This window comes from Oryctolagus cuniculus, chromosome 18 (genome assembly GCF_964237555.1).
Source record: "Oryctolagus cuniculus chromosome 18, mOryCun1.1, whole genome shotgun sequence".
NCBI lineage: Eukaryota > Metazoa > Chordata > Mammalia > Lagomorpha > Leporidae > Oryctolagus > Oryctolagus cuniculus.
In genome coordinates this window covers 2,801,203-2,939,796 of record NC_091449.1, presented here as the reverse complement: position 1 = coordinate 2,939,796, position 138,594 = coordinate 2,801,203, and the positions used below count along the sequence as shown (strand labels likewise).

The 138,594-nt window shown below is 53.9% G+C and overlaps 5 protein-coding genes and 1 long non-coding RNA gene across 30 annotated transcripts in view; 4 read left to right on the top strand and 2 right to left on the bottom strand.

Annotated features, from left to right (window-relative positions):
* ZNF787 (zinc finger protein 787) overlaps positions 1-12,945 on the bottom strand; it is a 15,754-nt gene extending 2,809 nt beyond the window's left edge. Inside the window, exons 1-2 of one of the 3 annotated variants that reach the window (XM_051830583.2) lie at positions 12,541-12,945; positions 2,186-2,274 (exon numbers count right to left, since the gene is read on the bottom strand). In XM_051830583.2, coding sequence (XP_051686543.1) covers positions 2,186-2,264 — 79 coding nt within the window. In that variant the 5' untranslated portion in view covers positions 2,265-2,274; positions 12,541-12,945. Of the gene's footprint in view, positions 1-2,185; positions 2,278-11,992; positions 12,272-12,540 lie in introns of those variants that run through there. The other 2 variants (XM_051830582.2, XM_051830584.2) reach the window with 2 other exon arrangements.
* A 13,397-nt stretch (positions 12,946-26,342) lies between these two features.
* ZNF444 (zinc finger protein 444) lies at positions 26,343-38,082 on the top strand. 3 transcript variants are annotated; one of them, XM_070063465.1, is made up of 4 exons: positions 26,343-26,493; positions 33,414-33,754; positions 36,645-36,753; positions 37,071-38,082. In XM_070063465.1, the coding sequence occupies exons 2-4, from the start codon at positions 33,443-33,445 to the stop codon at positions 37,640-37,642; spliced, it is 993 nt and encodes a 330-aa protein (XP_069919566.1). In that variant the 5' UTR covers positions 26,343-26,493; positions 33,414-33,442; the 3' UTR covers positions 37,643-38,082. The 3 variants fall into 3 exon arrangements, with proteins under 3 accessions (XP_069919566.1, XP_051693134.1, XP_051693133.1); XM_051837174.2 differs by having other exon boundaries at positions 37,068-38,082; XM_051837173.2 differs by lacking the exon at positions 26,343-26,493 and adding an exon at positions 27,122-28,115 and having other exon boundaries at positions 37,068-38,082.
* Positions 38,083-64,316: 26,234 nt separating this feature from the next.
* ZSCAN5B (zinc finger and SCAN domain containing 5B) lies at positions 64,317-72,049 on the top strand. The gene is made up of 5 exons (XM_070063469.1): positions 64,317-64,694; positions 67,560-67,748; positions 68,722-68,841; positions 70,545-70,695; positions 70,950-72,049. Exons 1-5 carry the CDS (start codon positions 64,386-64,388, stop codon positions 71,675-71,677), a joined length of 1,497 nt encoding a protein of 498 aa, XP_069919570.1. The 5' UTR covers positions 64,317-64,385; the 3' UTR covers positions 71,678-72,049.
* A 14,267-nt stretch (positions 72,050-86,316) lies between these two features.
* Positions 86,317-111,334, top strand: EDDM13 (epididymal protein 13). Its single transcript, XM_070063468.1, has 6 exons — positions 86,317-86,431; positions 101,764-101,790; positions 102,584-102,610; positions 107,451-107,575; positions 109,641-109,678; positions 111,078-111,334. The coding sequence occupies exons 1-6, from the start codon at positions 86,347-86,349 to the stop codon at positions 111,100-111,102; spliced, it is 327 nt and encodes a 108-aa protein (XP_069919569.1). The 5' UTR covers positions 86,317-86,346; the 3' UTR covers positions 111,103-111,334.
* Positions 111,335-115,531: 4,197 nt separating this feature from the next.
* Positions 115,532-117,093, bottom strand: LOC138846769 (uncharacterized). Its single transcript, XR_011384308.1, has 2 exons — positions 116,925-117,093; positions 115,532-116,278 (listed from the first exon to the last, which is right to left on the bottom strand). It is a non-coding gene; the product is annotated as an uncharacterized lncRNA (long non-coding RNA).
* A 62-nt stretch (positions 117,094-117,155) lies between these two features.
* Positions 117,156-138,373, top strand: ZNF667 (zinc finger protein 667). 21 transcript variants are annotated; one of them, XM_070063439.1, is made up of 6 exons: positions 117,352-117,439; positions 118,766-118,825; positions 119,140-119,230; positions 120,660-120,786; positions 122,709-122,801; positions 135,224-138,373. In XM_070063439.1, exons 3-6 carry the CDS (start codon positions 119,171-119,173, stop codon positions 136,801-136,803), a joined length of 1,860 nt encoding a protein of 619 aa, XP_069919540.1. In that variant the 5' UTR covers positions 117,352-117,439; positions 118,766-118,825; positions 119,140-119,170; the 3' UTR covers positions 136,804-138,373. The 21 variants fall into 21 exon arrangements, with proteins under 21 accessions (XP_069919533.1, XP_051693127.2, XP_069919536.1 ...); XM_051837166.2 differs by having other exon boundaries at positions 117,378-117,439; positions 122,685-122,801; XM_070063429.1 differs by having other exon boundaries at positions 117,383-117,439; positions 118,766-118,914.
* The last annotated feature ends 221 nt before the right edge of the window (positions 138,374-138,594 follow it).

Below are 138,594 nucleotides of genomic sequence, written 5' to 3'. Positions count from 1 at the left end.
GTGCTCAGTGCCCTCCTGCCGGGCTTCCAGAGAAGGAACGGTTCCCACTGCCCCGTGTGCTAGCCATGGACACACGGACGTACACGCCGTGACGGCTCTCGGCCTGCTGCCGCCATCACTCCGGCTCTGCCCCCCACCCCAGGAGTGCGGGCAGGATCCTTCTGAGGGAACTTGGGCCCTGGCCCCTCTTCAAGTCCCACTGCAGACCTGCAGATGGCCCAGGACTGCCCGGGGCATGTGTCAGCAGAACTGCCACCAACCTTCTGGGAAGATAAAATACCACCTGTGCTCACTCTGCCGCTTCCCACAGCAACCAAGGTGTGCTGGGTGCTACCTGGCCTTGGCGGGACACGGCTGCACCCCTCCCTCCCCACCCTGGTTCGCAGGCCCCATGCCGGCGTCGGGAGCGGACGCAGCCCCGAAGGGCTGCTCCCACCCCCCCCAGCACCACTCCAGCCCTGTGGTGTCAAGCACACCAGCTGCTGGACTTCCCAGGGGCTCGCGTGTGGTCGGCCTGTGCCCCGAGGACATGGAGTCTGCAGTGCCAGGCCGGCTCCTGGGGGGCAGTGCGGGGACAATTCCGCGACAGCCGCGTTCACTTCCCCGCAAGTCATCTGCTCACTCGGCTCTGAGCACGATCTGAACCCGAGTCCCCAGCCGGAGCAGGAGGCCTCCTTGCAGGCGTGGTTACGGGCGGGCGGGTAGGCACGGCCGGGGTGAGCGCTCCCCTGGCCGCAGTGACTCCGGAGGCTCCTTTCTCATGGGCAGGACTCCGAGCCGAGACGCCCAGGCAGGCTTCGTCTGGGAGACTCCGTCGGTATGCAGTGTCGCCGTCACCCGTGTTCTCTGCCCCTGGGCTTGCACTGCTCCAGCCCTGTCCTCGGGCTCCCCCGGGGGCTCTGCTGCAGGCCGTGGCCCTTCCTTCGCCTGAACCTCGGCAGTCCTCGGCTTGGCTCTGTCCTCTCACCACGACCCTCCCCTTCCCGGGGTTGGCTGCAGCCCTGCTCCGCTCCCTGGTCTGCACGGGCGCCTTGCCCGGCTGTGCTCACGCCGGCCTCGGGCCCAGGGCATGCCTGTGCGGAGGGCTCTCCTGAGCACCGGGGAGGCGCTCTCCCTCCTTGGGGGCTGGCACACGGTGGTCCAAACTCCGCCTCTGCCCTCCCCTCCCCAGGCCCTGCTGCCAAGGACAGGACCCAGCAGGGCACCTCCACGGGACAGGAGTCCCGGCCAGCGTGCCGGTCCTTCCCTGACTGGGTCACAGCACTTGCTGCTGCTGCTGCAGGCTTTCCAGGGAACACAGGCTGCCTGCTCCCCCAGCCTCGCCGACACCACACAGCCTGGCTGGCCCACCCCCGCAAACTGCATTCCGGAACATTCCCAGGGACTCCCTGGGACCTTAGAGGTGTGTGCCGTCTGGTTGCTGTTTGTTTGTACGTGGGGCCAGCTGCGGCATCTGGTGAAGGCCCTCGAATGGGGCTGTCTTGTGGACAGGCCACGTGGAGGCTGTCCTCAAAGCCTGAGCGGCTCTGCCCCCGCCTCCAGCAGGCACCTGTGCAGACGCAGAGCCGCGATCCTGGGCTGCAGGGAGTCTGCGAGGTGCGGCCCCGTCAGTGATCATGCCCCACTGGACCTCGAGTCCTTTCAGGTCTGTCCCCTCCCGTGCATGGCCCAGGAGCGCAGGCTCACCCACCCAGCGGCTGGCGGCAGCGTTGGGAAGGGAGAGGCCATGTCACCCCCCGCAGATGTGGCCTCTGGTCCCTCCCAGGCAGTGCGGGGCAACTAGCTTGACAAAGTCTGAGGAGCACCGAGGTCAAGTGTGACAGCAACGATTTATTGAAGGAAAGAAGCAGGTGCAGGGTGCCCCAGACCTCGTCCTGGGCCCTTCTCGTCACAGGGTGGTGTCGCCTCACTGGGCGGGCCGGGGGAGGCAGGGGTGGGTGTCTCACTCAACCCAAACGCTGCTTCATTAAACAGGTCATGTTACCAACAAGAACCCCGTATTCAGTCTTCCCTGAAGAACGGGCACCCGCCCTGGGACTGCCCCCCCCCCCCCCCCCCCCGTCTGGGTCTGACCCGGTTCCCTGCCAGGAACATCCAGGATGCTGGGGAGGAAGCCGGGAAAGACGACGTCCAGCGGGCAGGAAACCTGGGCCCGGAGTGCAGGGAAGGGGGTGGGCCGCCTCACCTGGGTTCTCGTGGCTGGCCATCTGCTGGTCCTCGGAATCCAGCGGCCCCGGAGACCAGGCCTCCTCCCGAAGCTCCATGTCTGGGTCCCTGCTGGAATGGGCAGAGGACGACTGTTCACCGGCTGCAGTCCGGGGCACCCAGCAGACAGGACTCGCGGCTTCCAGGCAAGGGTGGCGTAGAGGGGCCCTGGGGTGGGGACCACGGCTGGAGGGACCGAGAGGCTCCCACCCGGGCTCCACCTCCGAGCCTTGGCGTCTGGCAGGCAGGGTGGAGGGCCGTGGTAACTGAGGAAGTGCCCATCACAGAGGCCAGGACCCTGAGTGGCACGCCCCCCCCCCCCCCCCCCCCGTGTGCAGGAAAGGAGGAAGCAGGGCAATGGGGAACCTCCACCGTCCACCGTCCCGGCCTCCAGACACTGAAGCTCGTGTGCTGGGAAGCTCCAGTGCAACCTGGGGGCCGACGCGGGGCGGCCACATACGAGAGTCGACAGAAGCTCGCGTCTCCTGCCAAGGGCAGCTTTGAGGAACAGCCTCCCTACCCCACGACCCAGCCATTGCGGTCCACAAACCCTGACTGGCGAGGCGAGGGCACTGTCCGCCTGCGTGCCTGCTGTGCACATGGCACGCGAGTGTTCGTCCCCGGTCGGTGTTCACACCTCCCCTGGGCCACGCGACACCCCCCGCCCCCGTACGGAGGAACACGCCTGTCCTCCACTCACACCAGGGTGGTGTCTGGCTCCTGAGTAACCTCACTCAACACCTGTGCACGGCTTTGCTGTCCACACACCAAGCAGCGCCCTGGAGCCCAGACAGCGGTGCTGTGCTGGGAGAACCCGCCCCTCCCAGGCCCACAAGCCAGGGCCCCTGTTCCCACAGGGCCTGCCAGAGGGACATGCACCCCCCGTGGGCGCTGTGACCGGAGCCGGGGATCTGACTCGGCCCCCAGGGACACGGATCCCCCAGTTCTCCCTCTCTGAACGGGACATCACTGTCTCAGCTGCATGTAAAACCCAAACTTTCTCACGGCTGGGGGAACATGGAGCAGAGATCCATCAGTCCCACAGCCCCTTCTCCCTGCTCAGCCCTGTCCCCACTCTTCCCCTCTACTTGTCAGCACAGGGGTCCCCTCAAGGGCAGGTGCTGCTGCCAACGCTGGAGAGAGCCAGGCAAGCAAGCCCCCGCAGCGGAGCAGACGTGCCAGGAAGAACCATGCCGCGGGGAGGCCTGGGGCCCAGCGGAGCAACCAGGGAAGGAAGGGGCCCTGAGGCAGGCAGTCCTGGAGGCTGAGGATGCTCTCCTCCCATGCACTGCAGGGGCGGGTGAGGCAGACCCTCGGGGCCTTTGTGCCGGGACTGGCACAGCTGGGCCAGACCCAGGTGGGGTCCAGTGCACACCAGGGCTCCTGGCTCTCCACAGCCCGCTCAGCTTCTCGCTGCCTTACACCTGTGCTAGCTGAGAGCTGTGGGGTCCCCAGCGCCCCTGGGAGCACCAAGCACAGGCAGGGCGGGGGAGAATGGTGGCTGAACAGCTGAGCCAGGGGCCCTGAGTCCCAGCCTGTCCTTGCAGCACCGCAGTGCTGGGGGCAGGCCCCCGGATGGTCATGGACAGCCCCAGCCCGCCCAGGCAGGCCCCCAGACAGTCACAGACGGCCCCGGCCTGCCCAGGCTGGTTCCTGGGTGGTCACGGACGGCCCCGGACCGCCCAGGCTGGTCCCCGGATGGTCACGGACGGCCCCGGACCGCCCAGGCTGGTCCCCGGATGGTCCCGGACGGCCCCGGCCCGCCCAGGCAGGCCCCCGGATGGTCCCGGACGGCACCGGCCCGCCCAGGCAGGCCCCCAGACGGTCACGGACGGCCCCGGCCCGCCCAGTCCCACTCAGTTTGTGTGGGCTGCCGCACAGGCTCGAGCCCGACCACACCCCACTCCCCAGAAGCCACTAGAGGAACCCAAATCCCTGGAAACGCAGCTTGCAGGGAAAACGTTCATCAGCGCAGGCTCAGAACAGGAAAGGTCTGGAACGATGCCCGGCCCACCGACCACCGCCCAGGGCTGGCTGCTCCCCACCCCCATGCAGTGTCCACCCTCCCCTCTATCCTTGCCGGCCTCGTGGTCTCCCACCCTCACACACCTGCTGCCGTGACCAGGGAAAGACTAAAGGTCGGCTGTGCTGGCGGCCGTGAGCTAGTGATCAATCACTGGGCGCCACAGAGGGGCGGACCCAGCCCCAGACCAGCCCCAGGCATGAGGGTGAGCGTGACCAGACGCCCCTGAGAAACACCGCTGCCCGTGGAGCACACTGTCCTGGTACCAGAAGCAGCTGTGCCCACAGGAGCACACCTTGAGGAATCCCCGTTGTCCCAGCAGGGCTGCCTTCGGCCAAGCCTCCCGGCACACGTACGCGGAACTGGCAGGTGCCGCTCTGCCTTTAACCTGCCTCACGACAACTTCATTCTCCAACCCAGGCTAGGGCTCTGCCTGCACCGACAGGCCGGGCAACCGTGGGATCACACACATGCCGCCGCAGGGACGAGAGCACACTGTGACTGCAACAGCGGCCACCACGGGCGAGCGCCACGCCCACCCACAGCCTCACCACAGCAGCCACACAGAATGGGCAACCGTGGGATCACACATGTGCCGCCGCAGGGACAAGAGCACACTGTGACTGCAACAGCGGCCACCACGGGCGAGCGCCACGCCCACCCACAGGCCACAGAGGAAGGGCTGCTGAGTGCAGACACTCGGAACGGGGCGCCCACAGGAGCGAGTGCTCGTGGGCTGGGTTTCTCCTGGGGTGAGGGCTGTCTTGCAACTCTGAGGGTGCATTAAAAACCACCATGCTCTGGCACGTGAGTATCTTTTATTAAAAACAATACACTTTCAGATCCTCTGGTTACAACATCATAAACATTAAAATTAAGGAAGGGGGTGAGCCAGCACTACGCCATAGTGAAGCCACAGCCTACAGTGCCGGCATCCCATATGGGCGCCAGTTCGAGACCCAGCTGCTTTTTTTTTTTTTTTTTTTAAGATTTATTTATTTGAAAGTCAGGATTACACACAGAGAAGGAGAGACAGAGAAAGGGAGGTCTTCCATCCACTGGTTCACTCCCCAATTGGCTGCAACAGCCGGAGCTGCGCCAATCTGAAGTCAGGAGCTTCTTCCAGGTCTCCCACGTGGGTGCAGGGGCCCAAGGACTTGGGCCATCTTCTGCTTTCCCAGGCCACAGTAGAGAGCTGGATCAGAACTGGAGCAGCCAGATCTCGAACCAGCGCCCATATGGGATGCCAGCACTACAGGCGGCAGCTTTACCTGCTACACCACAGCACGTAAGTGCTCTACTTCTGATTCAGCTCTCTGCTGTGGCATGGGAAAGCACTAGAGGATGGTTCAAGTCCTTGGGCCTCTGCACCTGTGTGGGAGACCTGCAAGAAGCTCCTGGCTCCAAATGGGCTCAGCTCTGGCCATTGCAGCCATTTGGGGAGTGAACCAGTGGATGGAAGACCTCCCTTCTGTCTCTGCCTCTCTGCAGCTCTGACTTTCAAATAAATCTTTAAGAAATAAATGGGCAGGAGGACTGGAATTGTGGTATAGTAGGCTAAGCCTCCGCCTGAGATGCCAGCATCCCACATGGGTGCTGGTTCGAGTCCCAGCTGCTCCTCTTCTGATCCAGCTTCCTGCTGATGGCCCAAGTGCTTGGGCCCCTGCACCCACATGGGAGAGACCCAGAAGCAGCTCCGACCATTGTGGCCATTTGGGGAGTGAACCAGCATCTGGAAGACCTGTCTTCCCCTTTGCAGCTCTGCCTCTCAGATAAATCAATCTTTGAAGAAAAAAAAAACCAGGAAGGAGCCGCCATGGCTACTGGGGCTGAGGCTGCCCTGGGCTCCTCTGCCTCAGGGAGGAGGCCTGGGCAGCGTGACGCAGTGTCCAGAGATGGCCATGACCCTGAAGGCACCTGAGCCAGCCCAGAGGCCAGGCATGATCCCTGCGGCGGGCCAGCAGCCTCCCTGGAGGACAGACAGCGGGGTTGCAGTCCACTGCCCTCCAGCTGGGAATGTGTCTTATGTTTGGACATCACACTTTCTGTGACCACAACACTGAGCAGGGCCGGTGTCTGGCCGCCCGTCATACTGCAGTGCCCCGTGCGGGCCCCGCTCCTCTGCTTCTGCTCCACCCCTGTGGGAGACCCTGCTGGGGCGCCAGGCTCCTGGCTCTCCAGCCCCAGCTGTCATAGCCATGTGGGGACTGAAAACACAACGACCGCCTCCAACGCCAACATGAGTGACAGCTGGATCTTCACGTCGTGACAGCTAAACACCACCCCAGCCTCAATGCTGCCCGTCCGTCCACCAGGCCCACAGCGCAAGAGGCGGCTCACAGACCTGGGGAAGCCCAGCGAGGCGGGCGGGAGGCCCCAGCTTGGAGGCGAAGCCCCGTGGCTGCTGGCTGCACTTCCTGATCATTTCATCTCTGGGGTGTGATCTGTGCAGCACAGGGAGCTGGGGCCTGTGCTAAGGTTGAGTTGTGCCTCTGATCCTCTTCTCTGGTGAGAACCCTGGCCCAGGGAGGGTTGGCACCCACCCCGTGGGGGAAAGGCCAAATGAGAAACACTCCAGCAGGTGGAGAGACCGAAGGGAGGAGGAGAATTTTATGTGGCCAGCAGGGCGTGGCGATGGCTGAAGAGTGACTGGCCGTGGGCAGAGGGAAGGGTCTGTGTAGGTGCAGGCTTCAGCCGATGCACGGCCAGCCCGAGGTCAGTGCAGTGACCCGCGCCAGCCTCGCCACACCTCCCAGAACGCTGCAAGCAAGCCGGAGGACGTGGCCAGCACCTCTGCTCGCCCTGGCCCTGGCTGTGCTCTGCAGAACGGGGCCTCACTGAGCTGTCTGCAGGATTCCCCAGGGGTCTGTGCACAGGTTCAGAGGACGTCAGCTGCTCACGCCTCTCCTGCCCCCATCCAAGGTACTCAGGGCCCCCACTCAGGATCTCCTAGCTTTTCAGGGCAGGATGGGGTGGGGGTGGGGCACTGTAAACCCTCATCCGTAGAGTGAGCAGAGAAAGGGAGGAGGCACAGGACCGGGGGCCACAGGGCAGTTCCTGACCCAGTCTCAGGGTCCAGCACATCTCCCTGGAGGACACCCCCAACTCACTGTCAAGGAAACCCTGGAAATGTGAGGACCAAGCTGATGCCTGGGCCCCCAGCCCCTGCCCCGTCCTCTCTGACCCGAAATCAGCCTCCCCTCACCATCGCAGCAGGCCCCTGAGCGATCCAATTAGCGCCCGGCACTGACAGCGCTATTAACCTCAAGACAAATTATTGTTATTATTGTTGTTAGGAGGTCCCACACAGCCCTGGCTGCCAGCCCGCCAATTATCCCTCCCTTTCTTCTGCTGCCAACCTCGGCTCCCTGGGCTGCAGGAGGGCTCCCGGGCAGCTCCTGCTGGAAGTGGGGCCCCTGTCTCACCCCTGCTTTCCCCTCCCCACACCCTCAGCCCGCCCAAACTCTCCCGCCCCTGTCCCTCCTGCACAGCGAACTCACCCCCACTGCACACAGCCCTGACTGGTCACCACCTCCGGTGGCTCCTACAGACAGCAGCACTGCCACACGGCCACGGCACGCACACCCCTCCCCTGCCTGAGCACCCCAGCTGTGCCGCTTCCCTCTCTGCTCCCTCCTGCAGCCCTCCTTCCCACCCTGATCCTCCCAAGTCTCCTCCCATACCAAAGACCAACTGGTCTGTGTAGTCACCCAGCGGGGCTGGCGTTCTGGTGCAGCGGACAGAGCCGCCACCTGTGTGGCACACATCCCATGTGGGCACTGGTTTGAGTCCCTGCTGCTCCACTTCTGATCCAGCTCCCTGCTAATGGCCTGGGTAAAGCAGTGGTGGACAGCCCAAGTGCTGGGGCTCCTGCACCCGTGTGGGAGACCTGGAGGAGGCTCCTGGCTCTGGCCTGCCTCAGCCCTGGCCACTGGCAGCCACTTTGGGAATGAACCAGCAGCTGGAAGATCTCTGGGTGGGTCTCCCTCTCTTCCTTTAACTCTGCCTCTCAAATAAATACATAATCTTACCAAAAAAAAAAAAGTCACCCAATTCAGGAAAGCCAATCAAACCTCTGGGCGGGCATCTGTCCACCCACACCCCTGCACAGTGTGCACGAGCCGGGCAGGCGGGAGGCCCAGAGCTGCCATCCCCGTGCCGGCACCTGAGGAATGAGGTCACACGTGCTCTGTGGGTGCACCCGAGAACGTCGTGCTTGGTGAGAGGAGGCGGACACGGAAGCCCGCACTCTGCAGGACACGGAAAGTGCTCCGCAGTCGGGGGGGGGGGGGGGCGCACAGTTCAGTGAACACACCCACAGCTCAGGGCACGGGACTCAGAGAGGCTGCGGCCAACCAGCACCGTGCACACCCCGCCGCTCAGCCTCAATCCAAGTTCCTCCCCAGGCCCCGCCGGCCCCCCTCTCTCCCCACCAAGTGCCCCACCTGCCAGCCTCAGCCACACTGCACGCGGAATCCCCTTCCCTGCCAGCACCCCAGAGCCCCAGCTCAGGACCCCACCGTCCCGGCTCAGGACGCCTCGCGAGCGTCCCCAGTCCACCTCCTGTGGCAGCCTGGCCGCTCGCCCCGGGGACGTCTCCGCCACCAGAGACTGTGCGCTCGGCCATGCTGCCTCTGCCTGCCGGAGCCCTGGCCTGGAGCAAAGCAGGGCTGCCCGCTCCTCCCGCCCCCTTGTCCCTTCTGCCTCTTCCTCCCCTCTGGCCCGGGTCTCAGCTGACCAGGGCGGACACAGGACACGTCCCAGCGCCGCCCCTCCAGCTCCAGGAGACAAGCTGTGGGAACATGCGGCCACCAGTGCCTGCCGCCTCCTGTATGTGGAGGCGCTGGGTCTTAAACTCTGCCTGAAAACTTAGAAACGAGAATGCTTGGGGCCAGCACTATGGTATAGCGGGTAAAATCACTGCCTGCAGTGCCGGCATCCCATATGGGTGCTGGTTCAAGTCCTGGCTGCTCCACTTCTGATCCCGCTCTCTGCTATGCCCTGGGAAAGCAGTGGAAGATGGCCCAAGTCCTGGGGCCCCTGCACCCACATGGGGGACCTGGAAGAAGCTCCTGGCTTCTGGCTTTGGATCGGCGCAGCTCCAGCCACTGTGGCCATGTGAGGAGTGAACCAGTGAATGGAAAACTCCCCCCGCTGCCTCTCTGTAACTCTGCCATTCAAATAAATAAATAAATCTTTTAAAAAAAGCTCTTCAGGCCAGGGATTAATAAAAGATTCAGAACACACCTGGCGCGTACACTAGGGACTAAGCACCTGGGAAGCCACGATGGGTCGGCACCATGGGGGGCGGGGCGGGGGGCCGGGGACTGTCTGCTCCTCCCAGAGCAGCCAACACAGCCAGCAGGCATCACACACCGACACCCCCAGGCTGGGCAGTGGGGCAGGGCCAGCATTGACAGCGCTTCCCCTGGGAAGCCTTCCTAGATTACACATTGTGTTCTCAGGCACGCAGAAACCTCCCGGCCCTGGGCACAGGGTACTGTAAGCTGGTACGCCCCACCCTGGTCCCCACAGCCCCCGCCCGCCGCGAGTGCTTCACCTGCCTTACAGGGTGAGGCCAGCAGACCCGCCATGGCAGACAGCTGAGGTCCGTCCAGACCAGCGGGCGGCTGGCGGGTTGTTAGCCAAAGCACAGTCAGACCCAGGCCTGCCGGACCCTGGTACCGCTCCCTTTACCCCCTACCACAGAGGAGTCGAGGCCCCCGGGGAACCTGGCCTTCCCGCTACAGCACCTCCTGTGGGTCGCCCACGCACGCGGTGCACCCCAGCTTCAGGCATCCATGGCTCTCATCTGGTCTCAAATCCAGGCCAGGGCTCCATCTCATGGGATGACCCTGGAAGATGGGGGCTGGAAAGGACTCCCCACTGGACATGGGAGCAGCCAGTCTTGGGAGCCCACAGGAAGAGAGCAGGAGAGAACCAGAATATGCCAAGAACAGGGCCCTGAGACAGGTGCGGGTCGGCGCCTGGGCTGGGGCGGGGCCCCTGACGCCCTGTGGTGGCCACAGACCGCAGCGCTCAGCACCTGTGTCCTTGCCCTCTGTGCAAGTCACCTCTGCTCCTGCCGCTACGCTGGCGGCCCTCAACCTGTGTGCCTCTCCCAAATCCAAGACTGACACCTGAGAGGCCTTCAAGCCGCCTGTCTCCCCGGACCCCACTCGGAGCCACAAGGCACAGAGGGGTGGCCTTAGGCAGGGGCTGTCCTGGACTCACACACGGACCATCCCAACTGCTGCAGGGCCTGGGCCTCTGACCCCTGCTCCTAAAACGGGGGCCACCACCTCTGAGAACTCAGGACAGTGAGTGCTGGGCACCAGGCCAGGCCTGCCGAGCGCCCAGCAAGCAGGAGTCATCAGCTTGGTCAGTCTAACCAAGTCCTGGCGTCAGGCACAGCCTTGGGGAGCAGCAAACAAAATCCCAGGATGTGGGGCTGGCCGGGAGCTGAGGACAGACCCCAGGTGGCCAGCCGCTGCTTCCTGCATCCCCGCCCAGAGTCCTCCCTGTAAGCCCCAGGTCTCCTCCGCCTGGGCTCCAGTCCACCTCCCCACCCCTCTGCCCAGAGCACGGGGGCCCAACAGTCTCCCCGCTCCAGGAACAGGCTGAGACCCTGCTGGGTGACCCAGAGCTGCCCACCACCAGGGGACCTCGGGGCCCTCCTCCCACACCCAGGCTGAGCCCCTCAGCACAGCACCGGGGCAAGACCTCATGGGCTGCGTTTATTTGGGGAATTGTGACCACGGCCTCCGCTCCAGCAGGACAGAGGAACCATTCTGGGAAGGGGAAGTGCCACGTCCAAGGTCACAGAACAGGAAGAGATAAGCCTAGACCAGTCCCAGGACAGCCCGCCCACTTCATGCCCATCTCCTGGGGCTCTGCCAAGGGGCCAGTCCCCCGACGGCCACCCTCATCTGCCCAGGACAGCACCGAGCTACTGAAGTCACCTGTCCAGGACCACAAAAGCAAGCGTGGCGGAGCTGGGTTCTGAGGGCAGGCCTGTCTGACCCGGGGCTGCCACTCATTCTGGCACTTCACCAGGGGCCAGGCGTGGGGACGGCCCCTCCCCTCCCGCGGCTCTGCGGAGGCAGAGCCTCATGACCTCACCTGAGTATGGGGGGCAGGGGGGAGAGGGCCAGGGCAGGCGCACACACGCAGGCGGGCGACTGTCGACGGCATTTGGCCAAAGAGGCTTAGAGCCCTCGGAGGACCTAAGCCAGGATCAAGGCGCCGCGCTCCCCCCCGCGGGGGCCACAGCTGACCCTAAAGGTCCTCCGCACTGTCCAGCTGCGGACGCGGCCCCAGGAAGCCACACACACACACACAAACCCGAGTCACCAACCACCCTGCCTGCACGGGGCTGGGCCAGGGGGCCTTCCTGGAGCTCCCACGGCCCCTGGACACCTCCGTCAGAGCCTCGGTCCCCGTGAGTGACCACCACCCAGGTCCTGGTCTCTGCCTTCAACCCCACCCCGTCCCCCGCACGAGCCCAGCAGCGAACAAAGCTTCTGTCCACTCCGGCTCCTGCCTCAGTGGGTCACGAGCCCGCATAGAAACTGGGGTCCGGCTCGGCGGCCAGCTCCGCCGACCCAAGGTGGGCTTGGCGAGCCCGAGGGGCGGGCCCTGCCCCGCGCACGGCCAGCGGCCTCGGGGAGCGCCGTCGGGCCGCAGGACACGCGGTGGCTGACCTTGGCCCAGCCCTGCCCCTCCCGGAACGAATGAATGGGCCTCCCGCCGGCCCCAAATTACCCGCCGGGTCAAGAGCCACGCGCACACGCCCGAGGCGGCAACGGGGCCCCGCGAACTTGAAAAAAAAAAAAGAAAAAGAAAAAAAAAAAAAAGGGGAAGGAAGCGGCTGGGGCGCCCCGGGGGCCGGGGCCGGCCGGCCAGGGCCGACCCTTCCCCCACCGGGGCCTCAACTTCCCCCGGGAGTCGCCACCACTTCCGGCCACGACCCGCCGCGGAGGCCCGGGAGGTGGGGTCGGACGACGCGGGCCCCGCCCCGGGAGGCCGCCGAGGGGACCCCCGCGACACCCCGGGGCCGAGCCGCCCGCCCGCCGCGCCCGCCGCGCCCGCCGCGCCCGCGCCGCCCGCGCGTCCCCGCTGGCGGCGCGCACGCGCACTCCCCGGCCGCGCGCCCACTCACGCCCCCCCTGCCGCGCGCACGCGCACTCGCCGCCCAGGCGCGCTCGCCCTCCGCCTTCCCAGCCGCCCACCCCCACCCCGCCGTCCGCAGCCTGCTCCCCGACGCGCGCGCCCACCTCGGCCGGGGCCCCAGCGCGCGCGCCCGCGCTCACCTCCTCGGTCCCGGGGCCGCCGCGCCGCGCTCCTCCTCCTCCTCGCTCCTTCCTCGCGGATGGTGGCAGCGGCGGCAGCGGCGACTCAGACCCTGGGGTCAGGGGGACGGGCGCCCAGGCCGGAAGTGACCTTCCTGGCCGCTTCCGCCCGCGCCTCCCTCCCTCGGGCCGCCACCCTGTCCGCGCCGCTCTAGGAAGCCGAGCCCCGCGACCCCTGGCCGCCGGCCCCCCGGCTCTATGGTGCCGAGCCGGCGCCCGGGGGAGCCACTTCCGGACGCATCTAGGACTCGGGTCCTCCGGCCCCGCTCTATGGCGCCTCGCGCCGAGGGGCTTCGGCCCCGCCCTCCCCGGACAGGACGCGCGGGCTCGGCCCGTTAGGCGGAGACTTCCGGGTGTCAGGGGCGTCCCCCCGCCCGCGCCGCCGCCGGCCGCCCGCGCCTGCGCGCTCCGCGCCTGGCGCCCGCCCCGGGCGGGGGGAGCGCGGCGGAGAGGGCCGCTCGCGCCTCGCCGGGTCCTCCCGGCGTCTCTGTCGCCGTAACCCCTTCTCTGCCGCCGCCGCCTCGGAGTCCTCCGCTGGGGGTGGGGGCTCTCCCCGGTCATCGCCGGGGCCTCGCTCGCTGGGCATCTCTGTCCTGTGGTCCCGGGAGGAGACCCGGGCGTGGGAGTGGCGGGGCCGGGAGCCGGCGTCCGGCCCGGTGAGGCCGGTGTGAGCGCCGCCCGCACGTCCTGCCGGGTGCGTTCGAGGAGACGGCGGGCCCGCAGCCGGCCGCCGCGCGGTGCCCGCTGGACACGCCCTCACTGCCCTGGAAGCCGTGCTGGGCCCACCGGCCCGACGCGGGGTGGGCTCCGCAGACGCCTCCCGCACGAGCGGGCTCCTGCGGCCCTGCACAACCGTGTCCCGGGAGGTCGCCTGCGCCGGGGCACGGGTTCCCCCCTGCGGAAGGGGAGTTGGGGGGACAGCCGGCGCTCCCGGCCAGGTGTGCCTGCTCCGTGCGCTGTGCGCGTGAGGCTGGGGACGGCTGAGTTAGTTGGGGAAGCCGATAAATTCCAGAACTCTTCGTGGCCTCAGCCTTTCTCCTTTTCTCCCTCTGCCTCCCCGTCCTTATCCTTGACCTTGACGCAGGAGACACAGAAGGGCTAACTGGGGAAGGTGAGAAAAAAGTGCAAGCTTCAGAAAGACCCCCATTTCGAAGCTGTCCACGAATAGAATAATGACCAGTGGCCTACGCGGAGCCCCCCCCCCCAATAAAAACACAGGTGGGGCCTCTGCTGGCCTGCTCCTGTTCCCCTCGGCGGTGGGCTTTCTCTTCCCATGATAAACCTACGCTGTCACCTACATGAGCCTCATGCAGTTCATGGTCTGGCGTTCCAAAGGACCTGGTCCCCCCCCCCCGCCCCGTCTACTCCCACAACACTCTTGCGGGCTGGATGTGGACAATACCAGGCCCCAAGGAAGCAGGGGGGGCTCAAAGACCTGGGTCCCTGCGTGACCCTGTCCGCCTTGGGCACTTTCTGCCAAGCTTGTTACGTGATGACTAGAGGAACATGCCAACACCCACCTTGCTAGCATCTGCCAAGAAGTGGAGTCGATCCCAGCGTCCACTGATGGATGCACGGGTAAACCAAAGCTGGGCGGACAGACAACGGAGCCTCGCTTACCCTGTGAAGTGGAAGGAAATTCTAATACCCGTTGCAACCGAATGAACCCGAGGACATCCTGTCGCAAAAGGACGAATACTGTGTGATTCTACTTAGAGGAGATACTTTGTCAAAGTCCTAGAAAGTACGGGGGTGACTGCCCCAGAAACGGGCAGGCTGGGGGAACCGGGAATGGGAGTTGGTGCTTAACAGGTGCAGTCTGGACACAGATGGTGGTGACGGCCGAACAGCTAGGTGGATATAACTGACGCTGCTGCACTTACACTTAACAGTGCTTAGGGCTGGATCCGGTGATGTGTATCTTGCCACAATTAAAAATGTTTTTATTTTACTCACGTGGGGGGGGGGTCCATCTGCTTTCACTCCCCAAATGTTCACAAGGGCCGCTAGGCTGAGAACAAACCCAAGGGCCAGGGACTCCATGCAGCTCTCCCGTGTGGGTGGCGGGACCCAGCTACTTGGCCCGTCACCCCTGCCTAGAAGGGGCTGCAGTAGCCGGAAGTGGGAGTCGGGAGCCAAAGCTGGAAATCAAACCCAGGGACTGACTGACCCAGGATGCGCACATCCTATCTGCTTGGCTAAGTATCTGTTCTTTTAAAATGTAAGAAACGGACTTCTTTTTAAAAATTTTGTATTTACTTGAAAGGTAGAGAGAGGGAGAGAAGGAAGAATTCTAAGGCGCTGTGATCACTATACCGCATGGGGCTCTTTGTTAGCCCGGCTTTGCACCGCCCTAGCTAACAGGGTAACAGACTGAGGCAGTCAAAACAATGACCGAGCTCCCCTTGGAGGTTCATTAGCATCTGGATGGAATTTAAAGCCCCGGGACTCTAAGTCCCAGGGCGGGCGGGGTGGGAGCGGGCTGTGTTTGAGATGGAGAGTGGCAGATAGAGCACGGGGCGTCGGACCTGAGCCGGTCACACAGGGCCTTCCCTGCGACCCCTCCCTGGAACTGAGAGAGGAGGCTCCAGCCTGGTTTCCCACCGGGGGGGGGCGGGGGGGAGGAGGGACCCAGTCGGCCGTAGGAGGAAGTGAGGCTGTGCAGCGAGGGCAGGGGTGGAGGAGAGCGTCCCAGCCGAGGCAGGAGCCCCAACACGCTGTCCTCCCGAGGGTGGGCTGCCCACTGTCCTTCCCTTGAGTGTCTCTCTGACTCCTTCCAGCAAACCTTTGACAATGTCCCTAGTAGCCAGAAAAGCCCCAGTCTCCTGTGGCACTGTGTGTGTGCACGGCACACATCCTTCTTGCTGGGTGAGAGGAGATGGGCTGGACCAGGGGAGTGCCAGGTAAGTCTGGATGGTCCAGCGGCCTGCGCCCCGCGTGCTGTGCCCCCAGCAGCCTGCGCCCCGCGTGCTGTGCCCTCAGTGGCCTGTGCTCCCCGTGCTGTGCCCTCAGTGGCCTGCGCCCTCAGTGGCCTGCGCCCCGCGTGCTGTGCCCTCAGTGGCCTGTGCCCCCAGCGGCCTGCGCCCCATATGCTGTGCCCCAGCGGCCTGCGCCCCGCATGCTGTGCCCTCAGTGGCCTGTGCCCCGCATGCTGTGCCCTCAGTGGCCTGCGCCCCGCATGCTGTGCCCTCAGTGGCCTGTGCCCCCAGCGGCCTGTGCCCTCAGTGGCCTGTGTCCCCAGCGGCCTGCGCCCCCCGTGCTGTGCCCCCAGCGGCCTGCGCCCTGTGCTGTGTCCCCAGCGGCCTGCGTCCCGCGTGCTGTGCCCTCAGTGGCCTGTGCCCTCAGCAGCCTGTGCCCTGTGCTGTGTCCCCAGCGGCCTGCGTCCCGCGTGCTATGCCCCCAGCGGCCTGTGCCCCGTGCTATGCCCCCAGTGGCCTGTGCCCTGCGTGCTATGCCCCCAGCAGCCTGCGCCCCGCGTGCTGTGCCCCCAGCAGCCTGCGCCCCGCGTGCTGTGCCCCAGCGGCCTGTGCTCCCAGCAGCCTGCGCCCCGCGTGCTGTGCGCTCACAGCAAGTCCCCGGTGCAGGGACCTTTGCAGCCCCAGTTTTCCTGCCGGGTGGGGGCTGAGTGACAGGAGCAGCTGCAGTGAGCAGCGTGGAGATGGGGAGTTTGCAGCTGTTGGGCACCTTGTGAGACTCCGGGTTATCAGTGTCCGGCTAATCAGCAGCTATTTCTGGAAGGTTCATCACGTGCTGGGCGCACTGCTGAGCGCCTTAGCTAGGGAGGCGGTGTGGGCCCTGACTCAGTGTGGACCTCAGGACTCACCTGCAAGCCCGGGGCGCGTGCAAAATCCAGGCCCGCTGGGTCAGAACCCGCAGCTAGCCCTGAGCTGCACTGCTGCCACCACAGGAGGCCCAGCCAAGTTTGTACTGCAGGCGCGTGATGGGGGAAAGCTGTGAAAAGTAGCCCTCCCAGCACAGCTGTACCTGGACACGCTGTTTCCTCGCTGCATCCAGGACACTGCGGAAGTCTCCCCGGGCACCTGTATCTCCTCACGTCCACCCAGCTGGGCACAGGCTGAGCTCTTGCTGCGGCCGCATCTCACTTAGCTCTCACGGGGCCCAGGAGGCACCTGACGGAAATGGAAGCTGGAACGCCTTTGACAAGGAGGCAGAAAGCACAAGGCTGCGTCTCTTCTTCAGGGATGAAATGCTCTTCGTGCTGCATGTACTAGGACTAAAAATCCCCGGTGCCCTTCAAGTCCTGGCACCCAGGGAGACAAGGATTGGCAGAACCAAACCGAGCCAGACCCCAGAGGCCTCCGTAAGCTTCCTGTATGTAGTGATACCATGATCCTTTAAGGGCCAGCTGTTGGGACCGTGGTAAAACGTCGCCACAGTCAGCGAGCGCGCGGACGCGGCGCTGGCTGAGGTAAACAAACTCTGCAAGCGGCGAGCTTGTCTCTTCAGCAGGGGCTGGTTCGAGGAACACCTCCATGTCCGCCTCCGCTGTGGCCTGCTGGCCTGCACTGGCTCTCCCTGACACTGCCACACAGGCAGGATTCCAGGTTGCCGGTCCCACGCATGAGCTCACCTCCGCCAGCCTGCCTGGGGGTGCCCAGGAGAGGCAGTGCCGGCCTGAACCCAAGTCCTCAGCTCCCTCTTCGCAGGGCTGTGCAGTGAGGTAGAGAGAGCCTCTGCGGAATAAAACAGCGCTGGGGTCCTCAGTGCCCCCGAGGGACTGGCCACGGGAAAAGGCCATGTAACACAGGGGCCATACTTCCTGTTTATGGCAGTCGTGTTAAGGTTTGGTCTCCCAAACCCGGCCTCTCCTGGCAAATGAAACTACATACACAGTATGTGAGCCTCATCGTGGATTTGTGAATCTACCTACTCACTGAAATCTTCACCCCAAACTCAGTACTGATGGTGATGGAACCAGGACGTAAGCTCAGCCATTCTTGCTCCCTGAGCAAGAGAGAGACAGAGAGGTCTTCCACCCACTGGTTCACTCCCGAAATGGCTGCACCAGCCGGGGCTGGGCCAGGCCAAGGCCAGGCGCCAGGAGTTTTCATACATTTTTGGTTCACGCTGAGCTGACAGGGCCGGCACCGGAACCTGTTTGTCTGACACACGTTTCCATCCTGAGGCACCTCTCGGCCTCCTTGTGTTCAGGAACCCTAGACAGCACTTCCACACTACACTCAGAGGTTACTCACAACAGCGAAGTCACCAACAAAAGCACAAAGGATGTGACAGGTGTGGCGCTGGGGCCCGTGTTGGCGTGGGGCATGACGTGTTGAGCTGCCACGTGCAATGCCAGCATCCCATATGGAGGCTGGGTTGAGTCACCACTGCTCCACTTCCGATCCAGCTCCCTGCTGATGAGCCTGGGAAAGCAGTAGAAGATGGCCCAAGTCTTTGGGTCCCCGCATTCATGTGGGGGACCTGGAAGACGCTCCTGGCTCCTGGCATCAGCGTGGCCCAGCCCTGGCCATTGCAGCCATTTTGGGGGAGTGAACCACAGGATGAAATATCTCTCTCCCTGTCTCCCCTTTTTCTCCAACTCTGCCTTTCAAATAAATAAATAAATCTTTCTTTTAAAAAAAGGTTTAAAAAAAATCAAGTGTTGGTCAGTAGGATTTCTCGTGTGGCCTCCACAGCAGTCCAGAAGGGCATCTGCTCTGCGGTTCTTTCCTGCTGTGGTAACTGCCCCTCTGCAGTGATCCAAATGGTGACCCTGGATAACATGACCCCCACCCCCCACTCCGATCCTTTAGGAGGGTGTGGCCAGGATTAAGGAGATACATCGAGCTATGGAAGTCAGTGCTCGAGTATATAGGAACCATTCGATACACATGGGCAGTAATGGCCACTCTCAGGATCACTCAAAGGAGCAGGGAGAAGTGTCCCGGGCTGGGTTCAGTGGAGGAATCAGGCGATGAGATACCCTAAGTATTTTCTCTACTAAGGCATCTGATACAGGGACTGTTGAGGCCCTGATGAGTCACAGAACACCAAAGAACTGCCGTCTTGGAGTCCTCAACGTGCAGCTCTGAGTTCCAGGACATTCCCCCAAAGCCTCCATCATCCAGCTGTGATCACAAAATCCACCACCCAGGAGGCCGATGGACAGGCCCTCGCACGGTCTCCCTGACCCCTAGAGGAACCCCGTCACACGCGGTCCCTACTTCCTGACTGTTCTCAACGGAATTGGTCCCCACTTCCCTCACCAGTGCTTTGAACCATCTAGCTCAAGCCCAAATGCTCGGACTCCCAGCTGACTCCCAGGAGCAGGTTCCTCTGGGAGACGCATTCTCGGGCTGCAGCAAGTCGCACACCTGACTGGGGGTGCCTGCGGGAGTGGTTTTCCACAACTTGCTCAAGTGCACCTGGTCAGCCAGCTGCATTCACCTGCAGAACTCATCGGAAATCTGGGAGACAGCTGTCCTTCCCGACGTCCCCAGAGGGCTGGGAGCCACAGTGTCCCCCTTCAGGAAACCATGTTCATCTGGCCAGACCCTGCGCAGCACAGGTGGGAAGAACACTCTAAGAAGTCCTTTGCCTAGGCAGTGACTCCCCGCTGCAGTACGCCGCAGGCCTGCTTCGCCGTCTCTACGTGGAAGGCAGGGAGCGTCCCTGGCCTGCGGAAAACCCGCGCCTGTGCCGGGAGGAGCCTGCACGTGCCCTCCAGCAGTGTCCATGTTCACCCATGGTGGAGGCGGCTCACGATGCTTGCTGCAGGCCGTAAAATATGGATCTAGTCCTGCCCTTCTCGCCGCATCGCTAGCTGAAGGTATACGTGCCTCTCACGCCTTACTTATCCCGTCCGTAAAACGGGCTGGTGCTTTGATCTCCTCTGTCATTCCACAGGGTGGGTGTGCGGGTAAATGAGATAATAAATGGGCAGTGTGATCCCATCATTAAGCAATTCATTTATTAATTTAATTATCCATTATCAAACATTTCCTAGGGGCTGGGGATGCAAAGCTGACTGACTCACGCTCAAACCCAGCCCACCAGAGCCCCCGCTGTGGGAAGGGTGCAGCCACTCGCTCATTCCACTCATACCCAGACTCGTCCCCTCATGAGTTGATCCAATAAACATAACCTGGGCCTCCTGGGCGCCGGGGGCTGGAGACCCAGAGATGAACCAAACCCCATGCCTGCCCTGGAGGACCGCACTGCTTCAAAGCACCACACAGAGAGAAAACGTTAATTACGATTTTGAGTAATAATTATGGCAGGGTTACAAAGAAGCCGGACAAGCTTCTGGAGGGCATAAGCTAAACTGGCTGCCAGAGGAATTCTCACCCTGGGGCCTGGGAAACAGGCTAGGAACCACTTTCCTTTAACCCTTACTCATCCGGAGGCAGGCCCCAAGCTGGCAGCTGCAGCAGGGCAGCAGCAAGCCTTGAACTCTGTCAGTGAGTCGCTCACACGGGGAGAGTGGGGCAGCTACGGAAAAGAGAGCACGGGGTGGGGGCAGGGCCTACGGGAGCGCCTGCACCAGTGAGGCACCCGGACCAAGTGGGTAGAGTGGCCTGGGGAAGTGACACCAGAACTGACCACTGTCGCCAGGTCAAGAAGTGGAAGGACACGCCAGGGAGTCACCGTCCACATCATCAAGGTGATGCGGTCACGAACAGGGCCCAGGCAGAACGGAAACGCAGAACCACGTTAAACGACTAAGAGACTCAAGATGAGTGTGGCTGAACACAGGCAGCCCAGGCAGCCTGCAGCCACGTCAGACGCACTCTCAGGGAGCTGCCACTCCGGGTTTCAAGTGTGGACAAGCAGCTGGAGAGGACCCACTAGTCACGTCCTGTAGGGGCGCTCCCGCCGCGGCTGGCCAATTCAGCCGCTCAGCTGTGCCGTGAGGACCTGGGTTCCTCCCCTCCCCTCCCTCCCAGCCCAAGGGGAGCTCTGACCATCACCCCTCATGGCGGCCGACCCAGTTTGAAGCGTTAGCTGCTGACAGGCCCAGGCCGCAGAACAAGTTTCTTCCAGCTTGTCTTGTTTTACCCACGGAGGGGGACCCATCGTCAGGGGTGCCCAGAAAGTCTGCCTTCACACCGTCTCGGCCAGAACACTGCCACATTCGTGGACTCAGCCGATCACTGACAAGGAGAACGGAAGTGTCATGACCGCTCACACTAATAAGGACCCGCTCCTCATGGGTGTCAACAGCGCACAGCCCAGTCCTCTGAGTGCTGGACTGCGTCCACTTCAGGACCTCACAGCTGGGCGGTGCCCTGTGGAGCTTGGCACCCTGACCACACCCACTGAGCCCAGTGCCCACCGATACTGTCGGCCTTGCTCCGCCCTGTATCCTTTGTGCCGGGGTTGTGTCTCATGATGGGTGACCAGCCCACAGAATTGAACACACCCTGAGCAGACATCTTCAGAGGGCAGTGTAGACGGCTGGGGTCTGCGGGCTCCTTACTCCCCACCCGGCTGCGCCCTGGGGGCTCTCATGCATGACTCATGACACCACCCTCGCAGCACCGTGAAGCGGTGACCCCCTGGCATGCGGATGCACACAAGCCTGCATCAGAACCCCCAACAGCTCAACACTGCCAGGCCCACCAGCAGTTTGATACAGTGGGCCTGCGGTAGGGGCTGATGACTGCAGGGCTGACAAGCTCCCAAGGGACCCTCTGCAGCGGACTCTCAGAACTGCTGTCAGAGGAACACCGAGGTGGGCAGTGTGCTGGAGCCCAGCGATCGACAGGGTGCACAGGGCTGGGCTGAGGGCTCATGGAACCTCATGACCACCGCCACACCTCCAGGCACCTGGCTGAGTAAGCAGGGGCTGGGATGTTCCTTTTTTTTTTTTTTTTTTTTTTTTAAGATTTATTTATTGGGGCCAGCGCTGTGGCGTAGCGAATAAAGCAGCCGCCACCTGCAGTGCCGGCATCCCATATGGGCGCCGGTTGGAGTCCCAGCTGCTCCTCTTCCAATCCTGCTCTCTGCTATGGCCTGGGAAAGCAGTGGAAGATGGCCCAAGTCCGTGGGCCCCTGCACCCGCGTGGGAGACCTGAAAGAAGCTCCTGGCTCCGGCTTCAGATCGGTGCAGCTCCGGCTGTTGCGGCCGTCTGGGGAGTGAACCAGCAGATGGAAGATCTCTCTCTCTCTGCCTCTCCTCTCTCTGTGTAACTGTGACTTTCAAATAAATTAAATAAATCTTTAAAAAAATCTTAAAGATTTTATTTTTTTGAAAGTCAGAGTTACACAGAAAAAGGAGAGGCAGAGAGAGAGAGAGAGAGAGAGAGAGAGAGAGAGAGAGAGTCTTCCATCTGCTGTTTCACTCCCAAGTTGGCCGTAATGGTCGGAGCTGCGCCGATCCAAAGCCAAGAGCCAGGAGCTTCTTCCAGGTCTCCCACGTGGGTGCAGGGGCCCAAGGACTTGGGCCATCTTCTACTGCTTTCCCAGGCCACAGCAGAGAGCTGGATAGGAAGAGGAGCAGCCAGGACTCGAACTAGCACTCATGTGGGATGCCTGCCGCAGGTGGCCCACCCTGTGCTACGCCCCAGCGCCAGACCCAGGGGCGTTCCTTTCATCACCTGCTGAACTTCGTGCCAGCTCAGTCTGCAGTGTTGCTAAGCGTGTTTTCTTGTAATATGCACAAAGGCACCACACAAGCTGGAGGAGCTCCGGACACGTGGGGCCCACGGGTGCTGGGTCGAGGGCGGGTGCTAGAGGAGGTCTGACACGTGGGGCCCACGGGTGCTGAGGTCTGACACGTGGGGCCCACGGGTGCTGGGTCGAGGGTGCGCTAGAGGAGGTCTGACACATGGGGCCCACGGGTGCTGGGTCGAGGTGCACTAGAGGAGATCTGACACGTGGGGCCCACGGGTGCTGGGTCGAGGGCGGGTGCTAGAGGAGGTCTGACACGTGGGGCCCACGGGTGCTGGGTCGAGGGTGCACTAGAGGAGGTCTGACACGTGGGGCCCACGGGTGCTGGGTCGAGGGTGCACTAGAGGAGATCTGACACGTGGGGCCCACGGGTGCTGGGTTGAGGGTGTGTGCTAGAGGAGCTCTGGACTCGTGGGGCCCACGGGTGCTGGGTCGAGGGTGTGTGCTAGAGGAGGTCTGACACGTGGGGCCCACGGGTGCTGGGTCGAGGGTGTGCTAGAGGAGGTCTGACACGTGGGGCCCACGGGTGCTGGGTGGAGGGTGTGCTAGAGGAGGTCTGACACGTGGGGCCCACGGGTGCTGGGTCGAGGGTGTGCTAGAGGAGGTCTGACACGTGGGGCCCACGGGTGCTGGGTCGAGGTGCACTAGAGGAGGTCTGACACGTGGGGCCCACGGGTGCTGGGTCGAGGGTGTGTGCTAGAGGAGGTCTGACACGTGGGGCCCACGGGTGCTGGGTCGAGGGTGTGTGCTAGAGGAGATCTGACACGTGGGGCCCACGGGTGCTGGGTCGAGGGTGCACTAGAGGAGGTCTGACACGTGGGGCCCACGGGTGCTGGGTCGAGGGTGTGTGCTAGAGGAGGTCTGACACGTGGGGCCCACGGGTGCTGGGTCGAGGGTGTGTGCTAGAGGAGATCTGACACGTGGGGCCCACGGGTGCTGGGTCGAGGGTGCACTAGAGGAGGTGTGACACGTGGGGCCCACGGGTGCTGGGTCGAGGGTGTGTGCTAGAGGAGGTCTGCACGTGGGGCCCACGGGTGCTGGGTCGAGGGTGTGTGCTAGAGGAGGTCTGCACGTGGGGCCCACGGGTGCTGGGTCGAGGGTGTGTGCTAGAGGAGGTCTGACACGTGGGGCCCACGGGTGCTGGGTCGAGGGTGTGTGCTAGAGGAGGTCTGACACGTGGGGCCCACGGGTGCTGGGTCGAGGGTGTGCTAGAGGAGATCTGACACGTGGGGCCCACGGGTGCTGGGTCGAGGGTGTGTGCTAGAGTGGGTAACATAAAGAGCTCGACTCTATTTTAATCTACAAAAGATCCTGCTGGCAAGTGAAGAAACTCTGTATGCTCTGGTCATCCAGTGGAACTCCCCTGCTTGTACGGAAGGAAGTCCTGCCCCGTGCCACGACAGGGATGAACCCTGAGGACACCACGCTAAGTGGAATAAGCCATTCCCAGGAAGACAAACTCTAGGTGATGCTACTCACAAAAGACATAAGAGAAGTTAGTCACAGAAACAGAAAACATTATGGGGGCTGCCAGCACCTGGCGGAAGGAGTTTGGGGAGTTAGTGTTTAGCGCGTACAGTTTCCACTTAGGAAGACTAAGTCCTGGAGGCAGACGGGGCGATGGCTTAACACCAGTGAACCGCACACTTATCAATGGTTCTGCTACACGTATCCAACCACAATAAACACAGACCACCCCTCTGGCTGCCATGTACAGATAGGCTATGAGGGTGGGAGGAAGCCAGACAGGAAGCAGGACAATGTCTAGAAACCTGGGGACATAGACTAGTAGGGTGCACTGGAGGATAGTATGGGACTGGTTTTTTTTTTAAGGTTTATTTTGTTGGGGCCGGCGCTGTGGCATAGCAGGTAAAGCTGCTGCCTGCAGTGCCGGCAGTTGTCCCACTTCCGATCCAGCTCTCTGCTATGGCCTGGGAAAGCAGTAGAAGATGGCCCAAGTCCTTGGGCCCCTGCACCCGCGTGGGAGACCCGGAGAAATCTCCTGGCTTCAGATTGGTGCAGCTCCGGCCGTTGTGGCCAATTTGGGAGTGAACCAGCAGACAGAAGATCGACCTCTCTCTCTCTGCCTCTCCTTTCTCTGTGTAACTCTTTCAAATAAATAAATAAAGCTTTTAAAAAACAGATTTATTTTACTTATCTGAAAGGCAGGGTGACAGAGTCAGCCAGAGAGAGAGAGAGAGAGAGAGAGAGAAAGATCTTCCATCCATAGGTGCACTCCCCAAATGGCTAGACCAGGCCTAAAGCAGGAGCCAGGAATTCCATCCGGTCTCCCATGTGGGTGGCAGGGGCCCAATACTTGGACCACCTTTCACGGCTTTACCAAGTGCGTTAGCAGGGAGCTGGATTGGAAGCAGAGCAGCTGCGACTTGAACCAGTGATGATGCAAAAGGAAAATCAAGGGCTACCCTTCCATTTTTGATCTGAACATCTAGGTGAATGATAAGACTGGGTTTCTAAAATGGAGGAGTAGTAGAAGAAAGAACTGTCTTCCAGGGGGAGGGAATGAAGTCTCTACTGCTCACCTTAGGTCTGAGATACCTATTAAGAAATCCAGCAGGCAGAGCTGTGGTACAGAGGCTAAGCCGCTGTCTGCAGTGCCGGCATCCCGTATGAGCACCAGTTCAGGTCCTGGCTGCTCACCTCCAATCCAGCTCCCTGCCAAGGCCCGGGAAAGCAGCGGAGGATGGCCCCAGTGCTTGGGCCCTGCACTCACATGGGAGACGCAGAAGTTGTTCCAGGCTTCTGGCTTCAGCCTGGCTCAGCAGTGGCCATCTGGGGAAGGTACCAGTGGAAGGAAGCTCGCTCCCTCCCTGTAACTCTGCTTTCAAATAAATACATAAATCTTAAAAAAAAAAAAATCCAAGTGAAGATGTCAGGGAAGCTGACAGATGTGAATGTGAACAGGCTCAGGGCATCCTGGGAGAAGACAAGAGGCTTGTGTGGGCATGGCTGGAACACTTAACTCAGGACAGGAGAGGGGCAGGCAGGCGGGTGGGCCAGAGCAGGTTAGACCAGTCACGAAGTCAGAGCTAGCCCCTAACGACTTGCAAAATGGGGGGGATCCTCGTCCAACTATAAATTTGTTAAGAACAAAACCCACTTCCGTTGGGCCGGCGCTGTGGCATAGGAGGCTAAGCCTCTGCCTACGGCACCGGCATCCCATGTGGGCGCGGGTTCGAGTCCCGGCTGCTCCACTTCCCATCCAGCTCTCTGCTATGGGGAAAGCAGTGGAGGATGGCCCAGGTCCTCGGGCCCCTGCACCCGCGTGGGAGACCGGGAAGAAGCTGCTGGCTCCGGATCGGCGCAGCTCGGCCGGTGTGGCCATTTGGGGAGTGACCCAGCGGATGGGAGCCCCCTCTCTCTCTTGCTCTGTAACTCTGCCTCTCAAATAAAGAATCTTAAACACACAACCCTCCCGCGGCTGAAGCTCATCCCACGCTCCGGCCGGTGTCTGCAGGGCAGCCGGGAGCTGGAGGAAACCCGCTGGGGCTGCCCCGGCCGCCGGCCGCACAACGGCTCTCCTCAGAGTTCCTCCCAAGCTGCCCTCCGCTGAGGCCCGGCCCGCGGGGGCGCGCTGCCGGGGTCCCGGGCCCCCAGGTCACAGCGGTCCGGTCAGGCAGAACCCGAGCCGCAGGCCGCCGCTCACGTCAGGATTCCCGGTGCGAACCCCGGCCCGGTGGCTTGTGGAGGACGGGTAAAGGACGACCTAGAGTCCAGGAGGCGGACCCCACGCTCGGGCCTGGTTCCCCCTCGTCGCCTCAGGCTCCCGAGCGCGCCGCCTCAGGCACGGCCTCCTCCGGTCTCCACGACAACGCTGGCCTCGCGGCCAGGCTCCGCCTGCAGGCTCACGGGAAGACAGCCCCGCGTGCATTCTGGGAAATGTAGTCCACAGCGCTCGGGGAGGCTGAGCGTTTGCGCCGTCAAGAACCAATAGGCCGCCGTACCTCATGGGAAATGTAGTTCTGGCGCTGCCGGAAACGCCGGGCAGGGGAGGAGGGGCGTGCGCCGGGCGTCCCGGCGGAGGCCAATGGAAAGCCGCTTTTGCCGCCATGCCTTCTGGGAAGTGTAGTTCCGGGAGAGGCCGGGGATGGGCAGGGAGGGTTGCTGGACGGAACCCGCGGCTCGGGTGTTGGGGCGGGGGGAGGGGTGGACGGATGAGTTTGGCGCAAAGCCTGCCGGGGCATGGAGTCCCGGTGAGCCCTGTGCGCATGTGCGGGGCGGTGAGGGGGCTTTGGGGGCCTCGCCTAGGAGAGTGAGGTGAGCGAGGGGGCAAAAGAGTGAGGGACTGGGGGTAGGGGCGGTTGGATGAGGGAGGGGCGAGCTGTGGGGAGAGGGGGTGGCCAGGCGCCGGTGGAGCGAGGGGTGGGGGAGTTGAGGGAGGAGATGAAAAGAGGCCTGGGGGAGGGGCGGGAACGAGGTGGGAGGGGGCGGGGCGGAAAGTGGGAGGGGGTCGTGGGTCCCCGCGGGAGAGAACGCGGGAGGCAGAGGCGGGGACGGGCCCCCGGGCGGGAGGGGTGTGGGGGCCCCCGGTGGGAAGCGGGACCCCACAAAGGAGCGGGCGCGGGCGGACGTCGGGGTGCGGGGCGCGCAGGTGCTTCCCGAGCGGGGGCGGGGCCCGCTCGCCGCCCCTCCCGGTACACCCGCACGGCCGTGTCGGTGCGGATGGAGGAGCCGTGCGCGTGTCCTCGTCCCGGCGAGGGCCCCCGGGGCGAAGCGATGAGGGGCGGGGACCCCCGCCTGGGCGCGGGGCGCTGGCCCGGCGCGGGCAGGGAGGCGGAGCTGCGGTTGACCCTTGCCCAGGGGCAGGTGGCTGTGGGTGCAGAGCGGGAGCCGGAGCCCTGTGCCCCGCGTCGATCTGTCCGGTGGGCTGGTGGCCGTCTGCCGGGGGCGGTTCTGAACCCCCTACCCTCCCGGGGTGGGGGGGACAGGGAGCCATGGCCGGAGGGCGGCGGGGGGCCGGGGGCCGCCCCCGGCCTACATTGCACCGGCCGCCCCCAGCCCCCGCACACAGTGGTACAGTCCCCATGCCGGAGTGGGAGCCTCTGGAGCGGACAAACAGGTTTTCCCGTAGTCTGCGGCAGGCGGCTTCTAACCCGTGCCCCCAGCAGCCACCTTCAGCTTAGCCGCCTCTCACCTGTCCAAGGTCGCGCAGCTCCTGCTGGCGGGGCAGGGAAGCCAGACCCTCAGCCATCAGTATTCTAGCACAGGCCGGGGCTGGCGCCGGCTCTGGAGTCAGTTGTGGGTTCGAGTCCTGGCTCGCTCCTTGCCGAGGGCCCCAGGGCTGCTGGGAGGACCAGGTGGGACAGTGTAAGACCCTTGTCACTCATGGCCATCTCGGGCTCCTGACTCTGGGCTGTCCTGCAGGTTGCACAGGACACTTGCGGGTTGGCAAGCTTGGTTTACTCCTCAGTCACCGTGTGCTGCCTTGGGTGCGGGCTGGGGACCCAGAACACCCTGCCTGGCCCGTCCTGACCAGTGCATTCTCAGGGCGGGAGTGGGGTCACCCGCGGCCACCCCCGGGGTTCAAGTCTGCCCACTGGCCGGCTCTTCTGGGCTCCAGTTCCTGTCCAGCGCCTGAGGACCCCTTCTCACGGCTCAGCAGGCTGCTGTGGCCTCTTGAGAGACCCTCCCCGCCAGCCCCCTGGTTAATCAGTCCTTAAATCCAAGCATGTGTGAGAGGTGGTGGAGCCTGGCAGATGGTGTGAACTCAGGCTCTGCCACTTAGCTGGGGATTTGGGGCGAGACCCCGCCGCTTTCTCCACCTACAGAATGGGGGTGATCACGCAGCTCTATAAAACGGATGCCATAAGATGTCTTTGAGTGCCAGCCATAATACTGGGTCTGGAACGCGTGGACTTCCTCCACAGAGCTTATTTCTAGTGAGTGGCACAAGAATATATTTTTTCTAAGATTTATTTATTTGAAAGAGTTTCACAGAGGAGAGGCAGAGAGAAAGAGAGAGGTCTTCCATCTGCTGGTTCACTTCCCAGATGGTCACAACGGCCAGAGCTGCACCAATCCGAAGCCAGGAGCCAGGAGCTTCTTCTAGGTCTCCCACGCAGGTGCAGGGGCCCAAGGACTTGGGCCATCTTCTACTGCTTTCCCAGGCCATAGCAGAGAGCTGGATGGGAAGTGGAGCAGCCGGGACTTGAACTGGGGCCCATATGGGATGCCGGTGCTATCAGGCCAGGGCGTTAACCTGCTGCACCACAAAGCCGGCCCCAAGAGTATGTTAAACACCGAAACAAATCAATGTGGGTAACATGGTGGGAACTGGGCGGGGAGACATGGGGGTGCCACGTTAGGCTGGATGACTGGGAGAGGTGGGGAGGGGCTTTCCAGGAAGGGGTGATCACATCAAGGCCTCTCGTGAGGGAAGCCGCTGAGCAGGTGAGGGAGCAGCAGGTGCAGAGGCTGAGGGAGGGGCCCGCCTCAGCTGAGGGGGCTGGGAGATGAGGTGGACAGCCGTCAGACTGCAGGGTCCTGTGGCCGCAGGAGCAGTGTGGGCCTCACTGGCTGTCACAGGAGGCAGGTGCACAGGCTGAGTGGGGGCTGGGAGATGAGGTGGACAGCCGTCAGACTGCAGGGTCCTGTGGCCGCAGGAGCAGTGTGGGCCTCACTGGCTGTCACAGGAGGCAGGTGCACAGGCTGAGGGGGGGCTGGGAGATGAGGTGGACAGCCGTCAGACTGCAGGGTCCTGTGGCCACAGGAGCAGTGTGGGCTCCACTGGCTGTCACAGGAGGCAGGTGCACAGGCTGAGAGGGGCTGGGAGATGAGGTGGACAGCCGTCAGACTGCAGGGTCCTGTGGCCGCAGGAGCAGTGTGGGCTCCACTGGCTGTCACAGGAGGCAGGTGCACAGGCTGAGGGGGGGCTGGGAGATGAGGTGGACAGCCGTCAGACTGCAGGGTCCTGTGGCCACAGGAACAGTGTGGGCTCCACAGGCTGTCACAGGAGGCAGGTGCACAGGCTGAGCGGGGGCTGGGAGATGAGGTGGACAGCCGTCAGACTGCAGGGTCCTGTGGCCGCAGGAGCAGTGTGGGCTCCACTGGCTGTCACAGGAGGCAGGTTTTGAGCAGGGAAGGGACCCATGTGGTTTACACTGAGACAGAAATTGTTTACGCTTGCTGTGGGATGATTGGACGGCAGGGCAGTGGGGGTGGGGAGACGCCGAGGGGACTGCTGGGGCCATGTGGGCGGTGGGGTGACGTCAGTGATTGACAGCCGTGGTCAAGGGTCCTGACTTGGGAATCACAGTATCCAAAGGTCTGCCACTCAGCTGTGTGTGTGTGAGTGGTGAGTGTGTGAGAGGACCGGCCTGTGTGTATGTTTGAGGACCGCCCTCTGTGTGTTTGGTGTGTGTGTGTGTGTGAGGACCCGGCGTTGGGTGGCTGATGGAAGCAGAGATTGTCCCCTCTGCCCTCTGGCGGCTGCAGGAGGGAGGCCGGGGCGCGGCGGGGCAGGTGGCAGGCGCGGCTCACGCGCTCGCTCATCCCTCCCCCGGGAAGGCTGCAGCCCCTCATGCCTGTCACCCCGGGGCCGGGAGTTCTCGGCCTGTGCCCGGAGCTCAGGGTTTTCTCTGTAGACCTCTGCTGTGAAATGGGGCTGGCAGCAGAACCAGTCTGGGAAGGAGCCACCGTGAAGATCCCAGATGTTCGCAAAGCATTTAGCTCGGTGCCTGGCACAGCCGCAGCACGCGGGGCCGCAGTGCCCCCGCACGTGGTCCCCACCACCCTGCCGTCAGGCCCGCGCCACGCTGCCCAGTAACATTGGGCCCGGCCTGGGGGCCTGTCGGAGCTGTAAGGTGACAAAGAGATTGGCCTGGGCTCATGCTGGTAGGAGCCTGGTGGGACATTGCATTTTCCTGGCTTTGCCCTAACGGTCAGGTCGTGTGACGCTCCATGCAGTCGGCTCCACCCCTTGGGAGAGTCCCGAGGGAGCCCTGGTCAGCCTCAGCCCCCATGGGCAGGACCCACGTCACACACTCAGCCTGTGTGCTCGGAGACCCCCAAGTAGGACAGACACCGGCTTTTCCCACCCAACCGCCCAGGGGGTTCTCAGTCAGGTGGTCAGGGTCCCCTGTGTCTTGGTCTCCACCAGCTCACTGCTGACCTCGCAGAACCCAGGACTGCTTGTGGGGCTCCCCAGGGGTCCCTGCACCACCCAGGGAGCACCGTTGATGTGTAGGCTGTCGGGCCCGTATGGAGCAGAGATGCTAACAGCCCTGCACCCTGCCTTCACCCAGCCCCACAACCACAGGTGTCTGCAGGGGGTGTTGCCCGGTGGGGACTGTGCCAGGCTCACCACTTCCCCCTTGGCAGGAGCCGAGCCACATGTGCGCTCGCCTTTGGGAGGGGGAGAAGGAAGCAGTGGAGTGGGGAGACAGCTCCCTTAGGGGCTGGGGATGCTACAAAGAGGGGTGAGTGGGTATTGGGGAGCTCCACCTGCCAGCACCCAGACACGGCCAGGGGTCCGTCAGTCCATCATTCTGCTTGGTTCTTCCCCCCTGACCCCGTCCCCAGTTCAAATGCTGGGAGCCAGCCCCAGAGATGGTGACGTCTGTGGGTGGGGCCCTTGGGCGCCCTGGTGAGTGGGATCAATGGGAGGAAGGAGAGACGAGAGCGAGCGTCCTCTGGGTGCGCCAGGTGAGGACGTGGAACAGTGGCCCTCAGCTGGGCCTGGCCACGCTCCCAACTTTCAGAACCGGGGCCCCGAAGCGTCTTGCACGTGTGCCTTGTTAGAGCAGCCTCTGTTCTCAGAGCGCCGGCCCCTCAGTTCCCGCTGAGGACTGCTGGGTGGGGATGGCTGCCTTCTGGGTCCTCTTTCTTTCGTTCTTTCTTTCGTTCTTTCTTTCGTTCTTTCTTCCTTCCTTCCTTTCTCTCTCTCTCTCTCTCTCTCTCTCTCACTCTCTCTCTCTCTCTCTTTCTTTCTTTTATTTATTTAAAAGGCAGAGTGATAGATCTTCAGCCCACTGGTTCACTCCCCAAATTGCTGCAACAGCCAGTTCTAGGCCAGGCTGAAAGCGGGAGCCAGCAACTCCATCCGGGTCTCCCACGTTTGTGGCAGGGACCTGAGTACCTGGCCATCACCTGCTGCACTCCGGGGCACGACAGCAGGCAGCTGGCTTGGAAGTGGAGCAGCTGGGACTCAAGCCAGCCCTGTGATACGGGGTGCGGTTGTTGCGATGGTGGCTGACGCCACCGTGCCAGTCCCCACCTCGCACTTCCTGTGAGCCCACAGTCCTGACACGAGGTGCCTTCATCACCTCAGAGCCCCATCTGCAAGTGGGGTCCCCTTGGGGGTTCGAGCTTCACCACGGGAGTTCTGGGGGACGCAGCTCAGCCCACGGCGGCAGGGATGCTGACGCTCTCGGCTGCCCGTGCGCTCTGGGCTTTGCTGCTCACCAGGCCGCCCTGTGATTCCACGTTTAACCCCCACAGTGGAGCAGGGAGACCGGGGAGAGACAGGCAGAGGTGCCCGAGGCCAGGCGCAGGGAGAGGCTGAGGGCTGCACAGTGCTGCAGGAAGCAGAGGGGAGGAGCCGTGTAGTCACCCGGGATCCAGCGCAACCCTCACGGGCCCCTCAGGTGCCCACCCCCTACAGCTCAGTGGGCAGCAGCCCTCGCCCTAGGTTGGGCGGTAATGGGCCAGGAGCAGGGGGGTGGACCCATCCCGGGATCCAGCTCAGCCCTCACGGGCCCCTCTCAGGTGCCCACCCTCCTACAGCTCAGCGGGCAGCAGCCCTCTCCCCAGGTCGGGTAATGGGCCGGGAGCAGGGGGGTGGACACATCCCGGGATCCAGCACAGCCCTCACGGGCCCCTCAGGTGCCCACCCTCCTACAGCTCAGCGGGCAGCAGCCCTTGCCCCAAGTCGGGTAATGGGCCGGGAGCAGGGGGGTGGACACATCCCGGGATCCAGCGCAGCCCTCACGGGCCCCTCAGGTGCCCACCCTCTTATAGCTCAGCGGGCAGCAGCCCTCTCCCCAGGTCGGGTAATGGGGCGGGCGCAGGGGGATGGGCCCATCCCGGGGTCCAGTGCAGCCCTCACGAGCCCCTCAGGTGCCCACCCTCCTACAGCTCAGTGGGCAGCAGCCGTCACCCTAGGTTGGGCAGTAACGGGCCGGGAGCGGGGGTGTGGATGGATCCCGGGGTCCAGCACAGCCCTCACGGGCCCCTCAGGTGCCCACCCTCCTACACCTCAGCGGGCAGCAGCCCTCTCCCCAGGTCGGGTAATGGGGTGGGCGCAGGGGGGTGGGCCCATCCTGGGGTCCAGCGCAGCCCTCACGGGCCCCTCAGGTGCCCACCCTCCTACAGCTCAGCGGGCAGCAGCCCTCGCCCCAAGTCGGGTAATGGGGCGGGCGCAGGGGGGTGGGCCCATCCCGGGGTCCAGCACAGCCCTCACGGGCCCCTCAGGTGCCCACCCTCCTACAGCTCAGCGGGCAGCAGCCCTCGCCCCAAGTCGGGTAATGGGGTGGGCGCAGGGGGGTGGGCCCATCCCGGGGTCCAGCTCAGCCCTCACGGGCCCCTCAGGTGCCCACCCTCCTACAGCTCAGCGGGCAGCAGCCCTCTCCCCAGGTCAGGTAATGGGGTGGATGCAGGGGGTGGGCCCATCCCGGGGTCCAGCGCAGCCCTCACGGGCCTCTCAGGTGCCCACCCTCTGACAGCTCAGCAGGCAGCAGCCGTCACCCTAGGTTGGGCAGTAACGGGCCAGGAGCAGGGGTGTGGACGGATCCCAGGATCCAGCGCAGCCCTCACGGGCCCCTCAGGTGCCCACCCTCTTACAGCTCAGCGGGCAGCAGCCCTCTCCCCAGGTCGGGTAATGGGCCGGGAGCAGGGGGGTGGACACATCCTGGGATCCAGCACAGCCCTCACGGGCCCCTCTCAGGTGCCCACCCTCCTACAGCTCAGCGGGCAGCAGCCCTCTCCCCAGGTCGGGTAATGGGCCGGGAGCAGGGGGGTGGACACATCCTGGGATCCAGCACAGCCCTCACGGGCCCCTCAGGTGCCCACCCTCCTACAGCTCAGCGGGCAGCAGCCCTCTCCCCAGGTCAGGTAACGGGGCGGGAGCAGGGGGTGGGCCCATCCCGGGGTCCAGCGCTTCCCTGCACCCCCTGCCTCACAGCACCAGCGGCGCAGAGATGGAGGCCAGCTTCTCACCTCGCCCTGCTTCCCTCCTGCAGGCTCTGCCGGCCCTGCCCTGGAAGGCGCCATGGAGGTCCCTGCCCCTCAGCCCGTGAAGCAGGAGGGCCCGGCCCCCGAGGGCCTGACCCTGGACTCGCCCTGGCACCGCTTCCGCCACTTCCACTTGGGCGACGCGCCGGGCCCCCGCGAGGCCCTGGGGCTGCTCCGCGCCCTGTGCCGGGACTGGCTGCGGCCCGAGGTGCACACCAAGGAGCAGATGCTGGAGCTGCTGGTGCTGGAGCAGTTCCTGAGCGCCCTGCCCGCCGACACCCAGGCCTGGGTGTGCAGCCGGCGGCCCCGGAGCGGGGAGGAGGCCGTGGCCCTGCTGGAGGAGCTCTGGGTGAGGCTGCCGGCGGTGGGCTTCCTTCCCCTGACCTGGCCTCGCCGCGGCGGCGCCTGGGGGCAGCGGCGAGGCGACGGAGCACACACAGAGAGGACCACGCAACCCAGGATCCGGGCAGGCTGTGCGGTGGGGGGCCAGCAGCCCCGTGCAGAGTGCAGGGACGCCTGGTCTTAGGCCAGTGGCGAGGCAGGAGTCTCGGGGCCGCCCATGGTTGGTTATCGCTGAGGAGGGGCGTGAGTAAGACACGGGGCACGCAGCGTAGGGTCCAGGAAGGTTCCGGGCGCTGGGCTTGCAGCCGTCTCCTGCCCATCAAGTCGTGGCAGCGACAACTTCCCAGCACCGATGTGACCACCGGGCAGGCGCGCTCGACCACGCTGTCCAGGATTTTCCCGGGGGACTCCCCCCGGGGGGCGTGGCCGACCTTCACCGCCAGCTCACGTCACGTGGCCCGAGGACCCCGCTGTGAGTCCCGCTGTTGGGAGGGCAGGCAGCTTGTCCTGGAGCAGAGGGAGAGGCTCGACGCCTCTCGGCCCAGCTGGTCCTGTGCGGGGCAGCAGTGTCTCAGCCATCGCACCATCCAAGGGGCCGGGCGGCCGCTCTCTCACAGGGGAGGAAGCGGACCTGCCTGAGGCCACGCAGCAGTCGGGCAGCGGGCGAGAGCCCTGTGTCGTGTGACTGCTGTCCTGCCTCCTGCCCCAGCTGTAGCAGCCAGCACCCCACGGCCACTCTGCCCAGGTACTGCCTGTGGACGTCTGCACCGTCCAGCAGCCCAGGTCTCAGGACCCCAGACCCGCAAGGTCCCAGCATGTTCATACCCTTCGGGGAGCGAGTGGTGCCGGGAGAGCCCTTGCTGGCGCGGCTCGCTGGGTCCCACTCCCAGGTGTGCCGGCTCTGCTGCGTCTGAGCTGGGGCCGGGGAGGCAGCACCTCCGCCCTGGCCAGGCCTGTGGCAGGCGGCTCTGGCTGCCCGCTGCTCAGAGCGGGCCCCATCCACTTGCTCGGTGTCTAGCTGGAGGCGACCACAGACCTTGTCCTGCTCTCCCCTGCCTCTGACCGCCTTTCGGAGATGTTCCCTGGTTGCCGTGAGCCGGGACAGGCAGGTCAGCCCCTTCCAGTCCAGCCATCTACTCGTTTGCCCCATGTCTGTTGAGGACAGGCCTCAGGGAGGCCCCGTGGGACTGCAGCCCCAGTCCCTGCACAGCTGGTGGTGTGAAGGCCAGCTGCCGCGAGGACACCTGGGGTGTCCTCCCAGGGCTCAACCTGGAGCTGCCGTGTGACCTGGCAGTGGAGTCTCAGGTGTGAACCCGGGAGAAGCACAGACACACACAGAGAAGTGTGTGTGTGGACCTCAGCTACACGTGTGCGCAAAGCCAGAGGTGCCAGCCACCATGCAGAGCCACGTGTGGTTCCACTTCATGTGACAGGTTGCAGCAAAGCTGTAGACAGTGGCTTAGTGGTTGCCAGGGTCTGGGGGGAGATGGGGAGTGACCGCTGACGGGTCAGGCATTTTGGGGCGAGAGGAAGCTGTTCTGAAGTGGGGTGAGTATCCGGGAAGCAGCGCGTGGTGCTCAGTGAAGCTGCTAAAGGCACAGTGCGGTGGACAGCAGGACGTGGGCGTTCCTGACGCCGGAGGGCCACGCGCCTGCGTGCTGGCCGGTGGGGCTCGGGTCGGCCTCAGGATGCCGGGTGGTAGCCACAGCGAAGAGCTGGGGTAGAAGGACGTATGCAAAGGACCGGGGTTCGGGAGAGCCTGGTAAGCCGCTTACCGAGTGTGGCCTGAGCTCAGAGGTCAAGGCAGTGGCTGGCGTGGGGCCGGGACAACGGGGGCCATCGCAGGCCAGCGAACGGTACTCAGAGCCCTTGCCTACGTGGCCAGCAATCTGGTCGCAGTTTGCCAAAGCAAGGCAGGGCCACACGATCACCCTGCCGCCTCCCAGCCAGGCGGGCACTTCCAGGCCCCAGACCCGGGGAGTGCATCCCGCTGCGGCTCTCAGGAGGCGTGGGGGTGAGGGAATGGCAGTTCTCACCCCTGCGTTTGCTTTGCCGCTGCTGACCCTTGGCCGTGGCACGAAGGCACTTGAGACAAGTGAAACGCGACCGTGGGGCTAACATCCTTCCGCACCAGTGGAATTCAGACCCTCTCCTTGTGGGGACAGTTGGGCAGTGAGGACAGCAGTGTAACGACACCAGGAACGGGGTCCGTGCGGATGTTTTCCCCTAATCCTTGACCCCGGCCCCCGGCCCCCGGCCAGGGCTGACCTGGCCAGCTGCTGTCTGCTGTGTGTCCCAGGAAAAGTTCCCTTTCTGAACTTGCTCTATTTTTTCTGCATTAAAAGTAGCATGGATGTGCCTCTGCAGTTGCGGTAGGCTGTGAGGCAGGTGTGTGACCTCTTTGTAACAAAATCAGCCCACACCTAGGCTCTCAGAGCAAGCCCTGGCTCCGCCAGGTGTCTGTGGGTCAGGGGCCGGGTGGGTGGGCCTTGCCCAGGGTCTCCTGAGGCCGCGGTTACTGTGCGTGTTGGCTGGGGGCCCACCTCCAGCACACACTGGGCTAGGGCGGGGTGGCTGGTGGAAGGGGGCGGGGGGAGTGGGCTAGGGCAGGATGGCTGGTGGAAGGGGGCGGGGGGAGTGGGCTAGGGCGGGGTGGCTGGTGGAAGGGGGCGGGGGGAGTGGGCTAGGGCGGGGTGGCTGGTGGAAGGGGCGGGGGAGTGGGCTAGGGCGGGGTGGCTGGTGGAAGGGGGCGGGGGGAGTGGGCTAGGGCGGGGTGGCTGGTGGAAGGGGGCGGGGGGAGTGGGCTAGGGCGGGGTGGCTGGTGGAAGGGGGCGGGGGGAGTGAGAGGCGCAGGCCCTCTCGCGTTTCCCAGCTTGGAATGTGGCATCTCGTTGCAGGGGCCGGCGACCTCCCCAGACCGGTCGTCAGCGATGAGGGCACCTCGGGAGATGACCGAAGGCTCCGGGGTCAGTGTTGGAAAGGAAGACAGTGGGATGATCCCCTTGGGTGAGCAGCTGCCCTCCCCCCTCAGCCCCAGGGGCCCCGTGTTCCCCTGGCACCGGGACTAGAGGTGAATCAGGGAGCTCCAGGAGCAGGGCCCAGCGCAGGACTCAGTGTCCGCAATGAACGGGCGCTGGTGTGTGCACCGCCTGCCAGCTCCGAATCCCTCAGCAAGCGGCCGAGAGCCGGGCGTGACCTCCGTCTCTTGTACGGCAGAGCAGGTGGTGGCAGAGCCAGGATGCCGCCCAGGCAGGCCGAGCCTGAGCCCAGCGTGCCGGCCCCACGCAGGGCTGGCCTCCCTGACCCCATGCTTTTTCCAGCAGGAAACACGGACCCCAGCGTGGAGGCGCCCGCAACCGGCGGGGACGCCCAAGCCGCGCGGCCCTACAAGCAGGAACCCAGCAGCCCCCCGCTGGCCCCTGGCCTGCCGGTCTTCCTGGCGGCCCCAGGCACCACCGCCTGCCCCGAGTGCGGCAAGACGTCCCTGAAGCCGGCGCACCTGCTGCGCCACCGGCAGAGCCACTCGGGTGAGAAGCCGCACGCCTGCCCCGAGTGTGGCAAGGCCTTTCGGCGCAAGGAGCACCTGCGGCGCCACCGCGGCACGCACCCCGGCGCCCCGGGGCCGGCCCTGCGCCCGCTGCCGGCCCGCGAGAAGCCGCACGCGTGCTGCGAGTGCGGCAAGACCTTCTACTGGCGCGAGCACCTGGTGCGCCACCGCAAGACGCACTCGGGCGCGCGGCCCTTCGCCTGCTGGGAGTGCGGCAAGGGCTTCGGGCGGCGGGAGCACGTGCTCCGCCACCAGCGCATCCACGGGCGGGCGGCGGCCAGCGCGCAGGGGGTGGCCGCGCCGGGCCCCGAGGGCGGGGGCCCGTTCCCACCGTGGCCCCTGGGCTAGCCTCCGCTGCCGCCGACCCGCGTCCCTCCCTGTCCCAGCCTTTCTCCTCCCCCGTCGGAACTTCCAGTGCCCCTTGTCCGCCCCTTCCCAGGGCTCCCCGTCCGGTTGTGCGGCCACCTCCGCCCTCCCCGCCTCTCCTCCCCGATTCCCCAGCTTCTGTCCTGCCTCGTGGCCCCGGGCCAGCTCATCTGTCCCTGCCTCGGGAGCCCAGGCTGAGCCTGGAAGCCCAGCCGCCAGCCCAGGGGCGCCGGGAAGGAGAAGCTCAGGGAAGGAGGGGAGGGGGAGGGGTGGGGGAGGGTGGGGCGCAGGTTCTGAGGAGCCCCGGCGCGGCTGGCTCTGCGGGCAGGAGGGCATGAGATGGACAGAGATGCCTGCCCCTGGGGCGTTTGGAGAGCACAATTCACCAGCATCGAGAGTAATAAAGTTGCTGGCCCAGTGTGTACCCGCGTGCTGGGCTCTCCTGGGGGGCGCTGGCCTCTGCTCTGGGAAGCAGGCGGGGGCCGGCTGGGATCCCGACCCTGTGTCCCCTGGGGTGTGACCAGGTCAGCCTGCCGCAGGGACTGCTCGGAGAAGCTCCCGCTGGCTGTGACGAGTGCCGTCGGAGAAGGAGGGGCCCTCCTGCCTGTTGCTGGGGAGTTGCAGCTGTCTTTCTACGGTCCCGCTGAGGGCAGTGTCCTGGCACGTCGTCTGCCTGCCAGCGCCCCTTTCTCCGTAATTCCCACACTCCTGGTTACGCAACCCCCCCCCCCCCCCGCACACCCAGCATCCCTGAGGGTCAGCGGTGTCCACTCCCTTACTAGGAGCATCGCGTGGCTCAGGCACTCCGTGTCACACCCCCGCCATGTGGTCCGGGGGCCCGTGCCCCCCAGGGGAGTCTGGCAGTCTACTGGGGCAGGTGCAGGCCCTGCAGCCAGGGCTCTAGGGAGGGTGAGGGCCCTGTCCTCAGCCCAGCTCAGACCTGGCGCCTTTTCCCCACGAAGGCGGCTGCCTGGCTTTGGGAGGTGGGGGAGAGCCCTGCGTCTGCCTCTCCTGCAGCCGCCACCAGTCTTGGGCTGGCCTTACCCCTGCGCCTGTCTGGAGTTCTGAATCCCCTGGCCACTCCTTATGGCCTAGGGCAGGCTGGAGGGCACCTTGCGGGGTTAGGTCTGAAGTGAGGTCTTCAGCTGGATGTAGGAACCGCCAGGAGAAAAGCAGGAAAGTGTTCCTGTCACCCGTGCCTGGGGCCCTGAGACAGGACTGGGAGAGCGCCTGACACTCAGACGCCCATGGGTTTGAAGAAGTGAGTCCTCCACGCTTCCCGGGATCTGGGCTGGAGGCTCACCCATGCCTGGGGCCCCGAGACAGGACTGGGAGAGCTCCTGACACTCAGACGCCCTTGGGTTTGAAGAAGTGAGAGTCCTCCACGCCTCCCAGGATCTGGGCTGGAGGCTACCCGTGCCTGGGGCCCCGAGACAGGACTGGGAGAGCTCCTGACACTCAGACGCCCATGGGTTTGAAGAAGTGAGAGTCCTCCATGCTTTCCCGGGATCTGGGCTGGAGGCAGTCAGTTCTTGGGAAGTCTAGGAAATATGGGGTCTTCAAGACAGAAACGCCATTCTGAAAAACGTGGATTCGAGCTTGTTTTCCAAACGAAGCCTACTTTTAATTCCAGTTGGCATGCGCTGTCCGAAGCCCCTCGTATGAACAGCTAGTGCGGTGTGGGGGGTGCGGAGGGCAGCTCCACGGGGGTGGTCCCCAGTCGCCGCTGGCCAGGGCTGTTTCTTGCCCTGGGGAGAAGGAAGTATCCTCACTGGAGTCCTCTCTTCTGTGGGGCAGAGAGAGACAGTGCTGTCACCTGCCTGCTCGCCCCACAGGTGCTCACTAAGGCCAGCTGAGGCTGGGCTGGGGTCACAGCCAGGAGCCTGCTGCCCTCCACGGGGGTTTCCGTGGCCCGCTGCGTGTGGGAAAGGACAGAGGTCGTTTCCACGCCTGTTTCTGGGAGCTCCGGTGGAGGAGTCGGCACACGCAGTCTGCGTGTTCTAGCTGCTTCCGGGTCACTGCCGCGTGCTCCGCTTCCTGAGCTCCTGGCGCAGGGCCCAGGCCACCAGCTCATGTCCTCGCTGCATCAGGTGGCTGTGGGCAGGTGAACGGGTTCCTCCACGAGAACTTGTCCAAAAGCAGGCGGCGCTACTGTTGCCGTGTGTCCTCCACCCCTCCTGCATCTACACGTAGATGCAGCGGGTGTTTCCCCAAGGCCCCGGCATCTGGTCCGCTCGCCTCAGCGCTGAGGTCTGCCCAGGTGTGAGGACGTGGGGGCCGTGATCCAAGGCAGCTGTGCAGGCTCCACCCACTCTGGAGGTGGGGCACGGATCTCACTGCGGGGGCTTTCGTGATGTAATCACTCCCCAAGGCCCCGCCTCTGAATCCTGCCACGGTGGATGTTGGGCTGCGACGCACGGATCTTAGGGATGCACCAGTGTGCAGACCATAGCCTAGGGGTTGTGATGAGGGCCAAGTGGACAGATCCTGCACAGCGGGTCTTCTTCTGTCACGGACTCAGGGTCACAGGGTCGGGGGAAACCACACTGGGAGCTACCACCTACCCGAGTCGCGCAGCAAGATCCACTGGATCCACTCCCTCCACTTGCACAGCTCTGCGTCCAGGCGTGAGCCGCGTGCTCCCTCTGCCCCTTCCACCTGCCCAGCTCATCACCTGGGCTGGGCGAGGCACCAGGAAAGGAAGCCGCCTGTCCAAGGCCACCCAGTGAGGACAAGGTGGGCTTTGGATTGGGTCTTATGCAAGGGATCTGAAGCTAGGAGTTCCAGGTGTGGCTCCCGGCTCGCCCTGCTCGCGGTGCCGCGTGACCTCAGGAAAGCCTCAGCCTCCAGTGCTTCGGGTCCCTCTTCCACAAGGGGGCAATGAGCTTTTTTTTTTTTTTTTAATATTTATTTATTTGAATGAAAGGTAGAGCTACAGAGAGGCAGAGGCAGAGAGAGAGAGGTCTTCCATCGGTTGGTTTACTCCTCAGATGGCTGCAATGGCCGGAGCTGCACCACTCCGAAGCCAGGAGTCAGGAGCTTCCTCCAGGTCTCCCACACGGGTGCAGGGGCCCAAGTCCTTGGGCCATCTTCCACTGCTTTCCCAGGCCATAGCAGAGAGCAGGATTGGAAGTGGAGCAGCCGGGTCTTGAACCGACGCCCATATGAGATGGCAGGCGCACTTGAGGCGGCGCCTTTACCTGCTATGCCACAGTGCGGGCCCTGGCACAGTTGCTTTGCAGGGGGTGGACTAGAAGAGTCAACAGCACCAAGCGACAGGGCAGTCAGGACAATGCAGACGCCGTGAGAGCTTGCAGTCATGATGGGTGTTATCTATTGAGTGATACGTGATCATGAGGTGCACAGGCTTAGGACAACACACATCCCTGTCTCCGCGCGTCGTGGTCAGGAACCAGGCACAGCCTCTCTGTTCCCCTGCTGCAGAATCTCACCAGGCTGCAGACAGGAGCTGGCTGAGCTCCACGTTGCCTCAAGGTTCAGGCGAGGAAGGATGCACGTGACTGCTGGCAGGATTCTGATCCACACGGCTGTGAGCTGGAACCCCGCTCTGTTCCTGGCCCCACCAACTGCTCAGTTCTTCAGGGCTGGTAGGCTGAACAAGAGACAGTGAAGGAGGTAGAGGGAGATGCAGAGAGGGTGAGGGCGAGCTAACAAGACAGAAGCCACCATCTCTGTAGCCTGTATTAGATTTAGGGACTCCCCCGACAAATACTATAGCTCTTTAAAAAAACCATTTGTTGTCACACAGTTCTGGAAGCCAAAAGTCCTCAGTCAGGGCGCTCTCGCTGGTGGCTCTGGGGAAGAGCCTCCCCTGCCTCTCCCCGTTTCTGGTGGCGTGGCGTCGGCCATTCCTTGGCCTCCAGCTGTAATGCCCAGCTCTGCCTACATCCTGACATGGCCCTTCTCTCCTCTCCCTGTGTCTCAGGAGGACATTTGTCATTGGATTTAGAGTGCACTCTGATAATCCAGGATAATCTCACATCAAGATTGTCAACTCAGGAACCGGCTCTGTGGGTAGCGGGTAAAGCAGCCGCCTGCAGTGCCAGCATCCCATGTGGGTGCCGGCCAAAGTCCCGGCTGCTTCACTTCCTATCTGGCTCTCTGATGTGGCCTGGGAAAGCAGTAGAAGAAGGTGGCCCAAGTCCTTGGACCCCTGCACCCACATGGGAGACCCGGAAGAAGCTCCTGGCTCCTGGCGTTGGATTGACATAGCTCCAGCTGTTGCAGCCATTTGGTTAGTGAATGAGCAGATGGAAGACCTCTCTCTCTCTCTCTCTCTTTGCCTCTGCCTCTCTAACTCTATGCCTTTTAAATAACTAAATAAGTACATCTTTTAAAAAAAAGATTGAGCTTGATGACATATCTAAAGAATTTTTCTCCAAATAACATCACGGTCACAGGCTTTGGACATTGACATAGTTTCTCAGGGCCACTGCTGAACCCACTGCGTAATCACCTTATTACCTGTGTCCCGACCCACTGGTTACAGCAAGTCGTTAGGTGCTCCTCAGCTCAAGGGGGCGACGCCAGGACCACACAGGTTGCACAGCAGGGGCTGGGGTCCGTGGAGCTATCAGAAGTCTGTCCACCACGGTGATGGCGAATCTGATGCCAAAACCTTACTCTTGGTTCCTCAACTGTACTGCCTTGCTGAGAATACCACACAGGAATCCCCACCGCCTTCTTCCCTGCAGACGGGGGCCTGGCACCCACGGTGAGCCCTGTTGTCCAGACTCCTGTGTCTGGATACAGGGACTGGTGTGCAGCCCCTGGCAATGGTGACCATGATGGCAAACAGAGCACTGCCAGAGAAGTGTTACTTCAAGTGTGGGGAGGAGGTGGGACATCCCGGCCACCCTGGAACTAGTGGCCGTGAGAGAGAACCTGTTGCAGCTGGCAGAGGGGCTGTGGATTTGCACATCATCCCCACTTTCAGACACGAGGACAAACCAGTGTCTGAACAGGTGGGTGAGTGGAGGAAGGATGAGGAAAGTTTCGGTGGATGGGTCTCTGCCCCGCTGCTGGCTGTGTGGGCTGAGTGTGGAGGTGATTAACCTGGGTGGTGCGTGCGTGGCTGTTGGAGTTGGGGCAGGTCGGGGTCCCTTATGTAAGGGCGAGTGGATGCCGTTTTGATGGACAATCGGCAGGTGAATGGCACAGGGATGCGTCCGCCCACAGGTGACAAATGACTGTCCCTTGGGTCTGTGGACAGGTGGGCGACTGGACACAGACGCTGACATGGACGCTCTGTGCAACTGCTGATGAGGCATCTCTCACCGCACTGTGCGACGTCCCCTTCATTCGCTAAGGTGGGAAATACCACCAGCAGTCCCCGGAGCACTGCGGCCCAGACCCTGGTTTCAGCAGGAGTGGGCCCAGGGGCCCGAGGGGCTCCCGCAAGGGGCTCGGCCCGACTGCGGGCTGACGCTAGAGGCGCAGGCTTGCACCGCCATTTCAGAGATCGAGGGCCTGAGGCTGGAGTCTGGAGCTCTCTCGCCTGGCTGGTGTTGTCCTCGCTGGCCGCTTGTCCTAGTTCTGGGTTCTGCACGACGTGCGGGGTCTTTGGACTGGGATCACACTCGCACTGTCAGTTCTCTCCACCCGTTGGTGCACCTGCCTGGTCCCCTTGTCGACAGAGTGTGTAAATCCTGATTCATTCCAGGTCGGTTTCTGTTCAGTGATGGAACCTCTTCGGTCACCTCCCTCTCTTTCCTGGCTCCGCCCTCACCACCTCAGAGTCGCCCCGTTCGTCCACCGGTGGGGGCTGCAGCCCCAGTGCACAGAGGCAGGCGGGAGCCAGGCCAGCCTGGGTGCCACCCCCACTGCAACTGTGATGAGAGCCACGCCCACCTCTGCACAGGCGGGACAGGAGCCAAGAAGAGGAGGGGGTTGTGGGGTGAACTCACTCACCTGAGAAACACGGGTGCCACAGCCGCGTGTGCCAGCCTTCAGCCAGCGACAGGTGCCCTCACAAGTCTCGTGGTCGATGGATAATAAAGACAAGACTGATTTCATTACATCATCTAATCTGGCCTTTCCTCCCTTCGTATGCCCAGTAATACGCCTTGAACTCCTAGGACGTGCCAGGGACCCCCAGGAGCTCTGCCTGGGGACAGCCAGTGGACGGAACAACAAGCAAGCAGAGTCGCAGTGCGGCTGCGGGGTGGGACGCAGCCGCGAGGGGGCGTGCTCCACAGCAGAGACTCAGTGGGCAAGTCAGCGCGATGCAAAGGCAGCAGACCAGCAAAGGAAGTCCTCCACGCGCCCCCTGGCTGCTGGCCGTGGGCACGGCAGTGCTCCCCGTTCCGGCACCCTCCTCTCTCCTCCTCTCTTGTCCCGGACTTCACTCATCACTCGACTCGGCAGCACCAGGGCCCGATGCTAAGCAAGCAGGCCTGGAGAGCGAAGGCCTGGTTCCTCATGCCCGTGCCGCCTTGGGAGAGTCACTAAGCCTCTCTGAGCGTCATCTGTTTGTCACTGTTCAGTGAGGGTAATGCCCGCCTCGCCTCACAGGCTTTGGAGGAGGATTCGGTGAGTACAAATGCACTTAGCAGCTGGCGCCGTGGCTCACTAGGCTAATCCTCTGCCTTGCGGTGCCGGCACACCGGGTTCTAGTCCCGGTCAGGGTGCTAGATTCTGTCCCGGTTGCCCCTCTTCCAGGCCAGCTCTCTGCTGTGGCCCGGGAGTGCAGTGGAGGATGGCCCAAGTGCTTGGGCCCTGGACCCGCATGGGAGACCAGGAGAAGCATCTGGCTCCTGCCATCAGATTAGCGTGGTGTGCCGGCCATGGCGGCCATTGGAGGGTGAACCAACGGCAAAAGGAAGACCTTTCTCTCTGTCTCTCTCTCTCTCTCACTGTCCACTCTGCCTGTCAAAACAACAACAACAACAACAACAAATGCACTTAGCACATCACTTGGGATCTTGGGATCCAGTGGATGTTCCCAATGAATGGAACGCTGATCCTCGACCACGTGGTAGAACTATTCATTGACTAAGCCCCTGTCCCACGATGGGTCCCTTCCCGATCTTCTTTACACGTGAAGTCCTCACGAGGACTTCATTAGCATCATCACTAATCCTGTTCTACAGATAAAGGAATTGACACTCAGGTGGCCGACTGGGAGGTGACACAGCTGGGATTTGAATCCAGGCACATCTGGCTCTGAAGTTCTCCCACGTTCCCTTTCTCCTCCAGGGAAACAGAGCAGCACAGAGCTAGGTACACGGACGGAAGGCAGAGGCGGGAAGGAGGCAAGGAGCCAGAGAACGAGAGACTCCAGCACACTGGGAAATCCCAGCGGCTAGGATTCCAGGGAAGGGGCCACGTCAAAACCCGAGCTCGTGTCGGTGCTGTTTCTCGTCCCGGTTGCTCCTCTTCCAGTCCAGCTCTCTGCTGTGGCCTGGGAAGGCAGTGGAGGATGGCCCAAGTGTTTGGGCTCCTGCACCTGCATGGGAGACCAGGAGGAGGCACCTGGCTCCTGGCTTCGGATCAGCGCAGTGCCAGCCATAGTGGCTGTTTGGGGGGTGAACCAATGGAAGGAAGACCTTTCTCTCTGTCTGTCTCTCTCTCACTGTCTGTAACTCTACCTGTCAAATTTAAAAAAAAAAAAGAAAGAAAGAAAAGAAAACCTGAGCTCATGTCCCCTTCTCATCACAAAGCCCCACACCCAAGGGAAAGTTGTGTTTGTCCTTCAGCCTTAGACACTGAAGAGTTTCCAGGGTAGACTTCACAGTGAAATACAAAGGGAGCCAATCAGGAACCTGGGCGGGGTGGGCACAATAGGATGGGTGGGGTCTCCCATTGACTGAGAGAACAGGTTCTGTGCTTGCCGTGGCTGCCAGCTGGGGGCTTGGTCCCTGTGTCCACTGATTCTGACAGATCAAGAGAAGCCAGCAAGCCAGACATCTCTATGTAAAATTTCTGACATCTATATGCTGACAATTCCATCTGCGAATCTCCAAAACATTGTGAGGGGTATAATAGGGAGGAATCAAAACAAAGAGATCAAAAAGCAAACAACTGGACAAACCACAAGCACATCTGAGGGTCTGGTTTGCCCCACCCATTTGCAAATCCTGATCTGACTCCTCAGTTTGCCAATGAGGAGATGGAGCCCCGAAGTTCCCAGGATCCCACAGGGCACAGTGAAATGTGAAGATGTCCCCCCATGCTGCTCTCTCAGACACGGCGCCAGCCAAAAGATGAGTCCCGACACCTGCTTGTGTTGTGCCCAGATAGTAGATCCCCAAGAAGCTATCAGCGACCCAATCACACCGAACTGCAAAAGCAGGGTTTATTAGGGAGTACAAGCCGCGACAGGGACCCCATCCAACCAACCGGCACAGAGGAGGAAGGAGTGAGGCCCCGTCTTTGTTTGGGAGAGTTTTTAAAGGAAAAAAGGGCTACATCAGCAGGAAAAAAGAGTTACATACAGCATGGAAGCTTTGGGTACAGGGAGTTACAGCGGGGGCTGTGGGGAGCAACTCGAACTAGACTGTTACTGGAATTAAGACTTATTCTATGCATCTGCTCTCCCACAATATGGCGCTGAGAAGGGAGTAACAACTTCTACGCAGCTGCCTCTTGCCAACTTGAGTGATGACCTGCAGGAGCTGATCCTGCTCCTGATTGGAGGAGAGCAGCGTACTCGGCATGTGGGTAGCAGAGTTGGGATTGGTGGAAGAGGACTATAAAGGAGGAGAGAGACAACATGCACCAGGAACATCTAAGGGGAACACCTGAGGAACATCTGAGCAGCCCCCGAGAGAGCTGGCCGGCGGTGTGCCGCTCCCCTGCGGAAGTGGGGAATGTGGCCAGGGGGAACCGCCCTTCCATGGAGGTGGAAGGGACGGTAGCCAACCCGGGAAGAACCAGCAGCAAACCCGGGGAGGGCCGAGCAGACGAAAGAACAGCACAGGGTCCTGTGTCGTTCCTCCACGAAGAGGGGGAGCAACAGGGGGCTTACAGCACAGGAGCTCTGGGCACAGGGAGTTACAGGGGGGCCTACAGCACCCCGGCTTTGGGCACAGGGAGTTACAGGGGGGCCTACAGCACCCCGGCTTTGGGCACAGGGAGTTACGGGGGGGCCTACAGCACCCCGGCTTTGGGCACAGGGAGTTACGGGGGGGCCTACAGCACCCCGGCTTTGGGCACAGGGAGTTACGGGGGGGCCTACAGCACCCCGGCTTTGGGCACAGGGAGTTACGGGGGGGCCTACAGCACCCCGGCTTTGGGCACAGGGAGTTACGGGGGGGCCTACAGCACCCCGGCTTTGGGCACAGGGAGTTACGGGGGGGCCTATAGCACCCCGGCTTTGGGTACAGGGAGTTACTTTCTTTCACAATCTCTACTGAGCTGTCCTTGGTCTGCCGAGCTGTCCCTGGAAAGCTTTAACATCTCCGGAATGCCTGCATGCCTGCTTTTACAAGGACCCGGGTCTGCGATGGGAAACGGAGGCTGCTTTTTTTTTTTTTTTTAAATGGAGTCACTTTGCATGCTCAAGCCGACTTGCCCCAAACGGTAGAGTTGGAAACATACCAGGGGACTCCAGTTCAATCCCATCAAGGTGGCATGTACCAATGCCATCTCACTAGTCCAAGTGATCAATTTCTGTTCACAATTGATCATAATGATAGGACTAAGAATCAGAGAGATCACGTAATCAAGAGTAGTGTCTGCAAATACTAACCGATAAAACAAAAAAGGGAAAGAACGATCCAACATGGGAAGTGGGATGCACAGCAGACTCATAGAATGGCGGATGTCCTAAACAGCACTCTGGCCTCAGAATCAGCCCTAACGGCATTCGGATCCAGCTGAAAAGCCCATGAGAGTATTTCAGGCATGGAAAGCCAAGACACTCTGTCAAAAAAAAAAAAAAAAAAAGATCTAAATGAAAGAGCTCTATGAGTGAGATCCCAGTGGAAAGAACAGGCCATCAAAGAAGGAGGTACCTTTCTCTGAAGGGAGGAGAGAACCTCCACTTTGACTATGACCGTGTCTAAACAAGATAAGAGTCGGTGAACTCAAAAGGCTTCCATAGCCTTGGAAACTCATGACTGGAGCATAGGGAGATTACTGATGCCATAAACAGGAGTGTCGATTTGTAAAGTCAACAACAGGAGTCACTGTGCACTTACTCCTCATGTAGGATCTCTGTCCTTAATGTGCTGTACATTGTGATTTAATGCTATAACGAGTACTCAAACAATATATTTCACTTTGTGTTTCTATGTGGGTGCAAACTGTTGAAATCTTTACTTAATATATGCTAAACTGATCTTCTGTATATAAAGAGAATTGAAAATGAATCTTGATGTGAATGGAAGGGGGGAGGGAGAAGGAAAGGGGAGGGTTGCGGGTGGGAGGGGAGTTATGGGGGGGAAGCCATTGTAATCCATAAGCTGTACTTTGGAAATTTATATCCATTAAATAAAAGTTAAAAAAATTTAAAAAATGGAGTCACTTCGGCTCTCTTCACTTGGAAAGGAGTGAGTGGTGGAAATGCTGGGGTGGGTGGGGAGGAGGTGAGGTTGGAACACCAGCCTCTGGGTTGTGGACAGGAAGGGGAGTTGGGCCTCAGTCCTGTCCCAGAACAACAGCGTAACAACAGCCACGTGTCCTGTGAGGACTGGCCCGGGAAGCCCGCTGTACATTCAGCACAATGGACAGAGGCAACTGTTCCGAGCCCTTGCAGGAAAGACCGGTGTGGACATTCCCACCCCACTCTCAGCGGGGAAGAGAGTCAACGCTTCCTGGAGATTGTTTCTGACCTGTCTCAGGACTCCCCGGCCCTTTCTTGACTTCATTTGTGAACATGTGGGACATTCTTTGGCAAGATGGAAAAGACAAAGGCAGATGCACATTTGAAAATCTTAGATTTTTATGAATGACAGACTGTTGGGTAACACAGAGGATAAGCGTGGATTTGTTCAAAACTGCCTAACTCAAGACGGTAAAATTCGATGCCATTACTATGTATATTTCAAAAGAAACCCCACTCATATCACAGGTTTGAACAGTCCCCCCCAGTTGAAGCTCTCCACCCAACCACCATGGTATCCAGAACTCGTAATGAAAAAGGCGCAGCACACCATGGCCACACCAACATCATACCCGTCCTTTAATTCACCTTTAACTCATCTAATTTTTTTTTGACAGGCAGAGTGGACAGTGAGAGAGAGAGAGAGAAAGGTCTTCCTTTGCCGTTGGTTCACCCTCCAATGGCCGCCACGGCTGGCGCACTGCGCCGATCCGATGGCAGGAGCCAGGTGCTTCTCCTGGTCTCCCATGGGGTGCAGGGCCCAAGCACTTGGGCCATCCTCCACTGCACTCCCGGGCCACAGCAGAGAGCTGGCCTGGAAGAGGGGCAACTGGGACAGAATCCGGCGCCCTGACCGGGACTAGAACCCGGTGTGCCGGCGCCACAAGGCGGAGGATTAGCCTAGTGAGCCATGGCACTGGCCTTAACTCATCTAATTTTCATTTAAAAACTTCTCTACACCTACCATGTTTCTGATTCTGGATGTATTGCAAATATCAATTCATTGGATCCTCACAACACTCATGAAATAAGAGATGATGGTGATGATGATGAAGAAGAGAAAGAGGAGGAGGAGGAGGAGGCGGAGAAAATGCAGCCCAGGGAGGCCTTCAGTCACATGGTTCGTAGGTGGCAGTGCTGGGACTTGAATCCGGGAAGTCTCGCTGGAGAGTCTGGGCTTTTCATTACTCTTTTTTTTTCCCCCAACAGTTTACTTTATTTATTTGAAAGAGAGAGTGGTGGTGACAGGGGGGAGACAGAGAGATCTTCCATCTGCTGGTTCATTCCCCCAAATGGCTGCAATGTCTAGAGGTGGGCCAGGCTGAAGCCAAGAGCGTGCAACTCCATCCAGGTCTCCCATGTGGGCACAGGGGCCCAAGCACTTGGGCCATCTTCCTCTGCTTCCCCAGGCAAATTAGCAGGAAGCTGGATAGGAAGTGGAGCAGCTAGAACTCATACCAGCACTTCAGTATGGGATTGCAAGCAGTGGCTTAACCAACTGTGCCACAACGCCAGCCCTCTTACCCACTCTGGCTGCACTTTAGACCTGGGGCCAACACGGAAATTTCAGATCTGCAATGGTGATGCTATCTGTCAGCCAGGCCAGTGGTTCCTAAATTACCTCCATGTTAGTTGTGCTGAAAGGGAACTTTAACAACGGATTCCTGGGCTTCCATCCCAGAGTTCTGAACGAGACGGGGAGACCCTGCTTCTCTGAGCACACGGCTCCTCCACACCTGGACAGAGGCTAAGAAAGCTCACGGCACAGAAGCTGTGGCACAGTCAGCGAGTGAGTTCTGCCCCAGAGCCCAGGCGAGCTCGGAGACCACAGCGGCCATCAGGGCCTCTGTCCAGCAAGTGGTCCTGCAGGGATGCCGCCTGTGTCCTCTGACAGGACAGGATGGGACGCCGTGCTTGACGAAGACTCGTGCTTGGGAACATGGGAACATCGCACAGCTAATGCCCAAAGTGTCCCCAGGGATGCCGGTGAGGGGGATGAGAGCCCCAGGCCACGGCTGCCTCCCAGGATCTAAATCAGCAGGAAACTGAAGTCGGGAGCCCGAACCGGGACATAAACCCAGGCTCTCCCATGTGGGGCACAGGTGTCTGAACTGCTGGACCAAACATTGGTTTAAATAAAAAACAAATACAGACAGAAAGAAAAGGGCTGGAGGAAAGTTTGGGAGGCGTTGGCTGTGTCTGTCGCCTTGAGTGTGGCGATGGTGTTGGTGCGTGCATGTGTATTAAATGTGTGTTCTTTGTACACCAATTACGGCTCGACAAAGCAGTTTTTTAAAAAAAATCCAACTCAAATTGGCTCGGGCAACAAGTGTAGGCACCATAACCGCAGGTGTGGGAGTGGAGGAGCAACAAGATGTATCGGGCTCGGTTGCTTAGCGTTATCAATGAAGCCCGGTAATCTTTCTGAATTCACTTAACCATGTTGTCTTTAACTGACACGTAACAAGTGCACATGTTGACGAAGCACTACGTGACGTTCTGATGCCTGTCGTGCTGTGACATGCTGTTTTGATGCCTGTCATGATGAGACACAGCAAGACATCTGTCTCCTCACTTACTTTGTGGTGAAAACACTCAACATCCGCTCCTCTAGTTACTTTGGAATATGCAAGGCATTTTTAAAAAAAACTTCATGGGACATGTGTTTTTGAATAAAAACTGTACGTGGGTTGCAATTTTTTTTTGCACTAAAATAATCTTTTAATCGTATTTCCCATGAACTTAATTCTTGAGTTCCCTGGCTCAAGTCACTGTTAATTTCAGCCTGAGTGTGGCTCCCCCTCATGGCGACAAGGTGACATGACGACTTCCAGGAATGCCGGGCTTTGAGCGGATCTCTCAAACGTGTTCTGTGTCTCCCACAAGATGCTCGGTGATTACAAGGGGACAAACAAGCAGGCACTCTGCAGTGGGCGGCTCCGGGGCACGGCCTCAGCCCGGGGCTGAGTGTCAACATCACCAGCCGTGGAGGAGTCAGCAGCCGGCGCTCCCGGGACCCATGCACGCTTGGGACAGAGGGCTCCGTGCCATGCAGGAGCCTGGATCCGGCGACGAGAAAGCCCCCAGGCAAACAGCACCTGCACCCTCACCGCCACCCCTCGGACGTGTGGAGGCCGGGGAAGACGGGCGGGAAGGGGCTGTGTCAGACTCAGGGAGACAGGAGAGGCGGGGCGTCCCCGGGACAGCAGGTGAGATGTCCATGAGGAGTCAGCACCGAATCGGGGCTATTTCACGGTTCTGGCTACCTAACTGGAACCCACCCTGAGACGGAGGGGTGGAGCGTTCGCAAACCTCGGAGCAGCCACCCGGAGAGAGGAGAGGGAAAGCAAGCCCGCTTGTTCTCTTAGACCTTTTCCTTCTTGAAGTTTTTGTTCTGGAAGAATTTCAGACTTTACAGGAAAGCTGCCCGGAGAATCCCCAAGTTCCCCCATTTCCCAGTGTTCGCAGTTCACCACGTTTATTTCTCTCCTCCTCCTCTCCCCCTTCCCTCCCTTGGGGACGCCCTCCCATTCACTTCCTGCCACAGTGGGTGCCACACGGTGAACCTATGTACCTATGTGAACTAAACGATCCAAACGCAGGCCACAGTCGCCCTCCCACCCAACCACGGTCTGCGCCAGTGCTGGCCCCAGGCCTGCCTCATTTCTCCCTACCGCTCTCTCCTTCAATCTTTTTTTTTTTTTTTTAAGATTTATTTATTTATTTATTTGAAAGTCAGAGTTACACAGAGAGAGGAGAGGCAGAGAGAGAGAGAAAGTGAGAGAGAGAGAGGTCTTCCATCCAATGGTTCACTCCTCAGATGGCCACAATGGCTGGAGCTGCGCTGATCTGAAGCCAGGAGCCAGGAGCTTCTTCCAGGTCTTCTACATGGGTGCAGGGGCCCAAGGACTTGGGGCATCTTCCATTGCTTTCCCAGGCCATATCAGAGAGCTGGATTGGAAGAGGAGCAGCTGGGACTAGAACCAGCGCCCATATGGGATGCGGGCGCTTCAGGCCAGGGCGTTAACCCACTGCGCCATAGCGCCGGCCCCTCTCTCCTTCAATCTTAACGCTTGGAAACCCACCCATGCCTTTACTCCAGCTGAGCAAATTCACTGAGCTCACTCATACACACCACTCCCCCTGCTCCTGACCACACTCTGGCTCATGGAAGCATCGCCACTTTGTGCCATCTTATGATGGAGGTAGAAAGGGAGAACACACAGCCAAATGCAAAAAAAGAGAGGGCAGAGGCTGAAGAGGAAAAGCTATTGGATTGCAGATGAAGCAAAGAGATCTCCCTAGTTTCTTTCTTTCTTTCTTTTTTTTTTTTAAGATTTTATTTATTTATTTGAGAGGCAGAGTTACAGAGAGAGGGAGAGACAGATAGAGAGAGGACTTCCATCCACTGGTTTACTCCCCAAATGGCTGCCACAGAAGCTAAAGCCAGGAGCTGAAGCCAGGAGCTGCCTCCAGGTCTCCCACGCGGGTGCAGGGGCCCAAGCACTTGGACCATCTTCTACTGCTTTCCCAGGCCACAGCAGAGAGCTGGATGGGAAGAGGAGCAGCCAGGACTAGAACCGGCACCCGTAGGGGATGCTGGCACTGCAGGCAGTGGCTTTACCTGCTACACCACAGAGCTGGGTCCCTCCTTAGTTTCAACTCCAAACTTAAGAACCTGGTTTAGGAGCTGGTGCCATGGTGAGGTGGGTAAAGCCGCCACCTGCAGTGGCGACATCCCATATGGGCACTGGTTCAAGTCCCAGCTGCTCCTCTTCCAACCCAGCTCTCTGCTATGGCCTGGGAGAGCAGTGGAAGATGCCCCAAGTCCCTGGGCCCCTGCACCCACTTGCGAGACCCAGAAGCTCCTGGCTCCTGGCTTCGGGTCGGCTCAGCTCCAGCCATTGTGGCCATCTGGGGAGTGAACCAGCAGATGGAAGACCTCTCTCTCTGTCTCACACTGCCTTGCTGTAACTCTGCCTTTCAAATAAATAAATCTTTTTTTTTAAAGAACCTGGTTTGCGTAGAGGTGAGGAGCAGAGTTGTTCAAAATTCACCGCTTTTTTCCCCAGAATTATTTATTTGAAACGCAGAGTTACAGTGAGTGGGAGACACAAAGAGTGAAGTCTTCCATCTGCTGGTTCACTCCCCAAATGGCCATAACAGCTGGGACTGGACCAGGCCAAAGCCAGGAGCCAGGAACTTCTTCCAGTCTCCCAGGCAGCTGCAGGGGCCTAAGCGCTTGGGCCATCCTCCACTGTCCTCGCAGGCCACAGCAGGAGTAGCCAGGTGGGCGCCCAGGTGGGATGCTGGAGTCGCAGGAGGCAAATTCATCCCTTATGCCACAAGGTGGTGCTGTAACCCGGGAGAGAGGTGACGGGTTGGAGCAGGTGGAGGCTGTGGCCGAGGAGCAGCTTGTCAGAGCCGAGAGGATTCCCTGACAGACTTGAGAAGACAGTCAAGGCCCAGTCCCGACACCGGGCCGTCTTCCACCGCTTCCCCAGGCCATTAGCAGGAGCTGGATCAAAGCCGGGGCTCGAATCAGTGTCCATATGGGATGCCTATGTGGCAGACGGTGGCTATCTGCCATAATTTGGTGCAGCCCGGGGCTCCTGTTATACACAGTACGCACTGAAAAAATCATTCATCTTACATCCAAGTGGGTTTGTACAAGGGCATTTCAAAAAGCTCACGAAAAATGGGCATTAAGAAAAAACCATGCTTGAGTTTCAACTTTGTGTGCCAAAATAAAAATTTTTAAGAGCTTTATTTGAGAGTCAGTACCAACAGAGAGAGGGAGAGACACAGAGAGAGATCTTCTATCCACTGCTTCACTCCCCAAATGGTTATAACAGCCGGAGCTGTGCCGATCTGAAGCCAGGAGCCAGGAGCTTCTTTCGGGTCCAAATGGGATGCCGGCACTGCAGGCCATGGCTTTACCCGCTACGCCTGACTGACAATTTTTTAAAAAGGAAGTTTGATGAACTGGACCCGAGTGCATCTCCTACCCAACTCGGAACGCGGTGCTGTCTGTCCCAGGCAGTGCCTGTACCCATTAGTGGCCAGGACGCAAGGTGGGAAGCACCTGCCCGGGAGGCGGTGGGGTCGCTCTGGGGTGAGCTGATGGGAGGGAACCCTTCTGGACGCTGGCCGTGCTTCCCCTAGCACACTCTGAGCACCAGGGCCCATGACTGCGTGGATCCAGCCGTCCAGCCTGGGAAGGAGGCTCGGAGAGCTGCGCAGAGCCTGAGGCTTTGGCCCCAGCACCGCCGAGGGACCGACGGGCAGTCAGCTGCAGCCAGGACGGAGATCTGAAATCAGGAGGCTGTGGTGGAAGGCTGGCAGCAGACGCACCTTCAGGCCGCTCGGCTACATCTCAGTGTCACTAGCAATTAAAAATCCTACCTCACTGTGAGGATTATATGATGTGACAAATGATTGCAAAAAGGTGCCACAAAGGCGTCTCTTCGATAAACAGCGCCGGGAAGACTGGGCTTCCCCGTGCAAGAGAATGAAATCCAGCTGCGCTCTTGGGAAGACTTTTCTGACCAGGCGTGTAGGCTTGCGTTTATTTCTGGGTTGTCCGTTTTGTTCCACTGGTCTGTGTGGTTAGGCCAGTGCCATCCTGTTTTGGTCCCTTTAGCTTTGTAATATAATTTTTTTTCATTTTTTTTTGACAGGCAGAGTGGACAGTGAGAGAGAGAGACAGAGAGAAAGGTCTTCCTTTGTCGTTGGTTCACCCTCCAATGGCTGCCGCGGCCGGCACACTGCGCTAATCCAATGGCAGGAGCCAGGTACTTATCCTGGTCTCCCATGGGGTGCAGGGCCCAAGCACTTGGGCCATCCTCCACTGCACTCCCTGGCCACAGCATAGAGCTGGCCTGGAAGAGGGGCAACCGGGACAGAATCTGGCGACCCGACCAGGACTAGAACCTGGTGTGCCGGCGCCGCAAGGCGGAGGATTAGCCTAGTGAGCTGTGGCGCAGGCCTTGCAATATAATTTGACATCACACGTGTGACGCCTCCATTTTTTTTTCTTTCCCTGTATCACTTTGGTCCTTCAGGGTGTTTTATGGTCCCTTGTGAATTTTAGGATTATTTTTGCTATTTATTTGAGGAATGCCATTTCGCCAAAGTTAGCATACAAATGACGAGCAATATTCAGGATTTTGTCAAATGAGCAGATTGTGGTAGCTCTGCCACAGGGGACACAGGAAAATCTCCTGAACCAAGCCCCACCCTAGAGCGAGTGCGTCCTGCGTTGGGTGGGTGGGGGATGCTGGCTGTTACACTTCTCTTCCCAAGTTCCCAGGAGTGCCCTGGAGGGAACCGGAGGCTTAGGGAGTGTCCTCTTCAGTGTGGGTTTCCCTGGAGGGCTCAACAGGAGGCCTGGCTGAGAATCCCTTGGTGAGATTATCCCCTGCTAGGGAGTCTTTTATTTATTTATTTAAGATTTATTTAGGGAGTCTTTCTTTATTTAAGATTTATTTATTTGAAAGGCAGAGTTAGCGAGAGAGAGATCTTCAATCCACTGGTTCACTCTCCAAATGGCCACAATGGCCAGGGCTGGGCCAGGAGCCAGGAGCTTCTTTTGGGTATCCCAAGTGGGTGCAGGAGCCCAAGCACTTGGGCCATCTTGTGCTGCTTTCCCTGGCCATAGCAGAGAGCTGGATCGAAAGAGGAGCAGCCAGGACTCGAACCGGTGCCCATATGGGATGCCTGCGCTGCAGACTGGGGCTTTAACTTGCTGTGCCACAGCGCAGGCCCCAAGAGTAGATTCTAAATTCTCAGCACAAAACAAGATAAACAGCTGAGGTGATGGACATGTCAATCAACTTTATGTAATCACTACACAATGTATGCATATAAAAAACCATACCAGTGTATGCCTTAAATATTTACAATTTGTATCTGTCAATTTAAAAAATAATTTTTACATCTTTAACATATATTATTTTAAAAATGATTTATTTATTTATTTATTTTATTTTATTTTTTTGACAGGCAGAGTGGACAGTGAGAGAGAGAGACAGAGAGAAAGGTCTTCCTTTGCCGTTGGTTCACCCTCCAATGGCCGCCGCGGCCGGCGCGCTGCGGCCGGCGCACCGCGCTGATCCGATGGCAGGAGCCAGGAGCCAGGTGCTTTTCCTGGTCTCCCATGGGGTGCAGGGCCCAAGCACTTGGGCCATCCTCCACTGCACTCCCGGGCCACAGCAGAGAGCTGGCCTGGAAGAGGGGCAACCGGGACAGAATCCGGCGCCCCGACCGGGACTAGAACCCGGTGTGCCGGCGCCGCTAGGCGGAGGATTAGCCTAGTGAGCCGCGGCGCCGGCCTGATTTATTTATTTTTATTTGAAAGAGCAACAGCTAGAGTAACAGACAGCAAAACTAGAGATAGAGATGGAGGTAGAGAAAGAGAGAGAATTCCGCTGGTCCATTCCCCCAAAGGCCTGCAACACCAAGGGCTGGGTCAGGCTGAAGCTAGGAGCCAGAACTCTATCAGGGTCTTCCATGTGGGCGGCAGGGACCAAGCACTTGAGCCATCACCTGCTGCCCGCAAGGTGCCCGCTAACAAGATCGGAAGCCCAAAAACAGGATGCGGTGTCCCGAGGCAGCTTAGCCACGGCAGCACCGCTGCCCACCGCAGTATATGATTTCTATTTGTCAGGGACACGCCAGTGAAGCGGCAGAGAAGGTACACTTGGAAGGTTCTGAGTCGTATAACAGCTGGCGCCTTCCAGATCGACCAGCAAGCCTGGGTGTGTGAAGGGTTTACCCTGGGACAGAACCGGGGCTCCGAGTTTCCTTGGCCTTTTTGTAACTCGGGCATTTTCAGCTGAACGGAGGGCCCAGAGCAAATCGGTGACGAAGGCTGGGAGCAAGGGAGAGGTGGGTGGGCCCACAATACCTCAGGCAGATGCCTGCTAATCCTGTTAATAAACTCATCAACTCCCGCTCTTTGTTAGCACCACAGCTGTCAAGAGGGAAAACAGCAGAAGCCTCAGAAGAATCACAAAAAAAAATCTTCACTACTGTTTTGCCAACAAACACACACCCTGAGGTCGGGCCTGTCGCCTTGCCTTGCCTTGCCTTGCCTTGCCTTTCTCTCTCTCTCTCTCTCTCTCTCTCTCTCTCTCTCTTTCGACAGGCAGAGTTAGTGAGAGAGACACAGAGAAAGGTCTTCCTTTTCCGTTGGTTTACTCCCCTATGGCTGCTATGGCAGGCGTGCTGCGCTGACCCGAAGCCAGGAGCCAGGTACTTCCTCCTGGTCTCCCATGTGGGTGCAGGGCCCAAGCACTTGGGCCATCCTCCACTGCACTCCCGGGCCACAGCAGAGAGCTGGACTGGAAGAGGGGCAACTGGGGCAAAATCTGGCGCCCCAACCGGGACTAGAACCCGGGGTGCCGGCGCCGCAGACGGAGGATTAGTCAAGTGAGCTGCAGCGCCAGCCTTCTTTATTTTATTTTAAACACCATATATATTTAAACAGAAATACAGATCATTAAAAGTGTATAAACATAGAACACAAAATGTAGTTTTTACTTAAACAGTTACATGAATGAAGCTGTTTTTAAGTTTCTTCATTTTATTTTATTTTATTTCATTTTAGAAAGCCTTTATTTAATGAATACAATTTTCATAGGTACAGCTTTAGGAATATAATGGTTCTTCCTCCCATACCCGTCCTCCCACTCCCACTCCCACTCCCATCCCACCTCCTCATTAAGATTCATTTTTAAGTAACTTTATATACAGGAGACCAACTCTCTACTAAGTAAAAATTTCAACAATTTGCACCCCACACAGACACACAAAGTATAAAGTACTGTTTGAAGACAAATTTTATAGTTAATTCACATAGTACAACTCATTAAGGACAAAGGTCCTACATGGGGAGTAAGTGCACAGTGACCCCTGTTGTTGACACTCTTATTTATGACATCAGTGACCACTCGAGGCTCTTGACATGAGCTGCCAAGGCTATGGAAACCTCTTGAGTCCACAAACTCCATTAGTATTTAGACAGAGCCATAAGAAAAGTGGAAATTCTCTCTTCCCTTCAGAGAAAAGTGCCTGTTTCTTTGATGGTCCCTTCTTTCCACTGGGGTCTTAATTCACAGAGACCCTTCACGTAGAACAGTTTTTTGCCACCATGTCTTGGCTCTATACCTGAAATGCTCTCCTGGGCTTTTCAGCCAGATCTGAATGCCTTAAGAGCTGATTCTGAGGTCAGAGTGCTGTTTAGAGAGTGTCTCAGTAAGCTAGTTTTTTTTCTTATTCTTCACTAACAAGTCCAAATACAGTATGCAATGCTTGTGTATTTTATAAGCACTTTATTAAATAGATTAAAGGATCAAATGCATCTGAAATACCCTAGTGGGTAAAATATGAACAAGAAGTGACACTAAGAGTGTTCTGAGACGACCCTTTTCCTAAGTAGCACAGCTATGGGATTCATAACGAACACAGATGAGATGATGCTTGAGCCTGCTGTTCTTCAGCTCCGGTTGTAAGAGTGGACGCATGCAGCGCAGAGAAGAGGAGCAGGATTCCAGGAGGAAGATCTGGACTTTGAAGAAACACTTGGGTTTGGAAGCCTCGAAGGCCAAATGGCTCACACTGCTTGTAAGCACCTGCATCATTTTCATCCCTTAAGGAGTGCAAATCTTCATTTCATTTCTAATTTCATCCAGAAATAAGGACCCAATTCACTACGTAAAGTATCTTATCAGTTTGTTTTCAAGTATTCAAGTAATGCAAACCCAAGTGTTTTCTTCTGTGGCAACAACACACTTCGGGACCGAGCTTTCAAAGCAGAGAAAAGTTCATCTAAAATAACTGAAACACTCGTCTGCCCAAAGACATAAGAACTGAGACTTGACACTGACATCACACAAATGGTATGTAGTAAGAGAAGGAAAAAGGTGGTCACTATCACCCATTTGTGGCTGGGTCCCCAGCAGCAGGATAGTCTGAAATCCGAGGAACCACAGAAGAGAAACCAGAGGAAGTTCAGTTTCCCTGCGCTTCTTCCATAAATGTTCCTCCTGTTTACTTTGGATTTCCTTTGTACTTTTACTGGAGATTTTCTGTCTTCAGCTTCTTTCACAGTGATGACCAAGTTTCTGTACGTAACACATCCTTGAGGCTGAACAAGTGGAGACAAATTCTTTCAACTTCTGTTTGTTATGGAAGCTCTTTATTTCTCCCTCATTCATACGTGAGAGTTGAGTGTTTTTTTTTTTTTCTCTTAAGACTTGGACTATATCTCACCATTCTCTCCTAGCCTGTAGAGTTTCTGATAAAAGTCAGAATCAGTCTAAAACCAGCCACCTTCCAGCACATCTGGAATGCTAAAACAGGAAAATTTACTCTGAAGTTAAAACAAACGTGCCACTGCTGTGTTTGAATGGACTTGGTGTGTCATTTGGTTGTCACAGGAGCTTCCAAAACTGCAATCTAATTATGGCCAATCCCGAGTTATTTTCCCCCACATTTTACACAGTGAAGTCCATACCCAGCCTCAGGGCCCTCACTCCGGGGGGTCCAGCATCAAATCAGGAACTTACTCCTGTTTGAGCAAAGCTTTTGACATAGCAGTTGCAAGATGCTGGAAAAAAATTTGAAATATCACTAATACTCATTCTGTGTCAGTAACTGTACAAAATTATTGATGCCCTGGAGGCAGTATGCTGTAGGCGGGCTAAGCTGGATTAGAGCGCTGATTGGATAAAACCAGCCCACTCTGAACACAGTCCTTCCTAAGACACTCATGTCTTTGGCTTCTTGACAAAAACTGACTTCACAGAGCCACACTCCTCTGCTGTGGACGACCTCTTTTTCTCTCTTTCCTTTCTCATTTGTTGCCATTAAAAAAAAATCCCAGCTTTACTGAGACATAATGAATACAACGTGAAAGGCCCTTTGAAATCAGTGTCCAAGTGAGGTGGGCATGGCACAGAGGTTAAGATTCTGCTTGGGGCCGGCGCCGCGGCTCACTAGGCTAATCCTCCGCCTTGCGGCGCCGGCACACCGGGTTCTAGTCCCGGTCGGGGCGCCAGATTCTGTCCCGGTTGCCCCTCTTCCAGGCCAGCCCTCTGCTGTGGCCAGGGAGTGCAGTGGAGGATGGCCCAAGTGCTTGGGCCCTGCACCCCATGGGAGACCAGGAAAAGCACCTGGCTCTTGGCTCCTGCCATCGGATCAGCGCGGTGCGCCGGCCGCAGCGCGCCAGCCGCGGCGGCCATTGGAGGGTGAACCAACGGCAAAGGAAGACCTTTCTCTCTGTCTCTCTCTCTCACTGTCCACTCTGCCTGTCAAAAAAAAAAAAAAAAAAAAAAAAGATTCTGCTTGGGGACTGGGGTAAAGCCACTGCCTTCCATGCCAGCATCCCACATGGGCTCTCACTCGAGTTCCAGCCAATCCAGCTCCCTGCTAATGGCCTGGGGAAGCACCAGAAGATGGATCAAGTGCTTGAGCCCCTGCACGCACATGGAGACCCAGATGAAGTTCCTGGCTCCTGGCCCAGCTCCGGCCGTCGCAGCCATCTGGAGTGAACCAGCGGATTTTTCTGGCTTTCCCCCTCTCTCTGTAACTCTGACTTTCAAATAAACAACTCCTTTAAAAAAATGTGCTGCTTGGGACACACACAATCCCTAACCATGTGGGTAGATTCCAGCGCAACTCCTGCCCTGCTTCTGATTCCAGTTTCTTGCTAATGCACCCTGCAACGGGCCGCTGTTGATGGCTCAGGTACTTGGGTCCCCACCACCCTCACAGAAGACCTAGGTTGAGCTCCTGGCTCCTGGCTTCACCCTGGCTTCCGCGGGTATCTGGGGGAGTGGATGGGAGCTCTCTCTTGTTCTGCCTCTCAAATAAATAAAACCAAGTCAAAAATTTAAAATATATAAATAAATATATAAATATATATATATAAAATCCTCAGCGCTGTGGTTTTCAGTGTTGAGAGACAGAGGTGAAAACAGTGCAGATTTTTCCCTGTTCTCATGCACTCTACACAACGCAGACGCCTTCCATGGCCGCTGGTCACCAACATGAGAGGGGACTTCTCTCCCAGCAATCTCACGGCAGACCCCAGCTGGGAGTCCTCCCGTTCAGGTCCATTCTGACACAACCTGGAGATGGCCTCAGATCCCACAGGCCAAGGCCTCAGTTCCCACTGTGGACATCATCTGGGCAATAGGGAAGCCACTGGGGAACATTCTAGGAACGCGCAACAGGGACTCCCCAAGCCAGCAGCAGTCTGCCTCAGACGGACACCTCCTAGGTCACAGTCCACGCTGCAGCAGTCGACGGCTAACAGCGGCTGCTCGCCCACGGCCCCTTGCAGCGGCCTTTAATAAACTCAACTCTGCTGCTCTGCTGAATTCTCACCACCAGTGAGACACCCAGGGCTGCCCCTCAGCCAGTCGTGGGCTTGGGTTCCCACCACCCGCCACTGGAGGTTTGGATTTCTGAGAGCGGCTCAGAGGACTCAGGGCAGCACTTAAAGTTTGGGTTTGGGGGCTGGCGCTGTGGTGCAGCTGGTTAAAGCCCCCGGCCTGAGGCACCAGCATCCCATATAGGCACCAGTTCTAGTTCCAGCTGCTCTTCCAATCCAGCTCTCTGCTGTGGCCTGGGAAAGCAGTAGAAGATGGCCCAAGTTCTTGGGCCCCTGCACCCACGTGGGAGACCCAGAAGAAGCTCCTGGCTCCTGGCTTTGGATCAGCGCAGCTCTGGCCATTGTGGCCATCTGGGGAGTGAACCAGCAAATGGAAGACCTCTCTCTTGCTCTCTCTCTCTGTGTCTCTACCTCTCTCTATAACTTTGTCTTTCAAATAAATAAAAATAAATCTTAAAATAAAACAAAACAACAAATAAGAAATCCAATACTATTTCCAAAATGTGCATATTCAACAAATTAAATTTTCTCTTGATGGATGGGCTCTCATTGGGAATGCCAGCCAATCAACACTTCTTAAAAAAAAAATCTGCCCTCAAGCCAAATCATGGACCAATTAGGTAACAAAGGGAGGGGCTTGGAGCTCTATAAATAAGGAGTGATTTTTGCAGCTCAAGGCTCATTTGAGTGTGGATCCCAGACGGAAGGAGGTGGAAGCCCAGAGTCGGCAGGCAGGTGAGCTAACAGCAATATCTGGGAGGGACCTGGGGTCAGTGTGCATGGAGCGGGGGCTGGTTTCAGAAACATCGCAATTGGTCTGCATCATGCATTGGCTCCTAGGGCTGGCGGAAGAAAGTGGCTCCTCTGTAACTCATTGTTAGCTCGGACTTGTTTAACTCACCTATAATATGAGGGAACTTAAACATAATCATGGTTTGTGGCAAAAAAATTTTACTTTAAATGTTAAAAAACAGTCCAGTCTGGTGAATCTAAACCTAAACTGGTCTAAAAATTCCTGCCTGTTTCCTAAAAAAAAAAAATAAATAAATAAAAATAAAAATCAAGCAAGTTTATGGTAAAAACAAAATTAAATCTTAAGTTTGTTTGGTGCAAAAAATTTTGAAAACCAAATTTTTTTTCACAATCTATATTTTTCACAATTCTTTGACAACCCTCATATGCATGGGCTTCAAAATTTTTAATTTGCATTTCTCTGATCATTAGTGATGACGAATGTTTTCCCACATACCTGTTGGCCACTGATATGTCTCCTTAAAAAAATCTCTATTCAGGGAGAGCCTCAGCGCCGGCTGTAGCGGCCATTTGGGGAGTGAACCAACGGAAGGAAGACCTTTCTGTCTCTCTCTCTCACTGTCTATGACTCTACCTGCCACAAAAACAAAAACAAAAAAAGCTGGTGCCATGGGTCACTAGGCTAATTCTCCGCCTGCGGCTTCGGCACCCCGGGGTTCTAGTCCAGGTTGGGGCGCCAGATTCTGTCCCAGTTGCCCCTCTTCCAGGCCAGCTCTCTGCTGTGGCCTGGGAAGGCAGTGGAGGATGGCCCAAGTGCTTGGGCCCTGCACCCCATGGGAGACCAGGAGAAGCACCTGGCTCCTGGCTTCGGATCGGTGCAGCGCGTTGGCCGTAGCGGCCACTTGGGGGGTGAACCAACAGAAGGAAGACCTTTCTCTCCGTCTCTCTCTCTCTAACTCTGCCTGTAAAAAAAAAAAAAAACTCTATAACTCTATTCAGGCCCTTTACCTAGTTTTTAGTCTTTTTTTTTTTTTTAAAGATTTACTTATTTATTTATTTGAAAGTCAGAGTTTCTTAAACAGAAAGAGGAGAGGCAGAGAGAGAGAGGTCTTCTATCCGCTGGTTCACTCCCCAGTTGGCCACAACGGCCAGAGCTGTGCCTATCTGAAGCCAGGAGCCAGGAGCTTCCTCCGGGTCTCCCACATGGGTGCAGGGGCCCAAGGACTTGGGGCATCTTCCACTGCTTTCCCAGGCCCTAGCAGAGAGCTGGACTGGAAGAGGAGCAGCCAGGATTTGAACCAGAGCCCATATGGGATGCCGGCGCTTCAGGTCAGGGCTTTACCAGCTACGCCGCAGCACTGGCCCCAGGAGCTTAGTTTTCTTAGGGCTCCTTTGAGTTTTCTCTTCCCTGAAGCAAACAGGCATTCTGTGACCAACAAGGAAATGTGTTGGGAAATTGTTAGGTTAATAGTTCCAGTGTTGAGCACACCACATGAAATTCTTAGGTTACAGGCGTTTTTTTTCTCTGTACTTCTGCATAAGTATGACTAAAAATTTGCCTTGTCGTCTTGTCTTAATGGGAAGATAACAGGAATGTGCATTTTATGGCAACAGATTTTCTAGAACTTCGCATAATCCTGTTATTGTTATTGTTATTGTTAAGAGCATGGGCCCTATTTTCTGATGGGATAACTGCTTTCACATTTGCATCAGTGGGTGGTGTCTGGCATTAGCATGAATGGATTTGGAAGGGAGGGGAGGGTGGGGTAGGGAGTCAATCTGATCTGGTCCGTTCTTTTTTTCCTCCTTAGTATTCTGAACAGTGAGTCTATTACTCAAGAAACCAGAATAGACCTGTTGATAGGTGTCCATCAGACAACCATCTTCCAGGAGGCCTTTCTCAGAGCTGATTGCAAAGTGCGTCATTAAATATGGCCACAGAGCACACTTTTTCTTTGGATGGTGGGCAACCCTATGATAGCTCTGGCCCAGAGCTGCTGTCCGTCATGCCATCAGAAGACACTCCCCTTAATGGGCAAGGCGGCGACACGGAGGAATGGCATACCCGATTCAGAGCCTTCAGCGGCTCAGACTGTTCAGACCCCATCCAGGATCTGCGGACACTCGTCGAGCTGTGTCACAGATGGCTGAGGCCAGATCTCCACACGAAGGAGCAGATCATGGACCTGCTGGTGCTGGAACAGTTCATGATCTCCATGCCCCAGGACCTCCAGGTCTTAGTCAAGGAAAACGGCGTGAGGAGCTGCAGACAGCTGGAAGAGGTGCTGAGACGCCACAGGGAGCCCAAGCAGTGGGTGAGTGAGACCTCCACACTTGGCAAAGGGTGGGGAGGGGCAGGGGCTGCACGGTGCCTTCAGACCCGAGGTTTGTTCTCAGAGGAGAGCTTGCCTCTTAGGGAACCCCGGGCAGTATCTGGCGACTTCCTCTCACTCCAGGAGTGAGAGGAGATGGCTCCTGGCACCTGGGAAGTGGAGTCACTGCTACACACCCCGCAGTGCCCAGGACAGCTCCACAGAGGGACCTAATCCCAAATGTTAACCAGCCTGGGGCTGCAAAACACCAGTCCAGGTCCACCCACTGGGCAAAGCCATCCTTAAAGTCGTCCACGTAACACATTTCAACAGCAGATGGGTCCAACGGTGTTTGATTTTCCAATGCATGGCATAGTCCTGACATACTCATGGTGAAGTGGCTGATGCCAACAGCGTCTCTGCCCCTGGTGACGGCTGAAGAAATGGGTCTCAGGGTTGAAGACCACTCTCCAGGCAAAGCTGAGACCAGAGAAACCGCACATTTGGATACAATAAGGGACACAGGCAAGGACATTTGTCTGCAAATGAGGGGACGGACATAGAAGTGGATGTCCGGTGTCCCAGCCTTTCACAAAGGACCTGGATAAAGTCCAGAGGACAATTCCCCATTCCCTTAGGGAGCACCAGTGTTCAGCGGCCACTGACTGGCAGCTGAGGAGTGGAGTAGGCTTTGGACTAGTTCGGGATGTATCACGCTTGGTACCAGTGATGTTTGGGGGGGTGAGTTATTCTTGGCGGGCCCTGGGCCATAGTGTGGGCTGTTGAATGGCATTCGTGGTCTCTACCCCTGGATGCCAGGGGCACCTTCCAGCTGCAACAGCCAAAAATATCTCCGGACATCGCCAGTTGTCCCAGGGGCAACATCCCTCCCAGTGGAGAACTGTTGGATTAGGTGGGGTTTAAGTTGGGGGAGGGGGTGTTTCCTTTTCTTCCTGGTGATTTCAGTGTCTGAATGCTTTGAAGAGAGAGTTAAGAAAGGGAGAGGGAAAAGACAGGCAGATTTATCTGCCACCTCCCAGTGTCTGCATTGGCAGGAAGCTGGAAATGAGCAGAGCCAGAAAGCAAACCCAGGTACGCCAATGTAGGCGCGAGTGTCTTCCAATAGGGCACTGGTTTCTTATATTTTAGTTTTTATACAATTTTTTTAAAGATTTATTTATTTATTTGAAAGTCAGAGTTACACAGGGAGAGAGGCAGAGAGAGAAAGAGAGAGAGAGAGTCTTCCATCCGCTGGTTTACTCCCCAATTGGCCACAACGGCCGGAGCTGCGCTGACCCGAAGCCAGGAGCCAGGAGCTTCTTCCGGGTCTCCCACGCAGGTGCAGGGGTCCAAGGACTTGGACCATCTTCTACTGCTATCCCAGGCCACAGCAGAGAGCTGGATCGGAAGTGGAGCAGCCGAGTCTTGAACTGGCGCCCATATGGGATGCTGGCGCTTATGGCCAGGGCGTTAACTTGCTGCGCCACAGCGCCGGCCCCAGTTTTTATACAATTTTTAAAAAGATTTTATTTATTTGAGAGTTAGTGTTACAGTGAGAGGGAGAGACAGAGAGAAAGCTCTTCCCTCCGTTGGTTCACTCTCTAAATGGCCGCTACGGCCGGTGCACTGCGCCGATCCGAAGCCAGGAGCCAGGCACTTCTTCCTGGTCTCCCATGTGGGTGCAGGGGCCCAAGAACTTGGGCCATCTTCTACTTCTTTCCCAGGCCATAGCAGAGAGCTGGATTGGAAGAGGGGCAGCCAGGACTAGAACCTGCACCCATATGGGATGCCGGCACCGCAGGCAGAGGATTAACCTACTGCGCCACGGCACCAGCCCCTTGTTATATTTTCAATCCTTGCTTGGTTGAATCTGTGTAAAGTGATCTTGATTTACTAGGAGGGTTTTTCTCCTCTTTGGATTTGGAGACCAGTTCTTCCAAATAACGCCAGATTGAGGGAGCTTTGAAAAGGCCCTGGGCATGGGGCAGCTGCTGGAGATTAGAGAGCAAAACGTTTCAGCTGGGGTTTCTGTAGCTGCAGAGCTAATTCTGTGCCAAGAATTTTAAGCTAGCTTGAGCAATATGGCGGAACACATATGCAGAGTATGAAAACTACCCTCAGGTTTTCTTTTTTAAATTACTTTTATTTAATTGAAAAGCAGAGTGCAGCGCCGCGGCTCACTAGGCTAATCCTCCACCTTGCGGCGCCGGCACACCGGATTCTAGTCCCGGTTGGGGCGCCGGATTCTGTCCCGGTTGCCCCTCTTCCAGGCCAGCTCTCTGCTGTGGCCAGGGAGTGCAGTGGAGGATGGCCCAGGTGCTTGGGCCCTGCACCCCATGGGAGACCAGGAAAAGCACCTGGCTCCTGGCTCCTGCCATCGGATCAGCGCTGTGCGCCGGCCGCGGCGGCCATTGGAGGGTGAACCAACGGCAAAGGAAGACCTTTCTCTCTGTCTCTCTCTCTGTCTCTCTGTCTACTCTTCCTATCCAAAAAAAAAAAAAAAAAAAAAAAAAAAAAAAAAAAAAAAAAAAAAAAAGGCAGAAGCAGAGTGAAAGAGAAAGGAGAGCTTCATTTTCCTGGTTCACTCTCCCCAAATGACCAGCTAGGGCTGGTTCAGACCAAATCCAGGAGCCTGGAACTCCATCTGGACTCCAGGTAGGTGCTGGGGGCTCAAATACTTGGGCCATCATCTGCTGCTTTCCCTGGGCTCATTAGCAGGGAGCTGGATTGGAAGTGGAGTAGTCAGAATTCCAATGAGCGCTCTGATATGTGATGCAGGTGTCACAAATGGTGGCTTATGCCACACCCTGGCCAGTATACTCAGCTTCTCTCAGGGTGTCTGATGGTGCTTTCCCTTCTCTCCCCCAGACTGTGGTCGTCTTGAATGGACAGAAATTTCTTCAGCGGAATTCCGATGTGCAGATGGTCGAAGTGGAGCCCAGCGATATGAATGATGCGATCGACTTAACTCTCCAGCACCCGTCCTCTGTGAGCCAGATCCATCCCGAGGGAAGCCAGCAGATGAACCAAACTGTGCAGGACCCAACGAGGGGACCGGTGAGTGGGCTGCCCTGGTCTCTGGGGCGAGGTGGAGAAGGCACAAAAGAAAACCTGGTGTAGCTGACGCCAGATTGAGGGAGCTTTGAAAAGGCCTTGGGCATGGGGCAGCTGCTGGAGATTAGAGAGCAAAACGTTTCAGCTGGGGTCTCTGTAGGTGCAGAGCTAATTCTGTGCCAAGAATTTTAAGCCAGCTTGAGCAATATGGCAGAACACATATGCGGAGTATGAAAACTACCCTCAGGTTTTCTTTTTTAAATTACTTTTATTTAATTGAAAAGCAGAGTGCAGCGCCGTGGCTCACTAGGCTAATCCTCTGCCTTGCGGCGCCGGCACACCGGGTTCTAGTCCCCATCGGGGTGCCAGATTCTGTCCCGGTTGCCCCTCTTCCAGGCCAGCTCTCTGCTGTGGCCAGGGAGTGCAGTGGAGGATGGCCCAGGTGCTTGGGCCCTGCACCCCATGGGAGACCAGGAGAAGCACCTGGCTCCTGCCATCGGATCGGCACAGTGCGCCAGCCGTGGCGGCCATTGGAGGGTGAACCAACGGCAAAGGAAGACCTTTCTCTCTGTCTCTCTCTCTCTGTCTCTCTCACTGTCCACTCTGCCTATCCAAAAAAAAAAAAAAAAAAAAAAAAGGCAGAAGCAGAGTGACAGAGAGAGAAAGGAGAGCTTCTATTTCCTGGTTCACTCCCCCCAAATGACCAGCTAGGGCTGGTTCAGACCAAATCCAGGAGCCTGGAACTCCGTATGGACTCCAGGTAGGTGCTGGGGGCTCAAATACTTGGGCCGCCATCTGCTGCTTTCCCTGGGCTCATTAGCAGGGAGCTGGATTGGAAGTGGAGCAGTCAGAATTCCAATGAGCGCTCTGATATGTGATGCAGGTGTCACAAATGGTGGCTTAACTCACCACACCCTGGCCAGTATACTCAGCTTCTTTCAGGGTGTCTGATGGTGCTTTCCCTTCTCTCCCCCAGACTGTGGTCGTCTTGAATGGACAGAAATTTCTTCAGCGGAATTCCGATGTGCAGATGGTCGAAGTGGAGCCCAGCGATATGAATGATGCGATCGACTTAACTCTCCAGCACCCGTCCTCTGTGAGCGAGGTCCATCCCGAGGGAAGCCAGCAGATGAACCAAACTGTGCAGGACCCAACGAGGGGACCGGTGAGTGGGCTGCCCTGGTCTCTGGGGCGAGGTGGAGAAGGCACAAAAGAAAACCTGGTGTAGCTGTAGAGTGAGTCAGACAGGACTGTACCCATGGACCATGCACATGTCACATCCCTACACGCTTCTGAGCCACGTGGGGGCCTAAGAGGAATTGGCTTTGTCCCTCAACCACTAAGTATTTATTTATTTATTTAGACAGGCAGAGTTAGACAGTGAGAGAGAGAGACAGAGAGAAAGCTCTTCCGCAGGTTCATCTCCCAAATGGCCACTACGGCCGGTGCACTGTGCCCATCTGAAGCCAGGAGCCAAGTGCTTCTTCCTGGTCTCCCAAGCAGATGCAGGCGCCCAAGCACGTGGGGCATCCTCCACTGCCTTCCCGGGCCACAGCAGAGAGCTGGACTGGAAGAGGAGCAACCGGGACTAGAACCGGGAGTACCAGCGCCGCTGGCGGAGGATTAGTCTAGTGAGCCGCGGCGCCGGCCGACCACTAAGTCTTTTAGCATTAAGGGTGCGGAGAAAGCAGGAAAGTAGCCTTCAGGGTGCAGATGAACGAGGCCTGGGTCAACTTGCCACACAGATGGGTGAGCCACCAGTAACTCCCCCACAGCCAGTTTCCTCAAAGATACTTCAAGAATTGATTGACTAGAGGACTAATTTTCTAAAAATTGTCCCTTCCTTAATTAATGGTGCTGCTCAGTTCTGGTGAGTGTTACCTTCCAAGGGACATTTGGCAAGTTTTGGGTTTATTCTAGGTGGCAGTGGTGTGTGTGTGAGGGGAGGAGTGTTAACTGCATATGGTTGGTGGATCCAGGGACCTTTCTCTGTACACTGCAATGTATCGGCCAGTCCCCACCAGAAAGGATTATCCAGCCCCAAATGTCAACCTTGGCCTGGAGTCATTTTGCTTCCAGAGTTCAGGGCAGGGGAAGTTGGATGATGGGAGAAATATGAGGATACTTCAAAAAGCTCATGGGAAAGTGAATTAATTGATACATTTAGGCGTGGGTATTGTGGCGCAGTTGGTTAAGTCATAGCTTACGAAGCCCTCATCCCCTGCTGGCGTGCCAGTTTGAATCCCAGCACCTCCACTTCTGATCCAGCTTCCTGGTAATGTGCCCTGGGAGGCAGCAGGGGATGGCGTAAGTGCTTGGGCCCCTGTCAAACACACGGGAGACCTAGATGGAGTTCTGGGATCCTGGCTTCCACCTGGCTGTTACAGGCATTTGGAGGAGTGAACCAGTAGATGGAAGATCTCTCTCCTCTCCTTTTCCCACTTGGCTCTGCCTTTCAGATAGACAGAAATATATATTTTTAAAAGATACGCTTATTTTGGTGCAAAAATTTTTTTGAAGACCAAGAATAGTTTTTCTAATAATGGTTTTCCACGAACTTTTTGAAGACCGCGTAAAGGAAGGAAGGGGTGGAATGCATGGGGCTTGGTGTAGCGGTTGTTACAGGTTGGTGTGGAGACTGGGTGAGGTGCTCACGTGGGGCGATGGGTGGCCCACTGGAAGTCTGGACATATCCGCAAAACTCTGTCCTTAGGAAGGCCAGGTCCCAAAAGGAAGGAAGGTTTCCGAGCTCCATGCAGCTCGGATGTATGAGTACTTCTGCTTGGTTGCCTTTCCCAGGGAGAGGAAGCCCTGCCAGCGATCGTTCCTGTAAGCAGAGACCCACAGGGGCTGAGCCCCAAGCCAGACTTTCAAGAGGAGGACGTGAGGGCAGACAGACAAGAGGCGACAGCAGTGGAACCGGCAGAGCTGTACCTTCCGGAGGGTCCCGGTGAGTGTGGAGACTGAGGACCCCTGGAGAGTTGGCTGTGCTCTTCCTTTTCTGTGTTGGCGGGTGGGGTGGGGTACGTCCCTGGGGAGTTGGCCATCTGTGGCCAGACCTGACTGTCCAGGGCCCTACCGTCCATCTTGTAGGCTTCTGAGGTCGACGGGCAGTTCTCAGCCAACATCACTGTGTGGTTTGAGTGACTCTCGTTGCAAATGCTCTGTACTAAATGCCATGTGTGGAATTCCTTCTTCCAGCAGATTTTGGTTGTGCAGAGGATGGGGAGAGCCCCCAAGAAGAACTTCCTGTTGAAAACACGCACGCCGACCCATCTTCCACCCCAGTTTTGGAGGGAGAAGCTTCAACACCACATCCAAGACATTCCAGAAGGAACAGCAGCCCCACCTCGTCAAGGGAGCAAGGAGGAGCCACCCAGTCTGAAAGCGGAGAAATCCCAAGACAGGTTGGAGTAAATCCATCTGATGCACCCAGCGCTACAAAACCAGTCAGTTCTGCTCGCCAAAATGCAGCACTGTATCAGTGCTCTGACTGCCCCAAGAGCTTTAACTACAGGTCTCAGTTTGTCATACACCAGAGGACACACACGGGAGAGAGGCCTTACCAGTGTGAGTCCTGTAAGAAGGGCTTCATGCAGGCCTCAGACCTTCGAGTCCACCAGCGGATCCACAGCGGCGAGAAGCCCTACATGTGTGAAGTCTGCAGCCACAGGTTCACTCACGAGGCCAGCCTGCTCACTCACAGGCGGATCCACACCAACGAGCGGCCGTACAAATGTCAGTACTGCGACAAGTGCTTCAGCCACAAGGGGAACCTGAACGTCCACCAACGCATCCACACCAACACGAAGCCCTACCGGTGTGACACGTGTGGCCACACCTTCCGGCAGCTGGGGACTTTCAAGCGCCACACGAAGATCCATTTGAAAGCAGAGTCCCAGGAATCCGGTCTTGGGCCTCAAAGCCAATGATAAAATGGTGTGATGTGAGTTTATGGCACACAGCAGAAGCTGTGTGAAGTGTTAGTCTCAGGCCGGCGCCGCGGCTCACTAGGCTAATCCTCCGCCTTGCGGCGCCGGCACACTGGGTTCTAGTCCCGGTTGGGGCGCCGGATTCTGTCCCGGTTGCCCCTCTTCCAGGCCGGCTCTCTGCTGTGGCCCGGGAGTGCAGTGGAGGATGGTCCAAGTGCTTGGGTCCTGCACCCCATGGGAGACCAGGAGAAGCACCTGGCTCCTGCCATCGGATCAGCGCGGTGCGCCGGCCACAGCGCGCCAGCCGTGGCGGCCATTGGAGGGTGAACCAATGGCAAAAAGGAAGACCTTTCTCTCTGTCTCTCTCTCTCACTGTCCACTCTGCCTGTCCAAAAAATAAAAGAAAATCTTGATGTGAACGGAATGGGAGAGGGAGCGGGAGATGGGAGGGGTGGGAGATGGGAGGGGTGGGAGTGGGAGGGAAGTTATGGGGGGGAAAGCCATTGTAATCAATAAACTGTACTTTGGAAATTTATATTTACTAAATAAAAGTTAAAAAAGAAAAATTCTCTTTCTTACCCTCCCTGCCCCCCACCAATAAATTTTAAGAAAAAAAAAAAAAAAAAGACATAGCTCACCTAGCAAGATGGAAGATTCCCCACACAGGAATGGTGGCTTGGTGCTTTTCACACCCACAGGATCAGAGGAGAACTCGCCAAAGAAGCCTGTGCTCCAGATAAGAACCAACAGGAAAGTCCCAGCGGGCCTGTCTGTGCGCCCCCGTGGACATGATTCAGCTGCCCCCTCATCGTGGGCTGGCAAGACAACATTGAGAGGGAATTGCAATGTTACGTGGGCCTGTGGCTAAGTTTTTAAATTATGGAGGGAGAACACAATGAGGCCTCATGGTGAGAAATTGTCTTGTGTTATGCACAGTGGAGAAAAACTTCAGAGAGTGAGAGGTGTGCATCCTGGCTAGGCGTGAGGCTTGGAGACGCTCAGAGATGCAGATCTGTACAGCCCAGCAGATGGCAGCAGAGGGCCAGCTGCACAGGTGTGGGTGGGCCACTGCGCCGCCACTTGATCTGAGTTTGAAACATCTGATGCTTCCAAGGTTCTTCCCACAGACCAGTGAGTGAGCATCTTTTTATGAAAAGGAGGCCTGCTGGCTGTGTGGGGTTAAAGGTGATGCTCTGTAGGTAGTGCAGTCTGCCTGCCTTTTTTCCTTTTATTACACCATGGAATATTACTGCACAAGCTACTTAATAGCCTTTACTATTACAGAGATAAAATATTACCGTACCAGGACTTTCCAAGTACATTATAGCCAATTTAACCTTTAAGCAATTTTATGAGGATAAAATTCGTATACACATTTCAACTGTGACGAGTTCCAGAGTAAAATGCTGAAGCTGTGTCATCTCTCCTACTGTCAAAAGGTGTTGAGTGACAGAATCCTTTATATTCCGGGCATTGACCCGAATAGGACATGGTTCATTGATAATAAATTTTCTCCTACTTCATAGATTGCCTTCTCCTTGTATTGATTAAGTCTCTCCGTGGAAAAATTAAGAAGTTTCAGGGCTAGGCATTTGGCACAGCAGACGAGCTGCTCGGGACACCTGCATCCCACAACACAGTGCCCGCGTTCGAGTCAAGGCTCTGCTCCCAATCCCAACACCTACTGATGTGCACCCTGGGAGACAGCCGATGGCTCAGCACTTGGGTCCCTGTCCCTGATGTGGGAGACCCGGATGGAGTTTCAAGACTCCAAATGTAGGCCTGGCTGTTGGAGGTGTTTAGGAAGTGAACCAACAGATGGGAGAGAGCTCTATCTCTGCTTTTCTCCAGCATTCTCCTAGAATTTTACTTGAGTACCTAAGCCACAGGGACCTGCACTGTCTTTTGTGACGTGTCCCACATGTGTTGGTCTATGAATCCGCCTGCACAATCCTTCCCATCCTTCCCTGTGCCCAGGAAGCCACTGGCCTGCTTTCTGTCGCCACACACGCCTTGGCATGTTAGGATTTTCAATCCTTGGACTCACACAGTCTGTCCTCTCTCGATGTGGTTCCTTTCTCGCCCCTATGGCTCCCGGTTTCACTGATTTGTCCATTCTGTTGCAGAGTAGTTCCTGCTCACACAGACGTGACACACTCTCTGGCAGTAAGGTGTGACTTTATTATGCAGGAAGATGCCCTGTGTGTGTGCGTGTTGGGGGGGAGGGTTCACCTGTTCTGATGGTCTGCTCCATTCTCCTCACTGTTCTCACTGTTCATTCTTTTTCTAACTTCTAAAAGAGGTTTTATTGGGATATACACTTTCTCTTCTAAGTGAATTTAAGAACTCACTTAAACTCATATATCCCTTTAAAAATCTTTAGAATGTCTTTTTCTAAAAAAAAATTTTTTTTTTAATTTATTTAACTGAAAGGCAAAGTTACCGAGAGAGAGAGGGAGAGAGAGAGAGATCATGCTGCTGGTTCACTCCCCAAATAGCTGCAACAGCCAAGGCTGGGTCAGGCCAAAGCTAAGAGCTTCATCTGGGTCTCCCACACAGCTTCAGGGCCCAAGGACTTGGGCCATCTGCTGCTGCTTTCCCAGGCCATGGCAGAGAGCTGGATGGGAAGTGGAGCAGCCGGGACTCGAACCGGCACCCATATGGGATGCTGGCACTGCAGGTGGGGGCTTTACCTCTGCGCCACCCGGCCCCTGCCTTTCTTTACCACTGTGTGTCTCTGTGTTGCCTGACTGTAACACTTCTTTTTCACAACTGTACTGCACGGTGCCCTGCACCCCACAATACATGCTGAAGAGTGGCTAACTCTATGGTACATGCATATATTGAAGAGTATGTTGCCTTCAAGAAAGGAGTTCTGTGGGCCTGGCACGGTGGCTCAGCAGGGTAAGCCACAGCCTGTGACACTGGCATCTCATATGGGCACTGGTTTGAGTCCCGGCTGCTCCACTTCCAATCCAGCTCCCTGCAAATGGCCTGGGTGGGAAAGCAGGGGAAGAGAGGCCCCTGCCACCCACGTGGGAGACCCGGATGGAGCTCCAGGCTCCTGGGCTAAGGCCTGGCCCAGCCCTGACCATCACAGCCAGTGTGTGCATCTGTACATGTGTGCATGTCAAGGTCTGTGGCAAACTGGAGGCAGCGTTCCTGTGAGCAGAGGAGAACCCAGGGAGAGAACTACTGGGAGATGTGAATGATAAAATGCTTATATCATACTTAAGAATCGGTAAGTGAGTATTTAGATACCAAGAAAACCACAGCTGCGTCTCATCTGCAATTCTAAGCCCGAGTGTGGGCAGGAGCCAGCTGAGCCCTGGGGTTGGGAGGAAGCCAAGGTTCTGACCCCATGGGAGTGGGGGTGGGGGCCACAGAGAACAGGAGACTCCGGCAGCCGGCAGCAGGCAAAAGAACAACAAAACCAGCCCCAGCACAGCTCTCCGCCCGCTCCCCGGAGCTCAGTTCAGACCGATTGATTCCCAGGCGGCTCCTGCAGGCCCAGTGCTGCTTTCCCCTGTTGTCTTCACCTCCCCACCGGAGGTGAGGTCACTTTTTCTGGCCAGCGCGGAGGGAGCTGGATAAAGTGCTGGCAATTACGCGGCCTGCAAGTAGAGAGGTTCCAGGAGGGGCCATTAGCGCCGAAGCTGATGAGGCCCCGAGCCAGCACCAGGCCCCGCTCTGCTAAATTGGCTGCGGAAAGTTAACTCAGAGCACCTGGGAGACAGGGTTTGTTAATTGCTGGCCTCCAGGGTGGCTGGTTTGCTTCTGTGCTCACTTGAAAAACAGCAACGATTGCGTGTTTCTGATCATAAAGGTAATACCCGTGTGTTCCTGGCACACATCTGGGAGCAGAGGGACGATGGAGACTATTACCCATAATCCCACCATGTGGAGGCAATGTTAATACTTTCTGATTTTTCATGTGTGTGTGTTAGTCCCTCACCATCCCTCAGGGGCTGGTTCCAGGACCCCAGCAGGTACCATAAACCCTTGTATAGAACAGCGGTAGTATTTGCACAGAACCTAAAAAGGTGCAAATGCTATGTAAATCGCTTTGAGAGTGTGTCACTAAGGAACAATGACAAGGAAAGAAGTCTGGACACGTTTAGGACGCATTTTTTTTCTTTGAAGATTTTCAGTCCAGGATTGGTTGACTCTAAGGATGCAGAACCTGTGGCCACGGAATGTCATACACACATATATGCACATGCACACTTAGACACACAAGTATCTACACACAAATATACACACACAGTATGTAGGTATATGTACATTATATGCGTAATACATATTATAATGTACTTTAAAATGTGTGTATTATACATTTCAATGTATATTATACATTTTAAAGTCAGAACAATTGGGAGGATATGGAAGAGATTAGCACATACGAGTGACATTATCCCAGTTTCCCTAACGAGTCCATTGGACGGCAAATGTTTGGAGTGATGGGGGCCTACATGCTCTGCTCTGATCATGACACCATTGTGGCATCAACGCCACCCCATCCCCCCATGCATGTGTGCAGTTCTTATGTGCCAATGAGAAGCAGAGGTGCGTCAGCCTGGCTGTGAGTGGGCAGGCAGCTGTGGGAGGGCCTGGGGCAGGGACCCATAGGGAAGCTGTCCTCCAGGACGTGGCCCAGGCATGTGACGACGGGGCCAGGGGTGGGGCAGAGAGAAGCTTGCGGGCGCTGAAAAGGTGGGAAGCGCAGGCTGGGGTGGGGCTTGCGCTGCAGATGGGGGTGGAGAAAAGCCAGATGGGGGTCCCCTCCCAGGCGAAGCGGAGAAGAGGGAACTGAGCTCAGGTCTGGGGGCGCCCAGAGGGACACTGAGAGCCCACGGAGAGCGTGGAGGAGAGTGCTATGTGCTGGCGCCAGGCACCAGGCGGATGGGTATGTGGCAGGCCAGGAGGACGGACGTGAGTGCCCAGGTAGGACAGCGCCACGTGGAGCGGAGAGCAGAGGCAAGAGAGCTGCTCAGGAGTTGGAGACCCAGGACCCATGTGACTGCTCAGGGCTGAGAGGACAGAGGGGGCAGCGGGGCAGACCCTGAAGTCTGGCCGCCCTGTTCCTGGGGATGTGAGTGAGGACACAGAGCACCTGTGCGTGCACCTGGACACGGTCTGCAGCGTCCCCTCTGCCACGGGGTCACTGAGACGCGGAAACTGGGTGCCCTGTGTCCTCACCTGACTGGGCTGGCCGCCTCCCACACCTGTCTCTTGCCTGACCGCAGCGTGACCTGACAGCCCTGGGAAGGCTCTGCCAGCCGGGGCACGTGTCCAGACTTGGTCCTCACCTGCTCCTTGCTGCTGTCCCTAGGGAGTGATGGGTGCAGTGTCAGGACACCCAAGCCCACCTTTCTGTGGGCCTCCTCTGTGCCACCTGCAGAACTTTCCATATGACAGAACACCCACTGTGTGCTGGGTCGTCTGCAGGCCCCGGGGTTACTGAGAGAAAAGAGCGACGGCGCCCTCGAAGATCTCCCAGACATAGCACAGCTGCTGCAGCTCCCGAAGACGGTTATACCCTTTTTTATAGGCAGAGTTAGACAGTGAGAGAGAGAGAGAGAGAGAAAGGTCTTCCTTCCTTTGGTTCACCCCCCAAATGGCCGCTGCGCCGATCCGAAACCAGGATCCAGGTGCTTCCTCCTGATCTCCTGTGCGGGTGCAGGGCCCAGGCACTTGGGCCATCCTCCACTGCACTCCCGGGCCACAGCAAGAGGAGCAACCGGGACAGAATCCGGCGCCCCAACCTGGATTAGAACCTGGGGTGCCGGCACCGGAGGCAGAGGATCAGCCCAGTGAGCCGCGGCACCGGCCAGCATGGCAGTTTAAAACTTCCCCATCCATTAGCACATGCAGATATTCAAATGAGTTAGAATTGAGTCAAAGTGAAATGTTTCCTCAGTTACACTACCTTCAAGGGTTCCACAGCCACGTGTGGCTGGTGGCTCCACATTGGGCAGGGCACTCCTCTGACTCCGTCTCACTGTAGAGGGTCCAATGGCCATGTGTGGCTGGTGGCTCATGTTGGGCAGGGCACTCCTCGGACATCCGTCTCACTGCAGAGGGTCCAACAGCCAGGTGTGGCTGGTGGCTCCACGTTGGGCAGGGCACTCCTCTGACATCCGTCTCACTGCAGAGGGTCCAACAGCCAGGTGTGGCTGGTGGCTCATGTTGGGCAGGGCACTCCTCTGACTCCGTCTCACTGTAGAGGGTCCAACAGCCACGTGTGGCTGGTGGCTCATGTTGGGCAGGGCACTCCTCGGACATCCGTCTCACTGCAGAGGCCCACTGGACAGCAGTGCCTGGGTTTGAGTCCTGGCTCCAGCCCTGATTCCAGCTTCCTGCTACTGCACACAGGCGATGGCTCAAGTGACTGGGTCCCTGCCACCTGTGTGGGAGACCCAGACTGAATTCTTGGCTCCTTCTTTGGTGTGGCCCAGCCCTGGCTGTTGCATTATTTGAGGAGTGAACCAACGGATGAGAGGTCTCTGTGTCTGTTTGTCTCTGTCCTTCAAATAAATACTTTAAAAAGCATTAGCGGTTGTTACGAGATTTTCATCTTTACTCCTTGAGAAACTGAGGTCCAAAGAGGAGAATTCATTTGTCCAGGTTCACGAATCCAGGGGATGGAGGAATCCCCTTACCCCATTGCTTTCTGAGCTCAGAGCTGGGCTCATTCCCATGATATACTGCAGGCAAACACCTGAAACCCCTGATCATTGATCCTGCCTCTGTTCAGGGGTTTCAGGAGCCACAAGGGCGCCTCCATCCGGGATAGGTGTGCAGGAACTGACGAGAGAGCCCCAGGACTAGGCTAGGACCCCCTGGGGGCTGCATGAAGAGGGAGGCCAGGCAGCCACGCTCAGGGCAGCACGGCTGAAGCCGGCAGATCGTGCCAGCTGAGCCAGGACCTTGCGTGGGTGCTGCCTTGTGGGAGCGATGGCTCCCGGACTGGGACAGGACGCATCCCTCCCACCAGGATCCAGCCCTGGGGTTGCCCCAGGGCCTGCACAGAGCTCTGGCCATTGGCCTCCCTGTGGAAGGCTAAGCTGCTGTTGCTATGGGCTTAACGTTCACATTTGATCAGCTTAGGTATGGTCATTGCGTTGGTACTTTTTTTTTGTTCTGTATTGGAAACACATGATTTTATAATTGTTATTTTTAAAAACTTTTTTTCCATACTAAAAAATGTTAGATCGAAGTCAAATTCACATAACCATTTGTAAGTGTCCAATTCCGTGGCATTCGGCACACTTGCCATGCAGTTCAGGATCACCGGGGCCTGGTTCTGAACCGTCCTCGTTCCCCCCAGGCAGACGCCGCTGTCCTCTTTTTTTTTTTTTGACAGGCAGAGTGGACAGTGAGAGAGAGCGACAGAGAGAAAGGTCTTCCTTTGCCGTTGGTTCACCCTCCAATGGCTGCCGCGGCTAGCGCGGCGGCCGGTGCACCGCACTGATCCGATGGCAGGAGCCAGGAGCCAGGTGCTTTTCCTGGTCTCCCATGGGGTGCAGGGCCCAAGCACTTGGGCCATCCTCCACTGCACTCCCTGGCCACAGCAGAGGGCTGGCCTGGAAGAGGGGCAACCGGGACAGAATCCGGCGCCCCGACCGGGACTAGAACCCAGTGTGCCGGCGCCGCTAGGTGGAGGATTAGCCTAGTGAGCCGCGGCGCCGGCCCGTTGCTCCTCTTTCCTTCCCTGCCATAGTCTCTGGAGGCCACTGGCGTCCCTTCTGTCTCCTCCAGGCTCCACACCTCCCTCAGCTCCACACAGACGTGCAAGAACCTCACATACATAATGCTGAGTGGGAAAAGCAAGTTGTGGGAGAAACAGTCAGTAAAATACCACGCCTAAGAAATGTGATCTCCTCTCCGTAACTTCTTCCAAATAAATAAAATACATATTTTTTTAAAAAAAGAAACTTAAATTGTTTATATTCAATTTTCATTTTATTTGAAAAACTGAAGTTAGGGAGTGTGTGTGGAGGGGAGATATTGAAGTCGGAGGCAGAGAAAAGAGATCTTGCATCAACTGATTCACTCCCCAAATTCCCAAATGTCTGCAACAGCCAGGGCTGGGCCAGGCTGAAGCTGGGAGCCGAGAACCTAAGCTGGGCCTTCCACACAGGTGGCAATGACCCAAGCCTCTGAGTCACCTGTGGCCTCCCAGGGTGCACAATGACAGGGAGCTGGACTCCGAAGCAGAGCCAAGACCTGACCCAGACAATCTCACGTGGGATGCAGGTGCCCCAAGCAGCAGCTTAATCACTGTACCAGATGCCCATATCTTAGAAGAGATTTTAAAGCACACAAAATAACTTTACACAAGTGTACTGGAGCTAGCTCATCATGAGGCCAATTGTTAAATTTTCAGGAATTTTGCAAACAGTTCAATAATAAAACCTAAATTAAATAGACTTCAAATTAAGTTTGGTCAGGTGTCACGTAACAATGGAGTTCGGAGAAATGGATCATGAGACCATTTCATTATTGTGTGACCACGCAAACTAAGATGGCTACAATGTCCCTGAGGGACACAATCTACAGGGCTACTGTTTTATGTTGTGCTCCTCTGTCGGCTGAAATGCAGTTATGTGGTGCATGGCATGACTGTAAATTGTTAAAAAATAAAGTGCTAAGTACTACAAACTCATCACTTCCTAATTGTAGTGGGAATTTTGGTCCCCCTGACCTGTGGTCCCTGGTGATGGCCCTGTGGCTCTGCTACCCTATGTGGGAAAAGAGACTTCACAGATGTAACTATGGTTGCTAATTGACTTTAAAAGAAGGAACTTGATCTGGGTGATTCAGGTGGGCCCAATGTGATCCTACGAGCCATTGAAAATGGAAGAGGAAGGTAGAGTTCATCAGTGAAATCTGGCCCAAGAAGCACTCTGCTCGCCATTACTGGGCTTGACGATGGAGGAGGGGTCATCAGCCAAGGAGTGTGGGGGCGTCTGGAAGCTGAGACCAGCACCCGTCTTGCAGCCAGAAATGAACGGCAGCCTCACTCCCACGGCCACGTGGAACTGAATTCTGTTTACCAGAACGACCCTGACTAGTTAACGATGCTCTAATGAGTGTGTGCTGCTAAGGAAAGGTAACAGGCCACAGTGGGTGAAGGTTGGGGGGGTAGTATGGGGTGGGTAGAGAGAATTGCGCAGCGTTTCACTGAGATGCTCAGGGGGTCCCGGGGAAACCACGTGGAAGCCCTGGTGGCAGCCCGAGAGCCTGGATCAGACCCACTGCACGGCCCACGCGTCTTCAGCAGTGGTGAGAGTGACCCGGAAACAAAAGGCTTCCGGTGAAGCATCCACCACCACCACCCAGCCTTCAGTGCCCGTCCGCCCTCAGAGTAAATGCGACACCTTCACGACCTCAAGACATTTCAGTTCTGCCAACACTGCCCACTCCGTCTCTCCCGGCTGAGGGAGTCTAGCTGCGGCATTTGTACTGGAACCCGGATGGCTTCTCACGGCTCGCAGAACGCACTGACTGCTTCATGCCTCCAGGCCTCTGCACTTGCTGGCCCGTTTCTGGGCCTGCCCTTCCTGTCTTGACCTTGCTAACCCCAGAACCCTGAAACACCAACTTGGCCATCAGTTCCTCTGGAAAACCTTCCTGAGGTGCCTCCCATATAGTGCCCTTGCCACTCCATGTATCGCAAGGCTCCCAGTCTCCTCGTCTGCTTCTGTATTTTTTTTAAATATTTGATTTATTTGAAAGGCAGAGTGTGATATAATTGTCATTTTTAGCCTTTCTTTATACTCCTGTGGGAACTGTGGTGTTTCTACTTTTTAATTGTCAAATATTAGTGTCAAAAACTAGTGCTGAATTAAGCCTGTGATATTAGAGTGGATTAAAATTATATCTTTGCAGCCGGCGCCGCGGCTCACCAGGCTAATCCTCCGCCTTGCGGCGCCGGCACACGGGGTTCTAGTCCCGGTCAGGGCACCGGATTCTGTCCCAGTTGCCCCTCTTCCAGGCCAGCTCTCTGCTGTGGCCAGGGAGTGCAGTGGAGGATGGCCCAGGTGCTTGGGCCCTGCACCCCATGGGAGACCAGGAGAAGCACCTGGCTCCTGCCTTTGGATCAGCGCGGTGCACCAGCTGCAGCGGCCGTTGGAGGGTGAACCAACAGCAAAGGAAGACCTTTCTCTCTGTCTCTCTCTCACTGTCCACTCTGCCTGGCAAAAAATAAAAAAAAAACTATATCTTTGCAAAAATGAATGAAAAGAAGAGAGGGAAGGAGGAGTATTGGGAGCGGCAAAGGAGGAGGGAGAGAAGTATGGTTATCTTCTCAGAACTGTACCTATGAAATACATGAATCTGTTTTCTTTATATTAATAAAAATAAAATAAATTATTTTTCTAACTTGAAAGGCAGAGTGACAGAGAGAGGTGAGGAGAGAGAGATTGACTGATCTTCCATCTGCTGATTCACTCCCTGGCTGGGGCTGCCGACAGCCAGGCCCAAAGCCAGGAGCCTGGGGTTCCAGCTGGTTCTCCCATGTGGGTGCAGGGACCAAAGTACGTGGGACAGTTTCTGCTGCCTTCCCAGGGGCATTAACAGGAGCTGAATTGGAACTCAAATTAGCACTCTGACATCGGATGCTGGTATTGCAAAGGGCTGCTTAGCCCTCTGCACCACAATGCCGGCCCCATTTCTGAGTTTTTCTGCCCCAACAGTTGTGCACTGGTGGCTGTTCTGTCCTCCAGGGGACATCTGGAAATGTCTGAAGCATTCTGTGGTAACTCGGGAGCAGGGGTGCTGCTGTCCAGCAGTTGGATCCCAGCAATGCTGCTGTTCAATGTCCTGTGGTGGAATAGACGGCCAGGCCAAGATGGCCACTGATAACGGAGCCTGCCTGGCAGCAGGCAGTCCACAGCAACAGTGTCCTATAAAGAAAAGCTCATCCTACATATCCAGTGAGAGAATGTGTTGGGAGAAAGAGTCTCCCATGGAGGGACACGTGGTCTTGCTGAGAAAACGACTGGAGGACAAGGCCTTGGAATTGGACTCCCTGAGGGCCAAGGAGGAGTCGAGCTCTGGCCCTCCAGTGTAACAGGAGGGGTAAGGCTACTGCGTAGATGCCATGAGGATATGCTCAGTTAAGCACCAGTGGCTGTGCAGCTGCTTAGCAAATGGCAGGGACAACAACAGGGATGGGGCAGGCATCCGGCCGAATGAGTCAGCCCCTGGCTGGGACGCCCTTATCCCACACCAGAGTGCCTCCATTTGATTCCCAGACCCAGCTCCCGACTGTGAGAAGCAGCAGATGGAGCTGGTCCCTACAGGACCAGGAGCCAGACAGCCTGAGTGTAAATCCCAGCTCCAGCTCTATTTATTTTTTTTTTTTAAGATTTTATTTATTTATTTGGGAGGCAGAATTACAGAGAGAGGGAGAGACAGACAGAGAGGTCTTCCATCTGCTGGTTCACTCCCCAGATGGCTGCAATGGCCAGAGTTGGGTTGATGCGAAGCCAGGAGCCAGGAGCTTCCTCTGGGTCTCCCACGCAGGTGCACGGGCCCAAGGACTTGTCGCCCTCCACCACTCTCCCCGGCCACAGTCAGAGAACTGGATCGGAAGCTAAGCAGCTGGGACACAAATCGGCGCCTATATGGGATGCTGGTGCTGGGTGGAGGCCTAGCCCACTATGCCAAGTGCCGGCCCCCCCGCTCTGGCTCTTGAACGAGTTTCTTTGTTACCCTGTGCCCCGGTTCACTCGTCTGTAAATGGGACAATGCAGTGGCCTGTGGTGCCCTCCTCATGAGACTGTGGTGATGGGAGAGTGAGCTCCTCATGCTGAGCTTAGAGCTGTGCCTGGGCCGTGAGTGCCCAGCACATGAGGCTGTTCTCCCATCGTCCGTGCAATGTGATGCCACGCTGCCGCTAAGACACAATGACAAGACGACACAGTGCAAAACAGCATCTCTGGTGTCACCCCATTTGGAAACACTTTAAAAAGCATACCTAAGCATAGAAAGGACTGGAAGAAAACGCACCACAGCTGGCGCGGCAGTGGTCCCTGGTTCGTTGGCTGGTTTTAGTCTTTTTCTCTGTGCCCTCCATTTCCTACAGTGAATAGCTTTCTTGTTAAGAAATTAATAAACTTTATTTTAAGATAAGTTTTATAGCTTTAAGTCAAAGTTGAAGAGGAAGTACAGAGAATTCTCATACACCCTCTCCATGCAACTCTCCCCTATTCTTTTGCGAACTGCATTAATGTGGAACATCTGGTACAACTGACGGGTGAATACTGATATGATGCTATCAGGTAAAGCCGCGGTTCAAGTTGGGGCTCAGTCTTGTGCTGTATCCGCCACCACAGCATCACACCGAAGTTCCACTGCTCTACAACCTTTGCGCTACACTTACTTGTAAGAAGCTTCACTTCAATAATAAAAAATTAAGGGGCCGGCGCCGCGGCTCAATAGGCTAATCCTCCACCTTGCAGCGCCGGCACACCGGGTTCTAGTCCCGGTCGGGGTGCCGGATTCTTTCCCAGTTGCCCCTCTTCCAGGCCAGCTCTCTGCTGTGGGCCGGGAAGGCAGTGGAGGATGGCCCAAGTGCTTGGGCCCTGCACCCCATGGGAGACCAGGAGAAGCACCTGGCTCCTGCCTTCAGATCAGCGCGGTGCACCGGCTGCAGCGCGCCAGCTGTGGCGGCCATTGGAGGGTGAACCAACCGCAAAAAGAAAGACCTTTCTCTCTGTCTCTCTCTCTCACTATCCACTCTGCCTGTCAAAAAATAATAAAAATAAAAATAAAAAATTAAGGTAGGCTTACAAAACCTTGTGGTTATTGAATATATGAAGTCTTGGAGAAATGTTTGGTAGCCACCATGTGCAAATGATAAAGCAGTTCAAATACTTGATGCATGAGATGATGTCTCGAGGTGTGTATGCATGTTAGGTACCAAGTGTGTATATAACGTGCAGGTATTGCCTATATATTGTCTCCAAAAAGTGGAAAACGTGACTTATAAAAAAACTGCGCATGGATTTTAAACATTTCTTGCACCAAAATAAATTTACATTTTAATTCTATTTCCATGGACTTTTGAGGCCTCTCATACGTATATTATGTGTATGTGTGACATATATCTATGTTTCATTCTGTTTGTTTATACACACTTGGAGAATGTATATATTGTTGTATGTGCTTTGCCGGTAGGCACATACTGCCTCTTTTCGACAACCCTAGGAGGGAAATACCATTATTCCCATTTCCTAGACAAGGAAACCTGGGTGCAAAGTGATTAAATCACTTTCTAAGAGCACACAGATGGCAAGTGCTCCCTGTGGGCATCTGTGGAAGGGAATACATGCAAAAATGAGGCAATAACATTAGTCTGCAAGTAGAAGTATGACAGGCATTGTTTTGCTGCTTTTCTGAAATTTACAGTTTTTCTAGGATAGGGATCCACAAACTTTCTGTAAAGGGCCAGACAGTCAATATTTCAGGCTTTGTGGGCCAGATCATCTCTGCCCGAATGCTCAACCCTGCCATTGTAACATGCAGGCCGTAAATACATAAATGTTTGGACATGGCTGTGACCCAGTAAGACTTCATCTACAGTAGGCACTGGACTTCACATCATATGGAACTTGTACGTCATGTCTTTTTTATTTATTTATTTGACAGAGTTATACACAGTGAGAGAGAGAGACAGAAAGGTCTTCCTTCCGTTGGTTCACCCCCCAAATGGCCATCACGACCAAAACTACACCGATCTGAAGCCAGAAGCCAGGTGCTTCTCCTGGTCTCCCATGGGGTGCAGGGCCTAAGCACTTGGGCCATCCTCCACTGCCCTTCTGGGCCAGAGCAGAAAGTTGGCCTGGAAGAGGAGCAACCGCAACTAGAACCTGGCACCCATATGGCATGCCGGCACCACAGGCGGAGGATTAACCAAGTGAGCCACAGCGCCGGCCCCATAGCTTGTACATCATGAAATACTCTTCTTTTGCACTTTTCCCCTCAGTCATTTAAAAAATGTACAAACTGGGGCCAGCGCTGTGGTGTAGTAGGCTGAGCCTCCGCCTGTGGAGCTGACATCCCATATGGGCGCCAGTTAAGTCCCAGCTGCACCTATTCCAACCCAGCTCTCTGCTATGGCCTGGGAAAGCAGCAGAAGATGGCCCAAGTGCTTGGGCCCCTGCACCTGCAGAGGAGCCTCGGATGAAGCTCCTGGCTCCTGGCTTCAGATTGGCCCAGTTCCGGCCGTTGCAGCCACTGGGGAGCGAAACAGCAGATGGAAAACCTTTCTCTCTGTCTCTCCCTCACTCTGTCTGTAACTCCACCTCTCAAATAAATACATCTAAAAAATGCAGAAGTCCCTTTTAACTCATGGTCCCTCCACAGATAAGAGACTGGCTGGATTTGGCCTGTGGGTTGTAGGATGACAAGCATTGTGCACAGCATGAAATTGTTCTAAAGGTTTCTTTCAGATACCGCAGCCGGTGCCAGTGGGAAGGAGCAGTTCTTTGGCTGGCAGCCGGCAGTGTGGGCACAGGTCTGGACACCCGCCAGTCCCGGGCACGCTCCGGGGCATGTGTGGGCAGTCAGTCTTGCCCTTGGAGTCTGGGAGGGTGGTAGGTAATCAGAGTCCCGTTTGCCCTGAAAGGAGCAGGTGCATCTCAAATCCTAGCCCCACTATGTGCCGACCGCTGCCGTTTCTGAGGATGTCCCTGGTGATCCTGGTGTTCCTGGGGTTGGCAGAAGCCTGCATTCCTCGGCAAGGTAATGCTTGCACCCACCCCTCATCTCCCCCGCGCTGCTCCTTAGGTTGGGGAGACACCTGTGGGTGCATTCAGAGGGCACCTATTGAATTTTGCAGTTTCTTGCTACAGGGTTAGACATTCTCATTGCCCTTGGCGGAGATGCTGGGGTGGCTGAGTCCCTATCCTTGGAGACAGACAGGCATACGTCTGCATGCCTCTTTGTGACTTTGGGGGAGAGGCACTGCCTGTGTCAGCCCTGCCGTCCTCACCTGGCCAATGAGGGTCACAAGAATCCCCAGCTCCAAGTCAATGAGGCCGTGTGTGAACAGTGCCTGAGAGTCCACATTTCACTATCACTGGAGAGTTCTAGCGAGACCCCAGACCTTGCAATGCAGACACCAGGAAGTACATTGGGAAGGGCACCACTTGAGTTCTGTCACAAAGCTGATGAAGATTGGACTCTTCTCCCCCACTTACTTATTCAAGTATTTATTTATATCTATATGATCTTATGGATTGTTACTTCATTAACAGACATTTTTTTGGTGAGTAGAATAACGGCCACACATTTCCCTTTGGACACACTCAATCTGAAGTGTCCCTGTAACATTGACAGGGACATCGACAGGTTGCAAGTTCCATGAGAACAGGGCTTGGAATGCCTTTTTACTCCTGTGCTAGCATCTGTCTTTCCAGTCAGCACTGTAGATGCATTCAGAGCAGAGCTTGGATCTGTTTACCTGCATCTTCAGCACCAAGTGCAGGCCAGCGCCCAGAACAGTACCAGGGGAATACTGGGTGGATGGTTAGAAGGATGAGTGGATGGGTGCATGGATACATGGATGTATGGACAGGTGGTCGAGTGAGTGAGTAGGTGGGCAGCTGGGTAGATGGACAGACGGAAGGGTGGGGGATGGATGGGCTGACCTAAGTAGTTTTGCTGATACAAAAATTGGGTGACTTAGCTGTCCTCCGGTCCCATGTACAGCTCGGGTCCCCTTGTTTTTTGCAGTGATCTGAATCTAACACTGAATTCTCCCCCTTTTCTCTGCCCCCTCATCCTGTCGTGAACTGGATGGCTGACGCTTTTGCCCTCCCAGTCGTTATTGAAGAAAAAAGTAAGAACTGTGGAACCCCCATGCTTGTATTCCCCTCCGGATCTTACACACTTCTGGGAATCCTGGGGAGGGGAGGGGACCTTGACTGGGTGCTGACTTCGCCCTGGGGTCGGGGTATAACTAGTAAAGATAAGTCACTGCCATCTGTGTCTAATATTGAGGTACACAATGAAAAGAAGCTTCCCTCCTCCTCTCATTTTTCTGGGGAAAGGAGGCTGAGAGGGAAGAAAGGTGGCGGGTATCCGTATCCCCTGCAGTGACACCTTGACTCACTGTCCCTTTAGCTGGGGGCTCACAAACTTCAGGATCTCAGGACCCCAGGGAGCCTTTTCCTTTCCAATGTGAATAATCTGCCTATGTATTTATCTTATTATAAATTAAACACAAATGGCCAACCGGTACACAAAAAGACATTCACCTTCATTAGTCATCAGGAATGCGCAAGTCAAAATCACAATGAGATGTCATCTCACACTCACTGGGATGGTTATATTCCAAAGATAGATGATATCAAGTGTGGACCAGAATGTGGCAAAGCCAGAGCCTCATCTACCGTCGCTGGCGATGGAAAATGGCACTGCTGCTTTGGAAGAGTCTAGAAGTCCCTCAGCTTTGTGCTGCCAAGCAGTTTCACTCTTGGGTATACGCCCAAGAGAAATTAAGACAGAAACAGAAAAAGTGATACTCACAGCAGGACTATTCAAAAGAGCCAGAAAGTAGAAATAATGCAAACATCCACTGACGATGAATGATAAACAAAATGTTATCTATGCCTGTAACAGCATATTATTCAGCCATAAAAGAACCCTCATGGCCAGCTCTCTGCTGTGGCCAGGGAGTGCAGTGGAGGATGGCCCAGGTGCTTGGGCCCTGCACCCCATGGGAGACCAGGAAAAGCACCTGGCTCCTGGCTCCTGCCATCGGATCAGCGCGGTGCGCCGGCCGCAGCGCGCTGGCTGCGGCGACCATTGGAGGGTGAACCAACGGCAAAAAGAAAGACCTTTCTCTCTGTCTCTCTCTCTCACTGTCCACTCTGCCTGTCAAAAAAAAAAAAAAAAAAACCCTCATGGACGCCAAAATCCAAGGGTGCTCAAGTCCCTTCTATAAAATGTTGAGGTAGTTTCATATAACCTAGGCATATCCTCCCAAATACTTTAAATCAACTGTAGGTTATTTGTGATGCCTAACACACTATAAATGCTATGGAAGCAGTTGTTATATGCTATTGTTTATATTATAATGACAAGAATAAAAGCCTGAACATGTTCAATATAGATGTAAATTTTTAAAAAATTTTTTTGACAGGTAGAGTTTACAGACAGAGAGAGAGAGAGAGAGAGAGAGGGAGAGAGAGAGAGAAGAGAGAGAGAGAGAGAGAGAGAGAGAGAGAGAGAGAGAGAGAAGTCTTCCTTCCATTGGTTTAGTCTCCAAATGGCTGCAATGGCTGGAGCTACGCCAATCTGCAGCCAGGAGCCAGGAGTCTCTTCCTGGTCTCCCATGCAGGTGCAGAGGCCCAAGGACTTGGGCCATCTTCCCCTGCTATCCCAGGCCACAGCAGAGAGCTGGACTGGAAGAGGAGCAACTAGGACTAGAACCCGGCACCCATATGGGATGCTGGTGCTGCAGGCGGAGGATTAACAGTGGCCACTGCACCGGCCCTCAGATGTAATTTTTTAAAAGTATTTTTTTATCCAGTAGTTGGTTGAATCATGACTGTGGAGCCTACAGATATAGAAGACTGAATATGTATGTATTAGGTTGTATCCATATATAGATAGATATCTATTTATTGGACACCTATACAGGATAACTAGATATCTATCCAGATGGGTATGTCTACTTTAGTATCTAGATAAGTAGATATTTATCTGCAAGAATAATTTTTAAAACTAAAATGTTAAAGAAGGGTTCTCAACACCTATGTCAATATAATATTACCACTGTATTGATCTCTGTCAAATTATATGTGCTGAGCTACATAAAAACAATCTCTCATGAAAGTCCCTCCCAATACGGCAACACACAAATCCCATGGAGGAGTGAAGAAAAGCGTGTGGAGCTGGACGGGGCCAGGTCATGTCAGCATTGTCCAACTCTCCTCCTCGTTTTTGTTTTCCATGTGGACTCGCTCACTGACTCCTGGTTCTGTCGCTCCTTCCAGTCAAATGTAAGTCACATCTCTTTCTCTTTAAATCAATGAGGAGCCCAAAGTAGGACCCATCAATCAGAGAAGGAAGGGACTGAGAGAAAAAGGCAAAGCTGCAGAACATCATTCTCAGATTAGAGATGCTCTAGTTTTGCACACGGACTCAAGGCTCAGAATCTTCAAATCACTGGGGTTGGACCTCAAGGAGGCCAACATGATTTTGTAAGCATGTGTAAGATTGGGAATGAAAGAGACAAACAGAACCTGTGTGGTTTCCCGGGTCTATACGTGTGCCTTTGATCAGATTTTCAGTGGGATTAAATGACCCAACATGAGTTGGGTCTGCACAATTTCGTACAATGTATTAGATTGTATTTGTTGGTGGGATTTTTATGAGAAAACCATGATACAGGGTGGATGAGCCTCTTCTTTTCCAAGAACTAACTGTGCTGATCTCCGATTGAGAAGTGGGGATGACATTGAAAATCAATGGCAGAATTCACATGGAGGGTTGAGGGGCTGGATTCTCCGGACAACTGGTACCCCTGGGGTTTCTGACTTCTGAAAAAAGTGTGTATCCAAAGGGGCCTAACACCCTAGGATAGCCCCTCCATCTGGCTCTTCCTCCTACCTCAGGACCTGGTGGGTGCAATGAGATGCAAAGAATGACTTAATTATTTTCATTTTCTCTCTGAATCTTTATTGACACACCATCTCCACTGGCCACATTCGTTCTCTTCTTCCTGCTGCTTGCTCCCGGGCAGTGCTGAAAGGTAAGATTCTCCCTCCATCTCTCCCCCTTGCGGTTCCCATTATCCTTGTACAAAAGGGGTAACTTCTGCTGGCTTTCAACAAGCCTTTTCCTGGCCGTCCAGAGCCAAGTTTCTAATCTAGGAACTAGAATAACTGAGCACTGTAACATCTCCTCTGATGAAAACAAAATATGGTCTTCCTCCTCAGCTCCCCAAACCAAGAAAAGAAATCATTACCTGGAAATACAGTGTGGGTTTTTTTTTTTTTTTTTTTTTTTTGGTGGTCCAAGCTTCAAGATGGTCCACATATGGCTAAAGGAAACCATCGAGGTCAGAGAGCAGAACCTGGCATTGACTTTTGAATGACTTAAAGTGCTGGCAGAGTATGATTTTGTGACCTGTACAGCACTTTGAATTAACAAATTCAGTAGGATTTCTCAGTCTGCAGGAAGCCTCACCCCAGTTAATAGTCTCACTGTGAGGACCAGTAAATGGAGATTTATAGAGGAAGTTGGAGAGATTGGAGTTTGAATTCTTGCTCTTTCACTTACCAACTGCTTACACCTTAGCAAGTCATGTAATTTCTCAGTTGCACCTGTCCCCATCAGCACTGTGGGAACAGTACTCTGATCTCAGAGGACTGGTGTGAAGTAGATAGAAGGAAAGAGCTTGGCACCTCTTTATAGAGTCAATACAGGGTTGTCTTTTTATCTTTTCCAAGCATGACTGAGAAAGGGTGCATGGCCAAGCCCCTTCCCAGTTCAGTTAAGCTCTCCTCCACATGCAGGGCAAAGGGCACTCAGTAATCACAGGGTCCGGACCTCAGTTCCTAACAGCTCACCGTGGCCCACAGTCTACTTCCCATCCTGGTCGCAGAAACTGAGCTGGTTTCCGGTTTTCTAATTATGGTTTCATCTCCTTATCCCTTGGGCCCAACATTCTGTGCCACATCTGTGACCCTGGCTGCCACCTCAACTCTCCATCTGGATGGACTGCAACCAGGGATCATAGGTAAATATCCTGCCATGTTCGCAAACGACCTTGGACTGGGAGTCTGGGGGGAACCTCCAGCAAGAATGACTCAGCCTCTAGTGTGTGTCTGAACTCACGACTAAGTGATGGCAGCTCAAGAATGGATATGCAGTGCTCGCTCTTTCGAAACTCCTGGTCTGGTGGGGAACAGAGACAAATACAGTCATGCACTCGTAACGACATGTCAAGGACAGACTACACATGTGATGGGGATCCTATGAGATGTTATCCTCTGTAACTTGTAGTATTATGAATTTGCTCATTCTGTGATGTTCACACAATGACAAAGTCACCTAACAATCCGTTTTCACATCAGTAAGCAATGCATGACTGTGAGTAGAAAGCGACTTACATTAGATTCAGGGATGCCTGCTGTGACGGAGCTAGGACAAGGGTTTGGTGAGAAACTGAGGAAACCCTGAGTCATGTCTGAGGCAGCACAGCCACACTATGAGTGTTAAGTCTGTTGAGTGGAGAAAACCCCTCAGTTGGGAATACTTCTTTCTGTTGTGTCTGTGCCTCATCAGTTATGTCTCTTCCCCAGGTCTGATGAACAGGCTGTCCCCAGATGGTAAGTGTGGGGTCATCTCACTTGGTCCTGGGCTTTCTCTTGTGTACAGGTAATTAAGCTATTTGTGCTCCTATTTATAGTCTAAAAAGTTTCCAGTATTATCCAATCATATGTTTTGTTCATTTTAATGTAATGAAAATACTTATTACTACATAAGGTTACAGCTGGAATTTTACCTAATAATTGTTAGACTACGGATTTCTTAGGTTTTAAAAATATGTGGACCTGGAAAATACTCATATATGTCTATAACTTTTTGAGTTACAACGTGTGCTTCATCAATAAAATCTGACCTCTTTCCTTCAACTACTTCAGTAATACTCAATTCCTATTGATAATTTAATGAGTCTCTGGTTCATGAATATTTAGGGTTTTTTTCCTAATATAATTTTACTTGCTTTTGTTTGTTTTCATGACATTACAAATATCCTTATAGAATCACTGATTCTTTTTTTTTTTTCAAAGAAATATGTTAAGTTCCTTCAAGGTAAATGGCTGGGTTAAAGGTATCTGCATTTTAAATCTGTATACACTTCAATTCACACGCGCACAAACTGCCCATGAGAATACCTATTGCTCCATCCCTTCAGCAATGCAGGATATTATCAAACTTTTAAATTTTTAATAGTAATGCTTTCAAACGAGCCTCCATGCTTTTTCAAAGATAGACTGCCAGTTGGAGTACTAACAATACTCATGTTTCTATTTTTCTTTTTCTTTTTTTTCTTTTCTTTCTTTTTTGGACAGGCAGAGTGGACAGTGAGAGAGAGAGACAGAGAGAAAGGTCTTCCTTTGCCGTTGGTTCACCCTCCAATGGCCGCCGCGGCTGGCGTGCTGCGGCCGGCGCACCGCGCTGATCCGATGGCAGGAGCCAGGTGCTTCTCCTGGTCTCCCATGGGGTGCAGGGCCCAAGTACTTGGGCCATCCTCCACTGCACTCCCGGGCCACAGCAGAGAGCTGGCCTGGAAGAGGGGCAACCGGGACAGAATGCGGCATCCCGACCGGGACTAGAACCCAGTGTGCCGGCGCCGCAAGGCGGAGAGTTAGCCTACTGAGCCGTGGCACTGGCTCTATTTTTCTTTAAGTGAACTCAGTTTTTTTTTTTTCTTAAATAGATCAACTTGAAAAGCAAACTACTAAGTCACTTAAGTGGAAATCTAGTATCACTTGTCATCAGGAGAAAATTGCAATAAAAATAAATGTAATGGAAACAAAACCTTGCTAAATCCTAACAAGGCACTGTTTTCTGCTGAGTTTTTTCACTGAAGGCGAGTTTCTCTCTTTGGTAGAAGAGAAAGTTGGCAAGTGTTAGTGTCAGTGTTAGAGAGGTGTTAAAGATGAGTCGGCATCATGTCAAGACTTTCTTTCTGACTGAAAGACAAATGGAAAAGGAAAAGCTTTCTCACCATGTGGCACTAAGGAGTTAAAGCTGAATCCAGTCCACCTGAATCTGCTTCCTGGCCATCATGCAAGGTTCATACCCTGTTACTGGAGTTGCCTGGCAGGGTGATCATAAGCTGGGGTCCCAGAAACACAACCCAGCTCCATAGTTTATCATACACATCACCAAGGGAAAGTCCGAACACACTGCACAGGCTGGCCGTGAAAATGCAGGCGTTAGGAAGCTGGTTGAAGCTGGTTCCAATCCCTCGTCTCACTCTTCTGAGGATTCTAAAGTCCAAAGACCTCCTTGAGGTTTCTGCTTCTCCTACAAAGACAGTTCCTCAGTTTTCTTTATTTGGGTGGGTGAACACCTGTGTGCACTATTTTGTCAACCAGGAAGTCTGTTCTTATGTACAATTATTGAGTTCTGATGAAGGTCAGAGCACCAGGAACAGTCACAGCCTTGAGTGGAAGGCTCCCCTCTCACCAGTTCTACTCCTCTCCTTCCTTCTCTCCTTTCCTCCTCTGAGAAGCAAAGGATCCAGCTCCCCCTGACGCCTACCGTCAGCTAACCCACCACACCTAGAAATACCAGAATCTCCCTCCCAGGAAGGCAGCTGGACTTCACAAAATAAACAAAATGTTCTTATTGTACATGTGATGTGCCTGCCATGAAGCCAAAGATCAAGTTCACATGGGCATTATGGTGAGATCTGACGTGACCATCACTAGGCATGACGAGGGGTCTTCCAAAAGTTCGTGGAATTGCATACTATGTAAGAACTGTGCATGGGCCTCAAGACCTTGTGCAGGACAAACTTACCATTGAACTCCATTTTCCCATGAACTTTTTGAAGCCCCTTCCCTTTACATATGATATCGTGCATAATAATAATAATCCCTCGTTAACCTTCTAATACCTGCAGAGTCAGCCTGAGTTGAGAGTGGGGGAGGCAGGTGTCGTAGACCCACAGGCCTGGAGATCATGTGCACAGTACAGATGGGGAAAAGTGAGGCTCACCAGGAAGTGGAGCCTCATCGGCAAAGTGGAAACTAACAAAAACGTCAGTCAGCACCTCAGATGAGCAAGTGTACCTGCAGGTCCTCACGGGCACCACCCTGGTCCAGGGCAGTCCACCTGTCTGCATTTGCCCAGGATTTTTCCAACTTCAGCACTGACATTGAGGCATTCTGGGAGGCACTTCGGCTCCAGGATGATCTCTCAGCTATGGTTCTGATTGTACAAGGAGGAGATTGACATAAAGTTGCTGAAGACCATGGTGCCAGGATCTGAGCACGGGTCCAGATTGCTCAGTGAGGCCCTGCTGTGAAGCCCCACTGTTCTTTCTCTCTCTCTCTCTCTCTTTTTTAAGATTTATTTATTTGAAAGTCAGAGTTACAGGAGAGGCAGAGAGAGAGAGAGAGAGAGAGAGGTCTTCCATCTGATGGTTCACTCTCTAATTGGCTGCAACAGCCAGAGCTGCGCCGGTCGGAAGCCAGGAGCTGGGAGCTTCACCCGGGTCTCCCACGTGGGTGCAGGGGCCCAAGGACTTGGGCCATCTTCCACTGCTTTCCCAGGCCACAGCAGAGAGCTGGATCGGAAGTGGAGCAGCCGGGTCTCGAACCGGCGTCCATATGGGATGCTGGCACTTCAGGCCAGGGCGTTAACCTGCTGCGGCACAGTGCCGGCCCCGAGGGCCCACTGTTCTTAGGATGAATTCTGGAGTCTTTCCGAGTCCCTGTGGGGGCTGTGCACCATTACCTCCTGTACTGTCCAGCTGTGTCTGTGCCATGGTCATCTTAGACCTCTTCCAATCCTTCTGGAGCTCTGGGCTCCTTCCTGCCCATGCCCATGTTGTTCCCCCCACCAGGGGCACTTTTCTCCCTCCTCTCCCAAATTCCTTTACCTGCCTAACCCCTGCTCGTCTTTCAGGTCTCAGACACAACATCACTTCCACCAAGATGCCTACCCTGGTACCCCCACAAGGTCAGCAGCCATCCCCTCCTTACAGATTCCCACTGTACCCTGCAGGTCTACCCAGAACTCTCATCCCATAATCCCCTACTTTGGGATGTCTTTGTTGCCTGCCTCTCTGACTGGACTGTAAGCCCCCTGAGCCCACAGATCTTGTCTGTCACATTCCGTTGCATCCTCCGTACCTCGCTTAATGCCCAGCACACAGCAGATGCTCCAGAAAAGTTGCTAGGAGACCAAGTGACTGCATCAATGCGTCTGTGCCTTCAGCTGTCAAACCCGTGGGTTGTGTTTCCTCATCTCCAGTAGCACTTCCACCTCTGCTCCCCTGATGGGTCGGGGATGCTTTTCTACTGGTGTCTGGGACTCGAGTTTTAATGCCTGTTTTTCCTCTCTACTCCTCTCCTCCCCTGGAACCTGGCTGCCTGCATCTTCGCCCCCAGATAGAACAGAAGAAGAAAGTAAGTACTGACAGTCTGTGTCACTGAAATGAGACTCTCATAAGCCAATCCAGGCTTGACATTCCTTTCCAAAATTTGGGGGTAGGATTGGTCCAGGCCCTGGCACTTGGCCACTAGTTGTTGACTGGGACTACATCAGCACAAACAGAAAATGGTGAAGTCTAAACCTGTGGGAAACATGATTGGCAGCAGTTGTATTTTTTTTTTCAGAAAAAAATATTTATTTGAAAGGCAGAGTTACAATGAGAACAGGGGAGGGAGGAGAGAGAGAGATATCCTCCATCTGCTGGTTCACTCCTCAAATGTCTGCAACAGCTGGGGCTGAGCCAGGCTGAAGCCAAGAGCCTGGAACTGCATCCGGTCTCCCACACGGGTGGCAGGGCCCAGGTAGTTGGGCCATCTGCTGCTGCTTTCCCAGGTGCATTAGCAGGGAGTGGGATGAAAACGGAGCAGCTGGGACTCCAGCTGGCACTCATGGGATGCCAGCATTGCATGCAGCTGCTTAACCTGCACTACAATGGTGGTCCCAGCCACTGTCATCTTCCATGATATAAATACTCTAATCTTGGCTGACTTCATGCTGCTAACGGTTTAAGAGTTGGCATGTAAAATTCCTGCAATTGTAACAATCATCTCTTGCAAGCCATTACCAGCACATCTACAAGTTCAAGTTAGATTTCTTACTATAAGTTGCTGCAATGAGAAGGAGCCCCCCTCATTTTAGCCTTCCAGAAGGAAAAGTGAGAATCTGGAGGCGAGAAAGGAGCTGGACCCTTTAGAGAATGGAGGGAAAATCCCGAGGAAGAAGGATGGTGGAGCTGTGTCCTCGGAAGACAAAGCAGGCTTGCCGACCTTTTAGGTCCATGGCACAGGGTTGGGCAACAGAAATGTTTCTTAAAAGAAAACAATGCCTTTGCAACAACTAATCCACGTTCACATCAAAGGAGTTGAAGAAAACCAATATGGCAGCACCTTCCTTTATAGCTGAACTCTTGCGGCAGCACATGGAAGCCAAGTTCCCCACCCCCACCAAGTTAGCTGAGAATCAAAAACTTTAAAAAATAGATTTCTGTGCCTCACTTGAGCCATCTGCATGAGAGTACCACAGGCTAGGATCTATGACTGTTTTTGGAAAAGTTTCCCAGGTGCTTTTGAGAACTTGGTACAGATGGTTTGAGAACCACTGAGATAGAGCAGGTTTTGCAAACCGGTACTCCTGCTGCCTGATTTGTCAATCAAGCTTCATTTACTCACAGCCACACCCACTGATTCACGTTCTGTCTGTGGGTCACTTCTGTACTGCAAGGGCAGAGCTGAGTGGTTGCAACTGGGACCACATGGACTGCACAGCCTATAGTATTTCCCATCTGGCTCTTTACAGAGAAAGTTTGTTGATGTCTGAGCTACAGCAACACCTCTCAGCGTTTGCTTAAAATCCAGTTCTAGGGTCCCAGCTCAGACCTAAGGAGGAGGACTTATGTGATGGAGCGAGGTGTGCGTTTGTAACACACTTCCTAAGTAATGGTTCCTTCACACACTACCCTGGCCATACAGGCCAGCCAAATTCACCTCGACAGTCCAATGGTCTAGCAGGGGGCACCATCACTTTCCAGGGTGCAGCAGATGAGGAAGGAAACGGTGCTTTCCCCTTGACCTTCCCTCTTTAGCCTCAAGTCCTACTTCAAAAAGTTTGTGCAAAAACCGAGTTAAACAGGCTTTAATGCAAAAATTGAAATCCATAGTTTTTTCATATCACACATTTTCATTGGCTTTTTGAAGATCCTTTGTATTCAAGGACTTAAAAAAATTCCTTGTGCTGAAAGAAACTGATCATTTCATTTTCCATGAGTGTTCGGAAGTTCCCTCATATTCCCAGCCTGCCCTGGAGACAGAGAGGCAGTGATTTAATGGTACCCACCTGTTCTGCTTGAGCCCTTTATTTTTTATTTTTTTTTATTTTATTTATTTTTTGACAGGCAGAGTGGACAGTGAGAGAGAGAGAGACAGAGAGAAAGGTCTTCCTTTGCCGTTGGTTCACCCTCCAATGGCCGCCGCGGCCAGCGCGCTGCGGCCGGCGCACCGCGCTGATCCGATGGCAGGAGCCAGGAGCCAGGAGCCAGGTGCTTCTCCTGGTCTCCCATGGCGTGCAGGGCCCAAGCACCTGGGCCATCCTCCACTGCACTCCACGGCCACAGCAGAGAGCTGGCCTGGAAGAGGGGCAACCGGGACAGAATCCGGCGCCCCGACCGGGACTAGAACCCGGTGTGCCGGCGCCGCTAGGCGGAGGATTAGCCTAGTGAGCCGCGGCGCCGGCCTGCTTGAGCCCTTTAAACCTAAACTCCCTACTACATGCATTTCCCTCCCTTCATTTATAAAGATAATTATTATGTCAATATTTTATAGTAGCCTTCCTTTGACTATCAAATAAATATTTAGTAAAGCATCAAAAACGAGTGCATATAAGACTGGTGAGACCTAGGTAAGGCCTATAGCCCAGGTAGCTGCACTGGGCCGGCACTCGTTTGCTAGTTTTGATAGCATGCTCTGATTCCACCAGGGGCCAACCCTGGGAGAAACTGGGTGATGGGGACACAGGACTCCTCTGTGCTATTCTTCGCCCATGTTCTGTGCATCACTAATACTGCTTAGACGGTAAACTGAGGCACAGTGAGATTACAAGGAGCTTATCTGAGCAAACAATTCATGAGTTGGGAGCTCCAGGCCAAAGTGCTTTGGGAGCTCCATCAGAGTGAGGCCCTCATAGGATGGACCTGGAAGTGAAGCAGAGAAAATGTGTGATGGCCACAGCGATAGAGCTGCCTTATTTGGTTTATACTGTTGGAAAATCCTTAGTTATAGAGGGGTGTTGGCTGCTTCTGATTGGTGAACCTAAGTTCTATTTGTCTTTCATTGTAGGTATTTATAAGAAATAGCCCAAGCTAAGGTTCACTTAAGTTTGCAGATCAAGCAAGGCTGAGGTGATAGGAGGCCTAACTGAATCATTCAGGGTGGGTCTCCATTTTGGTGTGCTTTAATGGTATATTGAAAATAAAGTTTTAAATAATTTTAAAATATTTGATGAATGGATAAAGGAATGGACCAGGGACAGGAGGGGTGCTAATGCTGACCCTGTCTTTTGCTAATTTTTTCATATTGATTCCTTGATGGCTGGTTGGCGGTATGCTCCAGTGAAAAGTAAGTTATTTTTCCTTTTTTTTTTTTTGGAAACTGGAATGTTTCTAGATGTGGGGAAGGAGAGGAAACAAGAAAGAGATCTCCAGGTAGATCTTCTCAATTTAGGACACAGGTTGAGGGAAACCCTCTGTCCATGGCCTCCATCCCTGAAGGAGGCTGGGGACTGGCTGAAGACTCCCTGATCCTGTGATTGCACAGGGAGTTGTGAGATGTGCCCAGGCACATGTGGGTCTGGAGTTGCACCACACCGTGTGGGCAGGAAGGTGAGCCCTTAGCCACTCAAGTCCCCGAGTGTTGAGCAGGGTTTCATAAGGACTCTCAAGGACTGAGGACCAGAACACCAGGAAGGACTGAGGTGGGCACATCTGTGCGGAGGACATGGAATAAGGAGAACCAAGGGCAAGTGGCCCAGTCCCTCCTCAGCTTTCCCCCTCCAGACTTCCTAGGAAGAGACAACAGAGAACAATGGGCATTGGCTAATGCCCCTCTGCTCATCTCCCTAACCTCTGAAGGGCATATCTTAAGGGAACTGGGCACCTGAGGACTCTGCCTGGGGGAAAACAGTGTCTCCAGAGGAGTCAAGTGTCCTGGAAGTTTCCAGAGCCCCCTGCCCATCCCCCAGCCCATTCCGTAAGCCCTGGAAGGCACTGCCATTTCCCCTTTGCCCTGAGGACCAGCAGGGTGGGTGAGCAGGACAGAGGCATTTTGACCCTATCTCTTCCTCCTGACCTGCACGCCTGCTGCTGCCCAATGACTGACCGGATGTCCTCCTGGATGCTCGTGTGTCAACAGTACTGAAACGTAAGATTCTCGGGGCACACGTTGGCCCTTCCACTCACTCCCATTCTTCTCTGCCCCAGATCCTCCCTCAGAATCTGACCACCCTTTTCTGGAAGAATAATAGCTCCATCATTTTCACCTTTGAACAGGTGGGGTGTCTGTTTTTAACTTTTTATTTATTTATTTGAGAGGTAGAGTTACAGTCAGAGGCAGAGAGAGGGAGGTCTTCCATCCACTGCTTCACTCCCCAAATGGCCGCAACAGCTGCAGCTGAGCCGATCGGAAGCCAGGAGCCAGGAGCTTCTTCCGGGTCTCCCACACTGGTGCAGGGGCCCAAGAAGTTGGGCCATCTTCCATTGTTTTCCATAGCAGGGAGGTGGATCAGAAGAAGAGCAGCTGGGACTTGAATGGGCACCCATATGGGACGCCAGCGCTGCAGGTGAAGGATTAACCTCTGTGCCACAGCGCCGGTGCACTTTGCTGGAGGCACAAGGTGGGTGGTGGTGGACACCAGTCTGACGCTATGGCTTAACCATGTGGCTGTGTTGCTCACTGTCCTGTGCACAGCCAGACTCTCCTTCCAGAGTCCAGCTCTGGCTATCTCATGAGGCCATTGCTGAAAAAGGTCACTGTTTGACAAAGAAGTCACATGCTCTCTTTGATTTTTTTGTGGTAAAATATGTAACGTAAAACTTACCACCCACGGCCGGCACTGTGGCATAGTAGGCTAAGCCTCCACATGCAGTGCTGGCATCCCAGGTAGGCACCGGTTCGAGTCTGGCTGCTCCACTTAAAATTTAACTCCCTGCTAATGGCCTGGGAAAAGCAGCAGAAGATGGCCCAAGTGCTTGGGCCCTTGCACTCACGTGGGATACCAGGAGGAAGCTCCTGGCTCCTGGCTTCAGATCGGCACAGCTCCGCCATTGCGGCCATTTGGGGACTGAACCAGCAGATGGAAGACCATTCTGTCTCTCCCCATATGTAACTCTCTCAAATAAATAAATAAAATCTAAAACAAAACAAAACAAAAAAACCCAACCATACCACCTTTGCCACTTTATATGATATGGTAACACATGGCACAATTGCAGTGTTGTGCAACTACCACCCCAATCTAGTGCCAGGACTTCTCTTCACCCCAGAAGGAGGCCCCAAACCCATTAAGCAGCCAGTCCCACTCTCCCCCTTCCCCAGGTCCTTGGCAGCCACTATTTTACTTCCTGTGTCTGAGAAATTGACCACTGTAGGTCCCCCAACGCCACCCACATGATGCTCTGCTCCCGTTCGCTGCTGTAGTCTAACTGCTCGCTAAGATCTGTCCTAAGCCCTGTTCCAGCCACTCCCTGTCCCTCTGCCTTCTGATGGTGTGATTTTGTCTCCTGCTCTGGCCTCTCCTTCCACGGCCCTTGGGACTCAACACTCTGGACCCTGTCTGCATCCTTGACCTGTGCCCACCTCCTGGACCACACTTCCTCTGAATGGATGACATCAGAGATCCTAGGTAAGTACCTCCCTGCACACATGTCTTGGGGCTTGCTCATCAAGAATATATATTTTTTTAATTGCCTAGAATATGACAGGACCATGCAGAGTATGGGGAACCTGGAACCTTAATCTCACCTGCTCATACCTCTCCATAAACTCATAGTCTGATGGAGGAGCAGATGAGTGACAGATCCTTGTGTTATAATCTGATGGAGGAGGTTTACAAGTGACAGATCCTTTATTACATCTGATGGAGACGGCAGAAAAGACAGAACTTTGTATTATAATATAAGCCAATGGCCCGACGGAGAAGAAGTGAGGACAGTGCCAGGGAGACCAGTAGGACCTCTCAGAGTAGCAGCAGCTCTGGGCAAGGTTGCTGAACCCGTTGGTCTGCGGTATTTGTCTCATCGCCTCTTGTTGGGACTCTGTTTGTTTGTTGCTTTCTTTCAGGTTTGCTGAGCCTGCAGGTGTTGAGTGGTGAGTCTGGTGATGGCTACTGGGCCCCGTGATTCTCCCCGACACAGAAATACAGTGCTGTTCACTTTTTTCTTTTTATGTTGGAAGACTTTAAATAACATCAAACCAACCATTGTTGGCAGCAGAAAATGTTAACTTTTTCCATTCGTCCAACAAATATCAATTAATGTTAGCTACTCTATGCTGAGTCTTATTTTAGGTATCAGAGATATAGCAGGAAATAAAACAGACAGAAATATGAGCCTGAATGCAGCTTGCATTCCAATAAGAGAAAGAAAGGAGACAATAAAGAAGCAGGTTACACAGCTGTTGGGTGAGGCAGAGGGGAAGGATGTGGGAGAAGCTGAGATGTTTTTAAAGGACCAGCAGGGAAGGTGACATCTGAGCAGACTTGAAGGAGGTGAGGCAGCCAGATGTGTGTGAGGGGGCAGAGCATTCCAGGCAGAGGGAACAGCATGTGCAAAGGCCCCGAGGCAGGGGAGTGCTGGGACTAAGGAACACCAAGGAGGCCCATAGCATTTCCTTCTTTCCGCGCCCAATGCACCCAAGATCACTGATTACAGTTTCCACCTATTTCATAATTCAGTGAGTATTTTGTTTTTTCTCCCTTCTTCCCTCCCTCCCTCTGCCCCTTATTCCCTCCACCTCTTCCTCTCTTCTTCCCTCCCTGTCTCCTTCTTTCTCCCTCCCTGTCTCCTTCTTCCTCCCTCTCTTCCTCCTCCCCCATCTCTCCCTCCCTGCCTTCTCTTTCTCTCTCCTCTTGCTGCCCCTCCTCCTTCCTTCCCCATTTTAGAAGAAACAAATGACTGCAAGGAAGAAGGTGAGTGCTTGGGGCCCTGCCCTCTCTTTTTCTTTTCTTTTTTAAAAAAGATTTATGGCCAGCGCCATGGCTCACTGGGCTAATCCTCCACCCGCGGCGCTGGCACACCGGGTTCTAGTCCCTGTTGGGGCGCCGGATTCTGTCCCGGTTGCCCCTCTTCCAGGCCAGCTCTCTGCTGTGGCCGGGAGTGCAGTGGAGGATGGCCCAAGTGCTTGGGTCCTGCACCCACAAGGGAGACCAGGAGAAGCACCTGGCTCCTGGCTTCGGATTGGCGTGGTGCGCCGGCCATAGTGGCCATTGGGGGGGGGGGTGAACCAACGGCAAAAGGAAGACCTTTCTCCCTGTCTCTCTCTCTCACTGTCCACTCTGCCTGTCAAAAAAAAAATTTTTTTTTATTCATTTGAAAGGCAGAGTTAGGGAGAAACAGTGAGAGAGGTCTTCTATCTGCTGGCTCACTCTTTAAATGGCTACAACAGGCAGGCGCCGTGGCTCACTAGGCTAATCCTCCACCAGTGGTGCTGGCACTCCAGGTTCTAGTCCCGGTTGGGGCGCCGGTTCTGTCCTGGTTGCTCCTCTTCCAGGCCAGCTCTCTGCTGTGGCCCAGGAAGGCAGTGGAGGATGGCCCAAGTGCTTGGGCCCTGCACCCCCATGGGAGACCAGGAGGAAGCACCTGGCTCCTGGCTTCAGATCGGCACTGCGCACCGGCCGTGACAGCCATTTCGGGGGTGAACCAACGGAAGGAAGACCTTTCTCGCTGTCTCTCTCTCTCTCACTGTGTAACTCTGCCTGTAAACAAAACCAAAAACCAAAAACCAAAACAAAACAAAACAAAACAAAACAAAACACCTAAATGGCTACAACAGCCTGGGCAGGGCCAAGCTGAAGCCAGGAGCCAGGAGCCTCCTCTGGGTCTCCCACATGGGTGCAGGGGCCCAAGCACTTTGAGCTGAATGGGAAGTGGAGCAGCTGGGACTTGAGTCAGTGCCCATATAGGATGCTGGCATTGCAGGTGGCAGCTTAACTCTCTACGGCACAACGCAGGCCCCAGGGCCCTGCCTTTTGCACCCAGAGGTGGGGGCTCCTTTGGTCTGGGTTGTGATGGAGACTCCAGAGGAGAGGGTCGCAGGAGGTCCAGGTTAGAGGCCCTGTGTCCAGAGGCTGCTCTCACGAAAGGTACCGCAGCCTGCAGACCGCCCTGTCCCCACGTGTGGCTCTAGGAGAGGAGACCCGACTGAGGTAGGCGGGCCCCACCGTGTGGCTCTGGGATAGGAGACCCGACTGAGGTAGGAGGGGCACATCTTTACTCGTCTCATGTGCTTTCTGCGGACTGCCGGACCCTCTCTTTACCTCTGGCCATTTCCAGAAGTCCTGAGTAACAGGACTGTGCAGCTGAAAACCAAAAGAAATGAAACCAGGGAAGAGAAACCTCAGGTGACCCAGATGTCGAAAATAAGTGCTTTATGATAACCAGGATTATTAAGAGGACAGGACAATTCCACCAGAAAATTATGACATGAAATATGGAAATTCTAGAATTTAAAATATGCAACCGAAATTAAGAATTCAATTTCTTCTATTGGGCTTAGCAATAGGACAACCAGGGAGCTAGAAAACAGGTCAGGAGAAAACATGAAAATCAAAGCACAATGGATAAAATTGGAAACTGTTGACAAGAGCAACAGAGACGTATGAGGCAGTGAAAAGCTGTGCTGTGTGAAATCGGAATTTCAGAAGGAGAAGCAAGAGACAACGAAGCCGAGAAAATATCAGGTGGGTTCGTGACTGAGAAATTTGCATACCGATCAAAGGCACCATCAAGCAAAAGATTTTTAAAACCCTGAGAACCTCAAGGGCAAGGACTACACAGAAAAGCGTTCCTAGAACACTGCAGAACACGGGTGCAAAGCAGAGACACCGGGATCTGTCTCCTGGGGCGGCTTCGAGGAGCAGGAACTCGCCGTCTCACGGCAATGACGCCCGGAAGTCTGGAGTCGGCGTGGGGCCGCTGTGCCGCCTTCAGAAGCGCCAGGGAGGGGGCTCTTCCTTGCCTCTCCCAGCTTCCGGTGGTCACCATCCATCCGGCATTGCTCGGCTCATCACAGCACCTGTCGTCACTGCCTCTGCCATCACACCGTGCTCTTCCTGTGCGCCCTGCATCCGAACCTTCCCTCTCTGATGGGGCACCAGTGGCTGGACTGGCACCACCCTAATCCGGTGGGATCTGACCTTAACTGACTGTCTGGAAAGACCTGCTTCCAACTAGACTCACGTTCCCAGGCACTGGGGGTTAGGACCTAACCCTGTCTCTGGGGGAGACACAACTCAGCCCACAATAGAGACATTGCCATCCAAGGAGCAGAGATGAATGACAGCAGCCCCTCAGTGGGAGTGATCAGAGACAGAAGGTGAGGGCACGAGAGGCTTCCGGAGCTGGAAGAGGACTGCTCACCTGGACTCCGCATGCTTAGAAATGGATGCAAAATACTTTCCAGAAAAAAATCCAAACACAAAATTTGTTGCTAGTTAAGGTATACTAAGGAAACACGAAAGGAAATACTTCAGGAAGAAAGAAGATATCCCATATGGAACCATGAATTCTAAGATGGACTAAAAACAATGGAAAAAGCAAATACATGGCTAAGTAAAAATGAACATTAAGGGAATGAAACAACACTAGTATCTAGCAGGAATTAAGAAAATTCATAGTAACAATAGCAAGGTTGGAGCAGGAAGATGTTAACATGTTCTTAGCATTGCACAGAGGCGTGGAAACAGTGGTAACAATAAGTAGTATTAAAGAAGTGCTGGGGGCTGGCGTGGTGGCATAGAGGGTTAAGCCATTGCCTGCAACACCAGCATCCTATATAGGTGCTGATTTGTGTCCTGGTTACTCCACTTCCAATCCAGCTTCCTGCTAATGTACCTAGGAAAGCAATGGAAGATGGCTCAAGTCCTCTGGCCCTTAAACCCATGTAGGAGACCTGGAAGAAGCTCCCGGCTCCTGTTTCTGCCATCTGGGGAGTGAACAAATGAATGGAAGATCTCTCTCCATCTCTCCCTGTCTCTGTGTAACATTGCCTTTTAAGTAAGTAGTATAAATAAATAAGTGGTAAAAGAAATAGCATTAAAACCTATTATGTTGAGGATGGATGGTATAATCTATAACCACTAAAGAATGGTTGAAGACTACATAACTTTTTTCTTAAATTTATTTATTTGAGAGACAGAGTTAGAGACAGGGAGAGACAGACAAACTATCTAATGGTTCACTCCCCAAATGGCCACAATGGGTGGAGCTGGGAGCTTCTTCTGGGTCTCCTACATGGGTGTAGAGGCCCAAGCACTTGGGCCATCTTGCACTGCTTCTCAGGCCATTAGCACGGAGCTGGAGGGGAAATGGAGCAGCTGGGAAGCAAACTGGCTACATCACCTGGCAGTCAAGGTGACCATCTGCGCCAGCTTTATCCAAAGACAAGACTCACTTCTCCCGTCTAGCAAGCAGCAGGCGGCTTTACAACTTGCAGCGAGATACCCACCAAAGCCCCTCTCTCAGGAACTGTGAGAAAAGCAGTGCTACCTTCCTCAATATTTAGGCTTCCAAGAGATGGCTCTGAGGTCCTTGAGAAAAACATCCGAGGTCATAATCAAGGTCATACTACTGGCAAAGTGCTTAGTTGGCTTTTGAAGAGATTTGTACCCATTTCAAAGAGACAAGTTTTCTAAACTGGGTTCTGTAAGAAAAAGGCAGAGGAAATTTTGTCCTAATTCTCAATAGGGAGGATTATTTATTTTTCATTTGCATTTACCTTTATACTAGTAATGTCCCACCTTTTTGATTTAGGAATTGTTTAAACAGGCATGTTTATTTGTAAAAATTTCATTTTCTAGATGTAATACTTTTATTATTTTTTAAAGATATAATTATTAATTTTTTTTGAGAGCTAGAGTTGTAGACTGTGAGAGAGAGAGAGGTCTTCCATTTGCTGGTTCACTCCCCAGATGGCCACAATGACTGGAGCTGCACTGACCCAAAGCCAGGAGCCAATAGCTTCTTCTGGTCTCCCACAAGGGTTCAGGGGCCCAAGGACTTGGGCCATCCTCTGCTTTCCCAGGCCATAGTAGAGAGCTGGATCAGAAGTGGAGCAGTGAGCCCATATGGGATGCTGGCACTGCAGGAGGTGGCTTTACCCACTATGCCACAGCGCCAGCCCCGGGTTGTAACCTTTTTTTTTAAAACAAATTTTTGTTTTTATTTGTCGAAAGACTGAAAGATAGAAATCCTGTGTCTGCTGGGTCACTCCCCAAGTGCTCACAACAGCCAGGGCTTTGCCAGGCCAAGGCCAGGAGCCCAGAGCTCAATTTGGGTCTCCCACGTGAGAGGCAGGAGCCAAATTACTTGAATCATCACCTGCTACCTCCCAGGGTGCCTTGAGCCCAGGTCCTCTTATGTGGGATGCAGGTATCTCACGTGGTGTCTAAGCCACAGCGCCCAATTCCCACTCATCCCGTTAGGTTTGAAGTGAGGAAGTGATGGTCAGCCAGATGATGGGCTGAAATCATGACCAAGAGAGCCTGGGAGGCTGGGACCATGAGGACAGGTGGTTTGGTGAGAGAGCTGGGAAACACGGAGGCAGACTTGGCAATGTTTGGAGGTGAGGAAGGAGAGAGCTCAAGAAGAAGACGGACACTTTGTCAGGGACGGTGAGCACTACTTCGCATGGGGGAAAGCCAGCAGCAGCAACAGCCAGCAGGTGGAGGTGGGGCGTGCAGCTCAGAACGAAGACTCGCAGAGGGCAGCGGCCATGCCCTCAGTGAAGCCATGCCTGTCGGTTCTCTCCAGTGAAGCTCACCCCAGCCACCACCCCTTCCAAGAGACCGTTCCCAAGGAGGAACTCGTGGAACTTTTTGAAATGTGCCTACATGATGATGACCTTCTTCTTCACGTCCTACAACAAAGGAGACTGGGTAAGGAGGGGTCCATTCCCACGGCGGTCTTTCTATTATGGAGGGAAGAGGGAGAAGTAGGGGAGGCTAGGAAGAAAGAGGAAGAGGAGGTGATGCAGACAGAAGGGGAACAAAGGGAGCCCAAGCCGTTCCAGGCCATTTAAGGTAGGAGAGAGATCTCTGCGCGGAGCACCCTCCCCTCCCACGGCTGGGATAACAGCCACTCCATTCTGCACCAGCACAGCCCTGGGGTTTTCTGTGAAATATGCCCATTCCTCATTCTCATTCTCTGTCTGTCTTCACATAAGGGAGGTTTTCCGGGACCAAGTCTTTTATGGCTGCTGGGGATTCTACTGAACAAGTCCCCTTTGAGCAGGTCTTAGTTTTGCGAGGGAGATGGGCATCCCAGGAGATGCCCACGTTAGCGAGTGGCTGTATCTCATAGGTCCGCCAGGGCTGTCAGTGCAGTAGGTGACTGCTCTTATCCCATCCTCCTCCTTGAGGAAGGGTGGGTGTGAGCTCATGGAAGCTTCCTCAAAGAGATCCCTTCATTCTCTCTTAACGGGAAGGATGGAATTAGCTACTGAGGAGCAGAAATGAGGGAAGGGTGCTCCCAAGAAGAGGGGCCACCGTGTGCAAAGACTTGTAATAAGGCAAAGTGCAAGAAAGAAGTAGTCATCTATCTGTTCCTCACACATGTGTGTAGCAGGCCCACGCAAGGTGCTGAGGGTTCTGGAGAGAACAAAATCCATGAGGTCCTTGAGCCCACAGGGTTCACATGACAGTGGCAGAAGGACTATGGATAAACAAGCACCAAGCTCCAAAACCAATGCATGAAGTCAGGGTGATATCACAGGACATGCAGGGCAGCGGGCTGCTTTTCCCGGGGAGATAATTTGGACAGAGATGTGTGGGTAGAAGGATCTTGGGTCATGAGTTGCTCAGGGACAACTACTGGGAGCAAAGCAAACATGCAAGGTAGGCTCAGAGGAAGAGAAGCACTGTGTGCAAGGGGCAGAGCTAGCACAGGGTCCTCACAGGCCAGGGCCAGGGGAAAATTCTCTTCTAAGGGTGGTGGAGAGCCATCAGCGAGATCTGATTTGAGTTGTGGAAAGATTGCTCTGGGTGGTATGTGTGCAGAGGCAGCAGGAATCAGGCCAAGAGTGGAAGCAGAGACCAAGAGGTGGAGATCCCAGTTGGGCAGGGGATCTGGTGACGGCGGTGGGGGCAAAGAGTGAGATGTGGAGGTCCCACAGTCGGGGCAGAGGATCTGGTGATGCTGGTAGAAGCAGAGACCGAAAGGTAGAGGTCCCAAAGTCAGGGCAGGGGATCTGGTGACGGTGGTGGGGGCAGAAAGACCGAGAGGTGGAGGTCCCACAGTCGGGGCAGGGGATCTGGTGATGGCAGTGGGGGCACAGAGTGAGAGGTGGAGGTCCCACAGTCGGGGCAGGGGATCTGGTGACAGTGGTAGAAGCAGAGACCGAGAGGTGGAGGTCCCACAGTCGGGGCAGGGGATCTGGTGACGGTGGTGGGGGCAGAGTGAGAGGTGGAGGTCCCACAGTCGGGGCAGGGAATCTGGTGATGGCGGTGGAGATGAGGAGACATTTACAGTAGCTCCACAAAGAACTGCTGGAGGATGTGGTGTGAAGTAAATGAGATGGGCCCCAGACTTCAACTTGAGCCCATGGAGAGACTAGCGGTTCTCAGACAGGAGTGAGTGCCACCCAGGGGCCACTTGGCAGTGTCTGGGATCACATATGGTTGTCACAACTAGGAGAGGGAGTGCTATTAACACCTAGTAGGTGGAGACCAGGGATGTTGTTCCATGCCCCAACTTCATGAGACATCCCTGGGTTAGTGGATGGTGTTGCCTGTGGTGTGAGGACAATTGGCTGGACGATGAAGTAGAACGTGAGCAGTGAGAGGTGAGGCTAGGCTGGACAGGTCAGCAGGACCACAGGAAGTCACGATAGGAGGGGAGGAGCGGAGATGGAGGAAGGCAGGAAAGGCAGGGAAGGGAGCTTACTGGCCTCACCTCAACTGCTTCTTCCTCTGTTCCCATTCCCTGCCTTGTCAACCTCCCAAGTGTTACTGCCACTACTGCAACCAAGAACTGGATATCAGGTATGCCACGCAGCAAAGGGGACTCTGCCCATGCTGGGGCTGGGCGGGCGGGGAGCAATTCATTCCAACCGCCTGGCACTTGAGGTTGGGAATGGTAGGTGGGTTTGCAAGCTCCAGTTACAGAATCCCACAGCGGCAGGAAGTCCTGAGTGCATCCCCTGTAATTCCAAGCCACTGTTCGACAAGTCCAGTGAAGCACAGTACATGTACTTCTGGAGGAACTCACACATTCTTCCACACATTTTATTGTCGATTTTCAGAAACTGTGGCAAAATGCACAAAACACAAATTTACCATTAGTTTAGTACTCACAGTGTAGGGCACCGTTACTACTATCCATTTACAGAAAATGTCCATCATTTCAAAATAACTTCTGTAGCCGTTCAGCATTCCCTGCCCCTCCCCATTTATGCTGACACTCAGAATAAGCAGGTTCAGAGGCAGAGAGTGGATCTGTAGTTGCCAGAGGTGCAGGGGCAGGAGAAAGGGAGTACTTGCTTCATGAGCCGTTTTTCTGGTTGATGAAAGTGCTCTGTTTGAAACTGGTGATGGTTGCACAGTGAGAACTGTACACTTGAAAATGCTTAAAATGGTAAACTTTATTATGTCAGTTGGAAAAACAATTACAAAAAATTTCCAAATTTGGAGCTGGCTCCCTAGAACACAGTTTGCAGACCACTAGACTGAGCCCCTCTAGGAGCAAGATGAAACCCAGTCCGTCACCAGGATTCCAGCACCCACAAGCAAACCTTATATGGCGTGAAGACACATCAAAAAGTTCATGGAAAATGGAGTTGAAAGATGTTTATTTTAATGCAGAAAATTTTGAATGTGAGGGGCCTTAAAACAAGTTCATAGAAAATATTATGAAAGAAACATGCATGGATTTCGATTTCTTTCCTATAAACTTTCTGAAGTACCCTTGTATATTTACTTCCTGCATAACTCTGCACACCTCCAGTGTGGTGGGACGAGGGACCAGCACGGCCTCCTCTGGTCTCAGGAAGCAACCTCTCGAGGGAGGTGGGGCAGTGGCAAATAAGCCATCTCACAGGTGCTGTGGACAGAGTGGGACTGTAGGGGTGGCTTCTTCCCCGAGTGGCTGGAAGAGCCCTTCTCTAAGAAGGAGACAGCTGTGCTGAGTGATGAGGAAGAGCCAGCCCTGATGAGGTCTGAGAGGGGTGTGTTCTGGCTGGTGGGACAGCCTGGTGGGGGGAGGGAAAAATAGTTGAAAGAGGATTGTGGTCCAGGGTGAAAGTGGTAAGTGGTGAGCTTGGGGGTGGTCATGCCAAGCCCTATGGGAGTAGGTGGGGGATGGCACAAGGCAAGAAGCTTGAGAATGTATGAAGGCATAAACAAACGCACGGACACATTTCTCTCCCTTTGTCCTGTTCCTTAGAAACGATCCCTGCTGTTCTTTCTAGCGAGCCTGCTCCACCTCAGCTCAACTTTCCCAAGTCTTCCACCTCCCAGGTACTCTCTGTCCCATGGCTTGCTGACGTGGAGGGAGTGGAATGGGCCCTTTGAGGAACACCACTGCCTGCCCAGAGTCATGGCAGGTGTCTGAGGGCTCAGAAAGCAGCTGAGCGTGCATCTGCTCCAGATACGTCTCTTCCAGACCACTGCCAACCGTTCTCCAGTGTTTCTATAATAAAACTCAACTTGTTGAAATGGTGGACTGCTTGGTTCTTCCATTCACCCAACACTGAGAATTAATGTGTAGGGTAGCAGGAGAATATCATTTAATTTGGGCAACAACCCTACTGGAAGGTTCTGCTGTGCTATGCTGACTCAGATGGATCAACACCTTGTCCAGGATCACATAAGCTACAGAGCTGAGATCTGACCCACGTGTGACTGTTTCTTTGTACAAAGATTTGCACCTCTCACCTAGGAAATAAATACGAGTCTGAAGACATGGCTGCTCCAGGAGTTACTGTGTGCTAGTTTTCCAGTGGGTTTCTTGGATTCCAACACCAGCTCCACCCCTTACTGTGTATGTAACTTGGGGAAGTAACTGTCTGTTAATGCCTTACTATACCATCTGTAAAAGGTGGACTTGATAGTAGAGTATAAGCTCTCATCATCACGATTAGAACCATTATTTGATTCATTCAACAAACTGTTGGTTACCATGGGTAAAGATATTTTGACCATTTTGTTTTAACACATATACATATACTCATTTGCTAATCTGTTGATAGAAGACCAACAGTTTTTGTTGTTTTTATTCCTAATGGGGTCTATGGACTTGCAATTTCCAGTTAGTCCCCTAAACAGGGAGCAGGAACACAGGCTTTCATGTAAAGCAATTTGAAAACAGAACCCTTTTATTTACTTAAAAGGCAGAGTTAGAGAGAGAGAGCGAGCGAGCGAGCGCTCTTCTAATTGCTGGTTTCCTCCCCAAATGTCTGCAATGGCTAGGGCTGAGCCAGAAGCTTCCTCTGGGTCTCACATGGGTGCAAGGACCCAAGGACTTGGGCCATCCTCTGCTGCTTTCCCAGGTGCATTAGCAGGGAGCTGGATCTGAAGTTGGGCAACCAGGACCCATATGGAAATGCTGGCACAGCAGGTGGTGGCTTAACCTGCTTATTCCACAGTGCCAGCCCCAGCAACTTTTTAGGCTAAAAAGAGGAAAATCTCATTTTTGTGCCTATCTTGGCAATTTGAATTTAACACATTTTTTCCATTATTTTTATTAATGACTGGCCTTTAACTTGTCTTCCCCAATCACTTAAGTTTATTTCAATGAAAGTAATTCCTAGGGCTGGTGCTGTTGGTGTAATAGGCCTTCGCCTGTGGCACCAGCATCTCATATGGGCACTGGTTTGTGTCCCAACTGCTCCTCTTCTGATCTAGCTCTCTGCTGGTGGCCTGGGAAAGCAGCAGAAGATGGCCCACGTGTTTGGGCCCCTGTACCTGCATGGGAGACCTGGAAGAAGCTCCTGGCTCCTGGATTTGGATTGGCCCAGCTCCTGCCATTGCAGCAGATGGAAGACATCTCTCTCTGTCTCTCCTTCTCTCTGTCTGTAACTCTGCCCCTGAAAAAAAAAAGTAGTTATTCACCTATGTACTCTATATTTTCATGGTTTATGTTAGTTAATTGTATTACCTAACTGAAACAGATCCTATTAGCATGAAAAATTGGGAATAAAATACAACCTGCTCTTGGTAATCACACAACTGAACTGACAGAAGGAAGGCAGGTGTGAGAGGATGCAGGCTTACTGGATAAGCGTTATGCTAGCCATGGGCATTAGCTGAGCCCTCCACATCCACAGGTATGTTTTACAAAGGTGCTGGAGAATCCAGAGATCACATAGAAAGTCAGGTTTGGGGCCGGAGCTGTGGCATAGCAGTTAAAGCTGCCACCTGCAGTGCCCCAACTTCTCCTTCTTTCTTTGTGTAACTCTGACATTCGAATAAATAAATAACTCTGAAAAAAAAATTCAGCCTATGAGCTAATGAGGCCATGAAGGTAAATATTAAAAAAAAAAAATAGTGAAGTCTCAGAGAGAGAGATTCTACTGAGTCAACCTCACAGGGTTAAGGTTTGAATGAGATAATAGTTATACAACATAATGCTTGGCACTGCTATTATCCGAATGTGTCCCCCCACATTCATGTTTCAGAAACCTACTCCCCTTGAGGCCAGCACTGTGGTGCAGCGGGTTAATGCCCTGGAATGAAGCGCTGGCATCGCATATGGGCGCCGGTTCAAATCCTGGCTGCTCCACTTCCGATCCAGCTCTCTGCTATGGTCTGGGAAAGCAGTGGAAGATGGCCCAAGTCCTTGGGCCCCTGCACCCGTGTGGGAGACCTGGAAGAAGCTCCTGTCTCCTGATTGGCGCAGCTCTGGCCGTTGCGGCCAACTGGGGAGAGAACCATCGGATGGAAGACCTCTCTGCATCTCCTTCTCTCTCTGTGTAATTTCTTCAAATAAACAAATAAACCTATATGTATTTAAAGAAGGGAAGGGAAGGGAAGGGAAGGGAAGGGAAGGGAAGGGAGGGGAGGGGAGGGGAGGGAAGGCAGGGCAGGGCAGGGCAGGGGAGGGGAGGGGAGGGGAGGAACCTACTCCCCAGTGGCACAGTGTTGGAGGTGGAGACTTTTGGGAGGTGTTCAGGGCATGAGGGGATGAATGCTAGAAAAAGAGCCTTTCTACCTCCGCCCTGTGAAAGCGCAGCAGGAAAGCCGACACATGACGCCGGCCCCTTTCTCTTGGCTCCCAAGCCTCCAGAACTGTGAAAGAATAAACCTCTCCTCTTTATAAATTACCCAGCATGAATTACTCTGTTACAGCAGCACAAAGTAAACAAAGAGAGCCCACAGTATGTTCTCAATTAAGGTTAATTATATTATCTGGGGTGGTATTGTCTAATAAAAATCTAATGGGAGGGGCTGGCACTGTGGCACAGCAGGTTAAAGCCCTGGCCTGCAGCGCCGGCATCCCTTATGGGTGCCAGTTCAAGACCCGGCTGCTCCTCTTCCAATCCAGCTGTCTGCATGGCCTGGAAAAGCAGTGGGAGATGGGCCAAGTCCTTGGGCCCCTAAGCTGTGTGGGAGACCCGAAGGAAGCTCCTGGTTCCTGGCTTCAGAAGGGTGCAGCTCCGGTCGTTGCGGCCATCGGAGGGGTGAACCAGCAGATGGAAGGCCTCTCCCTCTCCCTCTCTCTTTTTTTTTGACAGGCAGAGTGGACAGTGAGAGAGAGAGGGAGAAAGGTCTTCCTTTTGCCGTTGGTTCACCCTCCAATGGCTGCTGCGGCCCGTGCACCACGCTGATCCAATGGCAGGAGCCAGGTGCTTCTCCTGGTCTCCCATGCGGGTGCAGGGCCCAAGCACCTGGGCCATCCTCCACTGCACTCCCTGGCCACAGCAGAGAGCTGGCCTGGAAGAGGGGCAACCGGGACAGAATCCGGTGCCCCGACTGGGACTAGAACCCGGTGTGCTGGCGCCGCAGGCGGAGGATTAGCCTAGTGAGCTGTGGTGCCGGCCTTCTAACTCTGACTTTCAAATAAATAAAATTAATCTTTTAAAAAAAATTTAATGGGAGCCACAGCTGTTATAAACTAAAAGCCACATAAAAAAAAAAAAACAAGGCAGGCACCACGGCTCACTAGGCTATTCCTCTGCCTGTGGCACCAGCACCCTAGGTTCTAGTCCTGGTTGGGGTGCCAGTTCTGTCCCAGTTGCTCCTCTTCCAGTCCAGCTCTCTGCTGTGGCCTGGGAGTGCAATGGAGGATGGCCCAAGTGCTTGGGCCCTGCACCAGCATGGGAGCCCAGGAGGAAGCACCTGGCTCCTGACTTTGGATTGGAGTGCGCCGGCCATGGCCACTTGGGGGCGAACCAACGGAAAAGGAAGACCTTTCTCTCTGTCTCTCTAACTCTGCCTGTCCAAAAAAAAAAAAAAAAAAAAAAAAAAAAAAAACCCCACAGATTAAGCAATTTAAATAATATATGATTTAACTAAAAATATTCAAAATTATCCTTCCAATATGTAAGAGATTTAAAAATTATTAATTAGGTCAATTATATTCTTTTTGTATCAAATCTGTATTAAGCGTGTATTTCTTCCTTATGGCACATCTCAATTTGAATGCTAAATTTTCTTCAAATTATGGAACACAGAATTTACAGTGGAAGAGTAGAGTCACAGTTCTAAACTGCTCCAAAATACCTGTCCAATAACTGAATGTGTCAATTTTAAATTTCAATTGAACTAAACAGCCAGTTTCTACCCGTAACCCAAGCCTTCTGAAACAAGCAAACGAAAATGAATAAATAACCATCACAGTCACCGAAATAGGAGGCGAGCAGTAAATATGTAAAAACATCCAGTGCAGAAGTCAGTAGCTAGGCATAAGAACATCCTCCATTTAATACACTAGAATGAGATAAATCTTTGAGAACAAATTTTACTGTTAACTCTCATAATACAACTCTTTGAGGACAGAGATCCTGCATGGAAAGCTAGCACACAGTGAGTCCTGTTGTTAATTTAACAGTTAACACGCTTACGTATGACGTCAGTGGTCACCCCAGGCTCTTGACATGAGCTGCCTAGGCTATGGAAGCCTTTTGAATCTATTGTACCAATGTTAACATTTTAGTTCGGCAAAAATATTGTGATGACATGAGCTATGAATAATAGGAGAGGTGGGGTTAGGGATATACAGGAGCTCTCTATACCATCATTACAACTTCTCTGTGAATATAAAATTACTCCAAATAAAAAATGTTTAACATTGAAAAAAAAACCCTTTCAGTTACAAAATTCCTCAGGCAAGCTCCTAAGGAGAGGGGTATTTAGCCCAGTTTTGTTATGGTTTCCACATTAGTTTGGGTGTCTCCCCGAGGCCCAGGACACAGAGTCCTGCCCTTGGCCTCCCACCTCCTCCCCGGCCAGTAAGCAGCTTTGAAACCCACCCTTCAGGTCATGTAATTCTTCCACCCCGGATCTGAGGGCCTCAAGGGAGACGTAGAACACAGACGCTGGCTGCCACCTGCTGGCCACATCCAGCTATTGCTCGAACAAACGCAGAAGTGCAGCTGCTTCCCCACCGCTTTCTCAAACTGAGCTCCAGGAGGCGCCCGGCAGAAGCTGCAAGGGAGACCGGCCGGGGGTCAGACAGGGCGTCAACAGGACTGTGGGAGACGGGGGAGCTACCATAAATCTCCAGCAAAGTGGATCGAGACCCAGAGTTCGTCTCTCTTGAGAGACTTTTCAAGAAACCCCAATTCATGTGGAAAGCACCTGTTGTTTAGGCATGGGAACTGCTGGTGAACACACCTTGAAGCCGAAGCTGGCTGCGGTCCACGGCCCACTAGCTACTGACTTTGTTCTGACTGGATGTTTGCACATATTTACTGCTCGCCTCCTATTTCGCTGACTGTGATGGTTATTTATTCATTTTCGTTTGCTTGTTTCAGAAGCAGATACAGAGACGGTGGTGGAGAGCGCCCATCCACCAGCTCACGCCACAAATAAAGGCCTGGGACACTTACGAGAGAAAAATGCCGATTTTACCGATGGCAGCACTTAGCCATTCCATACCTGAGCTCCTAAAACACGCACCCTTCACCTCCAGTGAAATCGGGAGGTAGAGAAAATCCTGGAAGCTCAAATAATGTGTAGTATCGGGTAAAATACGATCCCGAACGTAGCAGCCGCATTGTAGACCCCCCCATACCCCCGCAGTCACAACCCGCCACAGTTTCGGCAGCCCAAGCGGGGCCACAGCTCACACCTGCTCGCACGAGACTCATAATCTCGCCACGGTCACTTCAAAGGCCTTCGCGGTAGGCGCCTCCGGACCCTCCCCACCTCCTCGCGTCCATCCTCGGAGTCGCCTCATCCGCAAGGCCGCCAGTCGGCCCACCGGCCGCGCAGGCGCAACACCGCCCGGCGCAGCCGCGGGCCGCGAGGGCTTCTGGGAAATGTAGTCCAGGAGCCGCAAAGGCTGCTGCGGCTTCTCATTCTATCAAGGCGCCGGCGACAGTCCTTACTCCCGGCCTGCAGGAACGCCCCTCCGCCCCTCTCCGGGGTCGCCTGGTCTCCGGACCCGACGGCTCACAGCCGGCGCGGCCCGCGGAACCTCACCGGCAGGTCAGAGCGCGGCGGCCCGTAGCCGCGCCTTACCCCGAAGGCTCCTGGGAGTCACAGGCTGAGTTCGTGGTGCGCATGCGCGGGCGTGCGGGTCCGCGTCGGCTCCAGGCAGGGCAGAGCCGTGGGGTCCGCAGCAAGGGCTGCTGGGGCTGTTGGGTGCGTGCGTACGAAGAGGGCCTGAGCGTGTGTCCTCGCGCCGCGGCAGGCTGTCACGCGTGAGGAGGGCGACGCCTCAGTCCCGGGGCCACTTCCGGGAGCGGCGAGGGCTGGCGCTGGCGCTCCGCGTGGGGCTTGTTTGGGGGCGGGGCCTCGCGCGTCCGGGACCGCCCTGGGGGCGGGGCCGTGCGTCCGCCTACGTGTTGCGCGTGGGAGGGGCGGGGCCGGCGCTTGGGGCTCGGGGGTCCCGGAAGGGAGTGCGCAGGCGCAAGGGGCGCCGCGCCGCGGGGCAGCTGCCGGGCTGGTTGCGTGGGTTTTCCCGGGCGCTCGGACTGCGAGGACGGAGGTGAGCGGCTGGCGCCGTGGTCCGGCGGCCGCCTGGGGTTTGCTTTTGCGCTGGGTTGTGCGAGTGCCCTGTGGGGCGCCTCTGCGTGCTGACGCGTTGTTCCCCGGGACCCCGCGCCGGTGTGGTGCGCTCCGGGCGTGAGGTGCGCTCCGGGCGTGAGGTGCGGGGCGCCGCGGAGTCGGCCTGTGTGTGTGCGTCACGGCGCGCCTGCGGGAGAAGGAAGGTGGGTGGGTGTGTGGTGAGTGAGGGAGAGGGGCTGGCGCGGCGTGGGTCAGCGCGCGGGGGTCCCCGTGCTCGCTGGCACTGCAGACCGGGTCCCCTGAGGAGAATTCCGAGCGGCCGCTCCGGGAAACGGAAACCGCCCGGTTGTTGGAGGCTTTCTTCCCGGGTGAAGGAGAAAAGCTCACCGCCTGGGGGTGGCGGGGGGCCGCGCTGGGATCCGGAGCCCGGCACGCAGTTAGCGAGCGCTGTGTCGGCGTGTAGCTGGTTCTCGCTGACCACCGACCAGGGCTCGTGGCTCAGCCCTCCTGCCGCAGCGCCAGCCCCCCGACCCCCAGATTTAAGCACAGCTGTCTAGTGGGCCTCCCTTCAGTGTTTGCTCCCGCCTTTCCTCCTCGCAACGCGCAGTTTATTTGCCGCATAGCCACCCCAAAGAGCTGTGTGGGAAGTTAAGTGGAATTGTGTCACTCCTCTGCTCAGCTCTCCCCCTCTTCTCCCCGCGATGTCTTGTCACGGTTGCTGTCAGATCCACACTGATCGCCACCCTCTTCCTGCCCTGGCCTCTCTCGCCCCCACCTCCTGGCTTGCTTCCACACCCAAACCTGCCCACGCCACAGGACCTGTGCACCTGCGGTGCCTCTGCCCAGATGCTCTTGCCCTCACCATCGTGGCTCACACTCCATTTGGACCTCAGCCCACTACTGCCGCCCTGCAGAGGCCTTCCCTGACTGACCTGCCACTCCGTCTCCCTTCCTTCATAGGGATAACTTCAGCTATGCCTGTACTCTGTATGGACTCGCTTCTCCCTGCTGACGTGTAAGGTGCTTGGATTTGACGTTTTCCAACTCTGGTCTCCCAGCACCTGGTTCCCAACAGACAATCAGTAAATAGTTGTCCGATGGATGGCCAGGTGTGCGCATTGCTCTTTTGTCTCCTGATCAGTAGCCTATTGTAATCTTAGGAACTCAGTATGTTGACTGTGCCCTTATCTGACCCCAGGAGAGCACAGGAAAGCGCCAGGTGTTCTGGCTTCTGTTTGTATGTATGCATGCACGCACATATGTGTCCAGCTGAGAGGTCTGGAGACTCTGGGACCACCCACAGGAGAGGACCTCATGATCTCTCTTGTCCCCAGCCCTGCCCTCCTGGACACTGCTCCTCTCCAAATGTGGACCTTCAAGGGGGAGGGAAGAATGCCTGTAGTACGAGGGAAATTGAAATCCAAGGTAAGTGGTGATTCCTCTTTCTTCAGGAGCATTTTATCTTACCCTGTAATATGTGGGGCATTTGCTGTCCAGTTTTGGAGACTTCCTGCCCATTGGGCGCCCACCAACCCCTGGTCCCTGGTTTTCTCCTGTCACCATAGAGGATGGGAGCTGAGAAGGGCCCAGCAGCCCAGGAAGCCACCAGCAGTCCTTTCTCTGTCCCCCCTCAGTGTGTGCATGACCACCTGCCTTTTTTTTTCATTTCCAGGAATCTGTCCAGGCTGGGATAAATGCTATTCCTGGAGGGCCAAGAGCCCCTGTGATTTCTGTGTGTGTGTGCGCGTAGCGGGGTACATGCCGAGATGGGACCTGCTGAGGCAGGGACATTCCATGTTTGCTCCATGCTTAATGCTGTCATGTCGCTTGCTGCTTCTTATGAACCCATATTTGCATGGAGCTCTGTCTAGCTAGCACTGCACAGTCCTTCTATTGAATGGAGCCAGGGCAGTGAGGGCAGGGTCAGTCTCCTGAGACCAGTGAGCCTCACCACTAGAGATGATCAAGTACTTTTCCAGAATAGGCGCCTTTAATTCAGTTTCCTGAAAGAAACACATTTGCCTTCCAAATTCTGTGCATTGGTTTCCTCTTGCTGCTATAACAAATTTACCATAATTTCTACAGCTCAGAACAGTATACATTTCTTGTGCAATTTCATGGGTCAGGGTACAGGCACCGTGGTTTAGTCAGGTCTCCAATGAAATCAGGGTGTCAACTGGCTGTGTTCTCACTTGGGGTCCTCTTCCATGCATGCTGGTTTTTGGCAGAATTCAGTTCTTCTCATGCTTTCCTTGTGATCCCTTTTTCCTGCCTTTAAACCAGCAACAATGAGTAGGCAAGCCAGCCAGGTCGAGTTCAGGGTAATGTGCCTAAGTTAGGATCAACTGGTTGGTAACTAATTACACTTGCTGAGACCCTTTTCTACCATGGTCACATGATCTTTAGAGAGTATGTGATTAGCAGCTTGAGTTGGGAACCAGATTGTCCGGGTTGAACCCCAGCTCACCAGTTGCTAGCTGTAAGGTCTTCAGTCAGTTGCCTCATCTCGCTGGGCTTCGGTTTGTCACCTGTATCATCACTCTGATTCTGTTGTTAGTGTTTCTTTGTTGGTTAGCATGAGCACTAAATGAGCCAGGACAGTTGGGTGCTTAGAAAAGTACAGTAACTTTGTAAATGCCCAATAGGTCCAAGTTGCTGTGCTTTTATGCAACATAATCTTTAATAACAGCTACACAAATCACATTGTATTGTACTTAACTTTATTTAATACACTTGCCCTTTTTGGTCTTCGAACCTCAAAAGATTCCATGTTTGAGATGAGTTCACTGTTTTTTTTCAGCTGTGTGAAAACACAAACTCATGGTAGGACTGGACATGTGACTTTACATTTCAGGCACCAGTGACATTTGGAGACTTGGCCATCTACTTCTCCCAGGAGGAATGGGAATGGCTGAGTCCCATTCAGAAGGATTTGTATGAAGAAGTCATGTTGGAGAACTACCAGAACCTGGTTTCCCTCGGTAAGGCTTTCCTGCCCCTTAATCTAGAACTAGCCTGTCCAGGGGTATGTCAGTCAGGTCTGGTCCAGCCTGGTATACAGAAGTTACTCCAGTTTGTGTGTTTTTAATAGTCCCATTGAGCTGTAAGTCACATACTGTACAATCCCCTTGTATGAAATATATACTTCACTGGTTTTTAGTATATTTGGAGTTGTGCATCCATCATTGCGGTCTTAGAAAATTTTCAGAGTGGATGTTTCTCCCTACAGTTAAGTTGCTTGCATCCTGTATCACAGTGCATGGATTCAGTTTTTTAGCTGTGGCTTCTGACTCCTACTTCCAGATAATATAGACCCTAGGAAGCAGCGATGATGGCTTAAGTAATTGGGTCCCTGCCATTATCTGGAATGTGTTCCTGGCTTCCATCTTTTCCCTGCCTAGCCCTGGCCATTTCAGGCATTTGAGTAGTAAAACAGTAGACCAGGGCACTCTCCCTCCCTGCCCCTCTCCTCCACTTCCCTCAGAAGACACTGATAACCCCTTAGCTGTTACTTTTCATTCCCTCATTCCCCCAAATTAGACAACCAGCAGTCTACTTTCTGTCGCTGTAGGGTTGCCTGTTCTAGATGTTTACAAATGGAATCATAAATATATGGCTTCTTTCACTTACCATAATGTTTTTGAGGTTACCCACATTGGAGTATGTACCTCATTCCTTTTCATTGATGAATAATATTACACTGTGTGGCTAGGTCACTTTTTTTTTTTTATCAGTTCATCTACTGATGGGCATTTGAGTGGTTTCCACTCTCTGGCTATTGTGAACACACTGCTGTGAATATTCAAGTACTAGTTTTTGTGTGTGTATTTGTTTTCATTTTTCTTGGGTAGATACCTAAGAGTGGAATTGTTAAGTCATATGAAAATTCTATGTGTAACTTTTTTTAAAAAAGATTTATTTATTTATTTGAAAGGCAACATTATGGGTGTGTGTCGGGGTGGGGGAGGTTAGATAGATAGATAAATAGATCTCATCCACTGGTTCACTCCCAGGTGGCTGCTGGAGCTAGGGATAGGCCAGGCCAAAGCCAAGATCCTGAAGCTCCATCCAGGTCTCCTTCAAGGATAGAAGGGGCCCAAGCATTTGGGCCATCTTCCACTGCTTTCCCGAGTGCATTAGCAGAGACAAGGATTGGAAGTGGAGCAACAGGGACTCAAACCAGTGCTCCTATGGAATACTGACGCAGGCAGCAGCTTAATCTACTGTGCCACAATGTTGGCTGTATGTGTAACTTTAGAAACATGAAGACATTGCTTGAAAGGTTTTTTTCTTTTCTTTTTTGTTTTTTAAGATTTTATTTATTTGAGAGGTAGAATTACAGAGAGAGAGAGAGGGAGAGACAGAGAGAAAGGTCTTCTATCCTCTGGTTCACTCCCCAAATGGCTGTAACAGCTGAAGCTGCACCAATTCAAAGCCAGGAGCCAGAAGGTTTGGAGAGCATTTTGGATTTGTGGAGGTTTCATTATGTTTGATTACAGCCATTGGCCCTTGGTGATCAGTTCAGTCTCTAGTCCCTCTCCCATCTTAGGAGGTCAGAGGGGGATAAAGCTTCCCACCCTTTAATCACAAGGTTGTTTCACAGACAACCAGCCCATGCTGAGGGTGCTCATGGGCCTTGACCACCAATTACTCATTAGCCTACAAAGATGCCCCTATCACTTTGAAGAGCCTAAGGAATTTGGGAGCTGTGTGCCATGAGGCAGGGATGAAAACCCAGTATATATTTCATGTTACACATCACAGCATAACACTCCCCATTCTCCACCTGCCCTTCCTGTCCTGTGTGCTTACGTTATGCTGATAAAACCCGTTGACACTGGGTTTGGCTCTAACTTCCGTGGTGCTCACATCTTGTCAGTCTCCATGTTTGTCCTGTTTGCAGGTCTTTCCTTTCGGAGACCAAATGTCATCACCTTATTAGAGAAAGGGAAGGCACCCTGGATGGTGGAGCTGTTGAGAAGACACCGTGGCCCTGGTGAGTGACAGAGAACCAAAGCTATGTCTTACTATAACAGAAAACCATACACCGCATGGTTTCTAAACAAGAGAAATTTGCCTCTCACAGTCATGGGCACTGGAAGTCCAAGATCCAGTTGTATATTAATTTAGTGTTTAGTGATTTCCAGGTTCATGTTTCCCACATGGTGAAAGAGGCCAAGGAGCTCTGTAGTGCCTCTTTTCAAGTTTATTTGTTTTCATTTGCTTGAAAGGCAGAGCAACAGAGAGAAAGGGAGAGACATCTTCCATCTGCTGGTTCACACCCCCAAATGGCCACAACAGCAAGGGCTGGCTCAGGCTGAAGCCAGGAGTCTAGTACTCTATCCAGGTTTCCCACATGGGTGGTAAGAACTCACCCACTTGTGTCGCTCCCCCTCTTCGTGGAGGAACGACACAGGACCCTGCGCTGTTCTTTCGTCTGCTCGGCCCTCCCCGGGTTTGCTGCTGGTTCTTCCCGGGTTGGCTACTATCCCCTCCACCTCCGTGGAAGGGCGGTTCCCCCTGGCCACATTCCCCACTTCCGCAGGGGAGCGGCACACCGCCGGCCGGCTCTCTTGGGGGCTGCACAGGTGTTCCCCTTAGATGTTCCCCTTAGATGTTCCTGGTGCATGCCGTCTCTCTCCTCCTTTATAGTCCTCTTCCACCAATCCCAACTCTGCTACCCACACGCCGAGTACGCTGCTCTCCTCCAATCAGGAGCAGGTCCCACAGTTTATTGGTTGAACTGGAGGCAGCTGTGTAGAAGCTGTTTCCCTTCTCAGCGCCATATTGTGGGAGAGCAGATGCATAGAATAAGTCTTAATTCCAGTAACTCAGTCCAGTCCGGGTTGCTCCCCACACACTTGAACCATCATCTGCCTCCCAGGATGCCTTGGCTGGAAGCTGAACCAGAAGCAGAGTAGCCAGGACTTGAACTGGCACTCCAATGTGGGATGCAGGTGTCCCAAGTGGCAATTGAACCCATAGTGGCGCATGTTCTCCCATGGGGCCTTTTCTGTAAGGGTGCTAATCCCATTCACGAGGGTGGAACCTCATGACTTCAATCACCTCCAAAGGCCCCCACGTCCTCATTCCATGGCCTTGGGAGTTAAGATTTCAACATACGGAGGCTGGCATTGTGGTATGGTGGGTTAAGCCACTGTCAGAGCACTGGTTCGAGTGCCAGCTGCTCTGCTTCCAATCTAGCTGCCTACTGATGCACTTGGGAAAGCAGTGGAAGGTGGCTCAAGTACTTGGATTCCTACTACTTATGTGAGAGACCTAGATGGAGTTCCTGCCTCCTGGCTTAGTCCTGGCCATTTGGGAAGTGAGCCAGCAGATGGAAAATCCCATCCTCTCCCATGATGACTGCCTTTTAAATAAATAAATATATCTTTTTAAAAATGTTTCAACATACGAATTTTGGGAGGGTATAACATTCATTCTGTTGCAGTGTGCAAATGGGAATTCTGTGTAAGAGGCAATGTGAGGGCAGCCTCTTGACATCGTATGAGAGCTCCCACACAGACTGCAGAACTCCAGGCCTGTGTAGAGTGTCTGTCTCTTCAGAATGAGTCCTTAAAGGGAGAATATCAACATTAGTCAGTCCTAACGAGGTGTTGGTCCATTTCTAAGCACAGGTTCCTTCCAGCAGCCTCGTGAGGTATGGACTGCTATTATGGTGTGTGGTGTGAGGAGCAAATTGATGCTCAGAGAGTTTCAGTGAGCTGGCTGAGGTCACCTTGTTAGGTAGTGGCACTGGAGTCAGGATTGAAGCCCAGCTGATGGTCTGATGGTCTCAGCTCTTCCTTTTTTTTTTTTTTTTTTTTTTTTTATTTGCCAGATAGAGTTAGAGAGAGAGAGAGAGAGAGAAAGGTCTTCCTTCCATTGGTTCGCTCCCCCAAATGGCTGCTACTGCTGGAGCTATGCCAATCCGGAGCCAGGAGCCAGGCGCTTCCTCCTGGTCTCCCATGTGGGTGCAGGGGCCCAAGCACTTGGACCATCCTCCGCTGCCCTCCCGGGCCACAGCAGAGAGCTGGCCTGGAAGAGGAGCAACTGGGACTAGAAATTGGCGCCCATATGGGATGCTGGCACTGCAGATGGAGGATTAACCTAGTGAGCCATGGCACTGGCCGGGTCTCAGCTCTTTTCACCCTCATCCTCATTACCACCTCACTGGGTGTCTGCTCTCATATTTCCCTTCAGAGAGGATATTGTTGACCTCTGATGATTATAGTAATTATGATAATGTTCAAATTTGCATTATTTTCTTAATTCTTTTAAAAAAATTTTCCATAATTTTTTTTCAGCTACTTTGCAAGGATATTTTCCCTTTACACATAAAATTCCTCTTTGGTTGGTGCTATGATTTGAATATTGAACTCAAGAGTTTAGTCCCCAAAGTCACGTGTTAATGGTGTTAAGAAAGTAGAAACTTTTTTCAATTAAAAGTAGCTACAAAGTGGGACTTTTGGAAAGTGGTTCTTGTTGGATTAGAACTTTAAAGTAGAGCCGCTGTGCTTGAATCTTGATAATGTTGTAAGAAGAAAAGACATAGACATACACACTCCCTGTCTCTTGCCATGTGGTACTCTGTACCACCTTGGGACTTTGCCAGTGAGACTGCCATCACTAGAGGCCAAACACAAGAGGCCTACCCATCTTGGACCACTGACCTCTGGAACCATGAGCCAAAATGTATCTCTTTTCTTTATAAAGTGGCCTGCTGTAGATATTTTGTTGTAGTCACAAAAAGCTAAATAATACAGATGGTCAATTTATGGATTCTTTTATGTGTTTGTTTAACATACTCTGGATGTGGGACTAGGCGATAGTATTTCTTTTTGGACGTGGGACATGCCGTGCTAGGAGACAGTGTCAACTACATGGTGTAAGCTGGGAGGAAAGGCCACCAACTCTGGCAGTTGACGTGTGACTTCAGGGTTCTAAGGGGTGTGTAATAGGAAGACTTCAGATGGCAGCATGGTGCAAACACAATGTCTTCATTGCGACAGGAGAGGAGAAGAGATAGCCTTTAGCAGAATATCTTAAGTTACAGAAGAAATGTAGCCACATTATGTAAAATTTAGAAAAAGACCAAAAGAGTGAACATAGTTATCACTGATAACTGGTTTATTTCATAAAACTGATTTGCACTGTTTTTTTTTTATCATAAAGTTCATATATTCATTTATTCACATTTTGTTTTAGTAGAAATATTCTTTCTTTTTTAGATTTATTTATTTATTTATTTATTTATTTGGAAGGCAGAGTTACAGAGAGGCAGAGGCAGAGAGAATGAGAGAGAAGTCTTCTGTCCACTAGTTCACTCCCCAAATGGCTGCAATGGCCAGAGCTGGGCTGATCACAGGAGCCAAGGGTTTCTTCTGGGTCTCCCACGTGGGTGCAGGGGTAATTGGGCCATCTTCTGTTGCTTTGCCAGGCCATAACAAGAGAGCTGGATCAGAAGAGGGGTGACTGGGACAGTAACTGGCACAATTATGGGGGTACCACATACAGAGGCTTAACCTACTATGCCACAGCACTGGCCCCAGTAAAAATACTCTATTAGTGATTTCTTGTATTTCATTTTTCATTTAGATTCTAATTTATTCTATTAAAATCAACATACTTATGTAAATTATTTTATCTTTTTTCTATACTATTGAGTCCCAGAAATGGGATTGCTGGACCAAAGGGTACAGCCACTTTTTAGACTACAGACACTGCTAAATTGCTTCTCAGAATTGTCAAATTGCCAGCTTCAGTACAAATTCTGCACACTGACTCTCCAATGAGCTTTACTAGTAGACAACATTTCACACATGTTGTCACAATTTATTTCTGGCTGAATGAAGCACAGACTGTGTAACTTCACGGGGACATGGTTCCTGGAAGCTTGTACCTGGTTTTCTCTGGAATTTGCCCATTAGCCTTTCCATGTACTGTCTTGCTTTCTGTCTTTCCACAATAATAAATTGTAGCTGTCACTCCCCCTCTTCGTGGAGGAACGACACAGGACCCTACGCTGTTCTTTTGTCTGCTCGGCCCTTCCTGGGTTTGCTGCTGGTCCTTCCCGGGTTGGCTGCCGATCCTTCTACCTCCATGGAAGAGCGGTGCCCCCTGCCACTTTCCCCACTTCTGCGGGGGAGCGGCATACCGCCGGCTGGCTCTCTCGGGGGCTGCTCAGATGTTATCCGGATGTTCCCCTTAGATGTTCCCGGTGCATGTTGTCTCTCTCCTCCTTTATAGTCCTCTTCCACCAATCCCAACTCTGCTACCCACACGCCGAGTACGCTGCTCTCCTGCAATCAGGAGCAGGATCAGCTCCTGCAGGTTATTGGTCGAACTGGAGGCTGTTTCCTCCTCTCCCAGCACCATATTGTGGGAGAGCAGATGCATAGAATAAGTCTTAATTCCAGTAACTTAGTCTAGTCCGAGCTGCTCCCCACAGTTCCCCCTTTCTTTTTATTTTTTGGCATTGATACGCGCCTGTCTTCGGTGCCCCGTGGCACACACTCTGCTCTGCTTGCTAGAGTTGCCCACAGGTGCTTACAAGCCCTACCAATCAGGCAAACTGAATCCGGGTCCTCTCTTCGCCATGTTGTGAGGTTTTTAGGCGCTGATGCGTGCCTGTGTTCGGTGCCCTGCAGCGCATGCTCTGCTCTGCTAGAACTGCCTGCAGGTGCTTACAAGCCCTACCAATCAGGCAAACTGAATCCGAGCCTTCTTATTGCTGTATTGTGGGGAGACTTATTGATGTTGATTCGTGCCTTTCTTCGGTGACCTGCGGCGCATACTGCCTGCAGGTGCTTATCGTCTTACTAACCAGGCAGACCGAATCCAAGCTCTCTCATTGCCGTGTTGTGGGGAGGCCTTATTTTTCTCTATTTCTCTATTTCCGGGCATTCCTATTTCTCCTATTTTACTTCTATCTGCCAGCATTCCTATTTCTCTCATTTTACTTCTATACTTCTGTTTCTCTTATCCCTGTGGCTTCCTGGCGCCCGCCCCGAGGCGGCTTCTCGGCGCCTTGCCCCGCGGCGGCTTCCCGGCTCTGCGCAGCTTCAGCCCGCGCTTCTCTCATCTGCGCGGCTTCCCGGCTTCGCGCGCGCTCCGTGGTCTCTGTGCCCTTCGCGCCCGCACCATGGCCTCCACGCCAGCCCCGCGTACCCTATCCACTCACGCCCCGTGCGCTCTCTCCGCTTGTGCCCCGCGCGCTCCCTCTGCACTCGGCGGCTTCCACGAATCACGGCCTAGGCTCACGTTTCCTCTTCTCGGTTGGTTTAGTTTTCAGTCTAAGTTCCCCGGGCTAACCTGACGAAATGCAACCTAGCTTACGTCTCCGCCTTTCGGTTTGGCTTCCCGTCTTTTGCTCCCCGGGCTAATCTGACGGATTCCAATCTGGCTTACCTCTCTGCCTCTGGTTTTAGTTTTTCGCCTTTTGTTCCCCGGGCTGACTTGATGAATCCCAACCTAGCTTACGTCTCCGCTTCGGCCTGCCCCCGCGGCTTCATCCTCCCTAACATATTTTTCTCTACCTGGTATGTTTCCTAACTTTTCTTCCAACAATATTCCCTTCTCATTTCTCCTGACTTCTCCCCACAGTCCGTATCCGAGTCTGTTTCTTCTAGCTTTCACTTTCACTTTCACCCTGCAGTCTGTATCCGAGTCTAAGTTTCTTCTTGCTTTCACTTTCACTTTCAATCCTAGCTTTCAATTCTAACTTCTTTCCCACAGTCCGTATCCGAGTCTATGCCTAGGCTTTCGATAGCTTCTTCTGGCACCTTTTCCGTCCGGCTTTCCCCTAGGCTCTCTCTAATCTCTCTCCAATATTTTCCCACTTTTTCCCGCTTCTTCCCTCCTAGGTTTCCTATCCGAGTCACAGCACCATTATGTCGCTCCCCCTCTTCGTGGAGGAACGACACAGGACCCTACGCTGTTCTTTTGTCTGCTCTGCCCTTCCCGGGTTTGCTGCTGGTCCTTCCCGGGTTGGCTGCCGATCCTTCCACCTCTGTGGAAGGGCGGTGCCCCCTGCCACTTTCCCCACTTCTGCGGGGGAGCGGCATACCGCCGGCTGGCTCTCTCGGGGGCTGCTCAGATGTTATCCGGATGTTCCCCTTAGATGTTCCCGGTGCATGTTGTCTCTCTCCTCCTTTATAGTCCTCTTCCACCAATCCCAACTCTGCTACCCACACGCCGAGTACGCTGCTCTCCTCCAATCAGGAGCAGGATCAGCTCCTGCAGGTTATTGGTCGAACTGGAGGCTGTTTCCTCCTCTCCCAGCACCATATTGTGGGAGAGCAGATGCATAGGATAAGTCTTAATTCCAGTAACTTAGTCTAGTCCGAGTTGCTCCCCACAGTAGCCATGAGTGTAACTGAAAAGGGGGAATTATCAAATAAGCACCATGAACAAGGGGGTATGGTATCACTTGGATTTTAATACTTAATAGTATTGGATGTTGTCATTAAAACGTTTTCTTGGGAGTGGATACTTGGCCTGTAGGTTTAGGTGCTGGTTAGGATGTCTGTCCCATATTGAAGTGTCTTGTTTTGATGCCTGCTCCAGCTCCTGATTCCAGCTTCCAGTGCCACAGCACCGGCCCTTATTATCTTTTGTGTATATTTACTGGCATTTGTTTGTTTTCCGGTTTTCTTCTTCTTCTTAAATTGCTTATCTTTCCCTGCCTATCTATTGGTGACTTCTTTTTTCTTCTTTTTTCTTCTCTTGAGCTTGACCTTTAACATTGAAAAGACTAACCATTCAATACCACATTTTACTTCTAAGTATTTTCCATCCTGTCCTGTTGTTTTTATTTTTATTTACCTCTTGCTTTTCTCTTTGGTTATATGAAAATTGTTTTCATTTGTGTGGTTGAAGGTGTTCACATTCACACTGTAATTTCTCATGCTGTTTTCATGAATAGAAATTATTCTGCCTTCTAGAATTTTGGATATATTCCATATTATTTTAGTTTGTTTCTAATGGTTTTATATTTTAATATTGAGCTAATTCACCCGGGGTTAATTTGTATTACATGGTTTAGAGAACTTTCAGATTGAAGACAGGGAGATAAGCTAAAGATATTTGTTAGATTTAACTCAGAATGAGTGAGATCCTGAATAGAAGAAGTTGCAAAGATGAAGAGAAGACAGGAATTTGAGGGTTGGAAAAACCAGCAGAGCTGATGTCACTTTTGAGATATGGAACAGCCAGGATTCTAGAATAAATCATAGATCTCTTGTTTGGGAGCTGCCATTAGTATCACTATGAAAACTTCAGTTATCTTTCTTCCTAAATTCTCCATTAGGCCACACTGTGGTATCTTTACTACTAAGAATTATGATTATAGCTACTACTAGATGTTAAGCTACTGCAGGTCCACAAACCTTCTGTAGAATCCTTGGAGCAAGATGTATTTCATAATTAATCTGTTTAGATTTTATGAAGGTAAAAATACTGAATATTGCATGATATACCCAGAGAGGCTGGATTAGCACTCCAAAATCAAACACTACTAATATTTCTACAAAAAAAGTATGTGTAGTCTTCATAATGAAGTACGATTAAATTAAGGCTGTGAATATCCTCATTGCATTCAGTGGGGGTTTCCCTTCGATTTACACACATCAACAAAATAAGAAAAAAGAAGGCATCAATTCTCAGAGTTTTGGATACTGGAAAGGCAGATAGGGAAATATAGTATGTACCACAGATTTTGTACTTACTATGTGTAATTCTCAAAAAAGAAAAAACCCTTTGAGGTAAATACTTTTATTCATTTTAAAAAGCATAAGAGTATAGTTAACAGTTTATCACTCTGATATAGTTAATGGTTAACACTTCAGTAGGTTCCAAGTCTACCTTTACAGCACAGTTGTGCAATAGAAATCAAATGTGAGCTACAGGGGTTGGTGTTGTGGCATAGGAGGTTAATTGTCCACCCATATGGCCACTGGCTTGAGACCCAGCTGCTCCACTTCTGATCCAGCTCCCTGCTAATGTGCCTGGGAAAGCAGTGAAAGCCCAAGTGCTTGGGCCCCTGCACCCATGTAAGAGACTTCAAAGAAGCTCCAGGCTGCTAGCTTTGGCTTGGCCCAGCTCCAGCCATTGGGGCCATCTGGGGAGTGAGCCAGCGGATAGAAGACACCTCCCTCTCTCCATCCCCCCCCCCCACTCTCCTCTCTCTCCTTTTTCTCTCACTCTCTTCCACTTCCTCCCCTGCCCCCTCCCTGCCCCCCTCCCTTCTCCTCCTTTCTCTCCTCCTCTCTTTGAAACTCTGCCTTTCAAATAAATAAAATCTTCTAAAAAATGTGAACTACATATATGATTGAAGCTTTTTAGTATCTACATAAAATAGCTTTTTTAAAAAATTTTAATAGTATTTTATTTAACCCAATATATCCAGAATACTATAATATTTAATCAAGATTTTTACAAAATATTTTACATCCTTTTCTTTAATACTAAGTCTTCACACTTGCATCTCAAACCAGAGCAGTTGGGGCTGGCATTGTAGTTCCGTGGGTTAAGCTGCTACTTGCGTTGACAGCATTCCATATCGTAGTAACAGTTCATATCCTGGCTGCTCCACTTCTGATTCAGCTTCCTGCTAATGTGCTTGGGAAGGCAGCAGTTTATGGCCCAACTGCCTAGGCCCCAGCCTCCCATATGAGAGACCAGGATAGGGTTCCTAACTCCTGGCTTTGCCCTGGCTCAGACCTGGCTGTGGTGGGCATTTGGAGAGTGAACCAGTGGATGGAAGATATCTCTAGATATCTACCCCCTGCCCCCCTTTCTTGTTGTTGCTCTGCATTTCAAATTAAATAAATAACTTAAAAAAAAAATCAGACCAGCTATATTCTAGTGATCAGTAGCTGCACAGGTCCCGTGGCTACTGGATTGAATGTCAGAGCTCTAAAGCCTGTTCTGTTTGTAGTGCCCCACACACTCAGGATGATAATCATTCTTCCATACCAGCAGGTATTTTAAATCATTTGGGCTTTTATGCTCTACACGTTTGTCTATTTTGTTAATTAATAGATTCATTCTTTTTGGCCTACTTTTTTTTTTTATCTTTTCTCTTTATGGTTTATTCTTCTTCTCTGAGTTTGATTTTTCCCCCTTTTTTGAAAAAAATTCTTTAATGATTTCTTTATTTGAAAGGAATAGTTACAGAGAAGGGAAGAGAGAGAGTAGAGAGGTCGTCCATCTGCTGGTTCATTTCCAAATGGCTGCAATGGTTAGGACTGGGCCAGGCCAAAGCCAGGAGCCAGGAGCTTCTTCCAGGTCTCCCATATCCCATATGGGTGGCAGAGTCCCCAGCAGTTGGGCCATCTTCCATTGCTTTTCCAGGCCATTAGCATGGATTTGGTTCAGAAGTGGAGCAACTGGGACTTGAACCAGTACCCATTGGGATACCACCACCGCAGACAGCAGCTTTACCTGCAATGCCACAATGCTGGCCCCTTTGAAATTTTTTTTTTTTTTTTTTTTTTTTTTTTTTTTTACAGAGTGGACAGACAGAGAGAGAGAGAGAGAGAGAAAGGTCTTCCTTTTGCCGTAGTTCACCCTCCAATGGCTGGCGCGGCTGGCGCGCTGTGGCCGGCGCACCGCGCCTATCTAAGGCAGGAGCCAGGAGCCAGGAGCTTCTCCTGGTCTCCCATGGGGTGCAGGGCCCAAGCACTTGGGCCATCCTCCACTGCACTCCCGGGCCACAGCAGAGAGCTGGCCTGGAAGAGGGGCAACCGGGACAGAATCTGGTGCCCCGACCAGGACTAGAACCAGGTGTGCTGGCACTGCTAGGCAGAGGATTAGCCTATTGAGCCGTGGCACTGGCCAGGTCTTCCTTTTGCCGTTGGTTCACCCTCTAATGGCTGCTGCGGCCGGTGTGCTGTGGCCGGCGCACCGCACTGATCTGAAGGCAGGAGCCAGGTACTTCTCCTGGTCTCCCATGGGGTGCAGGGCCCAAGGACTTGGGCCATCCTCCACTGCACTCCCGGGCCACAGCAGAGAGCTGGCCTGGAAGAGGGCGACCGGGACTAGAACCTGGTGTGCTGGCGCCGCAAGGCGGAGGATTAGCCTAGTGAGCTGCGGCGCTGGCGAAAAAATTTTTTAAGATGTATTTGTTTATTTGACTGACAGAGAGATGGAAAGATAGAGATCTTCCACTCACTGGTTTACTCCCTAAGTGGCCGCAACACCTGAGACTGGGCCAGGCTGAAGCCAGGAGTCTGGAACTCCAATTGGGTGTTTCTCTCCTCCTCTCCCCTCTCCCCTCTCCCCTCTTCTCCTCTCCCCTCTCCCCTCTCCCCTCTCCCCCCTCTCTCTCTTGCTGTATATATTATGTCTTATGCTTTCCTAGGCTAATTAACAGGAAGGTGGATTGCAAGTGGAGCAGCTGGGACTTGAACCAGTGCCTATATGGGATGTTAGTGTTGCGGGTGTTGTTTAACCTGCTGTACTACAATGCTGGCCACAAAAGTTTACCCCTCTAAATATTTAAATACTCTATATTGGGGTGGATATTTGGCCAGTTGATTAATCTATTGGTTAGTGCACCTGCATCATTTAATTGGAGTAGGTGGGTTGCATACCTGACTCTAGCTTCTGATTCCAGCTTCCTGCTAATGTGGACAGAGGAGAGGTAGAGGGGTTGGCTGAAGTGACTAGATTCCTCCCACTAATGTGAGAGACCTGGATTATGTTCCTGTCTCATGGCTTTTTGTCAACTCAGTCCTGGCCATTGCAAGTATTTGGGGAGTGAACCAGCAGATGGAAGATTTCTCTCTGTCTCTCCCTCTCTTCCTCCCTCTCTCAGTCTCTCTCTGTCACAGTACTCCTGTTTTCAGTGTGAATAGATTTTTTTAATTTTTAAATTTTATATAAAAATAGAGGTACAAATAAATTTTATTTATTTGAAAGTCAGAGAGAGGGATTCACTGGTTCACTCCACAAGTGGCTGCAACAGGCAGGGCTGAGTCAGTTCAAAGCCAGGAGCCAGGAACTTCATCTGGATCTCCCATTTGAGTGGCAGGGGCCCAAGTACTTGTGCTGTATTCTTCTTTTCCCAGGCCATTAGCAGGGAGCTGGATCAGAAGTGGAGTAGCCAGGACTTGAACCAGCATTCCAATATGGGATGTGGGCATCCCAAGCAGCAGCCTAACCTGTTCTATCACATTGCCTGCCCCTTGAGATTTGATTTTAAGAGTACATTTCTTTTTTTTTTTTTTAAATACTGAATTTTTCTCTGATTTTTTTAAAAGATTTATTTATTTGAAAAGCAGAGTTACGGGGGGGGGGGGGGGCTCTTCCATCCGCTGGTTCACTCCCAAGATGGCTGCAGTGGCTGGAGCTGTGCCAATCTGAAGCCAGGAGCCAGGAGCTTTTTCCAGGTCTCCCACATGGGTCCAGGGCCCAAGAACTTGGGCCATCTTCTACTACTTTCCCAGGCCATAGCAGAGAGCTGGATTGGAAATCGAGCAGCAGGGTCTTAAACCACATATGGGATGCTGGCCCTTCAGGTGGTAGTTTTACTCACTGTGCCACAGCACTGTCCCCAAGAGTACATTTCTAAAAGCTCACGAGTTTATTGAGCCATAATTTATGTATCATAAAATTTCACCCATTTTAAGGGTATAATCTAGTGTTTTTTTGTTTGTTTGTTGTAGTATTTTTTGGTTTATTTGAAAGGTGGGAGATACACACACACACAGAGGGGAGAGAGAGAGAGAGAGAGAGAGAGAGAGAGAGAGAGAGAGAAATAGTCCATCTACTGGTTCACTACCCAGATGGCCACAATAGCCAGGTATGGGCCAGGCAGAAGCTAGGAGCTAGGAGTGTGGAACTCCATCTGGGTCTTGCACATGTGTGGCAGGGCCCAGGTATTTGGGCCATCTTCTGCTACCTTCTCAGGAGCATTGGCAGGAAGCTTGATCCAAAACAGTGCAGCTGAGACTCAGAGTGGCACTCCAGAATGGGATGCTGGCACCACACCACAGCACTGGCCCCTTGTACTTTTTATTTTTTAAAGATAGATTTATTTATTTATTTATTTATTTTTGAAAGCAGAGTAACAGAGAGGGAGAAGGAGGGAGAGAGTGAGAGTTTTAGGGAAATTTTATATAATAAAATAATAATAAATATAATAAATGCAAAAAAACATTTAATGAACAACCCATGAAATTGAATATGGTAGATGGTATAAAATTTATTCTATAACTAAAACCTTTATTAATTTTCAAATTGCAGATTCTACTGTTTTAGTTGTTAAATATTTCTGTAAAACCCATAATATGACAAAAAACTATGCAGAAACATTAAAATTATTATGATTGATGATGATGATAACTGCATTTATGTTATACAAACTTCATTTTTCCAGCACAGAAAAATATTTAGTTTCTTGTTGTCTTTTAGATAAAGGGTCTAAGTGTGAGACCAAGAAGTTTCCTTCAAATCAATGCAACAAATCTGGGCAAAGCATCTATCAGAAACCAGTTTCTCCACAACAAAAAGTTCCTACAGGAAAGAGGAACTGCAACAAAAATTTAATTTTAATGAAGCCCAAGAAAGAGCATACGGTGAAGAGATCCTTAAAATGTAATGAATGTGGGGAAACCTTTAGTCGAAGCTTGTCTCTTAAACTTCATCAGAACTTGCATACTGGAGAGAGGCCTTATGAGTGCAATACGTGTAGAAAAGCTTTCAGACGGATCTCCTCCCTCATTCTTCATCAGAGAATTCATAATACAAAGAAGAGCTATGAATGTGGTGAATGTGGGGAAAGCTTCAATCAGAAAGCAACCCTTAGTGTGCATCAGAGAATTCATGGTGGAGGGGAGATCATTGACTGTGGGAAGACCTTGAGCCTGTGTCCGTCTCTAAGTATGTATCACAAATTTCACATTGTTGAGAATGCCCACCAGTGCCAAACATGTGGCAGAGTTTTCAGTTGTGTGTCATCCTTTTTAGGTCATAAGCAAATGCACAATAGAAGAAAAATAGATAAATGCAATAAATGTAGGAGAGGCTTCAAGAAGAAATCAGTCCTTGTCAGGCATAAAGTAATTCATACTGAAGAGAAAACCAATGGAAATAAAGAGGCCTTAAGTCAGAGTCTGCAGCACAGAACTCACCATTTAAAGAATCCTTATAAATGCAGAAAATGTGAAAAATCCTTTAATAGGATTTTACCGCTTATGCTTCATCAAAGACTTCACACTGCAAAGATTCTCTACTCATGTGATAAATGTGAGAAGGTCTTCAGGCAGCTTTCAACCCTTATTCTGCATCTAAAAATTCATAATGGGGTGAAGCTATACAGGTGCAACGAATGTGAGAGGGTCTGCAATAGGCATTCCTCCCTTATTCAACATCAGAAAGTTCATACAAAGAAAAAGAAGCTCTTTGAATGTAAGGAATGTGGGAAGATGTTTTCTGGAACTGCAAACCTTAAAATACATCAGAATATTCATTCTGAAGAAAAACCGTTCAAATGCAATAAATGTAATAAAGTTTTTGGCCGCCAGTCATTTCTTACAGAACATCAGAGAATTCATACTGGAGAAAAACCCTATCAGTGTGAGGAATGTGGGAAAGCCTTCAGTCATCGAATATCTCTTACCCGACATAAGAGAATTCATACTGAAGATAGACCGTACGAATGTGATCAGTGTGGGAAGACCTTTAGCCAGAGTGCACACCTTGCCCAGCATGAAAGAATTCACACTGGAGAGAAGCCATACACATGCAAGATATGTGGGAAGGCCTTCAGTCAGCGCATATCCCTTATTCTACACGAAAGAAGTCACACTGGAGAGAAACCCTATGAATGTAGTGAGTGTGGGAAGGCCTTCAGCAGTGGCTCAGACCTTATTCGACATCAGAGAAGTCACTCTTCAGAGAAACCCTATGAGTGTAGTAAATGTGGAAAGGCATATAGTCGGAGCTCATCTTTGATTCGACATCAGAATACACATTGTGAAGGAAAAACCTAAGGCTTTTTTATTTTTAAATCTGTAAAGCCAAAAGTAGAAACAAATGTGAAAATAGGTACAGATGGTCTTTGAATTATGTCCCAGTAAATTCATTGTGAGGTGATTATACTTATGTTGCAAATGTGCATCTCCTAACCTGCTGCACATCAGCTTAGCAGCATGGAACACTGAATATCATGTTTACCCCCATGATCACCTGGGTGACAGAGACCTGCAGCTTGTCACTACAGCCCAGCATCGGGAGAGAACATTGTACCGCATGTTGCTAGCCCAGGAAGAGATTAAATTGGAAGAATAATTTCTACTGAAAACTATCACTTTTCTACTGTTGTAAATTTAAACAATCACCAGTTGAAACATCCGAAGTCAAGGACTGTCTGTACTTGTCCATAATATAAATTTTATATATATAGGACTAATTGATGTTGTATCCCACTTTGATAGCCAAAGAACAAAAATCATTGGTTGCTTTGACCTGAGGATTTAAAATCAAATGAGGCAAGCTTAGAAGATTAGATCAGTCTTTGTGAATGAAAACAACTCATTTGATAAGAATTACTGATATTTTATTTTCAATGTAGTTTTAAAGATATTTCATTAGCCAGAGCCAACAAAGTGGAATTGTGAAGTCCCTTTTTCGTCAGTGGGGCTTTGAGCCTCATGTAGGGTCACAGGGAAGAGTTTGTCTATTCCTCAGGACTAGAACTATCAAATTTATGGAGCTTCTTGGGAAAACAAGTGCCCCTTTCACTTGACAGAAATTTGTGGGTGAGGATAAAGAGTGATTCTTTAGATGGGTAAATATAGCTCTCACAGTGGTGTGGAGCAATGGAGACATCACTGTACTGTCTCCTTGGACATGAGGACATATGCTATTCATGGTGTGAACACCTAACAAGGCCAACATAGGTTAACAGGAAAATAACCAGGATGTACTGAAGAATGACAAAGATTAGAGCAGGGAGAAATTATTTATTTTGCATTTGAAAATAAATTGTCTATATTTATATGAATACACCTTGATATTTTCGTGTAATAATGATGTTGTGCAATAAGTAATTGGTGGAATATGTGGCATTATGGACTCCATGTTTGTTCCACTCCACAGTTTATACGCGCAAGGCCTCCCCTGCAATGTGACAACGGTATTTGGATATAGGGCTTTTGGGAGACAGGGTTAGATGAGGTCATGGGCATGGGATCTTCATTATGGAAGAAGTGCCTTTTTAAGGAGAGACACCAAGATGCCTGCTGTCTTTCTGCACTATGTGAGAACACAATGAGAAGGCAGCCATCTTCGTACCAGAAAGAGGGCTCTCAAAAGGATCTGCCCAGGTTGACGCCCTGATTTTGGACTTCTAGCTTCCAGTAAGAAGTGAAATTGTCTTGTGTAAGCCACCCAGTCTATAGTATTTTGTTGTGGTTGCTTGAGCTACCTATTGAGAAAACTCTAGATTTATATACTGGGCATTTTCCTAATCAGCTGTTCACTCTATATAGTAGCTTTCAGTCCCTCTTTGCGGCTTGTGTACAATATGTGAGAAATAAAAATCAGAGTTCTTTTTAAAACAGAGTATACACAGTTGAGCTCTTCTATGTAAGTTCACTTGCAGAAGCTGAATTTGAGAACACGTATGTTGCCAATTTTGTTCAATGTATGATCGTGTGGGTTAGATCATTCTAATTTTGATGAAAACAGAGAATCTAATTGACAAGAAAAATGCTTTATTTGAAGTCACTAGATTGATGTAGATGTCTATTATGACAATATTTTGCTTTTTAAGAGATGCT

Bases quoted from the DNA above. Each gene is read 5' to 3' on its own strand.
- ZNF444 (XM_051837174.2), top strand. From the start codon at position 33,443: ATGGAGGTCCCTGCCCCTCAGCCCGTGAAGCAGGAGGGCCCGGCCCCC. The intron at 33,755-36,644 runs GTGAGGCTGCCG...ATCTCGTTGCAG, and splicing joins CCCTGCTGGAGGAGCTCTGG to GGGCCGGCGACCTCCCCAGA. The intron at 36,754-37,067 runs GTGAGCAGCTGC...TGCTTTTTCCAG, and splicing joins CAGTGGGATGATCCCCTTGG to CAGGAAACACGGACCCCAGC.
- ZSCAN5B (XM_070063469.1), top strand. From the start codon at position 64,386: ATGCCATCAGAAGACACTCCCCTTAATGGGCAAGGCGGCGACACGGAG. The intron at 68,842-70,544 runs GTGAGCGAGGTC...TGCCTTTCCCAG, and splicing joins CTCTCCAGCACCCGTCCTCT to GGAGAGGAAGCCCTGCCAGC. The intron at 70,696-70,949 runs GTGAGTGTGGAG...TTCTTCCAGCAG, and splicing joins GTACCTTCCGGAGGGTCCCG to ATTTTGGTTGTGCAGAGGAT.
- EDDM13 (XM_070063468.1), top strand. From the start codon at position 86,347: ATGTGCCGACCGCTGCCGTTTCTGAGGATGTCCCTGGTGATCCTGGTG. The intron at 102,611-107,450 runs GTGAGTGCTTGG...GGTTCTCTCCAG, and splicing joins AAATGACTGCAAGGAAGAAG to TGAAGCTCACCCCAGCCACC. The intron at 109,679-111,077 runs GTATGCCACGCA...CCTGTTCCTTAG, and splicing joins AACCAAGAACTGGATATCAG to AAACGATCCCTGCTGTTCTT.
- ZNF667 (XM_070063427.1), top strand. The intron at 119,231-120,659 runs GTAAGTGGTGAT...TTTACATTTCAG, and splicing joins GAGGGAAATTGAAATCCAAG to GCACCAGTGACATTTGGAGA. The intron at 122,802-135,223 runs GTGAGTGACAGA...GTTGTCTTTTAG, and splicing joins GAGAAGACACCGTGGCCCTG to ATAAAGGGTCTAAGTGTGAG.